Source organism: Lonchura striata, chromosome 2 (genome assembly GCF_046129695.1).
Source record: "Lonchura striata isolate bLonStr1 chromosome 2, bLonStr1.mat, whole genome shotgun sequence".
Classification (NCBI taxonomy): Eukaryota; Metazoa; Chordata; class Aves; order Passeriformes; family Estrildidae; genus Lonchura; species Lonchura striata.
This window is the reverse complement of record NC_134604.1, coordinates 56,900,275-57,044,453: the sequence shown is the minus strand read 5'-3', so window position 1 is coordinate 57,044,453 and position 144,179 is coordinate 56,900,275. Positions and strand designations below refer to the sequence as shown.

The 144,179-nt window shown below is 35.6% G+C and overlaps 1 protein-coding gene across 4 annotated transcripts; it reads left to right on the top strand.

Moving 5' to 3' along the window:
• The first annotated feature begins 42,309 nt into the window (after nt 1-42,309).
• Nucleotides 42,310-132,675, top strand: PCDH17 (protocadherin 17). 4 transcript variants are annotated; one of them, XM_021530799.2, is made up of 6 exons: nt 42,310-42,917; nt 44,192-47,692; nt 71,557-71,615; nt 71,782-71,954; nt 120,101-120,175; nt 128,081-132,675. In XM_021530799.2, exons 2-6 carry the CDS (start codon nt 45,074-45,076, stop codon nt 128,761-128,763), a joined length of 3,609 nt encoding a protein of 1,202 aa, XP_021386474.2. In that variant the 5' UTR covers nt 42,310-42,917; nt 44,192-45,073; the 3' UTR covers nt 128,764-132,675. The 4 variants fall into 4 exon arrangements, with proteins under 4 accessions (XP_021386474.2, XP_021386475.2, XP_077637498.1 ...); XM_021530800.2 differs by having other exon boundaries at nt 44,185-47,692; nt 71,785-71,954; XM_077781372.1 differs by having other exon boundaries at nt 44,185-47,692.
• The last annotated feature ends 11,504 nt before the right edge of the window (nt 132,676-144,179 follow it).

Below are 144,179 nucleotides of genomic sequence, written 5' to 3'. Positions count from 1 at the left end.
ATGATGTTTTTGTTCTTAAGCACAAAATACAAAAGATGTTTAGTGGTAAGGGACCCCCATATTAATCACTTAACTCCTCCTTTTCCAAGAGACAGAATTGGAGGTCCTCTATGCTAACATGGCAGAGAAATTATTTTTTGGAAAAGTGATTTAACAATAGGATACAATGCAGAAGAATTTACATCTGTGTTCTCTGCCGGCCTAAATATTACAAGCAATCTGGTGAATCTCCTTGGCATGTATAGTAGCAGGATATTAAATTGAAAAAAATAACTTCTCTTGAATGGAGAGCTTGTCATCCTGCCATTTTCTTAGACTGAAACCTATCAGTTCTGCCCAGTTTGTTTTCTAGAGTCTTAAATACCTTTAAAGATCTTAATTTCATTTTCTTTATGCCTCAGTTTTCTGTTTTCTATCTTGCAACAATAATTATGTTTCCCTTCAAAAGCAAAGAAATCAATATTTGTAAACTGCTCAGACACTCATGTAGTTCAGACCAAGCAAGAACCTAAATAAAAAGGGTAAAAAACTAAATGACATATATTTCCAACACGCTTCTCCTTCTATTAATGAAAATACAGAGCATAATAAAAACTAGCAGACAGAGCTTTCTAGAAAACCTCTTACTGCCTAAAATAATGAGGAAGTTGTTTGATCATACTACAAATATTACTCAAATGTTTCTGTCAAGGTCAGATTCTGGCAAGTGTCATTTTCTATTTGCTACATGAAGTACTATGTGTTCAAGTTACTGTTCAACTACCCCAGGGCTTGCAGAGTTACTGCATGCAACTCTTCAGAACCATTTTGTCTAACATTTTTATCTACATTTGTTGTTTCTTTTTTCTGGCTCTACCTGTGTTTCTTCTAATTATCCATTTCAATTTATGTTGGGCCACTCTTGTTCTAAGTTCAATGTGCTTAAAGATGCATAAGTTAATACCTGTTTAAAGTACACTGGAGAGACTCGAAGCTACATGATCATTTTGTATATGATACACTGCGCAAATGAAGGCAGGCAGAAGAGTATATAATTTATAAATGAGATTCCAAGGAGTGTGTCTCAAATGGATGCTAAAGAATACAAAGTATGCCCATGAAAACAAACAAGCAAATAAACAAACAAAAAGCCCCAACAAAACTTTTCTTGTTTTAGATCATCTGTATATAGTGACTCACAGTTCTACTCTGGAGTGAAACTTACCTGCATTTCCAAGGTTGAAGGTCACCTTTTATATAATAAATATAAATATAATATAAAGCTTTTATATAATACCATATTTTACTATTATGTTCTAATATGCAAGAAACCCTGTAATGAAAAAGCTACTTTATGTTAACTGGTGGAATCCATTAAAAAAATACAAAGTTATACATCCCTGTCTTTTACTTTTTTCAGTAAAAATACTTTTGTTTCACCAAAGCTTCCAGTTTTCTGTATGTTTCACAAAGTTTTCTGTTACAAGCTATGAGCTAAATTTTTCACTTCTGATGATATTGTTATCAAAAAGCCACTGCCTGATACTAATATATAATAGCTGATGCATTGGCTATATTCTACAATTCAATTGCCATTTATTATATAATTTCAAAGACAATTTTTAAAACACAAGAAATCATTGGCACCCCTACCTAGGGAGAGAACTCTAATCTTAACAAGGCACAATCATTTTACAGCTGTTATTATTTTAATCTTCTGTAAAGAAACACCAGTTAACCTGGCTGCTGCCAGGTTGCCTCTCTTTGACAATGGCTATGGATGACAATTTTCTGAAGAATGCACTGACACTCTGCTGAGGCCTGATGTGCTGCTGAATGTGGGACACTGCAAAGCTAAAGTGGGAGCAAAGGTCATGGATTAGAGTGAATTAAGCAAACGTGGATTAAGAAAGATCAATGAGTAGGGACACAGACTCATCAGGCTCTGTTTAGATAATCTGCTTGCTCTGACTAACATTTTCTTCCAATATTACAGCTGAAGAAAATGTACTTGAAGCTCACTCTTGTCAGCTCCTGAGAAACTATCTGTAAATCAGGCAGACAAGATAGTACCCTGAAATGTAAAAATTCTGCCAAGGACTGATATTGACCCTGATCCCCAGATCCTACAAGTACTGTGACCAAAAAGACAGGTCTGAAATCCCAGATGATGAAACCATCAGGTCAGTTGCTCTGGCTTAGTCAGTGTATTACGAAGGAGGAACAGAGAGAGGCAACAAATGATACTGTACTAAACTGTGGAAAAGGTCATTCTCCAGTGTTATCCTTTATTAGTGATGACAGAAATGTTGGCAGAAGAAACCAGTCATTTCAGAGGAAATAGTTTGTAGAAAAATATAATCCTACAAACTGATCAGAGAAAATTCTCAGGGTCATAAAAGCTCTGGGAAGAAGTTGAAATGAGTGAAGTTTCCATAAGCCACACAGACAGTAAGGACATGAAAAGTGTGAGGATGTGTGCCGAACATGTCTCACCCAGTGTGACCTCATAAGATCTCAGATCCTAACCTCAAACCACTTTCACTTCCCTAAATGGCACCTAGAAAATTATAATTCTGTATAATCTAGAAATAGAAGAAATTTTTATGGTCAAGTTGCTTTTTTTCAGTTGCTTCAGGATTTTTCTTAGTGGTGCATATTAACTGATTTGTCACATTAGATATATCACAAAGCTACTAAGGAATGTTACAGATAAACCAGTAAAATTTCTGCTTAAGTGACAGTTTACAGACTGTCACTTAAGTGTACAAACTACCGATAAAATTAGGAGAAGTCTTGATTTCTCATAAAGTTACTGATGGAAAAATACTTTCCTATCAAGGAAGATCTTAGGAATTTCAAACTGTAAAAAAATATATTTAACTTCCTATCTCTGTTCATGATTCCACAGGACAAGGTCAGCTCCATGCAAAGGACATGTGGGGTATATCAAGAAGATATTAAAATTAGAAAACAATGTCAAAACAATCCTTTGTCCACATAATGAATAAAGCACTGAATTTGTCCCTTATAGACTGCTAGAATAGAAAGTTACTTGCTTATGGCTAGAAACTCATCTTTTCTTAAAAGAATAAGAAACCTCATGACTTCTGTTTGCCTCAAAATCAAGTTGGTTTTGTACTTTTTGAGGGACAGAAAAAAAAGAAAACAAAAACAAAATCAGTATTTTTTTGCTTCTAATTTTCCCTTTTTCTGGCATTCAGTGAAAGACACAGGAAATAATTAATGCAATGCTGGACCTGAATTTAGTCCAGTGTCGCTACCATAAAACAGCAGATCATATCAGGACAAGGATTCACCAGGTCCAGCATCCTTCCTTCAACAGTCATGAGTATGAGGGACTGGCATGCCTAGAGTGTCCTTTCTCCTGGCATGCACTTGCAGTAGTAAGAGCCCGAGGGACTACCTGAGATGAAGGCTGCAGACTTCTGTGTTCAATAGAGAAAATGGGGCTGACCACAGTCCTTTTAGGATTCTAATTACACTGTTGGCTCCTGAAACATCTTGCAGCAATGAGTTCCACAATTTAATTACAGGCATGATATGACAAAGCATTTCCTTTGTTTATTCCAAAACTGCTGTATGAAACTTACATTGAGGGCTCTCTAGATTTTGCATTGTGAGAAATAAAACAGCTGAACAGTTTACCATATGTCTGAGATAAAGACTAAATTGTCATTCTTCAAACAACTTGAGTTGTTTCTCATCAGGATCTCTAAGAACAGAATATTCTCAAAAATGTACATAAACATATGGAAAATGCATTTGTGTGAAAATCACTGTATCTTGAAAGGAGAGAGGGAAAGAAATGATAGCAGCTATTTGTTCTTGGGCTCATGGTTTGGGACTTTTTTTGTTTGTTTGTTTTATATTGACTAAGGAAGCCTTGCTTCTAGCCATTTGCACAGGCAAATTTTAAATTATTTAGTTGTGGGAATATTCTAAGATATGCACATTTTTAAAGAGTATCCTGTTAGTGTAAGAGTAAATAATTCCTGAAAGTACAAAGTTCATAACATATATGATTACAAATTCCTTTTGCAATTTGCATGTCTTATTTATTCCTTGATATTTAAGGGCACTTATGGAGGGAATGTAGGTGTTATTACAGTGAGTGACATCCCATATGGCAAGTAGGATCAGCTCCATCTTTGCACACTGTTGTCATTTTCCCCCTTGTACTACAGTTTTGCATGATGTAATGTTTTTTCTGTGGTTGTTCAACAGTCTACCATTTATGCCTGCCATATTATAAAATGCCATTTAAGGAGCTGCAGCTGAACCTGCTCACCATAACTCTGCATTTATTTCACAGCCAGCTATCACACTGTCATCACACAGGTGTACTCCAACTTTACAGTTTTCATGGGCCTCATCTTGTGATGTAAGAAAAATGTATTATGCAAGATGAAGAAATGGCAGCCAAAAAAGTTAATGCTGCTAAATGTCATTTTACAATACAACTTGGGCATGCAAATGCAATTAACCTTACAGGATGATAATATTTGCACTCTCAGCTAAATATGATGTGCAAATGATAGTGGAAAGGCCAGATCCTGAAAAGTAAAAGTCCTCCTCAGGGTAAGTAAGAAATATAAATGAGGTGTTGGTGGGGGAAAGGCAATGTCTATTGAAATTTGGGGGTTTTCTATGCTTCTTATAAACTGTCATCAATGAAAATTTTGGAAAATAGAATTCATTTGGAGGTTATTTTCTGACTTAAGTGGAATTACAGCTCTTTAAATGTAGTCCTGTTGCTCCATTCTCAGAGTATCAGAAAATAAGCAATGTAGACTGCATAGGCAAAAAAATAAGAAGAAAATTTATTGAGTATTAATTTCAAATTTAAGTATAATTGCACATTTAAGGAAACACTTGAGTATTTCTTTAAAGTTCAAACAACTATGAAGAATAGTCTCTCTTCATTCCACAACATTTCATCTCACCCTTCCTCTTTCCTCCTCAACATGCCATGCTGTTTTTCTATCTGCAAGTCATCAGCAGTGATGTGACCACAATAAGATTCTATTTCAAGGTCATATGCTGCTGTATGTCTACATGAAACACCCCTTTGATTCACTTAGGCTGCTGACATACACAGGTACACTGGGAGGAAGACAATGAAAAATAATAACTAGAAAAATAAAAAGGTTGTTTTTTTTTTTTTTTCAGTGAGATATGACACTGGTCAAAAAAAAATATTTTTCAAATCTCAGTTTGAATTTTAGCTCTCCATTAGAAAATTAGTTTTATTTATGAACTAATCAGGAAAACTGTAAAGGTCAAAACAAATTCTTCCATAACAAAATGTTTAAAAAATTCTTTTCTTAATTAGAACAATAGTATTAATATAAATATTTTCAGTGTGCAATCATATAGAATTATGATCCAGTGTTATTTCTAAGTCAAATACGACTTCTTGGGTTTGACATTTTGAAAATTAAAGACTGGGTAAATGTGAAGATAACAAAAGTTAAACTTGAATCTAAAGGAAAGGATAAAATTAAAATACAAGTATGTTTTAAATTAAATAAGTCACCATCACTTGTTTATAATTTTGTAGTATAAGTTATTATAGTTGAATACATTTAATCCTATATTCTCATTTCATATTACTTTTGGTGCCAGCACTGAGTTACAATAAAACTAATGCCTTGTTTATTCTTAAGCTAATTAAGAGTAGATATGGCCTGATAATTTTGGTAAATTCTTCTTTGAGTAATCATTTTGAAACTATAACAAGAAAACATGGCTTTATAGACAAAATAATAGATAATACTGAAATTGGTTTTCAACTGCAATTGAAGTTACTGCTCCTTATCAAGGCCTTTATTCCTTGCTTTACCTTGCTTTTTTCATCGACTGGAAGACAAAGGAGATTAGTAACAAAAATCTCTGCAACAAGGAAAGTTAAAAATCCTACTCCCTCATTAATGTGTGTATTTCATGTCTTATTTAATATACTTTAAGTACTGATTTACCAGATATTTTCTGACTCTTGGTTAATAACTAGGAAAGACAACCAAAGTATCTAAAATACATATCTTTATTTTTCTATGCAAACATTAAATATCTTTCTTGACAATCCTTGATAATAGTGTGGTTTATTGAATTAATTACTCATAATAAATTTCACTGATGTGAAACAAACACCTAAGGCCTGGAAATCTGAAAATCTCTTAAAGAAAAAGGTTCTTAGAGAAAACAGTGTTCAGATAGAATTATGTTAATTTTGTGCAGTTATGGCCACTTGCTTCTTTTATATGTTTTCATATTAATTTCCTATTGAAGGATTTGCATTTAAATAACAACAGCTGCAAGATTTATGGCTTAAAATACTGACAAAAATATAATAGAAAGGTACTGAAAAGTCTATTGAAATTTTATGATGCTGGCTTAAAACTGTACTTTCCTCTTAAAGATTCTAATTCCAGTGGTGAGTTTACTTTTTATTTACACAGGAAACAAAATCAGTTCCTCTTTACGAGCTTCACTTTCACATTTATAATAACAGCTACAGATACTTTCCAAGCTGAGACAGAAGAGGGTAATTCTTTTTTTGACTCTGATTTTCTGTTTCTGTTAAATTTAGTTACGTCGGCAAATGAGGAAAAAGAGAGATACAAAATAAAAAAAGTAAATGTGATTCTACAGAAAACAGAGATTTAAAAAGAAAGTGATGACAGCAGGTTACTGAAAAAAATACTGTGATATCCCATAAAACTTTCTATTTTTCTTTTTGTTTCAATTCTTTCAAGGCTAGTTTCTTCTTTTTCTAAATGATCATTAATGAACAGGTCTCATAAGGTTACAATTAGTATTGAAAATAAATTGTGTCAATAACATAACTTTTCTGGCAATTTTCTACAGTGAGCAGTTTCTTAAACCTGCACTTGCTTTTCATCCAGATTTTGAGCAATTTACTTTTATATAATGCCCATATTTTCTTAGTAGTCATTGAATTGCTGGAAATCCATGTATGCTCACTTAACAACAATTTTACATGTAAAAGTATACATCTTTATGTATAAGAAAGTTTAACAAGTTTGGATTGAGAACTTTAATGAATATTTTCTTCCAACAGTAATTATGGCAAATACAATAAATAGTAACACTTAAATGAAGAGAAATGCTACTATTACTGAAAATGTAGAATTGTATTTTTTGATGAGCAGTGGAAAGAGTAAAATCAGAAAATAGATCAGTGAATATGAAGAGCTGATACAAAACAGAATGGGAGATTAATAACTTAATTCAAACAATATCATTATGAATGTGGGAAAGACTTCATTGCATAAAAACCACTCCTAGTTATTGATTATACTACCTGGATTAAGTACTTGAACACTCAAAGAGATATATGACAGTCATATGAAATCCTCTATGGAGTCACAGAAAATCATCTGCTCCTATGCAGTGCATTGATGTGCATGGACAAAGAAAAGGAGAAACTTCTGCTCATATTTTTCAGCTACAAACGATCTTCAATAACATTTGGGGCTTGTAAAGAAATAAAAGAATAAAAGGTAAAACAAAAAAAAAGTCAAATATTTATCACTGATGTGACAAAACTTTACAAAGAAGGCATCATATTCCAGACAATTTTTAAAAACTTGTATTAATTTAACATTAGTTAGAATTAAGTGCTGTTATAACTTAAGAATTCTTTATTAAAACCAGAACAAATATTTTTATCGTATAGAATTCTTTCTCATAGCAAGTCTAATAATAAATTGGAAAAACATTTAAGCAGGCTGAAAAATTATTAAATTAATGGTATTTTTTTATATTTTGTATCACAAAAGAAAAGAACTGAAACATTGTTTTTTAAAGTGTACTTTGTGTCATGCATGTAGTTTTTATTTAGTAATATATTTGTCATTGCACAATGTGTAGAACTTCAAATATATTGCATAAATTTTCATGTTCAACTCTCATGATTGAACTTACAACCTCCAGTTGTAGAAATGCCAATAATTTAAACTCAAGTTTTGCTGCTAGTTTGCCTTTGAAAAGAACAAGCTATTAAAATTCTATCTTTCAAAAAAGAACTACTTCTTTGCAGTGAAAAAAAATTAAGAAAACTGTTACTCCATCTGTAACAGTATTTAGATTCTACAGCAATGAAATCTAGCAAATCTGGGCAAACTGCTCAAACAGCTGACAGAGTGAACCATTGAAATAGCTCAGACTCCAGGCTTTGAAATTCTCCTTTGGCTGTACATTGTCTCAACATGTTGTAGAGAAATGCAGAGCTCCTCTCTCTGAGGGCCTGAGTTGGGATAAGGAGTAAATAAATATTCTTTAGAGCACTCTTCACCTCAAAAATTTTGTGTAACTCATAAGCAATTCAAAACAGATGTGTCACAAAAACTGAATATTAGATTAAATATTTTATGACTTCATAAGATAGAAGGGAGAAAAAATAGAATACAATTCTCTAATAGGATTCTTTAATACACTTTCTGAAAAGAAGTATTCTTCATTTTTCCAAATAATGCAGGCTAGAAAGTACTTTGGACCAGAGTATATTTCTGTATCCAAATGTCTAGAATGTTCTGCTGTAGGGTGAGAAGTCCCAGACAATTCCAGACGGTGTCTGCATCTAATATTCAGCACTAATTGTGCACACCAGTATAATGTGTCAATTTATCCAGGATGGTAGTAGGGTATACTGTGTCTTCTTGACTGAGTATCTAAAAGGATTTTCCATAAAAAACTTCTTAATTCTGGGTGCAAAAAACAGTAACAAGGAAGTTCAGCCCTGACCTTAGCATCAGTGTGCTCAATGCTAGACAGCCAGAGTATGCACACCTTCAACTACTCAAAGAACCTGTGAAGCAGATTGACATGAATATAAAGAATTGTGAATATGGACAAAGGCACTTAGTGCTTTGTATCACTGGGTATATTTAAATTCTTTCTCCTTTTTAATATCTAGTTTCTTCTTTCTCCAAGCAGATGCTTCTTTCAGACTGGTAATCTGTGAAAAAAAGATCTGGGCTAGCATTCAATAAGGAAAATTAATAGAAAAATGCAGAGCATAAACAACAGGCCACCAGCTTTAATTAGTTATCTTCTTGTTGTAATGTAGTCTGATGCCCAAAAAGTAACTCTATAAGTATTACTTCTTTATATATCTATATAATAGCATAAAAATTCATTTAAAAATCTATTCGTGACATTGTATTATGTCTTATAATTTAAGTAGTTATTACTCTACAACATAACTACTGTTCTAGAAGACATTAAGCACATATTAACAAAAACAGAGACATTTCATTGGAATGCAACTGCATTATAGGCTGATTTTTTTTTAAATCTGCAGTGAATCTTTTATTCTATAGCAGCAATGACTAAGTTTAGAATTCTTACTGGCCCTGAAAGACGTCACAAGAATTTTCCAATGAAAATCTCTTAACACTTTATTCCCCCACACCTGACCCCAGTAGCCTTGCTCTCAATTTTTGTGACCTACTGCTGCATGAGAAAAACTCCAACAACCTTTAAAAAAAATCTCTTTGCTGACCTTAGCTACAACTTTTCAGTACACCAGTTTCTGCTCATGCATTTCACCTACCACAGGCAACTTTTCTCTGATGGAACTTCTTTCCCAGCATACAGTCTTCTCCAATATACCCTCATGGAAACTTCTCTCTATACTGTAATCTCCATATAGCCAAGAAATACATCAGTGTTGATAAATATTTTGGATGCACTGGCATCGCTGCTGGTATTCCTTATATATTCTTTGTAGTTTAAAAGGTAATGATCATTTTTTTCACTTCCTCTGCCCAAGTTTTCTACCACATGATATTAATAAGTCTCCATTAGTGATGCTGAAGTTACCTGTAGATAAAGTGTGTTTTTTATTTAATAAGTTTCAGTTGCAGCAGGGACCAAAGAATGTGTTCACCCATTGAAATGGATTCATTAGCTTCACAGGATTGTTTAAATGTGCAAATTATATTAACTACCGCATAAAAACTTTTGGTCAGGTTGTACCTAAAAAAAAATCAAGTATAGAAATGTCAGCTGTGATAGTAAAATAATCTATTCAGTCCAAGGGACTGTTTTAGTTCCACATTGCCTTTTTGGCTAACAAATACTGCTGTACTATTCTTAGATGTTTTGCTTACGGAAATATTTCAGAAATGTAGCATTAGCAGCTTCTTTACTTCTCTTGTCTCCCCTGAGAAAAAGTTTGTAGAAAAGAGCATTTGGTAAAGAAGCACTTTCCAATACCTTTCCAGTGTGTTTTACACTAAGAAGAAAAAGGTTGGTGAAACAATAGCTGCTCTTTTGTCACTGAGAGCAAAGGGAAAACATTATTTTTTTCATTCTTTCAATGGCATATAGAAGACCATTGAAATTTGAAGATTGGAGATGCGATTCTCTGCCCTCTATTGTGAAGAAGGCAAGAGAGGTCTGAAACCAGAATGAAATTCCCAAGTGCAGGCACATGAATAATTGAATAACAAGCTGTTTAGAGAATACTGAAGAAGAGACATTCGGGGGGGAAAGTAAAAGGAAAAAAAAAAGAGAAAAAAAGATAATTTAGATTTTATTTTTTTATGAATAAAGAAAAGCTTTCCTAGAATCATAGAAATTAGTACAAATCCCCATTTTTTTTTCAGACAAAAATATTGAATTTTACTGTGGGCTTACCTTGGTTGGCTGCCTGGTGCCCACACAACCCCTTTTGACTTCATCTCCTCAGCAGGACAAGGAAGAAAATAAGATTAAGAGTCCTATAGGTTGAGATGAAGACAAGATCATTCACCAATTACCATCACAGTCAACACAGATTTTACTTGAGGAAGTTTAATTTATTGCCAATTAAAAATAGACTCAGTTACTGAGAAACTGATGCCTCAGGTTTTAGCTTTTATATTTTTCAGATTCTGTTCTGCTTTAGTGTGAAAGTCTAGGCTTCGTATTAGGGGATAATAAGTTCTTTTTACAGAATAGGTAGACAATTCCTCCTCTAGCTGGGGACCCAAGGACAGCTAATCCAGACCTCAGGCCCAAGAGCATAAACAACAGTGAACGGAAGAGAGAAACCAAGAAGGATGGGACTTCATGGTCTGTAATTGGACAATTAACTCCAATATGCTTATGGACCGGAACTTATAAAAGTGTGAGACCCCTGTGACTGGTTGTCCATTATGTGGCCATTTTGGGTTGTGCTGCCCAAGGTGGATCCATTGAGGCCTCTTAACAAATCCTTACTTTATTCTTTAGCTCTGTCTAGTCTCTATTCTAGGTCAGCCTTCACAAGGCATCACCATCATAGCCAACATAGATTTTACTTGCGGAAGTTTAATTTACTGCCAATTAAAAATAGACTCAGTTACTCAGAAACAAAACCAAACCAATCCCCCTCCCTTCCACTCCCCGTTATTTCCAGGTTAAAACTCTCTTCCTCGTTCCTGACTATTGGACCTCCTCCTCATGCTGAGCAGTGTATGAGGTGGTGAATGGAGGGATGGGGTCAGCCCATAGCATCTCCTTTGTGTCACCCCTTTCTCCTCCTGCTTTCTCCTGTTCTAGTGTGGCTCTCCAGCAGTTTAATCTTTCTCCATGACACATCCCCCTGCCCTTGCATGGAGTGCTGTGGATCTTCTCTTCCCTGTGGTACTCCACAGACTGCAGGGGCACAGCTGTCTCACCATGGTCTTCATCAGGGTCTGCAGGGGTGTTAGCTCCAGTACCTGGAGCAGCTCCATCTCCTCCTTCTGTGCTGACCTGGGTGTCTGCAGGGTTGCTCCTCTCACATGTTCTCACTCCTCTCTCACACAGATGCTGTGCAACACTTTTTACCCTTTCTTAAACATGTCTTTCCCAAGGTGCCACAGACCCCGTGGCCGCAGAGACCACCTCTGCTCTGTGCCCTGTGTGGGTGTGTTGGAGCCACCTGGATTCAGCTGTGTGCAGCCTGGGGCAGCCCTGAGCAGTCCTCACAGAGGTCCCTGGAGCTCCCACTGCCTGTGCCTGGACACCAAATACATTGGTTCATATAGAAAGCAATTTTGGTTTAATTTGGTTTTGTCATAAAACAAAGCAAATAAATCTTAATACTTTTTCCTCCTGTATGTTGTGATCACAAAACCTAATCAATTTAATTAAAAGACATTTTCTCAGAAAGTCTATTGATTTGGGTGAACTCCCATTTCGCCATGAAATACTATTTTTATAAAAAGCAGCCAATTATTAGCAATGTATTATGCCAACCTCTGCAGGCTAACTAGGCTTCTTTAATGATAGAAAAGGGTTCTAAAACAATTTACCACAAAAAAAAAAAAAATTTAAATCAATATCAGAATTTTCATGCTAATTTTAATACTTAAATGCTATTAAGAATGACACTATGCTGCTTTTAGCTGGAGTAGTTAGCTTCCTTCACAGTGGCTGATATGGGGTTATGTTTGTATTTGTGCTGAACACAGGATTGATAATACAGAAGTGTTTTTGTTATTGCTGAGCTGGGTTACACAGAGCCAAGGCCTTTCCTGCTGTTTGTATTGCTATGCTGGCAAGGGGCTGGGTGTGTAAGGGATGTTGGGAGGGGGCATAGACCAAGAGGACATTCCAGACCATATCACATCATGCTCAGTATGGTGGCCCGCAGAATATTCAGTGATTACATTCAACCTAATACATGAAATTACTGATGAAAGTAGACAAAAACCTTCTTTCCACAGTTCAGAGAGGCAAGTGTTAAATTGTCCATTTTGATGATATTGCTAGAGGAAGGCAAAAATGAGAAATATCTCGGATATGGGGTTCTGAAAATAATAACTGGGCTTTGGGTACAACAGTACTTCCCACCGTGTCTCCTGTCTCAGTAAATGACTTCCTCATGGACAGCCCTTGAAAAGGCACATAGAGAACTGGGTTGGCTCTCTCTAAGTGCATGCCTTTAAGAAAGAGAGGATAAATGTCTCTTTGACTTTTAAAAAATAAAAATAAAATAAGAATAGTACATATTATAATTAATAATGATCACTTTCAGAATACCTTACAGCTTCAAAGCAAGAAACCATTGAAATAATCAAGTTATTAATGTTTATTTAGTGAAATTAACATAATTCAATATGCAAAGTGCTGAAACAACAGAGGGGTTTTAAAACACACAAGTTAAATACTGAGCCCACCTGAGAATCTGCACAACTTCATACTATCCTTGATGTGCTACACAAACTGACTGTCCAACAGCAGCAGAGTAGACTAGTGGAATAAATAATTTGGAAAAAAATAGAGTCTCAAATGCAATTCAGGCATTTAGATGGTTCTCCAGAGGGTCAAAATCACACAACTTGATGTTCCAGCTACTCATGCTACTACTAATAGATAGGAAAGAATTGACCAAACAGATAGTGAGATTTTTGTATTTTTTTTCCTTGTAAAGCAGCATTTTATTGCTAATTGATTCTTAACATCTTATTCACAGTATGATTCTGCATTTTTATACACTTAGAAGTTCCATTGACTTAAACAAGAGTAGTGAGTGCACAAGGAATGAAGAATAGGGCCTTTGAAGTTCAGTATCATTATTTAGATTTTAGGCATGCCTAGAGACAGCACTCTAGATTAATAAAATGCTTTGCTTCAATTAGATCTGTGTCTCCTGCATCCCTCCCCAATTCCCTCTGCCCTTGTTTAACATACTCCCTTATCCTTTCACATTATCCAGACAGGTGCTCTCTGCTACCAAAGTGTTGCAAGTTTCATGGAAAAGATTCAGCGTGGGGAGGCAGAGTATATATATTGGTTTCTTGGCTGTGATGTATAAAGGGAAAATGTATGACTTTGTATATGAGTCTGATTTGTTCTCCCTGAATATATTGTTTCAGAGATTCTTTAAAAATATCTCTGACAAAAAATAACCCTAAAAGATCTTTTAAACAGACATGCTTACTTCTCTATATTGCAAGCACATTTTCACAGTCTAGCATAGAAAATTTAAATCAAAAGATTACTTCTAGCTGATTAATTCTGGGGGAGAGGGAAGACAATATAAAGAAAAAATGTATATTCTTTAGTATATATTAATTCAGATTTATGCCATGATTTTATCCCATTTTCCACTGTATTAAGTCTCCTCATTTCAGATTTCCTTGAAAGAGACTTAGGAGCATAATGACATGGCCACTGAAATCTGACACATTCTGCAAAGTGGGGCCAGGAAATTATAAGTTTCACATTCAGTTCAATGGTAAAGTCATAAGGCCCTGCTCCTTCTCCCTTAGGGTATTTTCCTGTTTTATTGTCAGCACTATAATGGGCAATCAGTTCCTGAAATGGTGCCCTGCTGTCTAGATGAAGCATTTATAGGGTTTTTAAGCAGTCCATTTGAACACTGCAGAATAAAAAAGTTCGCCCTTGTAAGTTCAGATTTTAAGGCTCTGATCCTGCACCGAACCTTCAGCAAACCTCCTGCCCACTTGGAATTCAGAGCAGGATAACGGTCTTGATTTCCACATTTTCTGCTGCAATTCAGACCTTTATTTATCATAGCAGGAAACAACACTACAAATAAAAAATGGTTCTAAAATCCAAGTGTCTGTCCCTTTTAAAAATAAACTTCCCTAGATTTATGCACATATATTTACATAGGAATCCTCTGAATGGAGAAACAGCTCCTAATGAATTAGGGGATTACTACAAAAATATATAAATCATCACAGAAGTTTTCCATTCAGAAACATTAAAAAAAGAAAAAAGTTCACAACTCAAAGGAAAAAAAGTCTTTTTAAGTGCCTAACATCACAAGCCAGATCTGAAATAACTAGAATTTATGGTCCAGACTCAATATAAGATTTAGGTTCAAAATGAAACTGAGAGAACTTAGGGATCACTTAAGGTTAGTTTAAATTAGGATTTAGAAGTCCAAACTTGACTGCAGCCCAGATCATTATCTAGGTCATCTCTTTTCAGCACTTGTTAATCCTTACTATACCTAAATTTATAAAATGCCTTCCTGTGAGGCTTAAAGTTTACTACTGCTAAAAGTGGCCATACTTGTTCAGCTGTGGCTACTGAATGTATATGCCCATTGCCCAGATAAAGTCTAGGCTTAATCAGGGGATTCTAAATCAGTGAGCTGTCTGCTACTCCAGAAAAGTATGAAAATACTGCTATGTTGGTTTTTTTTTACATCCGCTTAATGCACAGAATTATTCTTCACAGAAGCTGAAGGCCTGCTACCAGCCTTGAGCCACTATTAGCCATAAATTTTACAGTAGCCACAGGAAAGAGGATGTTCCACCTGCCTGCAGATGTAGGACCTCCATGAAGCAAGAGGTAGGGTATTAGAAGATAGAAAGTTTATGGGTAACTCCTTCCTTGTTTTTCACAGGAAAAGTTAAATATGATGCTTTTTCAGGTCTTTATTTCTAGAACTATTGTCCTCACAACCAAATGGCATAGACAATACATTTCTGATATAGAGAAAAAATTTAATTTCTGTCCCATTCAAAGGACAGTTATAGAACACTTTCTATGGTCTTTTCTGCTTACAATGGCTTAATTTAAAGAGCCAATGCAAACATTTTTTGGCAACTGTCCTTACCAAATTGTTGATGGAGTCTCAGGTGGTCGCAAAGCTTAGTGATTTAGGCGACTGTTGTATGGAGGAGGAATCAATTGCTCCAAAATTTAAAAATCTCTTTAGTAGACCAATGGTTTAACTGCCAGCCTACAGTTCAAAAGACTGGAAGTACAATTTATCACTTTTCAAAATAATTCCCTTTGGTGCTTATTCCCCCAAGGTGTGTAGGCTCTCAAAATCAGCATCTCACTCTTTTCATCTGAATTTATTCATGGGAACTAGTTACTTACTCTCAGCTGAATGACATGTATCTGAGTTCACCATACCCTTTTCATTCTGGGCTCAATTAACCTTGTCTCATATAAAATAAAAAAAGAAGGATGACAGCATGAGCAGAACATAAGTTTCTGTGAAGACTGGATTTTCTTTTTTTTTTAAACATACAATGAAAGACTGAGTGCTGTGTCTCCCCCTCGAATCCATGGGGATAAAACCCCTGTGGAGCCTGGCCAGCTGGGCAGTGGGGCGAGTCAGGCAGAGGGAAGGAACTTCTCCTTGGATCCCGGGGGGCTTGGAGAAGCTCCCTCATGAGTCCAAAGACGAGCTGGTCCCACAAGCAAAGGAAAGAGGCGCTCTCCCTCAGGATTAGTTCCAAAGTTTAATGAGGGCCTGGAGAGATCCAAGTCCACATCTGACCTTGAAGGACATCCAGAGCAAGAGAGAGGGTGTCCCTGCCTGGAGCTGCCAGATATAGGGGGGCGGGGAAACCCGAGCAGGCAATGGGGAAGGACATGGGAGCGGCTCTCGGGGGGCAAGGCCTCAGAGTGACCCCTGAGGAGGGGTCGGGGAGGAGTCCCAGCCAGGGTCCAGTTACCTGGTGACCCTGGGGCAAGGATCTGGACAAAGGGGAAGGGTCACCAGGTGATGGACACATCACCTGGGAGGAGACAGGGGGAATGGGTTGGGGTTTGATGGACATACAGGTACTGATGGGAAAGCTGGGATGACCCAAACAGGTACAAAGAGGGGATATGGAGGGACAAACCATCATGAGGGGATATACAGTGAAAACACAACTCTACAACTGAGGACATACCTCCATAGACAGATGTAAAGATGCATCTCAAAAAAAAAAATAAAAATCTCAAATTTTACCTGTCTGGCTGACTCCAGTTCCAAGTCTGGTTGGATTAGTAGTATTGGTAGTATTAACATGGCACCAAGACCAACTTAACCAGGAATCAGGAGACTCCTGAGAAAAAGAGAATGTTGGCAACTTTGCAATTTTGAAGGGCTTAAGACTGTTTCAGACACTCCCTCAGCCTCAATGAATAGTTCTATTCAGTAGCAGGTGATTATCCTTAAGAGCAGGACCTATATACACAGAGAGAGCTAGTAGAGACACCCTACTGTGAGTGTTTTTTTGGCAAGCCTCACCAGAGACTTTGGCAGCCTCTCTTCCTCTAAAGTGCTACTGTGCATTTGCATGGTTGCATTCTTCATGCAAACAAATACGAATGCCAACCCTAAGAACATGAAGAACTCATAATAATTATTGTTTTCACTGCTGGATAGCAGAGAACAACTGCAACATCGAGAAATATCATGCTCTCTGAGCATTTTTTTTTAGAAAATATAGCTATTTCCTTAAGCTTAAGTATTAAAATCCAGTTATCAGACAATATATTTGAATTGTGTTTTCATTATATGCATGTACATTTTGAAATGGATTACCATTTTTAATTATGGCCCCATGCGGTTAGCTGAAAAGAGTAATTAGTAGCTTCCAATAAAAGTTTTATGTTAATGCTTGTGAAATAATGTATTAGACAATTTCAGAACAAAATAAACTAAAATGTGGAAAGTCTTAAATATCACAACATTTGAGTCCAAAAAAAATGAATTTTTTATTCAATATTTTCTACTCCATGCCGTGTTTGACAAAGTATTTCAGTAGATATACATTCATATAATTTCAAATCTGGAAAATATTTACTTGCTTGGGTTGAAAATATTTACAGTATTTCTAGTACTCAGTTAATCCTGACTCCTCTGGACTACTTTGTGAAGTTTTAATTCTGAGAAAAATGAAAAAAAATAAGTATCACAAAATATTGTGATAAAGAAAAGACATTAAAGAGAAAGAAATAAAAACAGAAACAAGAAAGCGCAACAGGTTTTACAAATTAATTAGGGGCAACACACTAGGTTGGATGGGGCTTTGAGCAACTGGTCTAGGGGAAGGTACGCCTGCCCATGGCAGGGGAGTTGGAACCAGATTACCTTTAAGGTCCCTTCTAATACAGATGATATAATTATGATTCTATGATTATCTATTCAGAAGTTAGCAATGAAAACTATTTCTGAGTTTTGTAGCAATGCTTTATTATTTGCATGCAACATAATACGCTGTCTAAAAGAAATCACTTAGCGTAGGTGTCTGCCTGACTTTAACTAGTGTTAACAGTTGTTGGGGTGGGAATAAGCAGCATTTTATTGCTTGTCCACTTGCCTACAGGCTGCAGCTCTTTGAAACATATTCCCTTTCTGAACCTTGTTGTTCCAAATCAGGGAACAATAAGATTTGTTCACAAGAGGAAAAGTCCCCTACCTCTAAAAAAGATAAAATGTTCATGGCAAGGCAACTCCAAAGAATTTCTCTGAGACACTGACAATTTGGGCTGGCCTGAAGGCTTTGCTCTGTTGAACAAACACAATTCATTCTGTCTTGTGAGGGATGCCACAGTGAGTACGCAGGGAACAGTGAAGTTTCTGCTGGGTAAGCCGAGAGATTCTATCTCCTAGAGTTCTGGGCTACGATACAGGAACAGTTAAGGCTGCCAAAAATATGTGTTAATGACTAGTCTTAATTTCAAAATCTCAGCAGCAAATGACTCACCTCATGCATGACAGTAGTTCCTAACCTGATACTGGCTTGATGTTAGACAGACTAGAAACCTATTGGAGAGAAATGTTATTGCAGAGCTCTGAATTATGCATACGCTAGATGCACCAAAGCTGACAAGGCTGTGTAGGTGGAAGATGTCACTCTTACTGGCTGTGTCTTCATTACTGAAATTCAAACATTAGCTCTTTTTGACTCCAAGTATTTTGTTTACAAATGAATAACGAGAGTTCTAATTTGATAATTAATTTGTACTCCACATATTTTTGACTGTGTCTTTTGTTTACTCGTAGTTGGCATACAGAGGTTTTCTGGTCTAAGGGCAAAGGGATAAGGATACACAACCAGTAACAGAAGACCTAACCACTATTAATGTTAATTTTTGGTGGTTTTCTCCTACATGGAATTAGCACATATGTGTTTACTTTTTATTACAATTTTAAATTATTTGGGCCAGCAGATGGAAAGCAAAGGAGGATAGTGATGAGGATAGTGATAATTTCTATCAGTGATTCTTTTCTTATCCTTTTGCCTCCAGCACATGATCTATGGTTTTTATTTGTCTTCAACAATCTACACATCAAATATTTATATTCCTAGTTCTTTTATCCTAATAGAGGAATTCAACTGGTATTTCAACATGGGAAATTCTACTTCTTCAAGAAAAGAGTCATAGTGCAACAATCTGCTTCTCAGAAAAAAGAACCCTGCACAATGTCTTAGAATATAAGAATATTTTCAGCAGTTTGTAGGATTTAAATACAAATTAAAATTTTAAACTTAGGGGTCCTTGTACAAAGACATTACTATCTATCTGTTTCCACTGTTTTTATTGAAGTAATTTTACCTGATACATAGTAGGTTTGTAATTGCTTCATGAGGGAGTGTTGTTACCTGATAGACTATTACAGCTAGTTCTTGCTTCTTTTTTTCTCTTACATCTGATTTAGCTCCCATTTTATTGTCCTCTAATATAATGACACTGCACTTGATACAACTATTTTTTATTCTCCTTCAACATTGTAGTTATCGACAGTATTCTGTTTTGCTCCAATCACAATCTTCCATTGAACTGGTGATCCCTCACAATGCTGTCTATGATATTTATACCAAGTTCCTCAATGGAACACCAATAAATTTTCCATAAATGATGTTCCTGGATCTTAACACTTTTCCTTCTAACATTAAATCTTTTTTCTAAAGCATGAATCTCTTTTGTTTTGATTCACAGAAGGATTTTCAGACAATGATCCAAGTTGCAGAAGAGATTGTCTCGAGGAAAAAAACCTCTCCAGATGTGTAAACAAGTGGCAGCTCTGATACACCACTGCCTGGATGTCACTGAGAGACCCTGTTTATTCAGTTGTACCTAGCACAAATTTAGCAGCTTATGAAAGGAAGAAAATATAACCTTTTCTTTATTACTTATTTTTAAATAAAAGTTACAAGCCCAGTAGCAGTCCATGAACAATATTTGTAAATGTAATGACTTTGCAATTGACTGAAGACAATTGACGGAAGACTTAGTGCTTAGAAGGTATGTCTATGTTAGGAAGCAGTATAGTGCAATAGGGATCAATCTGTGGAGTGAAACCATTAATTCAAGCAATCTGCAGTACAAACATTTCAGATGGGGTACTTCAGAAAAGCTGCAGACTTTTATTACTTGCACCCCCTGAAGTGCAGGGGTGTGCTACTATGGCACAATTCTTCACCTGTCTTCTATGTACCCCATATAAGGGATTAAAATGCATTCTTCATCCATCTCTTTAATAATTACAAAGACTGTCAAAAATGCAGGGTGAAACATCTCCCTAGAGATAAAGGGATGTACTATGTACTGACTTTGATATGTAATGAGAGACACCAGAATAAATCTATGTTTAAGAACTCTTAATTTTTTGCCAAAGATGTACCAGCAACACCCACAATTCTTACATCCTGTAAAAAGAATTGTCTTTGGATTTGTGTTATCTACTTATACAAGTTAGAAGCCCTAAAATCTCTCAGAGTTTTATATAAATTTGAATTTTGAATGTTTTTTATTTGACATCTTTCATATAATTACTAACTTGTTTAAATATCACTGTGCTATTGCCTGAGGTAAATGCAGTAGAAAATCACTATGGTCAATGTTATTGTCTTATAGTTGCATCGCCTCTGTCAAACTGAGAACTTCCATTAATTCTGCAGTGGAATTTTTATTTCATTTTCTTGTTCATTCTAATGTGGATGAAAAAATTGCTGGCTACCTACTTACAGATATAGAATATTTCCTGTGTCAGTTAGCCAAGCTTAAAATGGATCTGTGCACTTTTGTCATTGTCACAGAAAGGATTTTTTCCTACTGCACAATAATGAAATATAGAAAAAAATACACATTAACTTTTTTCCAAAATTTATTTAAATGATTGATAGTCAAATCAACTGCTGTTCATTGTAAGACAGGTTCTCAAACTTAATGCAAACTAACTTTAGGAAAGAACTGAGACATAAATCAGACCTTTTCTTCAGACCTTTTCTTCAGAAGAGCTTGGAGTGAATTCAAAAGATGGGTGCCAAGCAAAAATTCTACACTTACATACAACAGCTGTGGAAGAATATAGCACAGTGCTCAAAGTACTCAGTAGCAGGGGGACCTGGGCATTGACTTTCCTACCCAATTTACATTAAAGTGCCATTAGATTAAAAAAGTTATGGTGACGGCAAGACTATGGACCAGAATGCAAATCTGACTCTACTCTACTCAGTGCAGTGCCTTACAGAATAGGAGAACTAGGTTTTATTGCAATCTCCAGCTGTTGTGGCAATTGCTCTAAACATTGAGCTAGTCATATGAAAGGCAGACTCCTACATGAGGTCCAGCTTCATGCAGGCACCTAAGTGTGTCCCAGAGTTACCTTCTCAGACTGGAAAGGAAAGAGTGTTCAGACATCTATTTTCATAATTTCAAGTTGACTCATCTTGAAATCTCTCTGTTTAATACTTCAGTATCTATATATTCTGTTCTTAGGCGTCTAATTCAGCAAAATTCAGTTCCTAGTATACAGCAAATAACATATACTAGCACACAAGCTTTCCTTTGGAGCACATTCTTAGGCTACAACTACTGCTTTAGGTATCCATGTGGGAAGGTTTTGTACCAGTGACATCTGCAAATCTCTAATATCACTAAGGAGGTGACTAACATTTCCACTGGTAATATCCCCCTTATAACTAAGCTTTTGCCAGAGGCCATGCATATTAACACCAAACTTCTCACAGCATTAAACTGGTATTGCTAATTAGATTAAAATTTCATAAAACACAGACTACTCAGTATGCTTCACAGCAAAGCCTGAAACACATTCCGAGTATTTCAGATATATTGGAATATCTAAAAAAACTTTGGCAGGACCTCAGATCAGCCAAATATTTGAGGAGGACCAGACTAGATCTTTCTCCTAGTGTGACCTCTCTGAAAGAAACTGAAAATACAAGCTTCATCACTTTTCTCAACTAGGATAGCTAAATTTTTGGACAGAAAGACTCAAAATTACTAGGATGATAAAAAAAAAGATCATTAATAATTAACTTATAAATGAAACTATTTTCCCCCACTTTAGTTCCTCTGTGATCTTAAAGGTAGGTCCTTGCTTCTATATTTTATTTAAGTAATTCTGGAAGATTTCCAGCTGGAGCTGTAGTTAGTTAGGGACACTGCTTCTGTCATTCCTGAAGCCTCTAAAAATGCTTTCAGTATTTCTGACCTGCAGGATGCTAATTCATTGTTGTAACTCTTGCTTCCTCCTACTTCTCTCTCACCCTTGGCAAACCCCTGCCTTTCCTATCTCTGTGCTTACTCACAATGCTCTCCAGAAAAAAATCTAAAATCCCCTACAGAAATCCACATGGCCCATTCATTTTGAAGGAACAGAAATACAATTTTGAAAAGTAAATTAATAGAAAATAATGAGAAAAAAAGTAAAAGAAAATTCTCTGAAGAATTTTCAATTGTTAACTTTACAAAAATGATCTAAATAGAAGACAAGTAAATGTCTAGGTCATCCCATTTCTTCATGGCCCTCTTACACACCATCTCCTAGTTCAGTGTGTGGGTAGTTTTGCATCCCAGGCCTATCACTCAGCACATTAGACTGCAGAGCAAGGATAGCAACTAATTCTGCAACACTGCAGCAGAAATCAAGAGCTGCAGTATTAATTTGTAAAACCACTGCTTTCTTAAAAAGGGTGCCCAGAGTCCTAAAGTGGCTAAAGAAAAGCTCAATATTTGAACCTATATCCATTTGATTTTTGTTTCTTTGTTTGCTAGCTTGTTTGTTTTTTTAAGTTTAGTTTTGCCAACAGCAGTTACAGGATTGGTTTCATAAAGGGAGTTTGAAAGCATTGATTTCATATGGGCACTATTTGATCCCATAGGAGCAATGAGGAAAAAGGATTCTATGCAGAAATGTTTATTCACTGGCATTCATCTCTTAAAGCTTCCTGTACTGTGTGATAATATGACCTTTGTATTTTCTATTGATCAGCAGACTTGTATTCAATATAATGCTTTATTTAAATAATAATGTATTAATGCATATAAGAATACCATATGTTAACTTTTGTTTAATTTGTTTCTTAACTTATACTAAAGTGTTTAGATTTGGGTAAAAAAAAAAAAGTGAAATATGTCCTTGAAAACTTGTAACTAGATCTTTATAAATATTACAAAAACAATAATTTTGCATCAGTATGGTGAACAAGTAGCAAAGTGCCTGAAGAATATAAATTGAATGTTCTCTAGAAGAATTGGTAAAGGTTAAAATTCATCATTTTAACTGATAGGCTTTCTTTGGGAAATAACTGATGCAGTGAATACAAAATGCTATGATAATTTTGTGTTTCTCCTCAGTGATTTTTTTTTTCCTTTGAAAAATAATATCTCTTCAATAATAAAGCACACATTTTTTCATTCATTCTATAGCTAAAGTTTCTTCAGTGCTTGTCTTCATACACAACTGATAGTTTTTTTCACTTTAAATGGAATCTTTTTTTCTGAATGGAGTGAACTCTTCTGTCCAGGAAAGGAGAGGTTGCACTCCTATAGGAAATACACAGTGATTCAGACCATTTTAGGAAAAGATTTAACCTAGATGTGGTATGAAGATTGGTTGCTAAATACCACATTTACTATCACAGTTTCCATAGTGATTTTAGGACTGTAGCAGGCTGTAGGCTAAACGAGAAAAATAGGCATAAATACAATTTATAGGAGAAATAACAATGGTATTTAGGGGCATCTGTTTGTCCCAGGCACTGCACCAATGGCAGTAACAGATAACTTTTTTTTTCAGAGTCTTACCATCTACTAAGTGTAGCAAAAAGGTACTGCCATCTTTCTATAGTTAGAAAATTGAGTTACAAAGGCATTGAAAGACATTTCTTTCACAGTCATATAGGAAGACTGCCACAGAAATGAACTCTGATCTGTTGAGTTTCAGACCAGGTTATAAACTAGAATTCATATTTCCATTGAGTAAATTTACCCCATTTAACTATTACTCAAACTGCAGATTAACCTCCTGTGCTGATGGCCAGAAGGGACAGACTTGCATGCAAATCCAGTATCAATTTGTGGAGATTAACTAGTTTGAAGTAATATTATTTCTTTCTATCATACCAATACTTCTGCACACAAAAGAGTCTCAGTGCACAGGGCTTTTTAAATTTGGGGTCTGAAACAGGCTTTTAATTGCTTTGTCGATTTAAACCTTGTGAGTATGATTAGACTGTGGCAAAACAGGGACACACAAATCCAGATTTGTATTTGACATTGCTGGCAATCAGACTATCACTGGTTCAAACATTTCTAAACTTTCTCTGTGAGATATTAATTGCCCACTCTGAGTTTCAGGCAAGCTGTCATATCCAGGAACAAACTCTGTTAGATAGACCCTGTAGCTCAGCACTGAGCACCATTTTGGTATGCTAAGAAAAGAGATACAGATACATGAACTCAAGCCCCATGTTCAGAAACTGCACTGTGCCACTACAGGTTAGACTTTCTTAATTCACCTTCAGACAGACAAATCTCTCTAAAAGTTCACCACAAAAGGCACAGTGACTCTGAGTTTGTGTTTATGTGAAATTCACCCCTAATCTTTACATGAGCTAAGAATTATTCCTACTCCTTTTATAGCTTTCTCTCTTTTTTTCCCCCTTCTCTTTCTGCAGGCTGTTCAGATAAGGATTTTCATTGTCATTGTTCCCACTCTGCTCTGAATAAGTGGTATGTATGAAAAAGCCAAAATCACAAAAGGACTCACAAATACTGATGCCACCATTGGACTTGAATTTAAAGTTATCTCACAAGGACACTGTTAACATTTATCCTCCTCTCTGTAGGCCAACAAATTAAAATATTACTTGAAGTCTCAGATCAGTTTCTGCAAGAACATTTCATTTTGACTGATGTCCTCTATTTGTACCAGTGATGCTAGTTAGCTTTAAGACACCCCAAAGGGTAGTCAGCTAGTTAAAACTCCACATGAACCTCATGCCAGCTGTTTAGCCCCTTGAAAGTTTTGCTAAGCATTGACAGCAGACCTTATCAATCATTACAATTAAGTGCCTACAGACTGTCCCTTCTAAGGGAAGTCAGCTGAAGTACCATCTGCTATTTTGCTTTCAAAACTCATTGGTCTCCTCTAAGCCAGCCGCTTCACTTTTGAAATTACATTTCTTTTTCAGGAGAGTGATGGGCTGATGAAGAAAACTTTTTGTTTTAATAATCAGCAGTTTCTATGATGTGACATAATTTTTGCAGTGCTCAGGGCCTTTTACAAATCAAAAGGAATCCAACTAAAACAGTAATTAATGTCAAATGACTAGTCACATACGGTCGTATTTAATTAAAAAGTTCTAATCTTTGATTAAAACTCCTCACACGTTCTTGTGACTGCAAACTGTTGTCTAAAAAGAGAAAGTAATTTGGTACATAATCTATTGTGTCTTCTAACTGACACCTGCTAAATGTCTCAGCAGTAAATGGCAACGATTTAATTTAGGAAGTGAAAAGGTTTATCTTAAATGTTCAACAATTTTTTCTTCTGTATTATATTACTTTACCACATTAGAAAGATCTCTTCCTGAGTGATCTATATCCCTCTAAGAATTTTCAGCTAACAACATGATTTCCTATGGTAAATTCAAAAGAAAAAGAGATTAATAGCATTTAAACATTATGTCTTTTTTTTTTTTTTTTTCCTTAAGTATTGATTTATCTGAACAGTGAATGCTGCAAACAGGTTTCTATATTCATAGCTTACAGGGAGACAACCAGGAGGAGTAAGCCACAGAAATTATCTCCACAGGAATTCTGGAATTCAGAATTTCAGTAGGTGAAAAGCTGACAGCTATAGCCACATTCAGCACTATAGTGAAGGACCTTGCCCCTTTTCCTCATCTTTTTGGGGTCTTAGCTTCAGTACTAGCAGTACAAAGAAGACTGTTAAGGCAGAAGTGCCTCAGAGGAAAGAATATTCTTTACCAGCTTCTACTCCTCATCTCTGCTCACACTCTTCATCAGTGAAGAGTCTAACTGTGATTTAGCAAAAATTACAGTCACTATTATGTCTGTGTTTACTGCTGAGGTGCTCTTTCTTTCTAGGTTTATGGTTAATCTGCTAGCTATATTTTTTTCTTTCTGTCTTCTATGGAATGATCATTTGTTGTCTACAGTTCTTCTGAACTAGAATTGTGACACTCCAAATATATTGGAGTGAAATTCCCAAGTATTTTGTATGCTTTATGTCTTATTTTGCCAATATATTAAAAAGCCCTTTGGCATTTTGAATGAAGCATTCTCAGGGAAGAATACCATCACTGTCTGTTGACTGCATGTTTCAAAGCCACATGTAATCCACAGAGCCAACTGGTAGGTGAAGTGTGTCTGCAAATATATTTTAGTTCTGATGGCTTCAGACAGCTCCAGTCAAAACGACCTACTTGGCACAGTCATTTTCAACTTTCTTGCAACCCCAAACACATCTGGACCCACCCTAGTATCAGGCACTGGGATGATGCCACTAAAAAATGACCATTGCTACCCAAGTGGTGGTTGTGAAGGTGTCCATGTGAAGTGGTCTGATGCATCTCCTAACTGAGTTGAGTTCTACAGAGAATTCTAAGCCTTTTGAATAGTATCTATCCTTTTTCACCTATAAATGTACAAAGAAAGGAAAGAACTGCTTTCTCTGTTGTACAGAAAGAGAAACTGGAGCACAGCAAACAGAAAACACCTATCCAAAACCACAGGCCTATTCAGTAGTAGGGTCAGCAAAATGAACTTGCATCACCTGATTTCCATATTCCTTCTCTACAGTCAAAATATAAAAAGAGGTGTCTATCAATACCTGTTAATGTATAGAAACAAATAACAAAATAGGTGATCTAGACAGCTTTGCGACTTTTTCTACAGTAAGTTGGCTGCCGCATGTCAATAGGATGGTAAATAAACACAGCAGGAGCTTTGACTGCATTTTTTTTTATATAATCAACTTTCAAATATCTGAATTTGGGCTCCTTGGCCAAATCATCTCTTCTGTCTTATCTACAGTATCTTCAGTATGTTCCTGCCTGCTTCATGCCTTCATTATCTCTCACCTGCTGTGACCTCTTAGCCATTGTAACCTTATTCCCTCTAATCTCCCTCCTCCAGTCCACTCCAAACACTGCAGCCAAGGTTATCTTTCTTGTTCATGGCTTTGATCATGTCAAGTCCTCTTTCAGTCCCTCAGGTGGTTTTCTGTCTCATTACTCTACAAGGTCAAATTTCTCCTCTTCAATTTTGAGGCTTTACAAGAGCCTGCCTTACTCCACAAGCGGACTGAGTCCTTACTCCTTCCTGGCTCTGATACAGTCCTGCTTACTGTGTGTATCCATGTCTCATGCATGACTTCCTTCTTCTATTCCCAAACTGTCTACAGTGCCTAAAATATCCTCTCTGCTCTAACCTGCCAGCCAACTTAACACTCCTCTTTCATGTTTCTTTGCGCATTCTGTGTAAATTTGTTTATGAGTGCTTTGGAGCCAGAGGTTTGTTTTTGAAAATACAAAGTGTTTGTGAAGTTGCAGGTACAACAATGAAGTTGACAAAATAATTATGAAATTTACTTCATCTTGCATCAAACTGTAAATAAATATACAAAGTAGCATTTAAATATATTCATACTAAGTAAACAACAGAAATGTCTCCAGTTCTCTTCTTCTCTAGATTTATAGTGCAGCAAAGGAAAGGAGTAGTGGTTACTATGTGTGAGTCAGATATAATTGACAAATGTGATTCCTTCATCAGATTGCCTTTCTTTTGAAGCTGACCACAACCAGCTGGTATGTATTTAAACCACAGCCTGGACTTTATGATGTAGTAAACTTTTGATTCTTTAATGTGACCCCTGAAAAATTATATGAGCTCTGTGACTTTCTCACAAGAGTCTTGAGCTTGTAATTTTGAAATAAATATGCTACCTTTGAACAAAACAGCTCCTACTGAAAAAAAAAACAAAACAAAACAAAACAGGTACACCACATCTGTAAAGCACAAAAAAAAAAAAAAGTGGATAATGGAAAGAACTCATAGGCGAGGCATATTACAATTAAAAATATTGGGCAAAAGTTTACAGGAGCAGTTTTATTTCTCTCCTCCTTATAAAAATTAAAAAGCACCACAGACACAACAGAACTTTTTATTCCTAGGAATTCCACAGGCAAGGGGCATTTCATCTTGTTTATCATACAGATCTTTCTCATAAATCAGCTATTAAGCAACAAGATTCTATAGTCTATTGTCAGTTAAATTAATATTTGTAAATTTTTACTGATGATGGTATAATACCAAAAGCATCTAAGGGCAAATTCTATCAGTTTTATTGATAGAAGCAGTGGGAAATTGACAGAAAAACTTGCAGCAGCAAATCAGTAACTCTTTCTGAAGCAAATGTAGTGTATGTGATAAATTTATTTTAGTTTAGCTATGAAATGAACTAACAAAAGAAATAACAAAAAAAAAAAAAACCTGGCCACACAAGATTTGCATACTGATATGTAATTAACTTGATTAATTAGAATTATGCTTCTTAAACTGTAATATGTAGACAAATGAGAAAAAAATTTAAAAATTCTCTATCTGTTGCTACCATGTGGGAAAACAATCCCCGTCTCCAATTTATCAAAGTAATTTGAACAGCAAAAGAGATAAAAATGTGTCATTATAAAGTGATATATGAATTAATCTGATTGAGAACTCAACATACAACACTGGTCACTAGCTGCTTAAACTCAGACACACTTTCACATTTGTGACACATACTCCACACATCTGGAGACACATGCCAACTTCATCTATCTGCTGTTGGTAGATTTTTTTATTATTATTCTTTCCAACAATGCTAGAAATATTGACACCTATAATGAAAACATGTTGTTAAATTCAACCACACCTGTTAATGTCAGGTGTAATTGCACTGGTTTTAGTAAAAAATGTACCAGAGACTCTACTCCCACTTTGTGGTGCTAGTGAGTTAGTGTTGATAATGACCAAGTCTAAATATTTTGATTGTAAGTACCATATTTGAAAAAAGAAATTTAAAAATCAAATTTCATTGAAACAAACTATCTATTTTTTTGTTTTAAGGATATCTCTGAACCAGATTGAAGAAAAATTTAAGTTTGGCAGCCAAGTATATTTACATACTTAATTTTAAATAATTTACATTACCTTTTAAGAGGATAATCTTTTACTGTCTGGTATGGTAGAAATCTTACAAATTAGTAATCCCAAACTAAAATCATTGTCATGCTCACCTATATTAAGATTTTAAAAATCACCTCTAGTTTGAGTACCACAGTGTACTTTTGCTGTTTCCATAGTGAATGGCAAAATTCTATAGGAAGGCAGGAAGGCGGGAAGGAAAAGTCTTGTTTAGGATATGAAAATAGTGAAGCACTGTTGTTTAGCCCATGGGTCTCAGTTTCCTTGTTACTGTGGAACACAGCAGCTTTCCATTTAACATTGCAATTTTCTCCCTGTGTGATTTTCAGTGATGTGACATTTAGAATGGATGACAAAATCTCAATACTTGTTTATTCCATAGGTCAATATTCCAAATAGTTGTCTTGATGCATTAGAAATGTGAGATGCATTACTGTTATTATTGACACCTGATATTTACTTCACAGAAGTAAAAAAGGTCATGTTTTTATCATCTCTTTCTTCCTAATTAATTGCATAAATATGTTTAATACTGGAAAAGTCCTGTTAAACCCAATGAGAATTTGTTCTGTTCAGAAGGGTAAGTGCTAGGTCTTGGTTATACTATAGCCAAATATGAAGAGATTTAATAATTTCAAATTCATGCCATTTATGCACAACAGTAAGTTCCTCAACATATTGGTATTTGCCTAACTCTGTGTATTAACCACCTTTGTTCCCTTTATGTGCTAAGGTGTGAACACTAATTATTGTCACTTTTCTTTTTTGGTCCACTGACTGGAAGGACAACATGTATTAGAACCTACTAGAGAGCATCCACAGCTTCAACTCTAAATGAACATATTGAAAAAGAATATTGTTCCCAAACAGAATAAAGAGATTAATATTCAAATTTACTTTAGTTAGTAGAGGCCCTACACTTTGAGTATGTGGGCATTTAGTGATGTTTAGACCTGCCAGGTGTAATTTTGTATTGTATCTTATTTTAATCTCTTTGAGCTAGACAGTATAGACAATAATTTGATCTCTTTGAGGTCTTTCAAAATCTTCCTGTGAATTTTTAACATTTTTCTTTCAGGCATTTACTCTATGATAAGTGGCTTTTCAGAAGTTTGGGTTCAATTCCCATAGGACTGTAGCCAGTTGTTTAAGAAAGTTGCTGTTTACAACAGGACAATAAACAATGACACCTGTTTGTGAATTCTTTCTCATAGTCTGTAAACCAAAGAACTTGCTACATGAAATGTTTTAGAAAAGTCACAAGCAAAACTTTAGAATTCTTCTCACTCATTTGTAAAAAAAAAAACCCAACCAAAACCCCTGAAAGAAGTTGTGATTAAAAGTTCATTAATTAATTTTTTTTCTTTAGAAATTCAATTGCCTGGGGAGTTCTGTGATTTTCACATCATATGAGCCAAATGATATCAGGATGATCACACAGGTGAAGGCTGAGATCTGGTTATGCTTTGATGAATTTTAGTATGAAAATGCAATAAGCAGCATCTTGGTCTGCAAGACCAGGATCAGGACTATAGTCATAATACCATAGACACAATTTATATCTGCTGAAGAAGTGAATGCTATACTAACATGGCTACAGCCTCTAAAAATCAGAGACAATGATCAGGAGCACCACATTAAAGAAAACAGAAAAGCAATTGAAAATGTATTTCTTCAGCAGTTTTCTATATGATTATGTATTGTAATAAGAGTTCAATAATATCTGCAATTATTTTATCTTTCTTGTGGTTGTATGTGATCTTCTCCAATACACAGGCTTTTTGATAGACATTCATCACTGTAGGATGAGAACACCTAATACTAGTGCACCAAGCACTACAAATTAATCTACTTTAATTTTGTTCTGGCACTCTTGCTTAAAAGAGAAGTGTGTGACCTGCTTCATCTTTAGAAACTAAAATTACCTACATACAAATTTTGCATATATTTTCACCAAAGCAAGCTAAAGAGAAAAGCATTGCAAGTGAAGCAGAAACTTGCTGAGGTGTAAAATGGTCATTGTTTCTTGTGGGATTTCACTCCACTGCATCAAGTCTGTCCACCAAAGATGTCAGTCCTTCTCCAGATAAACTGTATTTATGTCAGACTATTCTAATGAGACAAAACCCCAAAACTGTCAAACAATCATCACAAAGAACTCAATCTTTTTGATACCTTGAGTGATTAAGAACCTTCAAATAGGGAAGATGTTGAACTTGGCTGGTGCACTCTTGAGACAGGCTTTGTGCCCTCACAGGGTGTCAGGTGGCAGCAAGCATTATGGAGGGGCTGCACTGCAGCACCCTGGCAGACTGTTTCCCATGTAGTGAGGGTGTGTTTACAGCATTACACAAATAAGGATATAAGTAATCCTGGATCATCATTCACCATAACCAAATGGTGTGTTCTTGTGCCTTAGAGATGCTTACCTGCCCTTTGTTTGTCTTTTCAAATAAGTTTTTAATTAAAAAAAGCAAATTTTACTTCTTCGGTAAAGCTTTAAAGAACAATCCTCCAAAAATCATTTCATTTAGGTTTGATACGAGTTAATGCATGTTAAACAGGAACTAGCTATTGAGAAATACAGAGTAAAACAAGGATAAAAACCTAATTATATAGTCCCTACATCTAAATAAATGTATTTAACATAACTGTGCTATTTTAGTAACATAACTGACTCATTAGGTCTAAATTAAATACCTGTAGTGTAAAACAAATCTTACCTTAAAACATTACCTCTTTCAATATAGTAGATTCTCCTTTATACACCACAGTGGATGCACTTAGTGAAATAGGCAAATGGCAGAAGTTAGCCGTTTAAATATTTAATGCCTCTGCACATTAAATAAAACTGTCTGCAACATATATTGTGTAATGATTTATTTGCAATTTAGATGTTATCTCTAGATGTATGTAGAACCGTTAAGTCTGCTAACAATTTTAGAAATTATAATAAAACAGAGAATTGTAGCAATTCATTTATGTTAATTTACTGACACTAAATTCCTCAGGGCAGCAGCTATGAATACACTTTCTTATATAAAACTAAACCTGTTTTGGTACCTAACACATCAACATTAATGACAGAAGCACTACCCAAGATTTATATTTGCATAGATTTATTTGTTTGTCTTTATTTTTTGTATAGTTTATCCAAAAATATGCATTTCTTTTTTAAAGAGTAAAAAATAGTTTTATGTACTCATCATTAAGATGCCTTAAAGGACCAAATTTCCAGGACAAGGACATTAAACAATTTTTAAAACTCAAGCCTGTTTAATATCTCTTTATTAAAGATAGAAAAAATCACTAAGTGTTTTTAGTGGTCTCAAGGATACAGTATTTCATATTTTAATTTTAGGATCTGTTTTTGTTTTTGCAGCAGGTTTTACGATTTTTTAAATGTTAATTTTGCACCTTGGTTATTACATTCTGTTCTGGCTTTTTTATAGCACTGGCTTCTGACTAATCATTTATGACAAGACTGTAAGACAACAGTTTGCCTGCAGAAAGGGGGATGTATAGTAGAACCATCCCAGGAGCAAACAGAGAAGGGAATTATGACTTTTAGAAACATTATTTCCTCTCTTGCTTACCCCTGGCTCTAAGGGGGGCACAAACCCCTACTGGTCTGTGCTGGCAGCCAACTGCCAGTTCAGCTTATCTCAGATGGCCAATGTGTTGAGGAGATGAAGCCAAAGTCCTGCATGGCCTTGAGCACCAGCTGCCAATTCCCCATCAGGACAAGAACCAGTGGCCCCTCATAGGCTGCTGTCATCACTCTCCAGCTTTTGCTGTGACCTGAAGTCACAATTGCCCATGCCAGGAAGCAAGCCCTCAAGTCTCCCTTATTTTGCTGCACTGTGGGGATGAGTGTGTGACAATCCTATTTGGGGATTATGCCACTGAAACCAGTTTCTCAGTACAGAGACTGGTTTGGTAGTCAAACAAGGCAAAACAATCATTTCCTACCCCATTACCCAGTTGCAGATATACTGGACACATTGGGCAAGAACCTCATTTTGTAGTTCCTGAGAGCAAATTCCTCATAGGTGGGCCCCTCCCTGGATTCTCTCGTCATCAGGAGATGAAAGGGAGCTTCGTACAAAGCACCTACAGACGTGTCAAACTTTGTAAACCTCATGCTCTAGACAGCCTTGCCTTGCTGCTAATTGGTATGTTTTTCTTTAAAAAGTGAAGATTCTAACCTTTTACTTGACAGATATGTGGGCAAAATACCATACAACATTTTGAAAGCTTATCTATAGCCTGCTGTTTACAAGTCTTGTTTATGCTGGAGCTCACATAGGAGTATATACATGAAAAGGGCTAGTAGGAACAAAACTGGATGGCTGGTTTCAATAGATGTGTAAGCTGGCAAGGAAACCTTTCTTTGCCAGCTTATACATCTATTGAAACTAACCACCCAGTTTTGTTCCTATTACAAAAAGTCTAAAGATGTTGCTCCCTTTTAAAAAGCATACAAATGTAACACATGACTCGACAGATTTTTTTTTTTTTTTAATTATCATAATTTATTCCTAGTTGTGTCCCTGAACTTTTGGCATGGGGTGCAAAGATAGTTTCATTATCTGTTTTGGGTTCTTTGTTTTTACTTAAGGTTTTGGGTTTTTCCTTCTAATCTTCTGAAATTGCAGGTAAGAGAGAGTAAATGGGATTCCATCTCTCTGAGAGATTTAGCAACAGAATTGTTTACAGAGTTGCAATCAGTCATGTTTAAAGTAAAGCTACTAACTGCATAACTAAATAAGGGAATACTTTGGAAACAAAAGGCTTGCATAACAGCTAAATTTAGCTTGTAGAATCTTTAGTGTCCAATGTATAAGAAATTTCATACACCCTTAGGAGAGTTTGAAATTTTGTCAGGGGGTGCAAAATGTTAGCTTACAAAAACTAAAATGAAAAAAAAAAATGGAAATAACTAATTACCATAAATCTGGCTTAATTCCTTTGTTGTTGTTGTTGTTACTGGTTTTGCTTCCAGTATGAACTTTATCTCCTGCAAATTAATACACACAGATTACTTGGCACTTACAGTTCAGGCTTACTCTCTTCAGGGAACTTGATTTCCAGCTGCACTTGGAATTCAAAAGTTTTAAAGTTTTACTTCATCCCACCTGGGGAGTATTTGTAAGAATTTTGGCAGAGGTAAATTTCTGTGGATCAGGATTATCTAGTGCTTTACATGTTAATTATTCCGGAATCTTCCTCAATCTTCTGTTTTCTACCAATACTGGAAAGTGGCAGCATCAGCTCTGAAGACACTGGTCTTCCTTCACATGAAAATTGTTGATGCTCACATGTCTGACTGATGTTACAGTTTTCAGTGTATCTCTACAGATTTCAGTGAAATCTCTAAGCAGTGCTTTGTGAGGAGAAGTGATGCACTGAACTTTACCACACTTCCTTGGCTACAGCCAGTAAACATTATCTCCTAAGAAATTGTAATACTGAAATACTAGAAGAGAGAAGAGATTCAGTGACACACTGTACTGAGATTTCAGTGAACTTCAATGTATTAATTACTATTAATAATATAATACAAGGTCTTAGCGGCCTTCCTAGATAAGAAGCATGAGAAGTATCCAGTAGCTTTCTTAGATGCTGTTGGGTCAGTAATTTTGTCTGATATATTGTTCCTGTTAGTGAAGGAAAATATTTGTTCCATACCAAACCTCACTTAAAGTTAGGGTATTTTTCTTAGAGTTCCAGCACATGATTTTGCCCTTAAACAGCTCTCATGAAATATATTTCATGAGAGAAACAATGGTTGTGTTAGGGTCTCTATTTTCTTTGATTTCCCTCATCTTTCATACAATCAGATACGTTTAGAAATGTTACTTGAACTACAAAGGCCTATAGTGATAGAATAAGGGGGAATGGTGTTAAAACAAAAGTGGGTAGGTTCAGATTAGGTATTGGGAAAAAAATCTTTACTGTGAGAGTTATGGGTGTCTTGGTTTGGAAAGATAGCTATTTCTAAGGAAGGCAGGAGCTTCTCCTGAAATGGAAAAATGTAAACTGACTCCCTCCGAATTGTTATAGATTTGAAATTAAGGGGGGCTCTCAGGAAAAAATATGAGGGCAGGAATAACTGTACTTTATCAGGGAAGAAAATAAAAAGACAAAATAAACAATGCAGTAAACCAAAGCAACACTGACAGAGTCAGAATACAACCTGACACCCTGTTTGTCAGGGTGTTGACAGTAGTCCAGTTGGAATTGTGGTTGCATTTCTCCTGGAGTGACAGATGTGGTTCTGTTGGAGCAGTGATCCTGTAGAAGGGTGTAGCCAGTGGAAGAGGCAGCTGTTCCTCTGGGAAATCCAGTGGAGAAGCCATGCTGCGCTCCAGAAACTCAATATTATATCCAGGCAGGAATGCTTGGCTCCTCCCTCTGGGCTGAGCATCTCACAATGGGATGTTATAGTTCTTACCAGTTCCATAGTGACATTCAATAGCCCATTAGCAGCAGATGTCTCCCCTGAGGGAGGATTGGTTGTGGAAGAGATAAGGAAAACTGCCCACTTCACAGAAGAAAACTGCCATACAGATGGCAAACATGGGGCACTGGTACAGGTGGCCCAGACAACATGATCTCAATTCATGGAAGCAGTCAAGGCCTGGCTGAATGGGATTTTGAGCAACCTTACATAGTGAAAGGTGTCTGTGCCCATGGCAGGAGTGTTGGAACTAGATAATTTTAAGGTCCCTTCCAGCCCAAATCATTCTGTGATTCTGTGGTTTTGACTTCTATAACTTTATGCTCTATCAGTACTTCTGTCTGTAAAATATAAATAATTTAGCCAGATCTTTGAGTTTGATCTGCTTCTACCTTTTCCTTAAAGCTAGCACTATCAGCACTCCAAGAAAGTTTTAACTCTCAAAGATAAGATTCTACCCAAAGCAAAGCTTGATAAAACATCCAAAGTTAGACAGAATAGGAAAGGTACAAATGAACATAAATTGCCTCATGCTGATGTAAGATGCCAGGTCTTCTTGTCCATGCATGGTCCCAGTCTGCCAGCTCTTCAGGTTTGCAGATTATGCACACTCTATTCTCCAAGCCTAAGAGAATATTTTCTTTCCTTGCCCTTTGAGACTTATACAGTAGTTCTGTTCCCTGCTTTTCTCAGCATATATTGGAGTTTCTGTTCAGTCTTGATTTTGTTTTCTTTCCCCCTTCCTCCTTCTCCTTTTTTATCCTGCATTACCATACATTTTTTTATTTGACCATTCTCAAGAAGGCACAATATTTCCAGAGTGCAGCCTAAGCCAAAGAGGAACAAGACAACAAAAACTTGTCCTGTCCTGCCACATAATCTTTAAAAGACATAGGAGACATTAACCATTAGCAATAACTGCAATCAAATTAATTCCACCTATTAAACCAAGTATTTAATAAAATTTAATTATGATTATAAATTTATAAAGAAATAATTAAATTATTATATTAATGACAGGTCTGTGTGTTCTAATCTTTAACAAACATGTCACAAAGAATTCATAAAACAGATTTTCATCAGTGAAGTACTTCATTATTCAGTGAGGCAAAGCATATTGTTCATTTCTGTATGGTTTGATGTAATTTACTGTGGAAACAAAAATTGTCAGGTTTGAGAAAAATCCATGTAATATTTGCTTCAGAAAAGTATTAAAATGCTTTGGAGAATATTCTCTATTTGAAAATGCAGATATTTCCTTTTTTTTTTTTTTTTACAAGATCCAGTGTCTATATTTACAGTATATTCCTATCTCACTGGTACTGACAGTGCGTGCATTATGTTAACATGCCAAGTCATATTACTATGCCATATTACTATGCCATATCCTAACTCCAGAACTGGCATCATGTTATAATGGAATGTCTAAAGTGTTTTATTTTAAAATGCTCTTCTTTTTTAAAGGAGGCTATGCAAGTAAAAACACCAGCCCCCTTGACCATTATCTGAGTGTCTCTGTCTCTTTATCATTCTGCCCAGCAACTCTGTGAGCTACTGGACAATTTCAATCAAATTTGCAAATGGTTTAAAGCTGGTTTTATTTTAAATTTCATTTCAGTGAGTGAGTATGTATGCAATATAAATTGATACCTGAGAGAAGTAAAGGTAGCTGTTGTACCTTTCCAGGCTGCTGCTGCCTAGCCTAGCAGCATGTCCCTCTCAGCCAGCCACTCATAGCTGCAGGGCAACCATTAGACACAGGAGGAATCTGGTAGTAGTGGCAGAGAGAAAATTAAAAGACACACCTGTATGAAACCAGTTTTCAGTATTTCAATTGCTCTTAAAGAAATTGTTTTTAAAAAACTCATTAAGAAAACTTCTTAGTCTGTTTGAAACACGCTGGGTTTTATCTCAGTGTGTCCTGTTTTCACTGTAATAAAAAAGCAAAAAATGTTTCTGTATATTGTACTAAATAATCATTAAATAATGCGTCTGAAGAGAGGCATAAGAATACAGATCCTAAGACCTCATGTCTGGCCTAAAATTCACCCTTTCTGTAAGCCCAATGAATGTTTGTGGGTGTATGTTTGTGCTTCCAAAATGACACAGGTACAACTGTAACCATAATACTCCTGGCTACATAGAAGCCATAAGTATCAACTCTTTCAGTGAGAATTTCACACTTAGTTCCTACTCACTAATTCAGTTTGCCTGAAGCCTTTTAAAAAGTCCTGTGCCCTGCTTCAGCAGCCTTTTCCTGCTCTTTCTTCTTGGGTCCTATCCTCCCATTAGCCCACTAACATCATTTGCAGACACTTACCCTCTCTTGCCTTTACCTACTGCCCTGTTATTTTGTATTCCTTTTCTCAGCAATTCTCTCTTCAACATGTCTTGCTGGTGTGACCTCACAATTAAATTGACATAAAACTGCTTACATACAGAGCAACAAAAGGGGTTCCACCTGTTGTTCTGCTACAGCTTTGAAACAATACTAACAAACAGAAAGAATGTCTTTTTAGTCAATGCAAGTTGTACTATTTTGCTACTATGGGATGTATCAAATCAGTGGCTTCTATTGATTTCATTGAGTTTCTGAAGTACTTCTCTTACCTTTCTCTAGGTGCCATATAATTTCTATTTTTAATTGTTATTTTAATCCATTTTATATTACTGCTACAAAAAATAAATCTTGCCACACCACAATTTGTTGATCACCCTTTTAGTTTTTTTTTAAAAGATCAACAGATTTTGTACATTTTAATCCTCAGACATAGTAACTGATCTTAATGACTGCATATTTTTAACAGTTCATTTACCTAATTTTCACATTCTGTAAGAACACTTGACACCACCATTTAGTTAGATGCTTCCTGCTCTTTAAGAATATCACCACTGACACCTTATACACACCCACATCTCATCTTTGTTACAAAAAAAAAAGGTTGACCTGAGGAAATGTCTTCATTTTATATGAGTATTAGAGTACAGAAATATTTCTCTGCAGTACTTTTTGGTTTATAGTTATGACTAAATAATAGGTTGGACAGTTTTGTCATGGCTTCCTCACACAGGTAAAGTACACGTTTGTTTATTAGCAGGTAATTAATTGTCTTATATATGGATTCTTTGTTCCTCAAATTTGCTCTTTGGCCTTTCTAATTTTACTTCTTTCTATTGTTCTCAAGCTGATTGGATTTGGGCTTTCCAAATGACACATTTTAGGCTCAAATAACTTAAATACTGAACCTTGACATTTAACTATATTGATCTTTTCCTTGCCTTCCTATTTTCTTTTAGTTGTTTAGGGATTATTTGTTCTGAGACTTCTGTGCTATGCTTAAACACCCTCCACACCAAGACAATAGATTTTCATTTCAACACTTCTGACTGAGGGTATTTCTTATTTATTTCCTTTTTTATTTTTTGAAAGAAGAATGGTTTACCTGTCATTCTAAAGATAGAATAATAAAGTACTGCATTTTATCATTAACACTTCACAAAAAAAGACTGAATACTGTTGTTATGTTTTCAATAAATTTAAAAAATGTTTGGCGATGTGTTCTGTTACTACTTGTTATTTAGGTTAACATCAAACTATAACTTCCAATAAACAAACAAAATATTGAAAAGTAGCATTCCAAAGCATAATTGAACTCCATACATAGTTGTTAGGGCTGTTACACTGGACTTTGCTCCTCTGTTGAGCTTCTCCTACACAGAGTATTTGATGTGCTTTTACTGATTTGGCAGACAGTACAAGTCCTTTACATGTGTATTTCTATAATTAAGGATTTGTGATTTTTCTATGTATTAGCCTCTCCACAGACCAGCTTTCTGTCCAAGCTGATAATAAGCACTTTTTTATTTTATTTTCTTTTTCATTTGTTTTTTCAGCAACAAATACGAACTATATATTCCACATATATTGACATGGCATAACATATAGGTATTATTTGCATTCACTTGCATTACCATCATACATTTAATTTCCAACTTCTTTGTGAAAAATACAACGACTTCTGATGAATGATAAATATGAAATTATGATGCCAGTATAAGCTATCAAATATGTAATGTGTGCTAAAAATTTGACAAAAAAAGTATTATAGATATACTGTAAAATCATCAAACTAATAAAATATTCATTACTTGCACAGGTGGATTAAAATCAATAAATGCCGATTTGTTGTTACAAACTGTCTGATGTAACAAACATCAGCCTGGCAGAGGCATATATTCATATGCAAGCACTATTTTTTAATGTGTATTTTTCCAGTTAGGCATCTAAGTTTCTATTGGGTTTAAGAGCCACAATTTGTAAAGATGGCATGATGGCATGATTTCCAAGAAATCATTAGAAATAATTAATAATCAGCCATACCTGAGAATGAGTATGCAGCTCTGCTGAACTTAGTACCACAAAAATCAAAGTGACTTGTAGAGCAATTTATCATTATCACCTGGCACTCAGTTGGAAGATCCAGTGCTAGTGTTTCAGATTTTATTTTTCCTCTAAGTATTCCATGCATGTTGTTGGTATCAATGGATTGTTGTAAGCTGCAAGATGTTTGATAAAACAGACAGATTTTACAAGCAAAGACTCCAGTTACTTGTATAAAGGGTTATATATTTTTTTTTCTCTTAATTCTGAGTCCCAAGTACTTGTTTTACAAACTGCAGAGTGCCCTCAATTGTATTGAATTCATTGTGGAGTCAGAGTATTTATTGTGTAATGCTGAGTCATATAAAAAAAAACGTACTCACTAGGCTGGAGAGAAAAAAAAAAAAGTGATGAAGACACTAAACTCGTAAAAAAAAAAAAAAAAACAAAGGAGGAAAATTCATCCTGGGCTTTGAGAGGCTGTTTTTTTAAACTAAACATGAGAAACATTGTCAGAAATATATTACATATTATATGCCACCATAATACAAACCATTTTATGTTTTTTTTACTCCTGCTGGTGTTCTCATGCTCTGAAAGGAAACTAGTGTTACCACACAGGTACACACCTGGGCACAGTGTATGGCCCACAGTATGCATGCGCACAGGTACACACACACACCCCCCCCACAGGACGCACGCACACGGGATATACCCCAAGTGCAGCAGTATCTCTGGCACGCTAGAGGGAGCCCTTACATAATTGCAGTGACCCTTCTGCCTCCCCCCTCCTCAATTAGCAGAACTGGCGTGGAAAAATCACTGGACATCCTGAGACATCCTAAAGGTTTGGCATAAGCTGCAGAATAAGGAAAGGAACGCAGAGAACTCAAGCTGCAGTCAACCGAGGTCTCCTGATAGCTCAGGGGCTTACGCTGATGTTTGTTCCACTTTTAATACTGCGCTGCTTTTATAGGGAACTTCTCCAAATACGTGACTTAGCGAAACACGCCAAATTCCCTCAGCCAATCTGAAGCCCTCATGCAGAAAGCAAAGCCCATTTTGTAAACATATCCTTTATTTCATCTGTCCGTCGCCCTCACACAGAAAGTTGGCTCAGCTGAGAGTAGTGGTTTTCTGTTGCCACTAATGTATGTACAGTTTATTTATACACTGCATTTTAACACGGCATTAGTTCTATAACGGTTACCAGCAGACTCGCTCTGGATGGCAAACTATCTGTTTCACAGCTACAAAGAGGTCCTCAGGACGAGAAGATGGGTCTGGAAAGAACACTCATTTGAATTTATAAATCCGCAAGACTTTTTCCAAGTCATATTATATTTATGGACATAATAACTCAGGGCTGAAGGTTATTCTATTGAGCAAGGCAAACGAGCAGTTGCCTTAACTGTCTCTTTTAAGAGACGCTCCTAAAATAATTCAAGAGCGACTTTTAACTGTTCTAGTGTTTATCTTCTTCATTTTTTTAAAAATATATTTTTCTCTTTTTTTTTCCTTTTTCTTTTCTTTAAATGATTCTTGCTACTTACACGCTCGTCACAAATGGCAGCTTCATTTCCGCACGCACGGGTCGAGACCGGCAATCCGAGCACGCACCTTTCCAGCCCCAGTCCTCCCCCCGCCACCGCCGCCCCGGCCGGAGCCTCCCCTGCGCCGGGGCGGGGGCGGCGCTGCCGCGGCCCCGGGCCCCGCTCCCGGCACGGGGCGCGCTCCCGCCCTCGGCAGCTGCCCCTCGGCGGGCGAGTCGCGCTCGGGCGGCTCCCGGGGCCGGGGCGGCGGGTGCCCCCCACCCACAGCCCCCTTCTCTCGGCCCGGCGGTCGCCGGGGGAGCCTGCGGCGGAGTCAAGTCCTCGCCCTCGCAGTGCTTTGGGAGAGCTCGGGGGCGTCGCGTCCCCACTGCTTCCCCCCACGTCAACGCGGAGGACTTGTTAACACGTCTTACAGATAAATAAATAAGGGGGGCGGGGCGGCCGGGCCGGGGCCGGGTCCGGGTCCGGGGCCGGGTCCGGGGCCGGGGTCGCGGCGCTGCGGCGCGCGAGCGGCCAGACACCGCAACCCGCGCGAGCCGCTCGCGCGCCCCGCGTCCCCCTCGGAGCCGATCTAATCAATGACACCCAGCGCCCGCCGCGGCCCCGCCCCCCGCCTCCTCCCATTGGCCGGGCCGCGCCGGCGCCGCCGCCGCCCATTGGCTGGCGGGGAATCCGTATCAATGTTTAAGCCGCGGCGTGAGGTGAATAGAGGCAGTCGGAGAGCGGCGCTGGGCGAGCGCGGCGCGGCGGCCCCGCGAGTGCTGCAGTGAGGGAGGCGAGGAGGGGGGAGAGAGGGAGAGAGAGAGCGAGCGCGGCTCCAACTGTTGAATTTTCACTGAATTCTCCACTTACCTGCGGGCGGCTGGTGAAATGGATCTGGTTTATCGGGGATCGGCGTTCGCTCCGCGTGCTGCCTGGCTAAGACTGGCGACCGTCTGTTTGCAAGGGGCCACCCATCAATGAGGCAGAGAAGAATAATTGTTTTTTCTTCTTTTGCGTTTGAAAGCCTCCCTGCCACACGTTGCAGAATTAACTGTGTACTTTGGGTCCGGACTCAAATAAAGGAGAAAAAACAGTGCAGAACTGAGACTCGGAACTAGATCTGTGAGCTATGTATTGGAAACCTATGTTTTTATTGCCTTTTTTTTTTTTTTTCTCTTTTAATGTGAAAGATCTCTGATTTATTTCACACATAACACTGAGGAAAGGTGGTTAAAAACACTCAGCAAAGCAGGAGACAGACGCGCCTCTGTGCCAGTGAGTGGATAACAGCCTTGTTTTCCTGATCCTCAGTCTCCCGGAGAAAGAGGTATAGTAAAAGTGTAGCTGGATCTGACACCCCCACCTTCTCCTGTTTTTTTTTTTTTTTTTTCCTTCTTTCTTCCCTCCTTCCTCTCCAAAATATAAATCTGATTAATTTCTTTCCTGTCTATAGAGTGAGTCAGAGAAGCATTAGGAAGAAGCTGTAACTAATGCCTATGAAGGGAGGAACATGAGGAGATAGTGAATGTGATTTGTTCCGCTGGATCTGACTCATCCAAGCAGATTGAAACACCTGCATTTCTGGATTTGCCATTCATTTATTTCAGGTTGTTAAAAGAACCTGAAATAATATTTTGCTACCCTTCCCCAGTATTTACCTATACACCATATCACTAGGAAAGGTGTGTATCAGAGAGGGGGAACGCATCTGGCATTGCTGCCGCTCTTCTCTGTACCAAGATGCTCAGAGAGACTGTTAAAGCTTTGAAAGGACTGTAAAAAATGCATCACTCTTTTCGTGGAACTGCATAGGTTTTAATATAAGCGAATTAATCGATTAAAAGATCTCCTACTTTCTTCATCAGCAGGATTGTTTTTCCTCCTCACTCACCTCTCCTAAATGAAGAGAGCTAGGCGGCAGTGTCATTGGAAGGAGACGCTGAATAGAAAGAAAAGAGAGGCACTTGATAGCGCAGCCCTGTGAATAAAGGGACTGTTTCCCTTTTAGCGAGAGACTAAGAAAGAGAGAGAGTGTGTAGAGAGTGTGTGTGTGTGGTGGCTTTTCTTTCTCCCCCCCCCCCCCACCCCCCCCGCCCTCCCACCCCCTCTCTTGCTTTTTTTTTTTTTTTTTTTTTTAATCTATGCGTCCAGCCATGGGTTGCCTGTTGCTTTCCTCTCGGCTGGAGAGAAAAGCAAACTGGAATTAAACTGCATCGAGAAAAGTGCAGCTCCTCAGACACGCATACGCACACACGCATAGATACACGGAGAGAAAGGATGTGGTGGTGGCGGCGGCTACTGGCCTGTCTTAAAGAAACCGAACTGTGCTGCTGATTGAGCACGGTCTGAGCTTTCTCTCAAAATATATATTTACTGCTAGTGATGAAGGTCTGATGGTGGGTTTCTTAATTTTTTCACCCCAAAAGGACGGGTGGGAGGCTGGTAGTAGAGGGGGAGAAAGGAAGCTATAAATCCGAACACTAGTTTTTGCGGGCGGGGGCGGAGTGGTTTGGGGTTTGGGCTTTTTTTTTAATGTGTTTTGTTTTCCCCTTTTGCCCTGCAATCCTCATTCCCTCTCCCTCTGATTCGGGAAGGAAACAGTGACCCAGGGTGTACGAGACAGAGAGGGGGGAAATACCGACAGCAGCGAGATGCAGCTCTCCGCCGCAAGCAATGCAAGATTAGATCTCTAAATGCAGCAAAACACTCCCTGAAAACCAACAACCCCGCGGTGCAATCAGACATTTCACTGCCGCTCACTGCACACGAAGAGGGCTTCAACAACAAGCTGAGACTTTTTTTTCCCTTCAGTCTCTCTTCTACCCCTCCACTCCATCAATCGTATTACAAGCGATGAGTAGCAAATAAGCTTTTTTACCTCTGCTACAGACCTGTGACCATCCCCTTCTCCTATGTATATATAAATACACATATTTAAGAAATATTTCCGATCGTTTTTAGAACAAGAACCACAGCCGCCGGTTTTTTTATTTTTGTTATTTTTTTTATTATTATTCTTTGTACATCTGCGGGGATTCAAAGATCGGAAACACATCGCCTGCCCGGAGGAGAAGATCTTTTGCAAATTTTCTGATTTTTGAAACCCTTCCACTGCCGAAGTTGGACAGACGAAGTAACTGCGAGGGGACTGCAAGCACGGCAAGCTCTTGCTGAAAGGCTGCCGAAGCTGCTCCCTCCCCTCCCCCCCGACCCCCCCCCCCCCCCCCGATTGCTCCCTCCCTCTGAGCTACATGGTCTATTTGCTGCCTCTCATCCTGTGTCTCTGCAGATGTTTTAGAGCAACAGGTTCAGGAACTTGAAATATAGGGGTGGGGAAAGAGAAGGAAAAAAAAATCAAAAACAAAAAGGAAGGAGAGAAAGAACGGTCGGAGGAGGAAGAGCAACCCCAGAGCAGGAGGCAAAGAAGACGGGGACAACCCTGGTCGTCGCCGCTGCTCCTGCCGCCCCCACGCCTGCTCGGGGATGTACCTTTCCATTTGTTGCTTCTTCTTCTGCTGGGCTCCTGCCCTGTCGCTGAAGAACCTGAATTACTCGGTGCCAGAGGAGCAGGGAGCGGGCACGGTCATCGGGAACATCGGGCGCGATGCGCGGCTGGCAGCGGGAGGCGGGATGCTGCCCGCGGAGCGTGGCGTTCCCGGTGGCGGCCCCGGGGGCGGCCGCGGCCCCAAGTCTACCTTCCGAGTTCTGGAGAATTCAGCCCCGCACCTCCTGGACGTGGACGGGGAGAGCGGGCTGCTCTACACCAAGCAGCGCATTGACCGTGAGGCGCTGTGCCGGCGCAGCACCAAATGCCAGCTGTCCCTCGAGGTGTTCGCCAATGACCAGGAGATCTGCATGATCAAAGTGGAGATTCAGGACCTGAACGACAACGCACCGTCATTCCCTTCTGACCAAGTGGACATGGACATCTCCGAAAATGCTGCACCAGGCACCCGCTTTCCCCTCACCAGCGCCCACGATCCAGATGCTGGGGACAACGGTCTGCGCACCTACCTGCTCACTCGTGATGACTACGGCCTCTTCTCCCTCGATGTGAAGTCCCGTGGTGATGGCACTAAATTTCCAGAGCTGGTAATCCAGAAGCCATTAGACCGTGAGGAGCAGAGTCACCACACCCTGGTGTTGACAGCATTGGACGGTGGTGACCCACCGCGTTCAGGCACGGTGCAGATCAATGTGCGCCTCATTGACTCCAATGACAACAGCCCCATCTTTGAGGCAGCTTCCTATGTGGTAGAGCTGCCAGAGAATGCACCACTAGGCACGGCAGTCATTGACCTCAATGCCACTGATGCTGATGAGGGTACCAATGGAGAGGTGCTCTACTCCTTCAGTGGCTACGCACCGGAGCGTGTCCGTGACCTGTTCAGCATTGACCCACAGAGCGGCCTCATCCGTGTCAAGGGCAACCTGGACTATGAGGAGAGTGGCCTCATTGAGATTGATGTCCAAGCTCGGGACCTGGGGCCAAATCCCATCCCTGCTCACTGCAAGGTCACTGTCCGTCTCATCGACCGCAATGACAATGCTCCCACCATAGGCTTTGTCTCTGTTCGCCAGGGAGCTCTGAGTGAGGCTGCCCCACCAGGCACTGTCATTGCCCTGGTGCGGGTCACCGACCGTGACTCAGGCAAGAACGGGCAGCTCCAGTGTCGGGTGCTGGGCGGTGGCGGTGGGCCTGGTGCCATTCCTTTCACCCTGGAGGAGAACTATGACAACTTCTACACTGTGGTCACTGACCGACCCCTGGACCGTGAGGCACAGGATGAATACAATGTGACCATCGTGGCACGTGATGGGGGCAATCCCCCACTTAACTCCACCAAGTCATTTTCTGTCCGGATCCTTGATGAGAACGACAATCCACCCCACTTCAGCAAGAATCTTTATGTGTTGCAGGTGCCTGAGAACAACATCCCTGGAGAGTACCTGGGCTCAGTCTTGGCCCAGGATCCTGACTTGGGCCAAAATGGGACAGTGTCTTATTCCATTCTGCCTGGGCATGTTGGAGATGTCTCCATCTACACCTATGTCTCTGTCAACCCCACGAATGGTGCTATTTATGCTCTGAGGAGCTTCAATTATGAGCAGACAAAGCACTTTGAGTTCCGTGTGCTGGCCAAAGACTCGGGTTCACCTCACCGTGAAAGCAATGCCACAGTGCGTGTCACTGTGCTCGATGTTAACGATAATGCGCCCCTCATCGTCCTGCCTGCCCTCATCAACGACACTGCTGAGCTGCAGGTGCCACGCAATGCTGGGGTGGGCTACCCTGTGGGCACCGTCCGCGCCCTGGACAGTGACTTTGGGGAGAGTGGGCGCCTCACGTATGAGATTGTGGAAGGCAATGAGGAGCACCTCTTTGAGATGGACCCCACCAGTGGGGAGATACGCACCTTGCACCCCTACTGGGAGGAGCTCAGCCCTGTGGCTGAACTGGTAGTAAAAGTCAGTGACCATGGCAAGCCCAGCCTCTCTGCTGTGGCCAAGCTCATAGTCAGGGCCTTGGCAGGGCCCCTGCCCGAGGCTGGCGAGCCGCAGGTAAATGGCGAGCAGCATCGGCGGCCACACTGGGACTTGTCACTGCCGCTGATTGTGACACTGAGCACTGTCTCCATCATCTTGCTGGCTGCCATGATCACTATTGCTGTGAAGTGCAAGAGAGAGAACAAGGAGATCCGCACCTATAATTGTCGCATTGCCGAGTATAGCCACCCTCAGCTGGGAGGAGGGGGAGGCAATGGCGGGGGAGGAGGAGGCAGTGGCAGTGGAGGGGGCAAGGGCAAGAAGAAGAAGATCAGCAAGAATGACATTATGCTGGTGCCCAGTGAGGGCGAGGACAGCCGGGGTCCCCTCAATGTTATGAACGTGGTGAGCAGCCCATCCCTGGCCACCTCACCCATGTACTTTGACTACCAGACCCGCCTGCCCCTCAGCTCTCCCAGGTCTGAGGTGATGTACCTGAAGCCCGCCTCCAACAACCTGACTGTACCCCAGGGACATGTGGGCTGCCACACCAGCTTCACAGGGCAAGGGACTAACGCCAGCGAGGCTCCCCCGAGCCGGATGTCCATAATTCAGGTAGGAGACTTTTAGAATACCCTGGACCTCACTTTAGACAATGGTTTAACTTTCCCTTTTGTCTGCAGTGCAGTCTGCTGTAAGGCACCACTGTAGGAACCACCACAAGTCACTAAAGAGAGGTGGACTTAATGAAAGTGGAACCAGACCACATCTGGTGGGTCTGCTTCTGCTGTCTCATTCATGTTTCCCGTGTGATTCAAAAGAAAATGCCCACTGAAACACAGACAGAGTTACGGCACTGCCAAAGAGGTGCATGTGAGAGTGTGGGCAGGAGTTTAGCTCATTTGAGGCATGCTGGGGTATTTTCCCAGGAGACTGTCAGACAGAGGTGGGCACTTCCACAGGTTTCACTTCTCTTTGGTTTGGGGTGGAGAAGAGGGAGGGCATTTCTGAAGTGGTCATACCTCCTGCAGTAACTAACAGGACAGGGAAGAAATTGCACACTGAGGACATCTATTGCAACAGTGTATTATAGCCCTCCAATCTTGTATATAAATATGAGCTATTGTTCCAAAATGTATGTTTTAATTTTTTAAAAAATTTTCTTCTCCAGAATATATGTCCATAAATATATTTTTTGACAGTATCATTGGGGCCCCATTGCCTCCTCCTCTCCCCATAAATAACTAATTTTTCAGTGCTGAAAATTCTGCTTAGTCAAATAGAAAGAAAATTTATGTGGTGACTCCCTCCTACCTCCAGATGTTAACAAAATTCACATCCTGTCATAAACCAGCAAACAGATTTCCAGTAGCCTGAGTCAACATTGATGATTGCTTTATAGTGAAAGACTTACATGCTCTGTCTTCTACCAAAGCTCATTTAGAAATTGTAGCTGGCTCCATTCTGCTGCCAATTATATCCACACTGTCCTCTACTGACTTTTGTGAATGTGAGAAATGGCAGAATTTGGACCATTGGATATAAGGTACTAATCAAAGAATGACTTAATTTTTAGCAGGTAGCTTAAAGTCCAAACTCAGAAGATTTATTTCAGAGCAGTGAACTTGCAGAGTGAAGGTGAGGGCAGAAATTGGCTCCAGTTGATTTAATTTAAAGTATTACTTCATGATTAATGCAGCTTAATGTTCAAACACTACAGGTATGTTCCAAAGTGATTTTTAACGTTCGGATTGAAAGCAGGCTCTGGATAATGACTATTAAATATATTTGAAATGTCATATCTATTTTATCCTGTGGTTCTCCTGATATGCTGTTCTGAGTCATAGGGGAATGAGCTGAGTGTATGAGAAGTGACACAGACTCATTTTGTGTATGCAGCTAGTGGGAAAGAAGTCGCACTGTAGTCACTTGATGTACCTAAAGAAGATTCATAATACCTTGGAGTTACCATGCCCTGTGATCTGTGAACACCAAATGTTCTACTTGCCAGCTGTATCTAATATTTTAAACTGAATAGAAATGGCCAGTGGTAATTGACTAAATTAAAAAATTGAATAGATTAAAAAAACAAAATTCAAGTAATCAATGACCTAGAAATGGAACATTTATAACTGAGAAAAAAAAGGAAAAAAACCTGCCTGTACAAGGTCACTGTAAACTAATCCTCAAGCAACTATTGGGTTGTGTTACAGAAACAATTTTATTTTATGCCTATCATGAATTTGTGTTGCTATCAATCAGGTGAGTGGAGCCATACTTAAAATCTGAAATTGATTTTAACAAAAAGTGACACTTTAGGAAAGAGTTCAGGTTAGGGCACAACCAGAGATAATTTGATTTATTATTCATGCTTTAAAAAACAAATAACTTTCCATGACACTTGTTTAAGTAATGTCAACTTTTTTTTACTGTGAAATGGAGTTGTCAGAAAGCTAAAAAAGAAACACTCCACGTTTTTTCTTACTGACAAGTGTAATAGTTACTAAAAGACAGAAAATTATACTTTCCTACAACCATGTAATGTCATATAAAGCAATTAATTAATGTATTGATGCTACTCAATAGTAAAGTTTCACTTGTAGTGTAAAATCCCTATGGAAAATATGATTCCTTCTTTTTTACAGTGTTCACTGTATAAGATCAATCATGATTTTTTTTTTCCTGAAATCTATATAAAGCTAAAAGAGGAATTTACTCCCTTAAAAAGTGTGTTGTGGTTTCTATAAGAGTTTTCATTATGACAACTATGGAAAATGTTAACTGAAACTCCTCATAACATATGCTGGTATATTTAATGCTGGTCTTGTATTCCCTCATTATCTACACAGAATGTTTTGGAAGTTTTCATGGTCCAGTCAGTAGATTAGAAAACATTCAGTTTTACCTAGTGTACAGCCTGTTCAAACATACTTACTGATACTATATTTTGTAGTTGTACTGGCAAAACAGGTAAGAAACAGTGTAGTAGGTTTCTGGTTAGAAAAGGTTTAGATTTAAAGTATCTAGAGGGGAAAATTGATCCTCTTCACTGTACTTTTGCATTACTAAAATACATTTTGTATTCTCCATCTCCACATCCCTGGAGTAAATGTTATATAAAATTTGCATTTAGAATGTAAGCACTACTTTGTCTGGTTCTGTACTTCTGCCTCATGTAAAATTTAAACTGCAGACTTAAGGAGAAATAGTAAAGGATCAGCCCTCTCTCTGGATCTACTATATCTTGAATCACTCCAAGAAACCTGTGTCTGCATATGTAAATTATACAGCTAGGAATCAAAGGTGTCAGCAGTGGGGAAAAAAAAAAAAAGAAAATCCAGCTGTTTTATCATGTCTTTTAATTATTCAATCCAGTTAAACTGTTTTCTTCAGTATCTGAATAAGGGGAAGGTAAAAAATTGTGTAAGGATTCTCTGACAAATGTTCCCATTAGTTTTTACAGATATGTTTTTGAAACAGGATAATCGCATACTATGCAATTCATACAATGTGACTGCATTTCTTCATACTCATTTTCTCAGCAACCGTTTAATGGCACAATTCTTTTTAAAACTATGTATATATTTATGTGTATATATATATGTACATACATACATATGCATACACATGTACACATATCTATGGAGATGTATTTACATGCTAAATATTATATTATTACTTAGTACATCCAATTTATTCTATAAATATTTAATAGCAAAAAACTTTTTTCTCAGTAAGATCCAAATTTTCTCACTCTTATTATGAGTGCATATTTATTTTTCCTTTCATTTACTAGTTAGACATAGTGAAGCCCATGGGCCTTATTGTTCCCTTATTTCGCATGAATAGTATTTTACTATACAGGTAGCCCAATTTATATCAACAAATACCTGTGGAGTAAAGTGTTACTTAGTGACTAAGGATTTCAGACTGACCCAGAAGGACCAGCAGTTGAATGAAATACTTCCTGATATGAGCAAGAGTGGTGTAATCTTGCCTCTCTTTAAGTGACTTCTGTTGCACACTAATCACACAATTTGACAGTTTGTGTGTTTGCTCATTACTTTGTAGCAGCCTACCTATTCACCACAGTTGCCTGTGTTACTTATATATGAACCAATGAACATCTTCAGTACCATAAAAATTAAATAGTTTAAACATACAAACATACATGTATAAAATGTTGGATGGACAAACAAGGATGCTGTATACATTCAGCTTTTATGGGTGCAAGAGACTTGTAAGTTCTTAAGTCCTCTGAAAATTGGCCATTTTTGATTTGATGTGCACCTGAGATTGATGTGTATTAAGAACAGTGTTTAACAAAATACTGGGAAGTGAAACATTTATACTTCACCAACCCATGTTTTATTGTTCTTAACTTCAGCAATCATTCTCTAAAGATAGTTTAGAAACAGTGCTTTCAAGCAAAAGCCTGTTACAAATATTTAAATATGGGAGTGCTGTACAATTCTCATTGCCAGGGTCAAAATTCAATGTGACTTTTGAATCACGTAAGAGCCAAACTATTAATTTTTATTGGGAAGAGGGAAAGCAGGAGCAAATGGAAACTAGACTTGGCTGAAAGAAGATTTCTGTTCACTCTAGTCCTTAAAAACTACTGGAAAAATTTAGTTTATCTCATTCTGGTGACCTACTCACCTGACTAAAAGATAACATACATATAGGTGTATTTCTCCTACCAGAATTCTGAGTTAGTTAGTTTGCATTTCCCTGTGTGAACAAGTCACAACTTCTTCTTGCAGATTTCCAATAGGTAAGGTAGATGGGTAAAGGAAAACTGCTAGTTTCTTTACACAAGTAGGTTCCAGAAATAGGTTCCTCAGAGTGAAATATCAGTAGTGTTGAAAACTATCTGCAATATACAAGAGTAGTGTTGATCATCCTGGAGATTATTTATTGCTATACTTTTGGTGCAAACTTGGGGAGTTTTGTAAATGTATCAGGAGTAAGGTGGGTGTGAATAAAAAAAGAGGTGGTCACAGCTTTTGTTAAACAACAGCTAAAAATGAATGGCTGTGTAGAAAGAAGCTCTCAAACTGGAAATTGCTGTATCTGCTGTACCAGGCACTCCTACATCATTTCAAGTACAGATCATTCTTAATACTTCAGGCATCTGATGTTTATGATGTGTCAATAGATTAATGTCAAGTCCCAGTGCAGCTTCATTGCCAGGTATCTAGTAGTACCTAAGAGTCTTCAAGGGAAATAAAAAGCATGAGCCATATTAGTGCTGCTCTGTCTTTAAATATGCTATTTCATACTTAGAAATTTCTGCTCAGAAATTTCAACACTACAAAAAGAAATATGCAGCTGCTGCATATAAGGAGAAGCAGCTTTCATCATAGAAGTTGCACTCATCCTCAGTGATTTAAATTCCTATCTGAAAATAGAGGTATATATTTTTATATATCTCCTACTTCAACTGAGGAGTATTATTCTCTGTTCTCACTAGAACTAGTGCAAGGTAACCTTTTTCATCAAGAGGATACTAGAGCAGTTCTAAACATTTGCAAGTTTGCAGGTTTATACTCTATATATTCCAGAGATTACCAGCTACCTATTCTAGGGCTGTATCTAAAGACACTAAGTTGTGAGATGCAGCTCTTGAACTACCCATCTATGTATCATTATTGCAGCTTTAACAGTGTTTTACAAGGCTAGATGTTTTGCAAAATAATTCCTCTGAATGCTTGCATTTTGTTAATACAGTCTGCAGTTTTGTGTACAGTCTGGGTTTTTTTTATATAGTTCTTCAGCTTTAGTTTCATTCACTGGATGAAGTCCATCCTAGAGTTGACTAGGGAAGAATTTCAGTATGAAAGCTTTCCTATTAATCCATGAAGTTTTTTGTTTGTTTTGTTTTTTTGTTTGGGGTTTTTTTTTGTTGTTGTTGTTTTTTTGTTGTTTTTCAAGTCAAGATGCACTGCATAGTATAGTGGCACAAAGTACATACATTTTAGGACCAGATCTGGCAACACACCACTTACTGTGGCATCTGCACTGGCTGCTGAAATAGACAGAGGAAGCAGAATTGAACTAATTTTTTGTGTTACATCTATTCTGATCTTGATCTGAGTTCCTTGCTGGTGATATTTATAGCACTATTATTTTAAAACGATAATTCTTGATATACTGGTCTCTTTGAAATCTAAAGAACTTTCCAAGATGAAAAGCTGTAATAAAGAACAATTAAAAATAGAGAAAAAAAAACAATTTAAGAGTCTAAAGTGGAATATACATATTATAAAAAAGAAAACAGTCTTTCCAGAACAGAAATTCATGTTAACAAAAAAATAAGAATAATAATACCTCTGTAGAACTTGCTGTTTTATAAAAGACATGAAACAGTGAAACAGTTATGTAAGATTGAGTGCCACAGCTCTCAACTGCTTTTAAAGTTATCCAGGCTTTCTACATCTTTGTGTTCACTGTCACTACCTAAACTTAGCTGGAAAGATCCCTACAAATTTGTGATTACCAGTGCAATTTCAAAGACTGATCAATCCTTTGAAGAGTTATCTTCAACAACATCTATTCTCAAGTTTCTTTTATCCTTTCCCATGTTGATGAAAAGGCAGTTCTTACTCGTAATTCAGTCAATAGCATAAGTTTGACTTCATAAATTATTTTGGGGTTCAAGAGTGAATCATGACAAAGACCTCTGTGGAATGCAGCTAAAAACAGTATGATTGGGCTCTCAATTTTTGAGGGTTTTGTGATTTTTTTTTTCTTACTGCATCTTTACAAACAATTAAGGAGGCTGGAATTTAAATTATGTGAATTGCAACACAGTTTCATAGAATGGTTTAGGTTGGGCAATACTTTTAGGATTCTAATGGTTAACCCAGAGTAATCATGTGTACAGTGGAAAAGAAATCAAATACTCCATTGAACATATTGCTGAACATGTTACTACATGTTTTCATATATTTCTGAAACTGTGAATACAGCACTATTATTAAAACTCAGTAAATATTTTTACATGGAAAATTGGAAATAAGTATATTTGAAATACTGACAAATATTACTTGGTATTAAGAAAGCATAGATACAGTCTGGTTTCTCTGATAAGATGAAAGTGTCATTAAAAAGTTTCTCCCAAGTCACAACATCTGGATCTGAAGACGCTTTAATTTATTAAAAAAAAATAATTTTTTTGTCTTTTTTCCCCAGCACATTTTTTTCTTTCACTTCACTACCTTCCTCCCTAGAAAGCATTAACATATCAACAAATATTTACATATGTTTCTAAGTATCATGCCTAATTTCTTTTTTCTTTTGTTGTTTCTACAAAAGTTAAAATTTTTAAGTTAAATTAGTTTTAGGTTTTGCCATGCAAGGCACACATACAAAAAGTGGATGTATGTAGGTTGTTTTTTGGATTTGTTTTTGGTCTTTATCTGAAGAAAGCATATATGTTGCATGGCAGAATTCTTCAGATACTTCTTCAAGCCTGAAGAACACCTGCATGTATGAAGAAAAGATATTTTAACACTAGTATTAATGTTTTCCAATAGGTAAAAAAAATCAGTGATGAGAACTTAAACAAGGATTTGTTGACCAGAGCAGAAACACAGCTGTGTTTTCATCTTTAAATTATAGAAGCAATCCTCTGATGCCAAAAGGTCAGTGTAGAGCAGTTGGGACAAATTTTTGCAGCAGACAGCCTGAAAGCTTTATGCTTTCAATTGTATGGCTACTTCAGCTGTAAGAGAAGTGGTAAAATTAATGCTAAAGTGTTCAAAAATACAGGAAACAAGTAAAACTCTCAGGGGACTGCAGGCTCTTGCCTTAATAGAAAAAAGAGGGAAAAAAAAAAAAAAAAGAAGTACTAGGAAGAGAGTGGCAAAATTCCTGGGGAAAAAAATTCCTTGAGTTTAAGTGTTTTCTTTGTTACGTATTTAAGGGGGCATCGAGGATATTAACAAGTCACTGCTTTTGTTGATTAGATGAAACAGAGTAATGTGCAGCTGCCATAAATCTTACCCAGGGTGTATTCTAAGCCCTACTAATCTATTTGTCATAGTGCAACCTTTGTTTTTCAGTCTGCTGTAGACATTTTTTTTTTTTTAAATAAAAGAAGATTCTGGATTAATTACTGTAAATCCTACGAGAAAGAAAAAAACAGAAATTATTAAGCAGTTTTGATAAAATACTCAGTATTAAGTACTACATTCAAGAACAAGCAAATTCTTACGAATGTCCCTGTTAATTAGGATATTAAACAGTGCTTTAAATAACTTTCTTGAGCAGTCATATATTTTCTAGCTAAATCCCAGAGGCCGCTGATACATTTCCTTCTTTATAAGATCACACAAGAACCATCTCTTTCTCCTACTGGTTTTCTTCCACTAGGTAGTTGTGTGTTACCTGCGCAGAAAAGATAGCAGAGCAATTCATCCACTTGCTTGACATGAGGTGTCTTTTTTTTGCCCTGAAAACTGAGCAGTCCCTCTACATATAAAGACAAAACTGCATAGTTTCAGCCAATATTAGTGTTATTTGTACAGAGGAACAGCATAAAGATCAATTTGTATCTCACTCTAGTTCACTGAGGGTGTGTCTCCTTCTCCAATCCTTAAGACAATCAGTCCCATACTGGTCTATTTTCAATAGAATAAGATATAAGCAATTGAGGCATCTTAAGTTCTTCAAATTAAGATATTTGATTTTAACCATGGACCTTTCATGGCTTTGTAGAATGTCTCAGAGTTTCTTACATTCATAAAATACTTTAACCCGTAACAGAAAAGTTCCTAATCTCATCCTGTTTCCTGCTGGGTGGCTTTGTGTTGCAGTCTCTGTGGCCTGCCAAAGGAGAGCTCCAAAAGGGAAAGGAAAACTCTTGTCATGGGATGCAAATGCATCATTTCAGCTGTGTGGTGAGACCTCTGATCGATACATTGTAGGTTCTTGCAGTGATAGTCATGCAGAGCTATTTTCTGAGAGCAGTTCAGACCTGGTCTGCGTACGACGTGTGTGTATCGCCTGTACTAGCTCTAGTGACACTGTGATTGCTCGTATTTCCAGTCCTTTCCCTGGAACATTTCCAGGCACTTTTATTATATTGAAATGGCTCTTACAGTTCATTGAGCATCCAGCATAATACTTTGAATATGACTAGTGCATGTGCATATATTTATTAAAACAAAAAAAAAAATCAGGCAGTTAAACCACATAATTATGGGAAAATGAATCATAACAATAAAAGACCATTTAAGTTAACAAGTTTGTGATCAAAGAATAAATACAGGTTAGATGAATGAGACTCTAGATATAACCAATCTACATAAATAAGCTTTGGTCTGATTAGAGGATAGGAATATATTAAAATAATCTTAAAGTGTTTTAGAAGTATTTTACTTTAATATTTTTATAATTTCTAGTTTAATTTCATCATATTTTTAACATTTCCACTCTATAAAAAGACCTGAGTTAAATGATAAACTACTTATACATGCTTTTATTTTTTGATTAACAATGTTTACAGTGCAAAAAAAAGTCTAAACTAATACAAGTGAACAAAAGTAACATCATAAGTTTTCATTCTGGTTTGACTGTGTTGTGTGTCAAAAACATAAAACATTTTTAATGTCTTAATTTAATTTTTTTTTATGTGGCAATGTTTTTTGATTGATTTTTAATTAAAGAAAAACATTAAAGGGAACATTTAAAGGACAATTTCTTGTTTACTGTCTTTATCAGCAGAGAGCAGCCTTTGTAGTGTTTGAAAGCTGGTGCATTAAAAATCAATTTCAAGTCTTCAAAGCTGTAAACTCTTGGTTGCTTTGTAGATATATACTGTTTTTAAAATCATTGGAAGCACAGTTGACAATTGAATTAAAACAAAAGGTAAATAATGGTTTCATGAACATTTGAGGGATTTTCATGTATTTTTAATAATAGCTACAGGAATTTTTTATAACAAGAGACATGTGAATAACAATTTGTAGCTTTTAAATGCATAATTTGTTCCTAAAGACAGTTTTTTTGTATTCTTTTATTAAGAGAATTTTATTTTAAACTTCTCTTGGTGTTATTCTGTTGTTTTTACTGAATACCATGATTCAAACAGAACATGTCAGTCAGTTTCTTTACTTACTATATTTCTGTCTCGCTCTTTGCTGATTGCTAAGCAACCACTTATGATTGTTTAGCTACAAATCAGTTTAAAAAAAAAAAAAAAAGTAAGCTGAAGTGGGCTAAACAAATGTTCATTAATTCTTAATGAAAATATTTAAATTCTATAAAATTTTAAAAGTAACAAAGAAAAGAACATTGTCTTACTGATGTACTTCAGATTCAGCACTTGAGTGACTGCCAGCAGAGTAAAAAATGCTCTTTTTGTGCAAATTTAGAAAAAATCATGTCCTTAGAGCATGAGTAATTTTGAGGCCAGTGGAAATATACATATATATATATAATTCAATTAATATTATTTATTTCAGGGCAGGATCCTTAAAACACCTAATCAGTAATCATTTAAATTTAGGTCAATAGAACCATAAAATTAAATAGATCATTTGCAGTTGTGGGATTGCTGATGTGCATAAGCATGTGCATTATTCAGCCCAGAATCTGTTAGACTGTGTTACCTGAACTGCTCCCTGTTGCTTCTCTCCTTTGCTTTAAGAACACTGCAAAGCTGCAAAAGCTGTTAGTTTCACTTAGCCTCCAACTACATTTTCTCGTATTCTGTTGAGATAGTCCTGATGTCTTGCTTTCTTGCAGAGACTTGAGTAATTTGTTATGCAGATTTGAAGATCATAAAAACAATCCTGCTTTGATGATCATGAGCCAGATTATCCAGCCACAGCTGTAAAGTAGCAAGTGTGTTCTTTTGTGATCTCTTCATCATTTCAGTGGATCAAATGACAGTAAGAATATAGTGGAATTTAGAGTGCTTAAGAAATAATGAAATTAAAAGCCTTTTTAAAATGACAACCACGAACCCTTAGAAACTATTATATTTCTAGGCTATGGGCCAGATATGTAACTGTGTGTACACATGCATACATGGATATACACAGAAAAGAGAGCAGAATGGAAGCAAAAGAACTGTTGAGATGGATAAAAAAAAACCATTATTAATGAGAAATGTGCATCTAATATATAATTTTTTTAATATTGTATATGATCTGAACAGAGCTGTGTAGAAGTGTTTTGGAAGATGCTGTCAACCTGCGCCTTTTGCTGCAAACTAGAATGCATCAAGTTTAGAGACAAATTATGTTGTCATTTTTCTCCTGAGGCAAGAGTATTGGTAAGGAAGGACCTAATTTTCCACTTTGTGATGGAATCCTGCTATCAAACTTCAGGATTGAGAGTGATGATTAAAAGGAAGTATAATTCATGCAAAATGTGAAAAGAAACAGCACTTAACTGATTCCATAGACTGTGTTAGTTATTAAAAAGCACATGATAATTTGCATCTCATAGCTCCAAGGTGAGAAATATATCAGTCAACTTTGTAGCTGTTGGGTGAAAAGGAGGTGAAAACAATATGTTGTCTGCTACTTCTTTCAATATACAGTTTTTATTTTGTCTAAATCTGTACATGTGTTTTTGTCTATTTAAACCACGTATTCTACTTTTCAGGTGTAACAGACAATAGTATTGCAAGGAGCAGAAGCAATTGTATCAATTTATTTTGTTATGTATTCATTGGCCATCACATACATGATCTTTCCCAAAAGTATACTTCTCATTATTGCAACAATGTGACATAACAAAATAATAATTTCTTCAAGCATGAAGTAAACTAATTTTAAGTATTTTTCTGGGCTCATTTATTTCAAACAGCCTTCTAAAATTTTGACGAGAACTTTAATTTCAGTTCCTTTGATATATGTGTAGACCACAAATAGTCTTTCCTTCATCCCCTGATAGTGGCAAAGGAAACTTAGGAATGTGTATCTGGATTTTTAGATTTTGACCTACTTGTAAAGCAAGAGGAAGCTGTTTCTATTAAACAAAAAAATGTAAGCTTCAAGAATTTTGGTTAGCAATGGCAAGAGTATTTAGATAAATTACGTGCAGTCATACTTGTCTTGCTGATACGTGTGAATGAATAAATAGGCACACATGCTGAATAGCCATGGGAGGAGAACACTTTTTTAAGGGAAAGTTTTTGCTCTGATTTAAGTTTTGGGTTTTCTATAGTGTTTTATAATAAAGACAATTACATAGTAATTTGGGTTAGAATGCATGCCCAGTTCCCCATCTCAAAACCCAATTTGTTACTACCTGTGGCTATTTCTATTAAAAAAGAAACATAATTACTATGAGTCTCAGCAGTCTAAGAGTAAATTTTTGCAATTACAATGCTTCCCTTGGGCAGATATATGAAAATGGCAGATTAATTCCTGCCAGTCTATTCCTTGCACATTCTTAAGGTTACTGGTATGTTGGACTATCATTATATTGATGCTGTTTATTATCCTTTGGCTAAGGTTAAAGAAGGAATGCTACTATAAACCCTTGAAACTAGGATGGTATATCACTGCCTTGCAAAGTCTCTGTGCTGAAGTGTGATCAACACCATCCTTAGAACAAGATACCACTTCTGTTTTTATGGAAAGTGGATGGTTTTGCTGTTGATTTTAACATTGTTTAGAAGGGCATTTCAAATTTTATTGCTTTATGCTTCAACAGATTTAAATAAAAACACCAAAGTCAAGTTTAATCATTCTTAGGAATTTATTAAGACATTAATAAAGCTGCAGCTTTATAGTTTTTGTTTTTGTTTTTTTTTTTTCAAATAGCACAATGCATGAAACACCAGTAAAGTTAGATGGCCCTGAATTATCTAAATGAACACATTCCTATGGAAATAATTCATCTTCCAGTGGGTTTTTCTACCTGTAAACAAGTTTTGAGAGCATATGAGTAAATGAATTACATGCAAAGGCTGTGCTCTGGAGATCACTCTCTGCAGAACCTAACTCCATGTTGAATTCCAATGAAGATGGAAGTTGATGTGGCTTCACATGGGGTCATGATCCACCTGCAGGGAGCAGCATTAGTCTGTGTTACACATGATCTGGTTTGAGTATCCAGGAAAAGCAGTACGAACAATCCCAAGTTTTTTGTGGTTTTTTTTTTTTTTTTTTTCATTTTGCATGAACTTTTGTTTGAAATTTTGTGCACTGTACCTGTAGTGTTTTCTTTTCTTTTCCTGTTTTGAAACAGGTTTCTACATATGCACAATTCTGAATGTCAACTTGGGAACATCTGTGATGTGGGCATTATTTAGAGAAGTTTTCATTAACTATTTTCTTTGAGAGGTCTCAAATAAATTTTTAAAAAGTAAAATATATATTCATCTTTCAGTTGGTGTTCAATACATTCCACTTTGCAAAAAAGTGATCACATACTGGGTGAGCATTCTATCTAATTAGATAGAGAGTCCATAATTAAATCCCTGTGTTCTAACAAACCCCTCAGTCAAATATTAGCATTCATGTTCAGTCACTCTATCCCCGGTGAAACCTGCAGCCCTGTCCTAGATATTGACAAACAAACACTGCTTTGGAACAGAACGATGACTTTATATAATCCTGGAATCTGCAGAGACTGTATCTTATGTGGATCTTCTTAATTTTACAGAAAGATCTGATTTCAGAGTCTTGATATGGCAAGCCATAATGAGAAGGGCAATCCAGAACATTTTATTTCCAGCTCTTTAAGAATTTACAGATCAAAGTCAGTTCTTAAATGCCTATTAAGTTAGAGATTACCTGTGGTTAAGTGGTGGTTGTGTCCTAGATGAGGTGATCCTATAAAGAAAGGCAGCTATTTTTTCTTTTGCTTGTTTTATATCAATTTAATAGAGAGTATTATCAGAAGAACATTGTAGTAGGTTAACATTGAAGTGACAGAGTTGTGGATGCATGCACACAGCCCTGTATCAGAACAGCCTTATTTTTTTCCGTCCAAATCTACTTGACCACTGCTACTATGCTCATGGTATAATGGTGTATTCAATCAAACTTTCCATTTTATGAGGTACCTCATCATAGACACATGACTGTTATGACTTTAAAATACATTTAGGGACAGAACCTCTTGCTAAATTTGTGCAAGTCTAAATTATTTATCTTATGTCACAAATAATAAATCAACTCATCACCATTTTCAGTTGAAAATCTCCTTGCATGGCTGTGTGAGTCTGTAAAACTTGATGATCTACTATTCTGTCATTATTTTGGCAGCATATTTAGTGCTTTCCTAGTGCTTAGAGGAAATAATTATGTGAAGGTGTTTGTGTGAAAGTAGGGCTTTGTGTATTGCCACAAATGTTTAGAGAATACCTTGTTGAGTATTTTCAAGAAAAAAGTTGATATAAAGAGTTGCATGACCTAAATAAGAAATTAGACAAAAACTTATAATGTAAATTTCAGCATCTATGATTTTCTTCTGAATTCCTAGGGAATTTAAGGGAATCATTGCGTTTCTGGTGTGGTATTTTAGGAAGAGAAAGGGGATAAGGTGGCAGCTTTAAAGAAAAGGAGGTGATCTAGATTTACCCCTTTTTTTCTGATCGCCACCTAGGAAGAAAGCTTCAGTGTTCCTCTTTGTGTGTGTTTTCTGTGTAGACAGTGTGGCTTCAGAACCAAATCCTGCTCCATCTTTGTTGCTAATTTCTTTCACTCTGTAGGAAAGAAACACAACTGGAATTTTGTGCTGCATAGAGCATTTGCTGCCTATCTAATCACCTTTCCCCGTCACTGCCATTACAAATCTCTTCAAACACAGCTTTCTTCAGCATATAACATATGTATCTGTGGGAATGTAGCACACCATGTAAAAGCTCGCTTAGCTGGTAATTGAAGTAAGCAGACTGATCCAAGGGCTATTGAAACCAGTTTGAAAACACCCATTGATTTCACTGGACCTCAGGTCATGGCTTGTGGGAGTTTTATTGTTGTCTTTAGTGCGAGTGTGGGTTGGACAGAAAAAGGTAAACATACTGGATAGATGTTAACACAAAGTTAACAGATTTTAAATATCCAGTGTCTCTATTTTCTCCTTACTAAATATGATAAGTACAAAGCAGATTAATAGTGTTTAAAGGCCATAATTTGTTCACCTTCTCCACCATCCAGTACTGTAGTGTTTATAAACTTTTATCTGTTCAGAAAACATTTGGGTTATGTTGCTCTTAGTAACAGGAAATAAGCAGTGGTAAGAATAGGACAAATTTCACTCTACTTATTGGCTTCACTAAGAATTCCTGCTAAGTAAGAACTTTTAGATGTGTCTCAAAATTTAAAAAAAAAAAAATTCCAGGAGAGCAACATTGCACTCCAGAATTTAAAAGAGCGAAAGAGAGAAAGACAGAGAGAGTGAGGGAGGAAAGAAAGAAAGAAAAGAAAGAAAGAAAGAATGAAAGAATGAAAGAAAGAGAAAGAAAAAGAAACAAAGGACACGTTCTCATGCAGAAAAAAAGGTTCTAAACATTCTGAAATTCTAAACAAGTACTTTGATCATATTCTTACATTTCAAGGCACTATTTCAAAAGTTTTCCCTTTAATTTTAAGTTTTCCTCTAAATGTTAGACTTCATATTTAACATGAAAAACCAAAAAAAACCATGACTGACAAATGCTATCAAAAACAGACTCCTATGTGTATTGTTATTTTGAGTTCATAGTATGATACTAGAATAAGCTGGATATTGCAATAAGCACAGATTTCATTCTACTTAGCTAATTGTAATTGAGTCTGTTATGCAGTAAACATAGTAGCTGTTAGGAATACTAAGGTAGTCTGAACATGGTGGGATCCATAGATAAAAGGAGCATTAAAGCGTTTCAAATTCAATCATTAGGTTTCATTGCACCCATCTGCTACCAGAAAATATAATGGGCAGCTTGATTCATTGACCCTTAACTGTCATTTTTGAACCATGTTTTCTTAAATCTATATTTTCAAGTCTGATCCAGAGAGGCAATTTGATAAGAGAATACCCAGTATCTCTTAATGCAATTACTTTTTTTTCTTTTTATTTTTTTTAATATAATCAGGTTTAATGGTCTCTTGTATGTTCTGCTAATCCAGTGAAAGTACTTATTTCATATTGAATGTGGTTAAAAGAAACTAATGTTCAACTTCATTAAGACTTCTATTAAATACAAGGTTTGCTGAATTTCTGCTATTTTTTAATGCATGAACTAATACCTTTTAGTAATTATTTCTGGGGGTTTCTGTTACACTAGAATTATACTTACATTTCATATCCACAAAGACTATGCAGCACAGTACAAGGGCTAAATACAGATTGAAACTGTGGAGTGCTTTGTATTTTGTTTCCAAAATATGATTTATCTTTTTCCTTTTGTGTTCTGAAGCAGATATTATCTTTTGCAGAGGGGTTGGAGAGGGGGTGGGTGAAGTGCCTACTTCTCTTAGCAGTTCTATATGTGTGGCATTCAAGTAGACTGTGTTGTAAAATAGCAGTTTTACTTAGTGAAAGCAGGAAACAATGTGATAAATGAGGATAATTTAATGTTTTCTCAGCAATGGCAAACTATTATACTATTCTGTCATCTGAAGTTTTTGTAATGGAAAAAAGTGGTTACATGTATTTATTTACACAATGGGATAGAATTCCTGAAATATTTATATAATATAGAGACAGATGTATGTAACCTAACCTTATAATCCCATTTCGCAGCTTTCCCAAATACCAGGAAGCTCAATAAATGGGAAGCCGATTATATTGGCACTGTAACTCTATTAATAGGATTCAGATTTGCCTTATTGACAAGCCAGTACTGTTAATATGATCCAGTATATTAAATTGACAGGAAAACTGGAGCGATAGAATGTATCTACATCCTAATTGACAGGGAAGCTCTTTCAAAAGGTTCTTAATGTGGTTTTTATTGACAGAGTAGCTTCGGTAAATACATATCATTGGTGAGCAGTGTAAATATATTGGATGCAACTGTACTAGCAGATTGAGGTGCAGTTATTGTTTTGTCTTCCCATACTTCCATCTTTGCTGTAAGTTGTGTGAAGCTCTCTTGTAAGACCTCTTACAGCACCAGTCTAACTGCAGCGCTCACAGGCATTTGACAAGTTGTGAATTATTTTAAATGTGTTCATCATTTTTAAATGAATAGCGGCAGTGCAGAGCAATGCAATAATGTGTCATGAATTTCATTATGTTTTTTTATTGACGCTGTGATAGCGTTATTGTACTTTCAGCTTGAGCTCTTTATGTGGCGTGATGTTTGGCACTTCTTCCTACATTCTTATCTTGCATCTTCTCCAAAATGTATTTCAACTTCAGAACTCATATTACAATTCCTTTTTCCTAAACACATTTGACAACTTTCCACATTCTCTTCTGAGATCATGCTAATTTCATTAGATTTCATGTTTCTGCAAAACAAAATAAAATAAGGCTCAGAAACCTGAATTCATTGTAAAAAGTCCAGCAATTTGAGTTTGGTCTGGAAAATCTTGATTCCCTTTTCTATAGGAGAAAGTTTTGGGTTCAGCTTCCACAGTTTTTCAGTTTTTCTTTGTCCCATCTTCCTTACTGAGAGAAGTCTGACCTTAAACACACATCCTGCACTGGTAGAGAAGCTGAAGGTTTCTGTTGAGCTGACTTCCCTGCTGACAAAAGGACAAGCTTGTTCCTGAAATACTTAAATGCTTTATTTCATATCAAAAAGTCTGATCTGGGTCTGGTTTCACCTCATCTTTTGAATGCCATTCAGGCCTACTTTTTTTACCAGGATCATTTAAAATTATGTCATTCTGCAGTGACCTTTTTAGCTTCTTCAGTCTTCTGACTTGGTGCAATCACCAGTGAGATGAGAAGAGCCTTGTCTGGGCCTTGTGATTTCTAAACCTTGAGCTGTGTTAAATTCCCACAGTCCAGGCTTCTGCCACCTTTAGTATCTTGTGCATTGCAGAATAAACTCTTATAAAAATTTAATAAATAGTTTGTTTTACTAAACAAATAGTGAAAACAACTGAAATAATCTAAAATGCCTTAGCATGACACCTTAACCAATAAATCAACAATAATTTATTTTGGTAACAAATATGGTACTTGCTAAGAGAAAACAGTGCCTAGATTAGGGAGATATCTACAGGGAGATCTGCATTCCTTTGCTTATGGGAAAGGGTGGTAGTGTCTGTCCTCAGAGCTTCACTTTTCAGAAATCACTGTGCAATTGACTGAAGATCTCAGGACGTTCCTCTCACAGCTTTGTTTTTCTCATTCAAGAGGAAGAGAAAACATGAGACACCAATCAACACTTTAAGAAAGACTACAACAGCCTCGTGAATGATATTGCCTTGTGCATTTGACTGTTTTTACTGCCCTGTGTTTTCAATGTGCTTTTGAAGAATGCTATATATGTCAGAAATTCACAGAAACACACTGTAGGACTTTTAACACCAAAATACACATCTTGCAGCAAGTGTGAAATTTCCCAAATATGTACAAGTCATATAAATTATATATCAAAAGCATTTTCAAAGGAATGAGAGTGGAGAGCACGTAGTAGGATAATATTTTTAAAAATAGCCTATTTAATTTTGTTCTTGAAAATGGTAGAATAACCTATGAGAGGTTTATGGCCAGTTTTTGGTTTTATTCTTTTGTTTTTGCTATTGGGATAGTGAATTTTCTTAATGAAGTAAATCTTGTGGAAGCAAAAACCACTATTTCAGGCTAAGTATACACACTCACTGGCCGTCTTATACTGAGAAGTCTTTGTGAAAAATTGTACTGTGTTGAACCCACACTGTTCCTAACAAAATGAAGACAATTGTCTGCTCTTTCAAAACTCAATTTGGCAGTATTTGGCAGAATACAATTCTTTTGCCTCCAGAAGAGATTGCCATTATATAAATCTTTGTTTCATGGGGGAAGGGTGAATACTTGAATTCAGCTTTTCAAGAAAAGGCACAAAAGATGCTTGAATTAGATATTAAGTGGCAATCTGATAAAGGTGATAGATGTTTCATTTCATTTTTGCATTTAATGTTTAATTAAAAAGAAGTTAGAGTCAGCAAAGACATTTTGCTTTATTATAGTTCCAGGTATGAACACCTACATAAAATGGAGCTGCATTAAATAATTTCAGAAAATATGATACTTCTTCTTGTAATTCTGAGAAAAAATATGAAAATTCTACTCGTCTAATATTCATAAATGTGATTAATGTCTAAGTCTTTTTTTTTTAATATTTTAGAGTACATCTTTCCCTTATATGACAATTATTTCTAGGCGTAATTAGTCAAGAATACTTAAATATTGAATTTCTCTCTCTGTGTCTGTCCTGTCTCTGTCTCTTTCTTTCTCACTTCTTCTTTTTCTTTGTAGGTGTTGATTTTTATTTATTAGAAAAAAGTGTTGATTTGCAAACTCTATTTTTTTAAATTTTCCTCTAATTTTATTCAAACAGTATGGAATACACCAAATATTGCTAGAAATCTTAAAAATTGTAACAGAAAAAAATTTTTTTTTAAAAAGTAAAGAGTAAGAGAAAAATAGTGAGGAACCTCTAATTTTTAAGAAAGTCTGCTTTTTGCAGCAATTCTTGAAAGCAGAAGATTTGTGAAGTTGTCTACTGTTCTCTTACTGAGAAATAGCAGAATTTTTGAAACCTGATTGATTAATACAGTGCTGTAATTCTAATCCTGAATTTAAAAAAATAGTGTGTGCAGAGCCACAGTAGAACTCCTTTGTATCTATAAAAATAGCATAATATTTCAACAGAAGTAAACACATATACCTCGTGAATATGAATTTATGAAAAGATAAAAAAGGAATAAGAGATGAATATAGCCCATTGCTAAAAATATTCTCTATAATTCATTGTGTAATTCTTGGCCCAGGCTGGTTCAAGCTGTTTCCAGTGATGAGGTTTTTACTGCTTTTTTTCTTATGAGTTTATTTAAGGTTAATGGATCCTATGAAGAATTTGTTTCTCATACTCTGTTCTTGGCTATAATTTTTCATTTTCCTTTCTCTAAATTAAACTTTTGGAAACCATAGCAATTCCAGAATTAATTACTAGAAACTTAACAGTTGACTTTCAAACTTTTGAATGGTTTTATTTCTGAGTCTATAAAATTTAGTATTCCAAATACACCATGTGAGACCTATAGTTGGCAACAATTTTAATTTATCTAGGTCCTGGTGTGGTCATAATATACAAGTCCTGACAGGTGCATCAACTGAATATTTTTGTAGACAGTTGATGCGCTTGGAAAGATATTCTATGCGTTGTTCATGGAAACACTGGCCAGTTAATGATTTTCAAAGTCCCATTATTGGACTTTAACAATTATACTGTCGCATTTGAAGTTCCATACCAGTAAATTCAACAGCTCAGACTGCCTATGGAATTTGTGGGTGCCCCATCCCTGGAGGTGTTCAGCACCAAGCTGGATGGGTCTTTGAGCAAGCTGAACTGGTGGAAGGTATCCCTACCCATGATGGGGAAGGAATGTGTAGAACTAGATTAAATTTAAGGTCTCTTCCAATCTAAACTGTTCTTTGCTTCTATGAAAAGTATATTTTGCACAGGTTTAATTTGCCTCTTCTTTTGCCTTCAATTCACTGAAGTAAAAGGTAACAAAATCAAACTGTATGATATTTTCTGAAAGGAAGTAATCCTTTTTATTTTAAATTTTTGCAGCTTTGAAAGGTTCCTATGCATTCTGACCTCTTTTTAAATGGCTTTTTTTAATGAGCTTCAACTTCTGAGAAAGCTGTATCAAATGCTTGAACAGAAATCATCAGACATTTTTCTGCAACATTACACTAATGACAGTGTTCCTAAAATTTCGTATTTGATCCAGAGTCACATATTAGAACAGATAGGTAGACGAAAGTATTTGTAAAGGTTTGTTATAGCAACTGTCAAAAAAGAATATCTGTTGAATGGTTTAACAGCATACTGTCATTGGAAATTAGCTGGTTCCACTAATCTGTGAAAATGAGCCATAAAACCATGGCCACTTCTCTAAGGTGGCTTTGGACAGTTAGGTTGATATCACAGACTTTGGTTTTCTGGTGGCAGTGAACATTCCCACTTTTGTTTTAATTTTAGATAACATTTGTCTTACTGGAGAACTGTGCTGTGGTAGCTGTTGGTGACCTAATTGATACTCCAGCCCTCAATCTTGAATCACAGAGATAAAAAAAAATTCACGTTTCTTTACCATTTGACTCTGGTGACTTTTAGGGACAAATTGATCCTGGAGATTGTTTTGTTTGGAGGATGAAAACAAGGGTGGAGTTTGTTGTATTTTGTTCTTCAGGAGGTTAATGATGCTGGCATTTGAAAAGCTTTTCGTTATTTATCAGGAGAGTGCAGTTCCAGGCAATTCTCTTCTGACCTGATGAATCTTACTTAGCTTTAGCTATTGCACTGGACATCTTGCTGGTTGTCAAGATTCCCGTATATCAGTAATGCTCCCCAGGAGTATTATGTACCTAACACTAGATGACCAAATGGGATATTTTGTATTTCTCAAAGACACATTGAGGGATCTTGGCTGGAGTAGCTAGATTAGCTAGAGTAGCTGACCAGATTTTAGGTGGTTTTCTGTAGGTGAACTGCAACCTACCTTATAACTGGAAGTCCAGAGTTTTGGTGATTTTGTTGTCCTAGAAGGGCTGTATATCCAGAGAAGGATAAGAGGGTTTTTAGATGTTTTTAAGTAGCATTTGTTTCTTTAAGTAACAGCTATGCGGTTTAAAGAAGTATGATTAATGCATGAGATGGAATGTGTAATATCACTTCCATAAATGTTAAAGTGTAAAAATTTTAAGTATATGACCTCGCACTTCAACCAGGATTAAAAAAGAAAAAGATTTTAAGGAAGTTAGACATGTTAGACACTCGTGTCTCTCTCATCCATTGTGAAGCAGATGTTTACATTTCTAAGATTCCTCCAAGCTGCCAAACCTTAAAATTACTTTTTTTGAAATTTATCACAATTTTAATAGATATTTTAATGGATGAAACAGTTCTCCCTTTGCTGCCTGTATCTCAGAGGGCTGTTACAGCTCAACACAAGAATCATACCTTCATAATTCATAGAAGAAGGACTAATGCTTTTAGTGCAGAAAGAACAATATTCAACTCTGAGCTCAGTGTCTGTATATGATCACCAAGTACTTACATTTTTTCTTTTGTAATAATGAACTTGCTGTAACATGACACCCAATTCATTGTATTGAGGCAAAATACAGTATGAAAGTAATTGGTCAAATTATTATCTAGTTAAAGGTCTTTCATGATTACTATAAATGTAGAATTTCTCAGCAGCTAAGATGTAGTCATATCTTCTATTTTTATATCTGTGTATTGGCTCATCCAGGATATGTGAAACGCTTTCTTGCTATGAAAAAGCAGAGACAAAAAGTATGACCAGTTCTTACAGTGGTCCAGTTTACAGTTAAGTTCTTAGAACCATTAAAAAGGAAGAGTTATAATTATTTTTTGGGCAAAAGTCTGACTTTTAATGGCAGAGAATTAATGAAAAAGCAATTTATAGCAGGCATTTTGACTGCCAATATCATGAAAAATGGAAATGTTGGTTCTGGTAGCAGCTGTGTTTAGGAGGAGACAGATGTCTTACATAAGTAAAAGCATAAGGTCAATTTTCCTGGATATCTCTATTTGAGATACTAGACATAGAAAAGAGACATGAGTCCTGCAGTTGTAAAGGTTTATTCAGGTTGATAAATATTGGGTTCTGTAAGTGCCATAATTGTATATTAGTGTATATACATCTCTCTTTTTGCTGCACAAAAGACAGATACTAGCTTAAAACTTGTGAGAAGAAAAGAAACAGCAGAAGTATGGCTCATTCCAAAATATGATGTACTGCATTTGAGAGATGCTGAAATATGCCTCCTTTTTTTTCGTTGTTTCCAATATTTGTTTTTCTAACTTGATACATGCTAAATGTGAAGATGAACTTTTATTCTAATTGTATATACTAAAGCTAGGATGGATGTGAGCATAGCATATATTATAATCTTATTTTTTGAACTAAGGGATTTAGAAACTAGAAGAGAGTGTAGTATACATTGACATACATGCTGAATGGAAGATGGTTCTATATTTTCCATCCTTTCTTTAAAGCACTAAAGACATCCACGGTATACAAGCACATCTATTTCACAAGTCCCTTGGGAGTAACAGGTGTCTGCCCAATTTCTGTTGCAACCAGCAGTGACTTAAATTTTGGATAAAACTTTTTGCCTCTTTTCCAAGCTCAAATACTCCAACCATACAAGAGCTAGCAAATATTTCTAATTACCTCCTACTGATATAACCAAAAGAAAGATTAAAAATGGTGTGGGGAGTGGCAGGGAAATCCAAATATCTAAGATCCCAGTCACTGTGTAAGCACTTGCTGCGTGACATTAAACCTCGGGCCCTCATCTCCATTAATTGAGCACTGCCCGTGTCACAGATACTGATCGGCTGGATGCTGCTGCGACAGCCGGAGCTGCTGCGGAGCAGAGGGGTGTGATGTGAAGTGATGCAGAAAACAGTAGAAGCTCTGTCGCTAGGTCAGCTGCAAGAAGTGACGTGCATGAATGTACAGTATGTAGAGTTTTCTGAATGATGCAGTCTCTCTTTCTCCCAAAGAACTTCAGCTAATGATACAAGGGGAATTCAGTTCCCTTTGGCAGGACTCCATGTTGGTCTGGATCCTTTTAATACTTCTGCTTCTACAGTTACTTGGCTCATGCTGCTAAAAATATACATGACACACTTAATGAAAGTATCTTCTTTTAAAAACTACTTGTCAACAATATTGATCATTCAATATTCTCATTTGCATGTTTGGTTCTCATTATTCTGACATAGATATTAATACTGATGAAAATTAAAGAGAGAAAATCCAAATATTTTCATACTTGCATTTTTCCAGTAGCATCTGAAAAACCCCACAGCTAATCAGCCATAAATTTTCTTGATTTTTTGTTTATTTTTTCAATTCAAGTGTAATATAGCAGCATACAAAAGTATATTACAGCAGTAAGAGCTTCAGAATCCCAGTAGATGATGTAATTATAATTAAAAATTAGTATTATTGAATAATTCACTTTTTTTAATATGCAAGAGTAATTTTTTCTCTCATTTTCAATAACTATCAGTCTTAATATCTATCTAATGAAAAAACATAAACAGTGTCATCTGTCAGGTTACTAACAGAGAATGTCACTTATTGGAGCTTCATTGTTTACTTTAGCAGGTAATTTGTGGACCGGAATCATTTAATTGTTCTGAGCACATAATTACATGCCAGCATTTTCCAATTTAATTAAAATGTACAAATCTGAAGATTAAGGGAATTTTTGAATTATTAATCATTTCTCCTCTAGGAAATCTTGTTGCTCTGCAGGAGATTTGTCCAGTGTACAACTATACGTATTTTTTTCCTTCTCTTTCACAGACAGACAATTTTCCCGCAGAGCCCAATTACATGGGCAGCAGGCAGCAGTTTGTTCAAAGGTAAGGCCTATTAAATAACTTTCTTGGCTTCCCCATTTGCATTCTTGTCAAAATTGCTTTGCCAGAGAGTACAATTCAACTTAGAACAAGTAAATACAACACTCTCTCTCTCTCTCTTTTTTCTTTTTTTTTTTTTTTCTTTTTTTTTTTTCAATATGTATTTCAGTAGCTCCACGTTCAAGGATCCAGAAAGAGCCAGCTTGAGGGACAGCGGGCATGGGGACAGTGATCAGGCTGACAGTGACCAAGACACTAACAAAGGCTCCTGCTGTGACATGTCTGTTAGGGAGGCACTCAAGATGAAAACTACTTCAACTAAAAGCCAGCCACTTGAACAAGGTGAGTGAAGCCTACAATGCCTACAAAAGCATAAACTAAAATGTCATTATCAACCTATTAGTATTGCAGTTGTGGTTTATCATGAAGGAATAGTCCACTGATAATATTATCAGAGAACACAGTAAATCTTGTGACTAGCCCAGAGCAAAGAACACAGTATCTTTCAGAAGGAACATGAAATAAAACCACAAGTGTCCAAAGCAGATTAAAAAAAAAAAAAAAGTTAGTATTTTTGAAAATGATTAGAATATACTCTATCTCCACTGGCATTGCCTGTGATATATAATATACAATCCTTCTGTCAAATCCGAATTTGGAAATTCAAACTAGACATGACTGCAACAGATAAAAGAACAGCAGTCATTTATATTCCTCATATAATTTGGAGAAGAGGAAAAGAAAATGCTTTGCATAAAAGACAAGAGTAAAAATGAATCAGAAGATGTTTTCATTTCACGGATGCATTTTCCTGTTTGTAATGTTGATTTCACAATTAAGAGTACTGTGAGAAGTGTTAAATGCTAATATAATCTTATTTTCAGTGTACTTTCATTCACATCCTGTGAAGGAGAAAATATTAAGACTATCTATGAAACAGCAAAATTACTTAGATCAGGACAATGACAGTGTTCTTTACCAACATTCATTCTGACAAAAAAACATATATTTTTCCTCAAGCTGTGTCCAAATATTTTTTTTTTTCCCAAATGTGTTTTATCTAATTAGGTGGTCTTTTATTTCAAAAGAGACACTTCTTTTTTTTTAGAGAATCAAACAGACAAAGCAGTTCAGCATTCTCTGCCTTTATGTTTTGCTTCTACACTGTAAGCAATAAAGAAGTGCATCACTGAATGATTTTTAAATGCTTTGTATGTTTTCCAGTATTTTACTTTTTTGTGGGGAAGGTGTTTCAGTGTTAAAGATAATTAGGAAATTATTAAATCAGTCAGCCTTAATAAGAAGTTAAATTTCTAATTAAGCAGAAATATATGATAAGCTTTTTATTAATTGTTGATTAATTGGACCTCAGTTTTTCATGTCTTAGCTTAGTCTGATCTGTAGTACAGTTGTCAGGAAATACATGTTCAACTTCATTTTTATGATTATGTTGAGATTGAAGTATAATTTTTGCAGTTCAAAATATTTAGAATGCTGCAGTATAATTTATTCTGTATACATTTGGAGGTTGACCTTATATGTGACCTTATTTTCCAAGTAATAAATGCCGGAAAGATTATTTTTTCCTGACCTTTTGCCACAGCAACTCTCTGCTTATAATTGGACATTGATCTGTATAAAGATGCAGTGCAGGATTTTTTTCAAAGAAGCTATCTGAGTGTGTGTCTTATTCCCTCAGTTTTGTGTGACACAAAGACAAAAATTCTGGATTTCCATCTATCAAGTATAGCCATTAAAAAGCTTTAAAATTTTTAAAGTTTCTCTAGGAAACTATCTAGTACTCAGATTAAAAATGTGTAGTCTTTTGGAAAAGGACTATATGGCCATTGTTTATAATACTGGTGTTTGTCCAGCAGCATCAAACTCAATTCTGGTCAAAATATATGCAATCTAGTAAACCAATTAAGCCAACCCCCATTCCCATTGCTTAATTTCATTATAATGCAAAGAGTTATAGGCAGGTTTACGTTTGTCATTATACCTAGTTGAGCTGCCCTATTCATCAAGAACATTTATTCCAATCACTCAGATGAATTCCTCATGTTCTTATGAAACATATATTGAATTGTGGACATTAAGTATTGTCAGCCACTGATCTACAGCATTGCCTGTTTATGCGAATTTTTTTACTGCAGAAAATAAAATTATGGGAATAGAGAGACACACTATTTTTTCCTTTTTTTTAAAGTTTTTCTTCCCCTCAAATACAATTATAAATAGTAATGATATAAATTTGTTTGCTTGAATGAACTCTTCCATATCTAGTGTGCTATAATAAAATCATTGTTATATTATGAAAACTGAACCAGCACCAAGCACCTTATGGGATTTCAGGTCATTGCAGTAACAAATGTGGTTCTGTGTGGTGTTCCCAATGAAATCAATGACTACTTGTCATTGAGCTTAGTATGATTAGGGTTCTTAGCCCAACGTAATATTTCTCTTTTGAAAGAAGATAAATAAAATTGTTTTCTCTAGTCATAAGCCAGGTTGAAGGAGGGTAAGAAATATGATATATGTGATTAGGATAGAAAAAGAATTGAATTTTTCTTTAGAGAAAAATTGTTTTCTGGGAAAAGGAGATGGAAAGCTTGCTAGAAACAATTTTCTCCAGCAATGCCTGAAGCAATATCAGAAGTTGCAGTTCTGTGATCATTCTGGGTTCTATGTAGGGATGGGAATTCACTGTTTTGTAGCCAGGTTCTAGGATTGATTATTGTCTTTTAATGATATTTAAAATACTTTAGCTTTTGCTATTAGAACAACACTAATAATTAAATTTTATTAAATTATTGAAAAATTATCTGGATTAACTGTGAAGTCAGGATCTTGACATGAGAATCCTAATTTAAAAATGAGTTAAGTTTAAGTTTGACATATTCTTCACGTAATTGTCATGCATCCAGTTCTGCCAATGACAGTAACAAGAGCTCTAGTTGTACCAGTGTTTTGACTACAGTTTTGAGCAACTCTAGTCCAGATGGTTGAAAATTAAAAGGCTATACTGAGACAAAAAAGGGTGTTGGTAGCACTGCAGCAATTGCGCTTCTCTCAGTAACAACAAAGTAGGAAATTTTACAAAAAAATTTTCATATAAAAATCTTGTGACTTCAGCATGAGATGGGAAGCAATCAAGCTTACTTTATGATTTTCATTTAATCAATTTTATTATTTTCATGTAATGATTTTTTGATTTTTATTTATGATTTTCATTTGACTAAAGAAAACAGTGAATGATAGAGCCTGTCAGTTTACTATTGAAATAGTTGATTTCAAGGAAAACATATCCAGATAACAAGTTTTGTCTGGTAGTGATTTTAAACATTTTCACAAATGAGAAAGACAATGCAAATTAGATATAATTAATTTCATAATTAATGAAATGCTTATGGAATGGCATTAATGAAATAAAAGCCGAACCCCTCCCCCCCCCAAACTGTAAAAATTATCATGACAGTAAGTTTTGTGTTACAATATGCACGTCTCACTTTAGTTATCTCAGCCTTACACTCTCTTTTGATATCCCAGCCGCTTTCTGCATAAGAATATCTGTCTGTCTCTCTAGCTTATCTTAATCAGCTGTCTTACTAAACAGCTTGTTCCATATGCCTGCTACTCCTTTAATAGAATGGTTTTGGATAAATTTGTTTTGTTTACCTGTCTTTTTTTTCCACTTCCATTGCTGATACTTTAAACCTTATCACTAGTTTGGACAGTTTGAGATCACTCTACTTAGAAGTCTTACAGGAATTATTAGTTTTGGACACTGCCAATCTGCCAATTTCTGTTTATTTCACTTTAAGTTGTAGCATGTAGTGTTTACTCTTTGCATTTAAATAACAGGTTAATTATTTTGTTTGGTATGGCTTAAGAATAAGAGCAATAATCTATATTTCTTTTAAAAGTATCCAAGGCTGAAAATTGTATTATAACCCATAAAACATAAACAATAATATTGACAAGGGAGCAGTAAAACAGCAAGATATTAATTTTATACTTCTCTTAGTGAGTTTACTTTATAATCAGTAAAAAATACCAAATAACGGACATTTCTGTAGTTACTCATAAATTATTGTCTTTGTTAGATTTTCCCAGGAATTTTTAGTTTCTTTTTATTTTGTTTTCTTTTTTTCTGTCTGTGTTTTCTTTTAATTTATTGTAAATCTATACTTTCATGTCTTTCTTGAAAAAACTCCAAGGGATTAAATATCTGCAAATTCAATAGCTTTGCCAGTTTTTTGCTTAATCACTGTGTGTTACATCTTTCTTTCAACACAGTTTCTTGCCATTCACACCTACATCCCATAGAAAAACCATTTCTGCATATTCGGTTTCCTCATTAACAATACTGTAGATTCTGACAATAAAGAAAAAAGCAGAGGCAACTGCTTGGAGGAAGGGTGAAATGAAGCTCTTCAGCATAGTTGACAGAGTCTCTTCTAGGACCAAGGCTGCCCATCAGGCTTCTCTATAAAACAGCACCATTTTAGTCTAGGGTCTTGTTACTAGTATAAAAGAAATTTAATGTGTCTACATGAAAAAGTGATACTAAGTGTAATTTGAAAGTATAATAGCTCTTTCTTCATAAAAACAAAAATATATTTGCATCACAACTGATGCAGTTCTGCACGTAAGTCTTAGGAATTAAAATTATATCAGTTCTAGAGACTCTCTATGAACACTGTTTATTATCCTTTGTATTTGCCCACTGGACATGCTCACATAACAAGTCTGTAGTAACTTGTTCATTTTTAGTCTCCATTTTTAAACCAAACTGATCCTAGAAATCAAGTATCCTGCATTATCCATCTGCAGCAGAGCAGAAATTACAAAAATTTTTTACCACAATTTTGCTAGACTATCTATTAATTTTCTTGGCATAATCTTGCTAGAGTCTGTTGGATAATTAAAATCCATTCTGTTTAACTGAGTTAGAATCAGTCTAGACTGATAAGTGCAGAAAGTTCATCAAGCACAATTCTGCTGTCTGACATCATCACCAATGCTTTCCATGCCATTGGGGATGATGAGTTCTTTTATGAATACACCAGCTTAATGAGATAATAGGAAAAGAAGATTGTGGAGAAATATTTATTTTCAAAGTTTGCAGAACTGGTGATGGACTTTTCTGAGAAACTGATGGAGGCCAGGATTCTCCAGGAACTGACACAACATGTGAAGTCTTTTGTTCAACAGTGCTTCCTCCCATAATTTTTCTCATCTGGACAGAACATCTATCACATTCTCTCTGTGCTCAGAATAGCTGTCAGACTGCCTCTCTTGCTCTGACAAGTCTTTATGTCCAGCACTATCATCCTTTCTAACTTGCTTACTTCTAACATAGTCAGGTAAGATGCTAACTTGCTGTTTACTCACACACAGTATCCATTTTCCAATTTCATCTGATTAATTGTTTTCCAGGAAAGCTATAAAAGCAACTTAATTGTATTGAGGGTCTTTTTTATTTTCTTGGTATGTCTCAGTAGTAGAATCTGTTTCTACAACTTTAAATTCTGGAAATTTTTAGGTGAAGCCCACACAAAATGAGATATTGGGTCTTTCATTTTCTGCTTCTGTTTATTAGTTTCTATATATTTTTCTCATTTTTTATTTTGGTTCTGTGTTTTATGCAAGCACATGTATGATCCTAGACGAGGACTAGCATAGGTCAAAGAAAACTTATCTACTCTAACTGTTTCTGATTGACCAAATTACTTATCAACAAGCTGGAGATATTTGATTTTGGCCTTATTCTAATAATGAGACTTTAAGATTAAATATGTAGGTAGAAGTGCAGAGGTTTATGAAGAATAATACCATTCTTTGATATCTACTCTGGGGTATATAGCAAGTTCAATATCACATTGGAGACACTGACATTACTTCTATTCATTTTTTCTACTATGAGTACTTGGTTCAGTGAAACAGTACTTCTAAATGTATGAGAAATATTTTTAGAGAATCAGCATTCTCTGCCTTTATGTTTTGCTTCTACAGAAGTTATTTTTTTTATGAGACCAATAATTACCATCATTATTATTGGTCTAATACTACTTATAAATCCTTGTGAATGGTGATATTGAATCTTTGGGATTAAAATTTTAAATTTATATATTTCACTTTTAGTCAGAAGAAACTAATAAAAGTTTCAAATGTTCTGTCTTGATCTCAAGCATTTTAAGATGATCTAGGCAATACTTTTGCAAGATTTTGTTACCTGGGCTGAGCTAGACTGTGCAAATGTTCAATAGTTCCCTTTTTTTGAGAGATCAGAATTATATTCAACCTTCTAACGAAAGTTAATGAAGTACAGAGAAAAATACAGGTCAGTTGCCTTTGCTGAACAGATGATTGTCAGCTTTTCTCATGCTAATACCTAGTAATCTATGACATATCTTTTGCTGTATAATGTCTACAGCAAATTATGTGATGGATTCAGACAAAACAAAGAGAAAACTCATATCTGCCAACTTTTCTTCACTCAGAGTATTATGTTGAATATCTCTCATGGTTTAGGTTCTATTTTTAGACAATCTCTTAGTCTACCTGTCAATTTAAGTTCATCTTTTAGATTTCAGCTATTTTTATACCAAGTTGAGATGTGTGATTGAAGCTGTGTGACTGCTTCAAAGCAGAATCCGGTTTGTTTGGTGCTTCCTCATTACAGGTGGGAGGGCTCCCAGGCACAGCTTCACCATAGTGTGCTCTTCTCAGAGGTACACAAGCAGCTTTGGTTTTCAAGCAGTGCTATCCAGGTAAGGAAGGAGAAGTGTGAGGAAGAAAAGGTTTGTCCTAAAACAACAGCAAAGTCAGAAAAGGAAGTGAAGTGGTATCCTAACAGAGAAGGGATAGATTATCTTAATGTCTCATGACTTCTCTGGTTTTATTTTGTTGATACGAACTAGGAGTGGTGCAAAAGTTCTAGCAGCTGAAGTGACAGTGAATACAGTTTGCATAAGATTGTCTATCTTATTATTGCTGCCTTTAACCACCCTTTATCCTGCATTTCAACTGGTGCTTGTTCTGACAAAGTGACGTTTTAATCAGATGCATGTTTCATCACCTGGCAGATTATTGCCATCATATATCTGGTAGCTGTGAAACTTTGTGAACAGCATATCCCACAATTAATGCATTTAGCCAAAGATTAGGGGGGAAATTTCCATGAATGACTTTCAAAACATACAGAAAGAGCTTTCTCCATCAGTATACACAAACATGTCACTATGACAGAGAGGGATTACAGGCATTCAGCACAACTTCATCTATGCACCATTTGGTGTGTTATGCTACATTTTTAGGTAATTTCATTTCTCCTCCACATTATTTCTACTTATTTTATAATTAAAGAATACTTCAGTGGTTGAAAATTATATGTATTTTTGACCTGTGTTGTTTTCAGTGGACTCTTCACTATTGAATCAATTTAGATATGCCCTTATTAACATCTGAAAAGTTCATGACTGCACCAATAAAAGTATTCATAAATTTCAGAAGAGTTTTCTTTGATGAGCTTATTTGCAAATTAATTCATATCATGCACTTCAAGATCACAAGTCTATTACCATAAGTCTCATATCTGAGATTCTAATATTTGGGTGCTGTAGCTTTGGTGCTTGTCTCTTTCTGTTTTACTTCAGAGGCAACAAAGCAGAATATCCCTCCCCTGTCACTAGTGAAAATCTCATTACATCCTTTCTGTACTTTCTGTTTTGACACTGCCTTTCCTGGGGCTGAGCACAGTTATTGTACTGCAGTTTGTTCTTGAAAGGCTTAGAATCCATAAGTTATCTTTTCACTTTATTCCCACCAGAAGAGCAAGAGAAGGATTTGTAGTTCTCAGTAAGATGAGGTCCTTCTATGTCAAAATCATTATCTTCAGCTAACATTTCTTCTTTTCAGATTCTTTTTATAAATTGAAAGAAAAGTGGGGGCATAGAAAGATCAACAACTTTTGAAACAAGGAAATCAGAAAATAGAGAGTTTTCATAGTATCAGGCTTTATGCATTTCCCTGGGTGATAAATGGATGTTCACTACTTGTGCTTACTTTTGTTAATGAATATTTTAGGGCATATATTCATATATTGGATGAATACTTAATATCAAGGAAACTAATGTAACAGGACTAGAGAATCTATTCCTCTTGCTCTATGTCTGAAAACATCCTTGAACGGTGTACTGACAGGTTTCTGTTAATTACACTTACACAAAATTAGAGTTAAAAAAACCCGGACATATGAAGGTATATGTGTTTATTCAGTTACATAAAGTTAAAATAAATACATCTTCTCTCTTCCTCATTTTAAATAATCATTTTATGATTTATGCATCTCCTCTTATTAAGTCAGTAGAAAATACTGATCTGATAAACAGCAGTAGTGGACAAGATTTAACAAAATCCCATTGCATATTGCAGCCACATTCTTTTCACCAAAAAGAAGCAATGTTCTGCAGATGGAGTTCCCATAAAGATGACACATGTTATTAGATGACACATATTAATTGGAAATCTGAATGATTGTATTTATCAATAGTTCTATGTCCAGCTGGGGAAGACAAAAGAGAAGTGTCTTAAATAAGAGACAAGAATTAATTATTCCATTCATCAATGCTTTAGCTGGAACACTACTAATTCTATTTTGTTCTTCTGAAACAAAAAGTGTCTCCTAATGTCTGTGTACTCTAATAGAGATTGTCCTTTCCATGGCCCTTTTTCTGTTTACATACTACTTTTCCCCTATGCTGTGGTTTACAGAGGGGGAAATGTGGTTTCATTCAATCTTGGCCAGAGTTGCAGCATCTCTAATTAGGGATACAGCTACAGTATGCAGTTTATGGGCATATTTTAGAGATAGATGTGGGAGAATTCAAAATCAAAAAAGAGGTATAATAACAGAAAATAGATGTTTGTGAAGCATCACCTTTAGGAGAAGTTTAAAAGAAGTGTCTAGAATCTCTGTGTGTTTAAATGAACAAGGACTGGAGTGAAGCATAATAAAGATCTTTGCATATATAAAGTTGTTATAAATAGGATAGTGCTGGCTTTTTATTTTCTTTTGTTTAAATTTTCTGGGAGAAGTATTTAAATTATATTTGAGAGACAACTTTACTATAAAGAGGTGTAGGGGCTGAAGCAGGCTACCCCTGTAAGTTAAAGAATACCCTTTCCTGGAGATTTTAAAAACAGGTAAAATACACATTTATCAGTAATAATCTACATTTATTTTAAACTGTCCAGGGCCAGAGGATCCACCCTAGTCCTGCTTTTTATGGTGCCAAAATTAAATATGGGGTTGTGTTACACTATCTAATCTGGAGTAAAACATACTGAAAGAGAATATTTGCTCTGATCCATTCTTCATCCTCCTCTCTGTTAACATCTTCTTCATCTTGAAGAACTCACTGTGTTGGAGAATTTCAGGGAATGTGGATTATGTAGTGCTTCCCAACAATAATATGCAGCATTTAGCATGCTCTTGGCTCAGAGACAGAGCTATGGAATGATCAACTAAGGAAACTTAGTGAATCTGTGTCTCTGTAGACAGTCTCTGCACACATGATACACGGTGCCATGTATCAACCTCTGTGCACCTACTGCCCAGCCAGATCTCCAGAATGGCAGAACAGCTGGTTTTCATTCCCTGCTGCTGCTTTCTCCTATTCCAGCTGATGCACTCAAATAACCTCTCTTCCCCAAGTGGGCTTCATATGGTTTGAAAAGGGACTTAATGTACCTCAGAGCATAGGGAACTTTTGATGCATATTTCATCATGTTTCAGTTCTTTCTACAGGGAACACTGCATGTATAACAGATGTTCCCTGGCTACTACCCTTTCCTGAAGGTGACATCCCGTTTTTTGTGTTTCATCTCTAATGTATATAGAGCTGTTAATGCCTGCATGGTACTAAAAAATAGTGCTCCATGGCTGCCCCTGTGCTGCATGCCAAGCTATATTTAATTCCATCTACTCCCCTCTGCAGTGTGAAATGGAGAAAAGCATATGCCCAGTATAACCCCAAGTCACACTGTGGCACAGATAATACCCCTTTATTTAAGAAAGGTATAGGTATTTTTTAAATTTAGGACCCTATTCTTCCCATTTTTAAGTACATAAATTGTTTCATATAAATTAGTGGGGATGTTCATATACTTACATATCAAAAATTAATAGTCTTCATTATATATTATTATTATTAATGCAGTATTATTAAAATTGTATACATATGTGTAGTGTACATGCCTATATATGTCCACATACATAGTAATAAATACAAAAGACATCATTAACTGATGTCCCTGAAAACTTAATTTTGTAATCTATATAAATCTATATCTTAACATTATAGAAAATTTAATGCTTTACAATATTTTATGCTTGCTTGTTTTAAAACCACAACTATGAGAAAAAATCACAAAACTGTTTACATAAAGCCCTCAATTTTCACCATAAAGGTTGTTTTGGAAATAATAATAATTCTGAGGCAAAAGCTGTCAGAATAAAATAGAGTATATAAATGTAAAGCGGTACTTTACAAATAAAGTTTTGAAATATCTATTTAAAAATGTATAGCACTGTTTGACCCAATTTTTATTTGAACAAATGAATACATTTCTTACATAAAACGTGCAGTTTAGGTTACACATTGACAAGACCTCTAGGCAGCTACAGAGCCCAGACAACTTTTCAAGGTCCAAATCAAACATAAAAAAGTAAACAGAAACAGAACTGTGTCTGTTCTGACCCTGTGGAGAGACTTTTGCAGCACATCTGTAATCTTCATGACCCTGGGAAGTGTATATTGGACCTGTGTGCTGCTGGATATGAATATTGTCATGCTCTGTGGGGTATTCCTGCACTTTATGGAATATTCCTGCATTTCATGTCTCTGATTAGTTTTAACAAGTCATATTTCTTTTCAGCGTTGTTAATTTGACTTGAGGCAAGGATTCTGTCCCTTATTTTCGTGGTATTTTGTTGTCAGAAAGGTTCACATAAATTACTGCTTTTTGAGGAGAAAAAAGAAGTGCACGGAGTTGTCATGGTTTGACGCTGGCACAATGCCAGTGCACCCGTGAAAATATATTTTTCTCATATGAGTGCTGTGAGATGTGACCAGAAACAGAGCAGGGCAGGCTCGGGCTTAGAAAGAAGAGAAGGATGGAGACAAAAAGCTTCACTGAACATGGAAGCTACTGCTGTGAGGAAAGCTTTAAACGCAGCTTTACTTGCCTGTGTTCTGTGGCTGCTTTTTTGCTTCTCAGGATTACCAGAGTACATTAAGAACCAGGACCCATTGCTGAACTGGACCATAAAAATTATTTTTAAAAAGCCAGTCAAAGGAAAAACCAAACAAAACCAAAAACAAATAAACAAACAAACTAAAAAAAAAAACAAAAAAAACCCAAAAACATCCAAAAAAATAAAACAAACCAAAAAAAAAATCCAACAACAAAACACCCAGACAAAACAAAACAAAACAAAATTAAATTCTTTTGGCATTCATGTTTGCAATAAAAAAATATGACAAGTAGTTTGGACTTCCAAATAAAGCTTCTCTCAAAATTTCCTTTATTCATAATATTGATTGTGAAAATAAAATCCCAAAAGGTTTTTAAGCCTATGGCATATAAAACTGAATTTTTCTTATGGATACCTTTTGTTTATACAAAAGTATTGATAATATTTATATTTTTGTTATAATTAGAGTTTGTTTATTCATTCTTTATTATTAATGAGTATTTTCATTCTTTTACATTTATTTTATATGTTTTATAAGCTGTTCACTCACTTTTCTTTCTTATTATATGGAGAATAGCAGAAATATGTTGCTAAAATTTTGGCACAAAAAAGAGCCTCCCAAAGACAGGCTGGACTGATTAGTGTGAACTCACTTTGCTTTTGTTATATAGAAATCTTACCCTAATTACTAATTCACCATTATTTTACAGTGATTTCAGGAGATATACAACCTTCATACGTATGGCAAAATAAGCCAGTATTTAAAGTCTCACAATAAGCCAGTATTTAAAGCCTGAGAACTTCATTGCTGCTTAGAACCTAAAGATTACTTTATATTCTTTAAAGACATAGATTTGGATGTCAGTAGAAGCTCAGATTTATTGTAAACTTATTAAATGTTTTTTTCTGATATGCAGAAGTATGGAAAGACAGAGCGACATTTAGAGGAAGAAAAATAAAAAATATTAACTTAGAAGTTAAGGGTATGGGAACATAACATGTAACACAGAGGAGGAAAGAAAACCAAACCAGTAATCAAAACATATTCAGATTTCATAAAAAGTAATAAACTGTTAGAGGTAGTGTTCTTTTGTTAAGATTTAATTCTCTGAAAAAAGTGACAAAAATTTGTCATTTTCTTAGAGTCAAGCTGCATTTAAATATTTCTAAACTGGAAATATATCAGACAGGTGCTTGTTTTTTTTGCAGAAATTCATCATGGTCAGCAGAACTGTACCACCTTGCCCATATTGAATTAACACAGAATGTTTTTGTTTTTTTTGCTTTGTATAAATCTACAAAATATAACTTTGTATTTTTAATTCAATGTCAGATAATACTTTTTTTTTTTTTTTTTTTTTTTTTGCATAAGCCTTTGTATTAAAAAAAAAAGTTTTCACAAAACTTGGATGATATTCTTCCTATAGATGTGTGAACATAATACCCTGGAAAATAGAAAAAAAATAAGAAAAATGTTTAAGGCAGCTAAAAGTACTCTTCAAAATTTTAATGAAATCCAGTATATTCTAGTTAATGGCAACTTCATTTAGACTAAATTTTACATTTAGTCTAAATGAAGTCACAGATTTTCTTCCAGGTATTTAGTTCTCTATAAATACAAGATGGAATGACCTGAAGGTTTTGTTAGTACAAAGAAAAAAAAAAAAAAGAACACTTCCCAAACTTCTCCATTTTTAACCCTGTTGAAGAAAAGAACAGCCACATGTTCTCAGGAACCTTGTCCCTCTCATTTCACCTGCTATCTTGCCTACATCTGAGCTAGTTGCCCTAATGCTTTATAGTTAATTAGCTGATGAGCTCTAGAATTACTGTGGAGAGTGGGGTACTTCCAGAGTATGATTCTTTTGATCTATTTAAGATGAATCACATCCTCTTTACAGTAAAAGATAGCTAACTGATATAAATAACTGTATGTACCTAAACCTATGAAAGAAGAATTTCTTCTTAGGTTTTGAGGGAACGAGCTTTTTGCAAACTGACTATTGTTTATTACCAGTTTCGGGCTTCCATGTTTCTTATTTGTGTTATAAGTGTTAATTGTTCCAGCCCAAGTCTATTCTGGAGACATCATCACAAATTTATTTAGCAAATCTTTCCCATTTCAGCAGTCATGCTGTAGAGTTGTTGGATTTCTCCTCCATAGCAGAAATATGATTTCTGTTTGCATGCCTATGATTCCCTCTTCCATGTAATTGTAGATGGGAACTGTTTTTTCCCTCACAAAGTCAGGTGACTTTTTAAGGCGCGTTATTTTTTTATGCTTTGCTTAAGTATTTATCCACTTGGCATTTGTTTTGGATTTGTATGGCCAAATTGGTAGTGCCAGAAGCAATGGAGTATAGTGTGCTGGAGGTTTAAAATTAGAATCTGATATCAATGTTCTAAAAAGCCCTATGTGCTGAAATGCCTTACTGAAATGACTCACAAGGAAAGAAAGGCATGGTCTTGGATTATATGGACTTCTTAAAATCAAAATAAATTAACCTATTTATCTGACTGCTGGAACTATTTTAATTTAAGTTAATTAAATATCAAGGGATGAAGAAATATATTAATTTAAGGATTAATCTCTGTGTAACATATCTGTACCTTACATAATGTTAATCTTCAATAAATTTTTATCATTTGGTGAATGGAAGTAATTAATGAACTTGTTAAGCCTAGCTCCTTATAACATCTAAGACAGTACTTATATGTTCATTAAATAGCAATGTATTCTGGAATAGCTGTTAATCCCCAGAAAACACATTTAAGAATCAACTGGCATTTCATAAACATACAGTAGCCATCCTATTAAACCTAAGTAAATATTTGTTTAAGACACTTCAAGTCTATCCCATTTTATCACACCCACTGTAGGGTTTGCCACAATGATGGCAAGGTGAGGTTTCTCTGCATGAGTACACCTGCCACTCTCTTCTCAACTCCACCACCAGAGACAGCTGCTGGAGGTGTTGAACATGCTGGCACAAAGAGGTATGCTTCTAACCTTTCTGCACTGTGGCCCTGAAAGAGATAAAATCAACTAAATATATATTCATAGAACTACAGGAATGTCAGAGTTTTCTGCCAAATAGCTGTGAGAAACGGGGTTGTCATATATTTTTTCACACTTCTAGATGACATATCTTTGCCAGCAATGCTTCACAATATAGACCTGGTCTCACAAGCTGCTATTCAGCATCAGTGTTGTTGATAGAGAATATAGTCTGCTTTCTTGCAAGGCTCACACAGAGAAAGATTGAACTGCATTTTTGGCAAATTGAATACTGTTGTCAGGAATATGTTACACACATTCTCATGTACAGATTAATGCTAATAACAACTATTTAACTCTATAAGTGACTCTCAGAACTATCTCAGAAAGTAAATCCTTTATATTGTACATCATTCAAATACTTAAGACTGTATTCTGCTTTTGTGTTTTCTCTTTCAGCTTTGTTAACATAAAAAGAAGTAGCAGAGTAACAATCACACCTGGTTTATTTTTTCACTCTCTCTCAAGGCAGTACCTTTACCTTGGGAAATTTGAGTACTTTCTTCTGATGGTTCAGTTTATTATTTTTTTACCCACAAAAAAATGTTTGTTTGGTTGATTTCTTCAATATTTAACACTTTTACAAATGATGAGAAAACAGAGAATCAGTTTATAAAATAAACAAACAAATCCCCCCCATTTTAAGATAAAAAATGATTTCTTGTGAAAATATTAAATAGACAGTTTTAAATTACTAGAGATTGCTATTTCAGAATTTATGGGAAATATAATTTAGATTAAGGTCCCATATAATACTTTATGCTTTGCTATTTACAGCCAAATTTGTAGTTTACAAAATATTCTAATTTATCTATTTTGCATAACAGGAATGCCAAAGTGTTTATTACTAAAAATAGTGTACCAATTTCTTCAATTTACATCCTTACACAGCTTTTAATATCTTGATTCCTTGCCTTGTATCAATAAACCCAATACAGGCCAATTTAACTCTCAATATTCTTTCTCATTTGGGCTTTAGATCCCTCAGCTTTTTGAAAGTTAGCTAAGTTTTTTTTACTACCATCAGAAAATTTCACTCTGAAAAAGATAATAATTCAATATAATGATTATTGTATTCCTGGGGAAAAAAAAAACAATTTTCAAAAGGAAGGACTTTAAGCTTAAAGCAGTAACTTAGTGTTAATATTAGACATATAAAAGAATTATTGAAGAGGTAGGTAAATTTTCTATTGGCCATATGAAATTTTAAACTGTATGCTTTCTGTAACTTCTCATAATTTGGGTCTCCACTTTCTTTTTCTATTTCACTATTCTAATGTACATTGTAAAATATAGCTTGTCAGGAGCAGTCATGCTGGTAGCTACATATGCATTTGATTTTATGAAACTAAATTCTTAATAAGAAATTATTTTAATTTTTTTGTACAGATAATTTAATATCTTTTATTAAACTGAACTAAGCTAGTACTTAAAAATAGCTCCCTGACACTCAGAATAATGGATATGAAAGCAGGAGTAATAAAAATTGCTGGGAAGGTGCAGTGCAAGCACTGATTCAGCAACTACCACACTGATTTAAACATTTTTTTTGGTACATAAGATATTAATCTGTAGGGGTTTAAAAGCATATGAAAACTCTGCCTAGAAAGGGTTGAGACGTGGAAGTTACACATGGAGTAACAGACTCCGACTCATTGTGCAGTGTACGGCATCAGTACTATATGTATGCCCTTCACTTACAGCAGCCAAAGGTAATTCAATCATCTACCCACATGCCACATCTGAGTCACCTTGTGGAATTTCTTGTTACTCTAGCATTTGCACAAAGACTTCAGGACAATTACAATTAAGGGTCTAAAGAAAAGAATACACGAAAATAAAAAAAATAAAGGACATTTTTATGTCAAACCTGTGAGGATTTTTGTTCTGTGATTTTGTGTAACGGTGTTATGGACCCTTAGCTTGTCCTGTACAACAATCTCTACAACACTGGTGTGTGTACAAACACACTGCTTTTAATTGAAACCTGCCACCTGATAATTTCACTGGTTCTTGCTAGAGGAGTTCTTGCTAGTTCTTGCTTTAGGAGAGACAGTAAATAATTGTTTTCTATTAGTCTTCTCAGTGACAATCATGATTCAAAAATCTTTTCGTATTTTCCCTTTGTTGTTCCTTCTTCAAGCTGAAAAATCTTAGTCTATTTAATCTCTTCTCTTATGAAAGCCTTTTCATAACTTTGATCATCTTTGCTGCTCTTTTTTGTCTTTGCAGTTCTATTTTATTCTTTTGAACATGGCATGAACAGATCTGAATACAGAAGTCTAGACACAGCAGCTTATGGATTAAAAGAGTGATGTTTTGTGGTTTAATCTTTATTCTTTTCCAAAATACCTTCTTACTTTAACAGCTCTCTTGATGAATTATGAGCTGACATCTTCATTTAACTGTCCAGACTAATACAGAGATTAATTTTAGAGCGCCTTGCTTAGGTATTGAGAGTTGTTACTGTTTTCCATCATGTATATTACCTGCATTTGTTGACGCTGAATCTCATGTGCCATTTTACTGTAGTCATTCAATTGCATGACATCTATCTGCAGCTCTTCACAGTGTCAGATGTTACTACTCACTTTTTTTTATATCAAAGCTAATTTAAGTGATACTGTTACAATGCTAGAATTTCATATTTGGATTCCATATGGTCTTTGATTTGTTAGGAGTCACTTTACCCTATTAATCTTTTCATTCCAGTCACTTTTAATGACTCATATCTATCCCCAAAATATCTGCATTGTAGGAATCACCCTGGATTCTTTTCCAATTTTTTTTTTACTTTTTTAAATTATCTTTTTTAGGAGTGGATATTTATGACCTTATTTTCTTTCAGCACTCTGTATTTGCAGATTGTCTGTTAGCCTCACCAATCCTCTGGCAGACTTTCATTTTTTCTGATTTTTTAGATAAAAATCTTCATTAATTTCTATGTCATGAACAAATAGTCTTCAAAACCTTTTTCATACTTCCCTGCAATATTGTAGCATTTTATGTATTGGACTTAATGCATTTTTCTCATCCTAATTTGCTCACAATTTTGACTTTTTTTCAGAGTATCTTTTTACTCTTAATGGCCTTCTTCAGTCTGCTATTTCACCATGCTGGCTATTTTTTTGTCCTTTAAAAGCATTTTTGATAAGTGGTATACAGTTTCTCTGAATTCCTAATATAGTATCTTTAGGCAGTCTGTCATGCTGTCTGCAAGGATTTAGTCTTTTAGTTGTCCTCTTCAATTTCTTTTCAAAAAGCTTTGTCATGTTCAGTTAATTCCCTTTTTTTTTTTTTTTAGTTAAATGATACTGTAGTTTGTTTTTTTTTTCCTTTCCTTTTCCTCTTTTCTGTAGAAGTTAAATTTGAGAGTTTAGTGGCCAACATTACATTGTAACTTATAGTTACTTTTTTCACCTGGCCTGTTGAATACTAAAAAGTAAATCAAGTATGACTGTTTATCCTCTCCTGAACTCTTTGACTAATTGTTATAAGTGCATTGTACTTCATCACTCCTATGTAATTTGTATCTTGGAATTATAATTATGCTGGATTGCATTGGCTGTTTTCTTTCTATTACCTTTGTGAGGCATCTTTTACATCACATTCCTCTCCTAGAACAAGCTGCTGGAGTTCTTATCCTTTAGACTTAAAAAAAAGAAGAGTAGAATCAAGTAAATACTTGATTTTGTTCTGGCTACCAATTTTTATGTTCTCTGTTCAATTAGGATTTTATTTCCTGAAGGTTTTTTTTGGTATTCCCTCTCTAAATACCATCAACTTGTAATCAATCCTGGTTTTTTTTTCCTTTTTCACTTTACAGTTTGTGACTTCACTCTACTTGATAAGTTATCTGAGATTACAGGCTTTTCAATACCTGTCACTTGCCTTCAATCTAAAAAACATTATCATAGAAAATTCAGATGTCACCAGCCTTTTTCTTCTGCTGGTTTGCATAATGCCTAGTCTTCTTGAATATGTACCATTCATAGCAAACATAGCTTCGGTTGCTATTTAAAATATACCCTCCTCTTACCTATTTTCAACCAAAAAGAGTATATGAGCTTTTGCAACTAAAATTCAGAAAGTAGAAGCAGAATCTCTAGAGAAATGTGGAAGTCCTGCAGAAATGTGATGTCATTTTCAGTTCTTTCTTAGGCTATTACAGTAAGACAGAAAAGAAAAAAAAGAAGACACATTTATTCCAAATCAATTATAGAGAGATCCTTAGCTGTCTCTTTTTCATCTTGAATTTTATCTCTTGCTTGTGATTCAATTGACTCAAGTCTGCCTCTTCATAATGAATTTTTATTAGAGAAAGAGAGAGACTTGATAGTTATACCTGTAACTAATGTTCAAGTAAAATTCAATGTTGCACTTCCTTTTTTCCTGGAAAAACACCCACACCATATATTGGTTGTCTCTGATGACTGCCACCAATTTCCTATTTTCAGCTCCTTCTGGGTTTTATTCTCACTCTTCCTGGGAGTTTTGGCAACTAAGGATAACCTTTTTATGTACATGTACAGACAATGTCCATTTTTGCTTGGTATACTAGTAAGATCACAAATCAAAGGCAACAATGATATTTTTATTGTTCCCTTGTTACACAATTTTCCAAATGCCTATTTTAGACTTGTACCTTACCCTCTTGTAATTTTGGCTTTCCTCACCCTTGGAAAAATACTTTTAGAGATCTTTCATACCCTATTGTTGCATAATTCCACTTAGGAATGCAATCATAATTATTATTACCTTTTTCCCTTCAATCTAGCACAAATATTTTTTTTCTATTTTTCCACAGTGAGGCAGCTGTGAAAACTTGTCCAAATTAACATTGCAAAGCTATTGATTTTTATCTTTATTTAGGCTTAAAGTGCAGTCAGTCACTTTGCCTGAGCTTCAATCCAAAGTGAATCCAAAGTGTCAAAATGAGTAAGAGTAAAGAGAATCAGGACATTTTATATCTGAATAAGAATTAGGAAAAAAAAAAACAATGAAAAGAGTAAGAATATAACAAGAAAAGTGTAAGAAAAGTATAACTTAGTGGTTTGATGCAATTGAACAAATCTTCTTTGTCTCTCTTCTTTAATTTTTCACTGTTTCAGTGTAGCCTCAGACAGAAGTAAGTGTACTTTTACATGCTCTGGTGTTCATTATGGAGATCTTTCATCAAAGTAATTCCTTAAGATGCTTTTCCACCTGATGTCCAAACCTCCTTTATGGACTGCAATGGGATGTTTGGGTTGCCGTAGCTCCTGATTAGGCTGCCATAGCTTTGTGGGGATTGCTGCAGCTTCTTGGTTAAGTCTGGTGAACACAAGGTCATCATTACACATGAAAGAAGCATGTTGGTAATGTATTCTCATTCACCCATTGCTCAGATCCTATCAGTAACACCCTCATACTCTTACTTTGTGCAAATAAACCAAGGCACTCTGATGTCAGGGGTTCTCTGACCCTGAAACTGAGCTCAATAGCCTGGCCACAGGCACAGCTTGTAGTCTCTTTTACCCAGTAGTACAGAAAAGTCACCTCCTTTTGTAACCACCAAAGGTCCATTTCACAGAATTTCTGTAAAGGTTCAAGGTAAAATCCAAAAAGAACATTATGCCAAGAAGAAGGATCACACAGCCATGAATCCTGGCTATGCTGACTTCTGAATCATGTCTGCAGCATGAGAGCTGGATCAGGCCAAAGGTGTGCTCAGCATGACTTCAGCTGTATGGAAATTATAAGTACAGCTTTTACACTAGACAGTTTTCTCCTGTGGCAGTTTTACACTTATTAAGCCAGATTCAGCCAAAGAATCCATAGAAAAGGAATCAATATTTTGAGCTCCACAGAGTGTCACTCATGCTCAGACAAGAATAGGAGTCTTGCAGTTTATCTAAGGGGCTTAACATTTTTTTTCTCAGATTCTCATTCAATTACAATATATATTTATTTAAAATTCCTTCATCTGGAACCTTAGGAAAATATAACTTCTTTCCATTTCAGTTTTACAGAGGTTACAGTAACAGCTGAAAATTGTGGAATATTTGACCCAGACGTGTCCTGTTAATAGCTGGCTTGCTGATTCAAACAAGCGATACCATCAATGCTATATTCAGGATTTCCTTACTGAAAAGAACAAAATAGGTCTGAATGTAAAGTTATGGTACACTGCTCTGTCAGATTGAACAGCTCAAAGGTAGACAAGGATACCTGCAACTCTGTTCAGCTAAGCTTGAATACCACCCTGATGCATGCTGAGAGTTAGCATTATATGCTTTACTCTCAGCGGTGACTGCCAGCCGTGTAACTCTTCAAGCATATCCCGCCATTTGTTGTATCCAGCAGAAATGGGTTTCATTCCAAAGAAGCTCTTCCAAATACTTCAAGGAATAGTATGCAAGCAGGGTGAGTTTGGGAAAAAAAATAAAAATACAGTAGTGTTATATGAAGGGAAACAAAATCCATCCCTTTTCCTTGTGAAAAGCATTAGGATGTAAAAAAAAAAAAAAAAAAAAAAAAAAAAATTCATATTTCTTTTGAAAAGACAAAGAAAGGTATAGGACATTAATATTGTTAAGTTCAGTATGCTGAAGGCCATAGGATTCAGATCTTACCTCATCCTTAATCACAATCCAGGCACTTATTCTTGTAGCCTGTAATAGCCAACTACCTCAGACATTTAGAGATTGATGTGAGACTTGCTTATGCTCAACTGTCTACTGAGACAGTATCCTGGATGGGACCCCACAACCCTGTTGGAACAATTTTTATCTCACTGCACCCTGATTTGTCAGAAGAGTGGGAATTAGGTATGTAAATGGGGAGCAGGAGGCATGGTGTATCCCAGCAGATCCACACCATTCAAGTTTGATGTAGCCATGGAGGTGTTAATGAGAGGCTTGACATTCCAACCTGTAGCTAAAAGGCTGCTTTTAACTTCTGCTTTTAACTGCATTTAAACTTCTGGGTTTGTTTACTTTAGTTATTATTCTTTGATTTCTTCCTCAGTACAGGAGAATCTAACTGGAGCCCCTCTTTATTTCTTGTGATGTGTCTTTTCCATCAAATGACAGACATCAACTGAGAACATTTTATTTCTAGTCTTGAGAGCTTCACACTCATGAAAGTGGCCTAGAGGGACACAGCTGTCTCATTGTGCAGTGAACAGAAAATTATTCTTGGATGCATCCTTCTCAGTAAAGCCATAAATATTATGGCCAGGTTCTTGAATTGGCATTGAAAATAAATGGAGAACCGATGGAAAATATGAGTTCTTGATATGACAGGTTGAATTGGCTTGTCCTGTTAAACAATTAACTTTTTTTTTTCTGTGCTTGTGTCCCTGCCTGTTTTCTGCATAATGCTAAGTACAACAGTACGAGCAAGACAAAATTATCAAATTGATGATTGCTATCCAATCCAACATAAAAAAAAAAAAAAAAAGACAGTGCTTATTGAGGTAAAACCAAAGAATTTCAGTTCCTTTCTCTGATGAGAAGGATGTCTGATGAGATACTGAGACTTTGAACTACTTGAGTAAGCATACAGTGTATAATTTAAGGAAACAGAAAACATTCCTAACATACAGATATTCAGAATGTTCTTTTTTCCTTCAGCATCACATCCTTCTTCATCTGGCTGATGTTGAATCAGCTTTCTTTACTGTTTAGATTTTGTGACAGTTTTATGACAGCCCTACTTCAGAAGATATAAGACTGAGGTCCATGAGTTTGTGTCCCATAGCAGCTCCATTTACACAGTCTTTGTAACGCATGTGGGCACACTTGTAACTTGTGGTCCCAGGAAGGATCGTTGCTAGAAGGGCATTAATGTGTTCAAAAGAAGAAGGAAACTTTTAACATTAAAAGGAGCAATAAAATACAAGTGACTTTCCATAAATATTGGATCCTGATAGCAAGGATGGGATCTCTCATTAGACCCTTCAACATTAGAAACTTATTTTCACAATTTTATCTGGTTTAAATCAGTTAAACCATCTTAGTTCCATACAGTGCATTTTCCATTCTCTAGATGAGAATTTCTAAAGACAGATAACTTATGTTCCTTCAGGAAGTTGGTTTAGGGAGGTAAATTAATTTTTTTTATATGTTCTTTTAGACACTAAAACATACTCAGTGTAAAACTGAAACTAGGTAGAAACAAAGAGCAGATTCCGGGCAGAAATTATCTGACTTAGTTTTACATATTGTAGAACTACAACCTAAAGAAAAGAGAAGCTTGCTTCAGTTGAAAGGTAGGTCTCACTAGAGATGTTTCCTATCCCAAAAAATTGTGAATCCATACTGTAAAACTGCTTAAAGTAAAACAGAGATGTCAAATGGCATGGATTTTTTTCCACATCTGAGTAAAAAATACTGAGCAAATAATAATCAGAACATCTGAGGAAATGAAGAAGTGGGCAATCACTTTAGCCTGTTACAGGTGAAACAGCTTTCTGAAATTAGGCACATCTTGTCACAGAGATTTTTATCTCTTTTTCCACAGGTGCTGCAACAGGAAAAAAAAAGATAAATGTCTCCCTATGTCTTCTAAAATAATCACAGGCTTTGAATAATAATTTGTGCTATACATAGGCAAGATATATGTATCTATATTATTGCAAGATAATCTCCAACTAATTATATTATCTGCATTTTGGGTTTTTTTATCTTTGTCATGTAAGCTACTTGTTTGGCACACAGAATGAATGAATGTTCGTTCATTCTGCATATGCAAAAAGCATAGGCCTTAAAGTCTAAGCACTAGGTTAGATTTTCCACTTACCAAACCAGATATACACAAGATGGAAACTATCATTGTGTAAAGGATAAAACATAAAACTCTTGATATGAATGTGTATGTATTACTTTGCATTTAAAAGTACATATTTTATTTATAAAATGTATTTACAGATAAGATCTTAGAAATTCGACTCTTATTCATTATGTAGTGATTTATGTTTGTTTTACAGACCTAGCCAGATTACAAGTCCCATTTTGCTAGTAAATACCCAAAAATTCATCATTCCAGTCTGAGAAAGTAATGCACAATTTTGTTCAGTTTTTACTTTTTTCAGAGTAATGACTTTCTATTCTACTATTTAAAATTATTAGAGGTATAGCAAACAATAATGCATTTTTCTTGCCAACTGTAAATGGCTACTGTGAAATAATTATTTTCCAGTAGAAAATTCAGACTTGTACTACACACAAACAAATTAAAAGAATTTTAAAGATTCCTAAATCTATAAAAATCATTTTTACAAATTAAATACACATGCCATTGCAATGTGCCTAGTCATAAGTCTTAAAAATCTGAAGTTTATAATAGCAAAAATATTTTTATTTAGTTAGCCTAGCTAAAGTAAGTAGACATTCCTCCTAAGGCATGAAGTTTCTAAACATCTGTGCTATTAGAGGAGATACATTATGAAAGAATTACAAATGCAAATCTGCATTAGGAGGAGTTTCTATTTCCAACAGGGTGGAAGATAGAAATTTTCTCCGTAGTAGAACAAAAAGAAAAAAATCAGGCATGAAGACTGCCAGTACATACATGTGTTTAAATTCTTACCACATCTCCAGTTGATTGACATCTTCAATAAGCTGTTAATGACCCACTCCATTTGCTTTAAATGAGGCTTAGATTTTTATATCTGGTGAGTTTTGTAGAATGTTGAATTAAGTAGATTTAATTGCAATTTTTTCAGGTTTTGTTTTCGTTTTAGTAATTCATCATTCAAAGGAATGGTACGCTTTGCCATCATAATAAAGTTGAGTTCTAGATGCAAAAGTGAGTACTAGCCATAATGAAACAAGATTCTTCCCTGAGCTAGGCTATGTGCATTAGGTAGCAGTTATTCATAAAACAAGAGCTTTTCTCATGCTGGCTTTCAGTGTTTTAAAGTAGTAATTTAGCAGCTGTCTTGGAAAGAGCTGTGAGCATGTTGGAAATCAAAGATTACTCTAGTTTTGTTCATGAGATGGGTTGGTACTGCATTTTTATTAGCATATTTTCTTTCCTTCTACTTTGGTACTTTCAGTCCTTGGGGCACAGAGATGAGAAATATAGATTGTAGCTATCATGCCAGAAAAGGAAAACAACGTAAGTGATGATGCAAAATGTATTTTCTCTGACAGTGAACAAGCAGAGACTGGCTTGTGTAAAACAAATTTTTACCATCTGACTATGATGGGCTATTCTCACCACAGTGATACCTGCTGTGGAGCAGTGTTATATTTAGTTGCATTGTAATAGCATTTCTTTCAACAAGTGAATTGCATATCGTAGAGATGTGGTGGCACAGGAAACCATGGCTATTAGTACACAATCAGCATTTTATATTCAGACATCTGTATTGGTGCCAGACACTATCTAACCTGAGATTGTGACAGTGGAAATTATTGGCGAGAGGGCTGAGAAATGGGAATCTGGATATCAAACTGCCTATGAATGCAAGACTTTGTTGCAGCAAAGCAAATAGAACCCTAATTCTTCTCAGCAGGAATTAATAAATGCTTAGAAGACGTGATAATTAGTGAGCTCTCTTACTTCCATTAGTGTTGGACATTCGTATGGACTTCTCCTCATATGTATATAGTGAAGTTCTCTTCACTATACAAAATCTGACCTCAATCCTGATGCAGACTTGCACACCAGTCAGCTTTCTACAAATGCTTAGCTAGCTCACATCTGCATAAGGTGGAGTGTGTACAACTGCAGTTCTTATATATACATCATGAAGGATGGAAGTCCATGTGAACTTGAGCAGTGGACATTCCCTGTGCCTCTTTGGATAAATTATTCCCTCTGTACTTCCCTTCAGAAGGAGGATAGCCAAGGACTGCACTTATCTGGTAGCCACTGCACTTTGGAAAAAAGGGAGTATGCCATTAGCTGAGTTAAAATGAAATACAATATCCGGGTTAAAGTGTCCCAGGGCTCTCTGTGGCCTCATCCCTGCAAGGCTGCAGCTAATCAGTGTTATCTGGTGGGGTTGTATTATGTCTCCTCTCATACAATTCCTATCTGATCAACAAATGACGTATGATCTTTCATCCATCTTTGTGTCTCCAATAAGGATAAAATCTGTTGGGGGAGTGAGGGATGGGCAGAAGGAGAAGCAGACTAACCTTTGCAGCTCGATTACATAGAGAACAATTTGTTTTTGTAATTAGAGCTCAGCAGTGATCTCTGTTTCACTGATACTCAGCTCGGTGTAAACAGAACTCATTTTTGACAACTGTTTAGCTCACGGCACAGTTTTAAAGTATTAAAGGATAATGGAAGTCTTATTAGATTAGCTTTTGCCATGATCTTTTAGTGTCCCAGATAATTATTGTTTGTGATACAGCTGAATGGTTTAAGCTTGTGTTAGTATTATGCATGTATTTCTGCATAATAATTTATCTTCTATTGATGGGCACTAAAATATGTATTAGGAAAGATACATTTAGTCAGATTGCACAGATACTAGAGGTATTTTGAAGTAGAAGAAATTGTTCTTTTTGTGGTTTTTATGTTGTTTCCATCATAGCAGTTCTTAGTTCCTGACTTTTATTTTTTTAAAAAAATCTGTACAGTTGTCTTCATCATTATTCTTATTCACACTTGTGTGACTTTTACCACAATCCTTTGATCCAATCATGACATTATATTTCTCCCCCAGCATTTTAACATTCCTTTAGTTTTGTGTGTTTTGGAGTTGCTTAACTTTTTCTTACAATATCACCTTTTCTATCTTCCTTATTTAGTATTTTAAATCATTCCTGATAGTCACATACTTGTTTTCACCTTGTTATTTGATTTTTCCTCTAATTACATTTTAATTAGGGTAGGTTGTTTCTACTTCTGATCTTATAATTAGCATTTTTCCTTTTGATCACCTTTTGTCTCATTTTGCTTAAGGTATGTATTTTTAATCTTTTCACCACTTTTCCCTACACAGTTTTGCCTTTCTTATTTTTACTTTCTATGGCTAACCTCATTCCATTAGTTTGACTCCCTAACCTGCTTTTGGCTTGGAAAGAGTTCATTGTCTTTCTAGTAGCTGGTGCAATGTTGTGTTTTTAGTATGAGAATAATGTTGATAACATACTGATGTTTTTCGTTTTTGCTAAGTCATGCTTCCCCAAAATCAAGGACTTTTCATCTTCTCACAATGGAGAAGGCTGGAGGAATACAAGAAGCTGGTCAAGGGCGTAGCCAGGACAGGTGACCCAAATTGGCCATGGGGATATTCCATACTCTATGGCAAAATGCTCAGCATATAGACTGTCGGGAAAGCTGGCCAGGGACCGCTGCTCAGGAACTGGTTGGGTACCAGTCATTGAGTGGTGAGGAGCTGCATTACGTATTCAATTTATTTTCATCTTCTGACCCATTAAACTGCTTTTATCTCAGCCCATATATTTTCTCCCTGGATTTTTTTTTTTTTTTTTTTTTTTTTTCCAATTCTCTCCATCATCCTGATGCAGTGGGGAGTGACTGGGCAAAGTTGAGTGGTGTTTAGTTGCCATGTGGAGTTAAGCCATGACACTCCCCTCTGATCAGAAACATTACTTCTAATATTCTTTTTTTAATTTCCAGTAAGTATTTTGCATATTGTATTGTCTTTGTTTACAACAACGTGCTTTCCTTTTTTAGAAGTCTAAATTTGCAACTTCTTGGCAGTTCTGTATACAATACACTTGAAGGTGATTACAATATACAGTTCTGTATACAATACACTTGAAGGTGGTTACACCCTGGATACAGCCTAAATTGCTGGAATACATCAGTTAAAAAAAATTCTATAGTGTTTTCACATTTGAATAATTGCACTCTGTCTTAGAGGTTCATCAGGAAAGCAAGTCTATGTCAGTGACAAAGTGGATGCATTTAACAAAACATGAGTACTAATCCATGAGTGAAATGTGGTTGTATTTTCATCTCAGTCTCCAAATGAACATTGGTGGCTCATGTTATAAAAGCACAAATACTGCTTAAGGCAAAGACAACTCTGTCAAGGTTAATGGCCCCAAATTCTTTCTGCACTAACCGTCTTTTAATGATTTGGTTTGGTTTGGTTTTATTTTTTTTTCTTCAGATTACTTACATTTACTTTTCAAAACAAGAGTCCAACAAGAAAAAAGTGTAACAGTAACTGCACTCTGATCCACGTCACTCTTTATCTTTTATATAATAATCTTCATGCTGTGTTCATTCCAGTGTGCTGCCATCCAGCAGGATGGTTGGTTGCTAGTTTTGTTCATGTTACTTATTTCATGTTCATGATTTGTATTCTTGTTTGTTCTTGCAACATGTAGTAACTTAAAAGCATGCAGGCCTTTCAGCCATATTTTCAATCTGGAAGTGAGTCATGTATCTATTTCTGAAGAAATCATATCAATATATATATGTGCACGCCTTGCACACATACCACCAAGTTATCATGAAAAGAGCAGATAGTTCTCTGAAAGTTAACCTTTTCCTACACTGCTTTTATTAGGTATTAGGTATTCTTTTCATCCTGTTGATACTCATCACAGCAGTCTCTGAGTACCTCCCAGCAGTGTATTAAGCTCTTGTCTTAAGTTCTCTCATTTTCTCTCCAGAAAGAGGAAACAGCTGAGTTCACCATTAAATTAATGTATTCTTGGTAGTCTATGTCCCAAAGGACTCCCACTCTAGTTAGAATTTGTAGCAGTGGTTGAACTATGGCATGTCATACAGAAAACTGAAGAATGCATCAAGGGCCTACCTCTTTCTCCTTGGCTTAGACAGTTTTGTAGCCAAGGCTGTATAGGCTGTTCTTTGTGACAACTTCATACAAATAAAGAACATAAAAGTTAAGGTACATGACATGTAGTCAGAGAATCATAGAATGGTGTGGGTAGGAAGGGACATTTATAGATCACCTAGTCTAACCTCTCTAACAAAAGCAGGACTCAATACCCTCATTGTGAAAAAATTCTTCCTTGCAGCTAATCTGAACACGTCTTTCAGTTTGAAACCATTGAACTGTGGTTCTGTCACCACAGGCCCTGGTAAAAGTCTTTCTCCATCTCTCATAAACCCCCATATGAATGCCGATGGGTTGCTGTAAGGCGTCACCAGAGCCTTCTGTTCTGCGGGCTGAACAGATCCAGCTCTCTCAGCCTGTCCTCACAGGAGAGGTGCTCTAGCCCTGTGACTTTTTTTTGGGTCATCACTAAACCCTCTCTAACAAGTCCATATCTTTCTTGTGCTGAGGATAAAAGAGCTGGACACAGCATTCCAGGTAGAATCTCATGAGAGTGGAGTAGAGGGACAGAATCCTCTCCGTTGTCCTACTGGCCACAGTCTACCAAGATGCAGCCCAGGATACCATTGCCTTTCTGGGCTGTGAGTGCACATGGCTGGGTCCCATCCACTTTTTCATCCACCTTCTCAGCAGGGCTGCTCTCAACCCATGTATCTCCCAGTATTGATACATTGCATTTTGCTTTTTTGAAGTTCATTAGGTTAAAGATTTTTGTTCCTAAGTTTTGGTATCCAAAGGGAAAAAAAAAAAAAAAAAAAGAGAGATATTACTTAAATAGTGTTTGAATTTCTATATTAAGGATTTAAACTGAAATTCTCTCTGACAGAGCCTCTCTTTTTCCACATACTAGGTAGGGAGCATAAAAACGCCAACTTCTCAATTTACATACCTAAGCAATTTAGCCCTTCCAGAACACAATTTTTTTTTAATTCTTTATTTTGGTAGAATTTCCACACAGGAGACTAGAATATAGTTGTGAGAGTTGCACAATACCTTTGTGAGTCTTTTAGGACCATTTGCTCTGCTGAACTAGTAAATATGCCTTCATAAGCTGATGTTTTCCACGTATATCCCTGGTGAAGGTAGCATCATTTTCCTGAGATAAAGACAGAAAAAGCTGTCATCTAATGCAAGCTGTTCACTTTTCACTCCATATTGTGTGAATTATATCAGATAATATACATGATATATGATCTAATGATGATAGTTAGGTAAGACCTGAAGGTACACTGATAATTATACTCTTCACTACAAGTGTGGGTCTTAGTTAGATATGGTTGCTTAGTTCTGACATAAAGGTATAGCACATTCTCCCTAGATCAGGGAAGCTAGACAGATCTCATTGTTGACAGTATTTAACAACACAGAAGTAGAGAAGTATAAGCAGAATTAATGTCTTATCTTTCTCTTTAGATCAACACCCAGTGTACTGCCAAGTCTAATCCTTGACCCAAGTCCAGGCTGAGTTTCCAAGAATATTAAGTTTGTTTAGTTTTTTTTTTAATTAATTAACATCTTCTTGAGCTTACTCAAGATTTAGATGACTGGATAGAGTTGGTGAATCTCAGCATTTTTTAGAATACTCATTCTGTAAAGAAAAGAAAGATGATTTATTTGAATGTCGGTTCCAGCTAGGATTGGAACCAGCCACCTTCCAGTCAACATTATTTGTCTTCCTGAGCTGCAAAGGGCATAATTCTGATTTTTTTGATTAACATTTATTTAGGCATGATTTTTTTGGGTTTTTTTTTTGGTTTTTTTTGGTTTTTTTTGTTTTTTTTTGTGAATAGCCATGTTGAAGTTTGAGACTTTTGGTAGACACATACCTTGCATCCTTGCATGATTCAATTATAAACAACACATAAATTAAATTATTTTTTCTATTATTTATTAAAAGATTTGTAAATCGGCACTATTATTTTAAAGTACCATACCAGAACAGCTAGTTCTGTATATAAATACATATTTTTTAATATTAATATTGTAAAACAGTGTTGTGCAGAATGTTATATTTACAAGACTAGAGATTCAAGCCACAGATACCAGATAAAATTTTTCCTGGGAACTTTTACAAAAATGTCAGAAAACCCTAAAATGGTGAAATCTGGAGGTAAGGTCTCATGAGGAGGGAGACAATTATCAGAATACATAGAACAGCACAAATATTGAAATTTGAAAATAATTTAAATTAAATATCAGCAAACTTTAACTGAGTCTTGTCAATATTGTAAAAAGCATATTTCAAAGTCAGGAAAATTTCCCTTCGCAAAGACAGGAAGACATTATTCTGAGAACTATCATGTCTTGGTAGAACCTTGCAGTGATCTTGTGTATATGTAGTACTTATATTTTTACGTTGTGCATGAAACATTACTTAGCATCAATTACAAAATCTTTGTTGTTGGTGAATACTAGGAAAAAATCTTGAATTCCATGTATTGAAAGAGAAGGGAAATGAAAGAACAGATAAATAAAACCCGTGTAAAATATATTTTTCACAATACCATAAAATGGTTCAGGATGGTTCTTAAAAATCAGAAAACTTGAAACTCCCCTGCCATGGGCATCTGCCTCTAAACCAGGTTTCTCAGAGCCCCATCCAACCTGTCCTTGAGCACTTCTAAGGTGGGGGCATCCACAGGGTAACCTGTGCTGGTGCCTCACCACCCTCACAGTGAAGACTGTATCTAATCTACAGCTATTCTCTTTCAGTTTGAAGAAATTCCCCTTTGTCCTGTCATTACATGCTTTTGTAAATAGTCTCTCCATCTTTCTTGGAGGTTCCCTTCAGGTATGATGGTGGTGTGCAGGAAAAACTCTACCGTAACCCATAGCACAGTCTTGTCAATCCCATATAAAAGAACTCTGTGTTTGTATTGAAAATGCTGCTACGTGGTTTTTATTTTCTCTTTCTCACTTTTCTTCCCTCCCTAGCCCCCATTTGATCTAATAAACTTCATTAAACTGCAGTCTGCAGGATGGATTAATTCCAAGATTCCAAATTTTCTAGGCATGCAGGAGGGCACTGTAAGTTGTAACACACTCCATGGCAGGTAGTTCTAAGCAGATTTCCAGGGCAATTTTGGGATATGCTGGATGTCTTTCACTTTCTTCCCACACACTTCTGTTTCCAGTCTTCCTCTTCTGCTTTGATTCCTTTGCTGGGGGCAGGTGAGGACAATGTGGAACAAGAGTTTTCTGCAACTTCGATAATTTAAAAGTGCACCTATCAAGATGGGCCTTTCAAGTACACTGAAGTATTCCTTCATGAAAATAATGTTTTTTCACAAAGTAATATTTTGCATTACAAAAGAATTTTTCTGTTTTGTATGCACATATTTATGGCTAACTTGACTGGGCACATTACAAAAGCTATCCATGTAATCTTTCATTATTAAAGCAGCTTCTAGCATTAGATAGCTGTTAAAAATATCAAATGTTTTTTCTTACCTTTTGAAATAGGGACATTTGAAATTGGAGTTTGCTTTTGGTTGAGTATTTTTTTTTGGATTTGGTCTTTTGTTCTTTGGAGTTTCTTCTTAAGTTGAAAATTATTGTTAACTTTATGCCTTGGAGACAAACTAGCCATCTTTCAGAGAAACAAAGGCAATTTAAATAATTTCATAATCTGTAACTTTCCTGAACGTAATTTTGTCCCTCAAAAAGATGCTAATGTTTCAGATTTCTTTAAAACTCATATTTAGTTAAGAACCATCCTTTTATTCATCTTTGTCAAACTTACTTTACTAGGTATGCCATTACTCAATGGCAGATTTTCTCTTTTATTTTAAAACAAGAGTTTGGAAGCTGCAGGTTTGTGACCCTCTTAAAGAATAAATGTTTCATAGATAAACTAGGAACTTACGTGTCTTCTGAGCTAATTTTTAACAATTCATCATGTCTTGTGGGAAAAATGAAAGCAAATAGTATTTTTCCTTCAGCAGCAGCCATCAAATTATGTGGTGTCTCAGTAACAAAGGGTAGTATCTCATCCATATTGTATATAATACATTAAATATGGAGTGCAAATAAATGTAAAAAATTCATGCAGTAGACAGGCTGAAAAATGTTAAAATCAACATTTTTGCACGAGCATCCAGAATATATGGGAAATATTCAATAGTTTTCTGCCATACCAAGAATATAGAACTAAATCAGTGACATTTTGAATAAAACCCACAAGTTGTTCAGTCCTCAGTTTTCAAACAGGGGCAGTTACACATTATTAAACCCATAGGGAAAACTTTTTTCCTTACCAGGCTTGCTAGGATTCATCTCATATAAACTCATTCAACATTGAAGGAATAATTCCAATTATGGTGTTTATGTGAACGTGAATATAGAATCCTCTAATTGAAATAGGTTGTACATTGAATTACATTCAATGTGTTTTGTTTACATGTACCACATAAAATGAAATAAATTCTAATTCTGCATAGTATTGTCTTTTGTAATTTGTGTCTTGGTATTTTTTTTTTGTGTGAAGTGAAGATTTCCTAGAATTTTAGTACTTTTTCCAAAGTTAGCTTCAACAAGTTTAAACACTTTTTTTTTAAATTCCAGGTGAATTAGAATACTTTCTTTATCCTAATAAGAATACCCTTTGGAAATCAAGGGGGAAACAGCATTTGTACCTGTTCCTCTGTATGGAGAAGCCCTTATATTTTAGTGGAAGCTTTCAATATCTGACAGTATAAGATTTTGCTGTCTCTTTTAAGTTAGATGCCAAGTTCTGATTGCTGAAATTAAGTGTTTGCAAAAGTGAGAAATAATTGTCATGGAGCCATGGTTACTTTTGAGATAAGTTTATGTCAAATAAATAACAAAGTAATTTATCTTGGAAAAAGAATACATATACATAGATATGTACTGAACAACTACAAACCTTTTTACAGAATATCTTTAAAAGGTCTGGAAGTCTTTCTTATTGTGGCAGATTACCGATCTCAGTCAAATTCCTTCAAAGTTATCTGGATGAACTCTGCTTTCCTGCTAAGTGTGCTACATATCCAATAAAACCTTATAAACATGTGCATTTTCCAGACTTACTTTCAGGTGCTTCCATATGTTATGAGAGCATATTCAAAATCAGGATAAAAATGTATACAAATTAGATGACAAGCCAAAGGAAAAAAAGAGAAGGAAACATCTGCAGTGCATCAATAGGAAAAAAATGTTTAAGCTGCCTGTTATTAACTGCTCAACCTGTTTTATGCTGGATTTCTGCATAATTGCGTTACAGAGGAGGGGGGAAACAGATGTTGAATAAAGATTGAAAATAAGAAAATGAGACTGTTAGAAAGAAATAGTTGTGGTTGCTCACAGCTAGACATTTTTTGGCAAGACTTTTAGACAGCAATCTATTTCTCAAATTCATTGCCCATTTCTGCAAGATTAATGTAAAACAAAATGTTTCTTTTCAAGTCTGATCAGTTGAACAATTATACAGCTCCAATAATCCCCAAGTCAGTCTTTCAAGAAAGCAGCTGAATGTTTCCTCAAGCAGTTTCATAAATTAGATTAAATGAATATCATATCAGGTCAGAAACCCTATAAGCTCTTTTCATGGGAAGTTGTTGATACCTTATGTAATTAGCTATATTTTTCATCCTTTGCAAGTATCCAAACAATCCATACAAGATTTATTTTTTCACAATCTTTACAGAATAAATGCCATCAAACTATACTTGTGTGTTTTCTATGTTTCTCACACTTAAGTTATGTTTTAAAGCCAATGCAACTATAGTTTTTTAAGAATGTCTCTATTCTTTTTCTTCACTAAGTTGAGTGGAGAATGTATTTTCTGGTACTGGGTCTGATTGCATTAAAAAAATTCTGGATAGTGCTGTCTAAAAATGGAGGCTGAAACTACATGTAGGCACTACACTAAATCATTTGCATCACTGCTACACTGTATGCTCTGTTTTACCCGGATTATTTACCTGAATGAGAGTTTTTCCTGAATACACACTTGCAGTATTGACTGCAAGAATCATGTGCTTTATTGCAACTGCTACGAGACCATTTTGGAAGAGGGATTCAGATGTGAAATGAATCCTTTCTCCAAAGTTTAATTTTCTTCTTGTTAACGAAAAATATTTTATTTTTCAAGCATTCCTGACTTTGCTTTCCTTTGCTATCCTCACCCTACATACCATCACAAGTAGACTTCATTCTGTTGATCTGCTTCTTTCAGGTGAGCAAATACTTCATCTGTTAGCAGTCTTCTCATACGATCCAAAATTTACGTGTGAGATTATAAAGATGTGTAGGGTTTGTTTTTTGAAAAGTTGCAGCTTAAAAAAACCACACATCAGAGCTTGATAGACAGTTATTTCTTGAAGACCTTACAAATAATTTCATGAAGTAATGGCATATTTGTATTAATTTTGCATTTAAGAAATTTGAACATAAAAAACCTGTTCAACAGGACATCTCTGTCTTTGTTTTGGTCCTGATAGAGGTCTAAAAGAAAGCATGCTATTTGAAAGAAGTAAAAATGTGTAAAACAGACCATGCGAACCCATTTACTTTGGGTGCGCTGTGTGCATGCGCTTTCTCTAAATATATTCTTATTACAGCTTGCAAGTGAATAGCAGTAGTTTGATGTTATATTAGGTTTAAAATTCCAGCTATACCATTAATACCAATCTCTGCAGGAATGGATGGTTCACGGGTACTGGTAGCTTGATGGATCTGTCTGTAGAATCAGAACAAATCTTTCTTATGATTCATTTTTTGCCACAGATAAGCCATAAGACAAAGACAGCAGATTGATGGAGGTTTAGTTTTTCTGCTCTTGTTTTAAATAGTAGATGTAGAACAGGTTCTTCTATTTTATAGCCTGAAGCTGAACTGTCAACATAAAAGATGTACGGACTTAATACCTGAGAGCAGGGCAGAAGAATGACTTCCCAGTTTTTTTTAAGAACATATTAAACCCTGAACAATATAGCTCATTACTACCTAGTCTAAATGTAGTGAAAAGGCAGTTTTTGCTAAAGCATGAAATATTTTGTCTTATTATTACCTACTTTACTGAAAGACACAAATTTCAGCTGAGAATGAGAAAGTTTTTCATTTACAACCTGCCTATTCATGCTGAGAGAAATTCTATACCTCACCAAAAACATAAAGCTTGAAAAGAGTATTACTGCTTTTTCCTTATTTGAGTGAATGTGACTGACTCATTTGGTGTCATTTAGCTGCAATATACAATTATGAGTTTATTAAATCTGTACTTCATGAGGGAAACCCCCAGAATTCATTAAAGTAGTCAAAATAAAATAAGTAAAGGTAGTAACCATTCAAGCTTTCGTTCAGATTTGGAGATTAATTCTATGGTTTATTTTAGTTTTGGATATTTTTTTAAATGAAAAAATAAAATTGTGGTGACTTCAGAAAACCATATGCCAGATCTCTAAATAGCATTGATAGAACATTACACATTTTGCAGAAGGAACAGAATAAGAGAAACATGGGCAGAAAAAACATAAGATCGAGATGAGAAACAAAAGACTGAAGAATAAAATATAAGTTAAATGTATTATTAATAACATATTTCTTTTACATATTTGACAATAGATTATATTTCATTAAAGCAAACATTTCAGGAGGTATTTCTCCTGTTCATCACCACAGATATCTAAATTTATTACTAAAAGGAGATCCTCTATATGTGCATAGGATAAAAATTGCTGATGTTTTTATTTCAGCTCACCTCCTTTTGTCTAAAACTCTGGATGTGTGGAACAACTTCAATTAGACCTTAACCAGAGCCCACTTTTAGACATTTTTTTTCCTTTCCACCAAGAATTAATTCCTTACTTGAGATTATGGAAGTGATTACAGACATGTAATTTCACTATATATTTATGACACAACCAATGTTGGTAAAACACTCTTCAAGTTAAAATGTGCTGAAATTCAGTCTTGTATAGAGCTAATTAGACAAATAACATTTTATTCACTAGTTTTATTCAATATCAGTTGGTGAAAAAAATCCCAAATAATCAAGCAAAGCCATACTTAACACAGCTGAACTTAACCAGTACCATTTAGATAAACTAAAAGTTTAGTTTAAAATATTTTATGAAGCAGACTATAAGATTTTTATAATCACAGATTCCTTTTTGATTTTATTTTGGTTTTAATATGATGTTGCCTTTAAACAAAGCAGGTATATACTCCACATTCCGTTTATTGCATGCTTGCCATCACATGTTGTGTACATACTTGTACATTTTTGCTTGTGCTTTGAATTCTTTATATTGACCAAATACAAATTCTCCATTTTAAAAGTCATTTTTTTTTTACTCATGTAGAAAATGGCATGCTTAAGCTTGTTAGATTTAAAAATTGTTGTCCTGAACATTTCTATTAATAAATTTTCCTTCCTTGGTTGAACTGATCTTGGATGGTACTTAATTAAAATTGTATCCAAAAAGTGATATTTATTGTTGGCTGGAGGTCTATAATATAGTTCATGCTGAAGGCTGGAATTGCTCCTTAGCAGAAATATTTCTTCAGGTTTTGGTTTTTTCTTCCCCCTAATATTTATGTTTTGCTCTCATGGAAATATGTTGGTCTCTTGTGGTTTTCCCCTGTTATTTCTTGAAACTTCTTTCTTGTCCTTTGCTCCAAGTGCGACTATAAAAGCTAATGTGCTTTATTTTTAAACTAACACTAGGAGACCTTTTTTCCTTATGAAAGTGAAAAGAATTTTTCAGTGAATTAAATTAGTTCTTTCTTGACTTGTGTAGGATGCTACGGTTTTCATTAATCATGTGTGAGTGTGTTGTTACGTGATGTAAAACAGATGGGCACAACAAGCTGGAGCATGTCTTCTAAGAAATTTCAAGACAGCTTTCTTGAAAACTGCTGTGGAAAAAATAGCACATTTTTGTAGCAAGAGTGATTAATCAAAATAGGACTTTGCCTAACTCAGAAACAAAAAGAAACCAATTGAAAGCCACTTCTGCAGCTCTGTTCATAATCACTGACAAAATATTTGCAAAGTGTCTTATTACAGAAGACTGTATTTAGGGTAGGGAACCAAGTATTTTCAAGTAATTCTGCCAAAAGATAGTAACCTACATCTATATTTAGATATTTGGAGTGCCAATTTGATCCATATTCATACACCTAATTAGGAATTTAGATCAACTGTAAATATCTACATTAGCATGCACAGGATGTTGATTCTCTTGAGTAGAACTCCATATGCTTTCTCACACATGGACACCTTCCTAAGAGGCATGCAAGGATCAGAATCTGGTGCTGTTTCTCTCTGACATTCCTTGTCAAGGTGTAAATGTGTGTACCTCTAAACAACACAAAGTAGTACTGCACATTGAGTGGAAGTGTCTGAGATTGTTCACAGTGTCAGAGTCAACCTGGACATTTTCTTGAATTGTTTCAGGGCAATCTGATAATTAGTGTGTTTCTTCAGGATAATCAGGATAATCTGCTTCTCCATAAATAGTCATTTATACATATTTTACATTGATTTGCTTAGAAAGCCATATTTGAAAAACTTAGCCAATAAGTAGCCTGTGGTACCATTAATGACTTTCTAAGTCTGTTCCAGATATTCAAGGAAAAAAAAATAAATCCTATGTAGGGAAATCAGTCTTTCAACAGCAGTTATGGAAAGAAAACATGATTTTTTAAAGATATATTTTCAGGGGTTTTTAGTAATAAATCCATGAAATTACATTCTGTGTCTGCACATTTCCCTGATTACTCATAACTTCTGAACCAGTATCTATCCAAGGACACAGGACACAAAAGTAAGTTTCCACAAATTTTGTGGATATAGACAGCTGTAATGGACTATATAAGTGTTCAATATCAGTGGAAAACTGATGTCACAGATTATTAGATGCTGAAGCCTCTTGACTGAAGAGAGTCATTAACAAGGCCTCAGTTATTTAGAAAGCTTCAAGCAGACTGTGCCTTCCAAGACATGTTAGTCAATACAAAAATTTTCAGAAGAGAAACTTTAATTAGTTCCGCTGCTCATGGCACTATGTGTTATTGGAACCACATTATCTTTGTAGACAGTGCAACAGAAACCAGTCTAGGGAACAGAACAAAGCACAGGGACACCAACAGTCCCATGGAACAGCACAAGGAGGACAGAACTGTCATGAATAGGTATATTAGTGGGACAAAGATCGTAGAATCAGGGAATCATAGAATACCTTGTGCTGGAAGGGACCTTGAAGATCCATCTACTTTCAACCCCCTGCCATGGACAGATAAACTTTGCACTAGACCAGGTTGCTCAATGCCCCACCCAGCCTTGCAAAAAATGTTCAAAATTTTGAAAAAGTTTAATTTCCCTTTGGTGACAGATGGAAAGTCAAAAGATATGAGACACTAAGATTTGTGAAGTTGGTCAGAACATGGTACTAATAATGCAAAGGTTTTGGGTTCAATCCATGTAAAGGCCATTCACTTAAGAGTTGGACTCAAAGATCCTTGTGGGTCCCTTTCAACTGAGAATATTCTGTGAAATCTGTAATTGTCAGTGAAATGACTCTCCAAAAATCAGGAACAAGTAAACTTACTTCTGAGGCTCTTGGAACTCTGGAAAGACATTTGATTTACATATATTGAAAGAATACACATGAATTGAGTTCAGGGGGCTGTTGCACCTTTCTTTCCCTTCTCATAAAACCAGAATATTTCTATTTATAAGAAAAAAATGGGGATATTAATAGCCCCTCAACTTCTCCTGATATGCTCCCGGGTCCTCTTTACTGAATGATGGATTTTGCACTTCTCTAGGACATTGCCATAAGAGGGTGATAAATAAAAGGGTCTCCATAAAAGGGAGATATAAAAGAAGGGAGATAAATTAGAAATAAATAAAGGTCTCCATAAAAGGGACAATGCAAACAACACAGCATGTGTTGAGACTGCTTTGCTTTGTGCATAAGAGATAAGCTTTTGGTTCTTGGTATAATTAGTAATTACAATTATCACCAATTGTATTCATGGGACAGGATGCACTTTTTTCATTAAATAAGATTACAGTATATGTTCTCTCTGATGCCTTCTAGCATCTTATTAAATTATCTTCTACTTGTGATTCTTTACTTGCTTTTTCTCAAATATCTCTAAAGCTGCTTGGTAAGAGAAAGCATTTTAACAAATATCCTTGAACTCTGAAATGAACTTATTCTGTATCCAGAATTGTATTCACACTTCTTAGAATAATCTCTTTTCACCTCTTCATGCAGAGATTTCCTCCAGTTTGTTGTAACTGCACTTGATTGAAGCATAGGAGGCTAACAGGTGCAAAATTATCTTTTGTTCTGCCATGCAAGGATTGAAAGCTTTACTCATAGTTTCAATTTTAACATTACTTTTTTTCTACTTTTATTGGTATTTTTATAATTGTTAGTAGGATAATTAAGTACTTGTCATACATTTCTTGAGAAACATATGACAAGTTAGGTATTGTACAAAAAGCTTTGACTTGATGATATAAATCCAACAACATGCTTGTGAGCATGCATATGAAAGTGATCTATTTCAAAATGTCAGTGGGATACAATAAGTTGCCCTTGGTCCTTAACTTTTTCAGACTCACACACTCCCAAGCACTAGTCTTTTTTTTGTCAGGATCTGTTCCACAATTCCACACCATTATGTATATGGAAGCGACATAATTAAAAAATAAAAATAAATTTTCAGATAATTATCTTTCAAAATTTTAAAAAATGTTGAATTTTCACAGACAAAATAATTGTCCAGTCTAATAACAGCTTTTCTGTCACTATTATGTGCCCAAGTACATGCAGATGGTGCATTCATGTCTGATTTTAGTCATTTGAGGTCTCACTGAAAAGGAGGGAAGTTGTATATTCTTTCTGAAAGATTTAAAAACAGAAAGATTAAAATTTGTGCCATAAACAGCTGAGCAACAAATTTGACAGACCTTACCTTAGTCACCACTTAGCACACCTGAAGACATTGAAAGGGGACATAGATGTTTTAAAATAATTTTGTCTTTTTTCCTGTTCCAAACACTTGATTTTCCCATAATTTTGGTGGATAGAGAGAGGCTTTAGGCAGGAAAAAGAAATCTAAAATTCAGGTGTGTTTTAGCACCTGGGCTGTTTCTACGTTTTAAGATAATCACATGGCATGAGTTAAGGATTTTATCTATATTACAAATCTGTTCTCAGATGGTTTTACATTCCCCATTGCAGCCTTTGATAATTCAATTAGTCTCTCAAAAAGTTGATAGCAGCTGATATATTCACTTTAATGTTAAATAAAATACCCCAGCAGGTTTCTCTTAATATCCTTGCTTCTCAGGGAGCTTAACTCTAGACCTCCCAAACGCAACTTTCTGCAAGGAATATGAGGGCCTTTAAAGCAGATTTAAATAGTTGTCTCTACCAACATAGCTTCTCACCATTAATAAAGTTGCTTCAGATCATGGCATAAATCTCACTTACTCAAATGGCTGTCCATCTAATTTAATTTATTTTAATTGGCAGCCTTTGGTCACTCCATGGAACAGATTCCTTGGATATGATGAATTATCCCACAAACAGAGAATGGCATTACACAGGCTGAATTTAACCCTTCCCTTTAAACATTGTCTTTTGGGATTCCCAAATCCTACTGGCAGACACTGATTGCTGAATAATAAGTAGGAGGGGATTAGCTAGGTCTGCCTTGACTATGTCTTTGGGGACTTCTGGCAAAAAAGCCAGTTCTGTTTGTCTACTTCTAGTAAATGAATAAAGAACATGTTACATACAAAAGATGAATGACAGGATTTAGTGTGGTAAATAGATACATGTCCCTGCAGAAATCAGATAGCAAAGCAGAGGGAAAAATCTTAACAAAAAATGTTGCTTTATTACTCCCAAACAATTGGCCTTAAAAGGCAGGTTGTCATCGACCTTCTGTACTGGATTACAGTTTTGCTAGAAGGAAGCCTTGAATTTTAGATGTATTCATCCATGTCATCAAAGATGCATGTTGTCATCATAGTTAGAGGAGACTAACTGGGACACTGAAAGCTTATAGAAAATACTGTATTTTCCTCTCCAAAGTCAAAACATAAAAAGTGACTGAAATATACATATCCCTCATTGTGTGAAATTATTTATCCTGTATTTTTGCCCCTCTTTGATTACTTCTTTGAAATCTAATAGGCAATCACATTCCAGAACAACATTTGCTCATGGTTTTATAAAACATTTTCAATGTAAGCAAAATAAATATATTACTTTAGAATGTTTTTTTCAAATAAAGATTTCAAACAAATTAATTTCTAATTAATTAGTCATAGTAAACTTTAGGGACGATGGTTTACATAAACATTTAAATTTATTATTTCTTCTCTTTTCTTCTTGTCTTAAAAATCAGACTTACTAAGACATTCTTTTTATCCATTGTTTAGCCTAACAAAGAATTGCCTTTCTTTTCCCATACTAATTCTACTTTTTAAAAAAATGATTATTTTCTTTTTAATACCCCCTAGCTACCAAAAAAACCATGGTCTAAACCTGAAAATATCTACCCTGGCAGATTGTATCCCAGTATATCTTGTGAATATTAGCCTTATTTCTCTGTCAAGTAAAGGCTCCGAAAAGCCTCTTGAAGTGCAGGTGCAATGAACTGCAAATGAACTCATTGAAGACAGTTTGTAATATCAAGCTGGAATTGAATTTATTTGTATATCAAGAAGACCAATAGGCTGTAGTGCCTAAATCTAGCTGTGGTAACATTTCTCAAGATCATTTGATAATGCAGATATGCTTACAGGATTACCATCGTTGGTTTTCCACTTGATTATGTTTAAAGAAAAATTAACTGCTAAATAAGTGTATTAGTTTTTCAGAGGATTGTGACTGGTATTTTATGAGCAAAGTTGTTGACAGTTGTTTATCATCATAGTCTGACTCTCTGAGAAATACCATCTTAACATTGCTGTGTCAAAATCACATGCCAAATGTTAATTGAGAATTTATCAAAGAAGGAATACTTGGGCTGGTTTTGAAAGCAACAGAATTAATGAATAAAAGAGCTCTGTCCCACTCAGCCTTTAAAATAAAAATTTTGAGATTGGGTTTCTGAGAATGGAATAAGTGACTTATAGGAATTCCAAATATGCTGCTCTATATCAATAGATTTGCAAAATGTCCAATACTCTGCTGTGTTTAGGATTTGGCCAGATTTGTGAGCCAGCACAGCCTGAGCTGCAAAGCAGGTATGGCTGGCTGGAATATTTGGCTCTGCCCCCAGATTCCTTCAGGAGACAGGATGATGTTCTGGTTAAGTTGGCAACGTTACACTGGCTTGCTCTGGAGACAGAATTAATCATCTCATGTGGATTTCTCTCACTAAATTTCTGGAATTAAAATAAAAGGCCACTTCACACCATGTCAAATATCTTTTGTAATTGTGGAAGAATCTATACATCAGCAAAGTCACTCCCTGCTATGTTCTGGTATGAACTTGGAGTTAGGGCTGCAGCTGCAGGAGGGGTCTGGATCAGCTACAATTTTCCTCAATGAAGAACATCAGATCCCAATGTGTTTCTTCAGGCATTCAAAGTGCAGCAATTTGTCACAAGTCTTAATTCTGAAAAACAAAAAAAAAACAACAAAAAAAAAAACCACAAAACAAACAAACAAACAAAACCCCAAAAACCAAACAAACAAAAACAAACAAACAAACAAAAAAAAAGCAGTAGCTTGTTATAAGCATGGTAGCACAGTATAACGGAAGAAGAAAATTTGTTTGCTTTTTCCTGAAAATACCTCAGTGGAAAAATACCATCAAACTTGATCTGACAAATATTCTGTGGGGTTCCCAGGATTTATATGTGCATGGTATCACTTAGCTATTAGTTTGCAAAGGGACTATTTTTTTACCAATGGTAGGACAATGTTCATTAGGAGCACATTGTGGAAAAGGGGACTCATGTTGCTGAGTTACACATATCAATCCCACCTACATTCCTAAAAGAAATATTGGGCTCTTAAACTCAAAGCAGACAATTTTCTGAGTGCTGAAAAGCTTAGCTTATAGGAAAAGTCAGACCAGTTGGTATATATCCCTAACACAAAGACAACTTCAGGACGTCAACTCTATGCATGTGAAGATAGACAGACCTGCCTATGAAGTGTTCTAGGTCTGGAGCCTTTCAGTGGCATTCTAAACGGCTCTCTGAATCCATCCCTCTCCATTGTCTCCAGAGATAATATAAGAATTTTAGACTAATTTTAATTGTCAGAAATTAGATTATGTGGCGCTCTCTGTTTGTTGAATGAAATTATTCTGTTTATAGCTGCTGCTACATCACTGATGAAACGAATATGCAGTGTCTGAATCTATGTCCTGTTGGCTTTTATTCAATCCCTTGACTGACAAGAATGCTGCCTTAAACAGGAGTTTAAATAGAAGCTCTTCTCTAGTTTGCTTTCCTGTTGCATGATAATAAAAGTTAACAGGAGAGGTGAAAAACTTGAGGCCTGTTTTCCTACTCCCTACAGTTTAATGCGCTTGCTAGGAGGAAGTCAGGCTCATCAGAGAATCTCAGTTCTAAGAATAGCCTTACTCTAAGTCCTAAATAGACTTGGGCAGGTACAGTTGATTAGGAACGTCTATGCTTTATAGTCTTGCTCAAAGAAATAAATCTTAGTAGAAGAAGCACCTTGAGGATATTTCATCTTTGCTATCATGACTAATTTCAGATGTCAAACCAGCAACTTTTTTTTGTTTTCTTTCCTCTCTTATTTTACAGGAATAACTCATTTCTATGTGTTTTCTCAATTAGAATATTTTTTTTTTTTTTTTACTTTGCTGGGGGATTTTGTGATGAACATTGGCACAAAGGTTAAAGTAACTTCAAAAGGCCTTCAATTTAGTATTAGTACTATGCATCCACCTCCATCTTTCAGAGTATTACAGTTCTGCATGGTCTGTCTAACCAAATAACAAGATTTTCCATGCTCTTTGATCTTTTAAAAATATCTTGAAATCTGAAATCAAGTGCTTTGCCTGAGTTTTGACTCTGCTGGCAACAGTGACCTGAATAATATAACAGCATGTAGAGTACCCCAATAACACCTAAAAAAAAATGAAATATCTTCAGAATCAGTTCAGCTATGTGTAGCAAATGATTAAAAGCTCTGAAGTCTGATGTGGATAAAAGATGGGTAATAAACAACCAAGAAAGGAAAAAAAATAAAAGAGGAATAAATATATAAAAAGAGTTTCAGTTAAAACAACCCCACTTTATTAAAAGACTATTCAAAGTACAAATGTCATGCTAAGACAAGAACATAATCTCTACCCAAAGTCACTCAGAAGTCACAGCTAAAATATTTTTATTATAGCTGTAGTCCAGAGGTCATTGGAAATCTTGCCAATAATGCAAAAACAATGCCACAAAAAACCAAACCAAACCAAAACAAAACAAAAAAAACCCAAACAATCAAACAAAAAAAACACCCCAAAACATATCAACCCTTTCATTTATTTCTTTCACATTACCCATCTAGGTTAGAGGGTTTCTACATAGCGGTAGTGGGGACAATTAAGTCTGTTTAACACAGAGACAGATGCCAGATGTATGCATGTAACAGTTACAGAGGAAGCATATGCATAGTATCAGCTCTGCAAATAGTCAGGCTCCCTAGGCACTCCACAGTTTTGAAGCTAAGGGAGGGAATGTTTTTATGTTATAACATTTTCCCTTGGTGGTAGCAAATTAGCTGCCTTGTATCCATCTTCAGCTGGAACTGCAGAGTCACTTGAGAGCTTACAAATAAGTTTAGAGCTCTGCTAGACTGTTTCTTATGTACCTGAGAAGTGGCATACATACCGAGCCTTAGCAAAGGCACCTGTGAAACAGGTGGAAACAAAACAACAACAAAAAAGTTTGATTCTTTCTCCCATAAGACAATTTTTTTACTTTAATTCCTTACAGAATTTGTTCAAGGTCAGTCTGAGCCTTACTTTCAGATATGGTGCTTTATTTTGTCTCCTTGGGAATTAAAGAAATTCTTCTTCTTAAGGAAAAACAAAGTAAAGTTACATTTTTATTAGGAAACCCAGAGGCTGTTTTTGAAGAACCACTTGGGCTCATATTTCTCTGCTTTTCATTATCTACAATAATCAGAATTCAAGCTAATAATAACTGCACAGGTCTTTTACTTTTTTTCTCAAAAAAATCCCCAATAAGTCTGGAAGGAGGGGGACCCATTAAAATAATGTTGTAAAGTATACATGAAACCTTAAATGAAGTAAATATTATAGTGATGAATTCCAGTAAATTAAAATATTGCTTTAAAATTAAAATACACTGAGAAAATTGACAATGATCCATACCGAGCATAAGTTTTACTGCATTTTATAGCAAGTTTTCCCCATTCCTAGGATGTAGTATCTTCATCATCTCTACAGAGTAAAGATTTTCTTAAAGAATGTCAATAGCTTGATGTTAACTGCCTTATTCCAAATCCTTCTGTAGCTTTAAACTTAGCAGCTGCATCTTTTGCTTGCTTTACCAGAGCAGTGTTTAACTTATCTAACACCTCACTGCTGATTTCCTTTGTAGGATGTTCAGATAAGTAAGCTGAGGGCACAGCTAACAGAAATTACCCTGACTGCATTTTACTTGGTGGTGATATTTGTAATTAGCTTTTAAGTCTATCTCCAAGACTAGAACACACTTTTTATAACATGGCTCAGATTAGAGGTTGCTAGACACCAGAAAAATAGCTTCCAATAGATACCAGGCTTAAAAAGTCAAGATATTAGTGAAAACAAAAAATACATAATGACAACATCTTTGGAAATAATTCCCCAAATTGACAATTTTTCTTAAAGCTGTCTTTTGTCGTGTCAAAGTAGTCTGACATCAGCACAGAAATTGAAGCTATTACAAATGAAAAGGTGACATGTAAAAAGGTGAGTCTCAGTTGAGCAGCTGAACTGCTGCACATAAAACTAACTAGTAGAGGAGATTCTTCTGTATTAATGGTGTTAATATCTATAATCTCCTCAATCCTTGAAATATAAGAAGGTGATCTGTACCACAGTTCTTGATGAAGGATCTGGGAAAAGGAAGATATGAATATTCTTAAGATATCTTCAGAGTGTCTTTCAGAAATTAATCCACTGTTCATGGAGAATCTGAAAATATGGTACTGAATCTGTTTACATGTATAATTCTTCTTGCCAAACTGGTTATATTTAAAGAGTCAGATTTGAAAAAGACATCCTTAATTATCCTTTCTGATTGATCTAATTGGAGCACTATCCAGGCAGAAAGTTAAGTAGGATAGCATTATGAAACTTAAATTGCTAAGAGAATTTGGGTTCTTCATAGAGTGACACAAGGGTAATCGCATTCTGTAAATCTCTTTGGAAAGAGGTAACAACACAGCAGCAATCTTTTAAATAATAGTCTAGGGGACCTGCTAATCATATGATGATGAATACGTTACTTAGCATGGGTAGGGCTCTACATGAAACTCTTAAAAGTTTATTTCTTTTATAAAGTGTTTCTGCATCTCTATGTCCAAGTGAGAGCTCCTTAAAATGTCTAGACAACCTAAAGTTTTTTCTGAGATCAGCATCATGAAAAGTGTTCTTCCTTTTATTCTGCGTTGTAAACCTTCCATGAAGTCCAAAGTATAAGACTCGCTTACAACATCAACCCTTGAAGCAGAGGATGATACTCAGTAGGTTTTTCCATCTGTCTGTATAAAGCCCACATCGTCTCATTATGGCTGTTAAAAGAGATTTTGAATGTAAATCCAGGCATACTGGCAGGAATGTGGAGGAAAAATACTCCCTTTCACCAAAGTGGCCATTCAGATTCTGAATGGTTCAGCATCCATGCAGCTTTTGTAATTATTTTTATGAGATTTTGTAAAGGAAAACAGGTAGCATTTGAAGAGCGTTACTGAATTAATTTTGTTTTGGGAAAAACCAGGCTTTTACAGAGAGGCTGACAGACTTCCACTCAACAGAGTCTACCTACAGTCAGGATGTAAACAGACCCATCAAAAGAACATAGAGATTCCTTCAGAAACCTGTCATGTCTCTCTCCTCAGTGGCACCCTCCTCAGTCAATATCTGTAAACAAGTTGTCATATCCAAATTTGAGGCAAGTTTACAAAGCAAAAAGCTTAGTACCTTCTAATTAAAGATTTGTATGCTGAGATAATTGGCAACTGGCAAGGAAAGTTCAGTGGTGTAGCATATAGCTCATTGCTGGTGGCTTGATGGTCTGACAGATGGAGATAGCTACTTTAAATTATGGAGCTTTTATATTGGTATTTTTAGGAAATGTCAATAGCATGATTATATTTTCATTAATGTTGTCTTTTCTTCCCATTCATTGCTTTTGTTTGTCATAATCATTGCTACCTTTTGTCTCTAACTATACAATCTGTTAATATTTGTATAGACGGGCTCACAATGGTCCTGGTTAATGACTAGATTATAAGCATTGCCACATTACAATATGAAGCATTTACTAAGTGCTGCAAATTAGATATGGAAATCATTGATACTATAATTAAGACTAGCTCAGAATAAAGTTAGTAAAAAGAATGTGAATATCATGCAAATTGTGCAAATGATTACACAAATTCAGTTAAGTTTCAGATTTAAGAATCATTGCTTTTGTAGATGCTAGTGCTGAAACAATTCCACTGTAATATTTTTTGCACTGCCTTGATCAAGACTGAAAATATGCTATATTAAAAATATGCTTTCTAAAAGATACACAAGGCTGTCCTCTTCTGTTAATTACTGCAGTTTAGTTATTCTTCTTTCTCAGGAAACACCTTGGGTCTCTACAGCAAAGATTTACTCTTTAAAACTATCAATGTGTCATATTGCTAAAGTTTCCCAGTAGCTTCTCAGCTAAGTGCAGGGCTGGCACAACTAGCCTTTGTATATTTTCTACCTGCAGCCCTGGGCTAGGAAGACTTTCTTATGTGGGATGGGGAAGAGATCAAAATGACTGTTTCATGACTGTTGTATGGTCTTTTCACTGCAAATTAGAGTCAGGGCCTGTCAACTTATGGAAAACAGTGGAAATCAAGACTGGGTGTCTATTTTCTTCTTTCTCCTCTATTAGGAAGAAATGAGACATACTTTTTTAGTATGTTTGGTATGTTACTAGTTAGACATTTTCAGTTCATTGCCAACTATAGAATTGTGTGTTTGTACCATTGAGAAAATTCATGAAAATTTTCGAGGGCCATGAGCTGTGTCTGGATCACAGGTAGAAGCTGTTTTTCTGCTGAAGAAGTTTTGACATTGTTGTGAATTTTGGAAGCAGAGCCTATCCCTGTCTGTGACTCACAGGTCTGATTTGCCTCCAGAACAGCAAGGCAGAGGCCAAAGACCCATTGTTGGGATCTGTGGACCAGCCCGCTGTGAGGATGGAAAATTTTCAGGTAACACAAATACTTTCTTTCTCTTCTATTGTTTTTAATATAGATATGTGACTGTCATTAATCATTTCATAAAAGCATACTTCTGTAAGAAATGTTTTAAATTTTCCATATTGCTCCCTGTAATCCTGAAATATTTCTCCAATAGTTATTGCTGGGACAAATGTGAACTAGAATTAAATCCATAGGTCATCATGCTTTTATGGCTTTTGAAGTGTTTTATGTCATAATAATATAAAATATATATTGTCTTTATACTGTGTCTAGAAAACAAGCAAACAAAGCCAACTAAACAAAAACTACACCACCTGTGGTAAACTGTGTGAGGATTATAGACTTCAGAAACTTGTATTTATAATATCAGAAGAAAAACATGAGATCCAAGAGGTTTACAAATGTTGCAGTCCACTCTCATTTTACTGCCAGTTATTTTGCTAATCTGAGCTACATAATTGCTTTGAGTGACTGAAAGGAGCCTTTTAACAGACAAGCCAATATAAATACTCAGATAGGAGACAGCTCTGTTTAATAACAGCAAGAGAAGTATAGAAGTATTTGTTTATCTCTGCTCATTTATGTCAAAATCAATTGTAATTAAACAGAAATCCAGCCACAGAGGTAATGCTTTAGCTGATTGCTCTCAATAGAAATGTCATATAGACCCAGTGTTTAGGACATGCCGAAGCACACATGATTTATCTCCTGTAATAAATATCTACTTATAGCCTTTCCAGCTCTATAGTAAAGGCAATTGCCTGTCTCAAATTTTTTTAAAAATTAAAAACTAAAAATGAATAAAAAATTTCATGCAAGTTCTGTAAGGTTTTCTGGTCATATTTTAGGAATTACTGAAGTTCTGAAAAATGGAGTTAATTACATCCTCTGTTAGATATTATGTGGCATTTATTGTCCATCTGCTTACACATATGTACAGAAAATAGACATCTTTCATATCTATTTAAGGTATTAAAAATATGAAGCATAGCATTATTTTATAAGCCTAAAACCTACTGGTGTTGGAGGAAGCTTTTTAAATAAAATCATAGAATGATTGGAGTTATAAAGGATCTTAAAGGTCATCTAGTTCCAACTGCTTTTTCATGGTCAGGGACACCATCCACTAAACCAGGTTGCTCAAAAACCCCATCCAGCCTGGACACTTCCAGGAATGGGACGACCTGTTCCAATGCCTCACCACCCTCAGAGTAAAGAATACTGTGTTTGTGGTTAGACCAGGGAAATATAAGCTGCAGAGAATTTTGCACTTTTTTTCATAACTGAGTAAATTCTAAATGGAAATACTTTCAATAATGAATAAAAATTCACAACATCAAGGGTGATCTCCTACACAAATCAGTGTGTATGCATTCTCTATGTATTCATTCATAGACAGATCTTTGTCATGTGAAAAAAGGGTCATCAAAGATGTGCTTTACCATTCTCTGCAATGCAATGAAGAATAGAGCATTTAAAGAGCGAAAGTATTGTGAAACTGCATGCTTTCAAAAAGAAGGCAGCATATATTTTGAAATGGGTCCTCTGGTTTATTTTTTATTTGGACTTGTTAATTGATAGTCATTCCACTCAATGGAATTAACCTATGAAGCATCCCTGACAATTAAGAGATTTTTAGATTCCACATTTATAGAAATGAATTTAAAAAATAGTCAGTTAGAAGAAGGTGTTTATGCAATAGCAAAAATTACACATCCCCTGTTGAAAGAGAAAAAAAGGATATCTGAAAGATAGGCTTTCTTAGGACAATTAAAAATAACAAAAATTTTAATATTTAAAAATATTTAGTGTTATTCATGTACTTAGCTGGCCATATTCTTATTTAGTCTTTATCAATGAACAAATGGCAATAAAAAGCTACATTTTTAAATATCTCATAAGAAGTTCTTAGGAAAGAATGTACTTGAATGACAATCAGTTCAAGTCTTATAAATTATAATGATATTAACTGTCTGCCTTGTTTAATTCTGAATAAAATTTGATAAAACAGTTTTCAGGTTTTGTGAGGAATAGGATGGCATAGATCTAGCTGTAGGCCTAAGTCTATGACTATTTCTATATACAGATCTGTTTATAGAGGTAATCAGACTTTAAATATATATAGATTCATTTATTTACATAAATATATATAAAAGCATATATGTATATGTGTATATAAATATATTTATAGTCTGATTTCCCATATATGGGAATCTTGACATTTAGTATCATATTATATGGAGTACTTCAATACATACTATAGTGTTCTTCATCCTAAAAGTATAGTACATTAAATATTTTTTAATTGTTTGCATGCTGTTTACCTTAGATTTGTTTTTTTGCTTTGTATGTGTGTATAATTTAAATAATTAGGGACCAGTTAAATTGCAGTAAACATTGTATTTAATGACTTGATTTTTCCATCGAGTTACTGTTTAAAAAAATAATAATTCTTGAACTTCCTCTTTTTTATCATTATGCAAATTTAGTATAATTAGTGAGTCAAAATAAGATATCTGTTTAGCCATTGAAAGCAGACAGCTATCTAAAGCATTAATTAATTAACTTCATAGTGCAATATATTTAGGTTGAAATCAGTGCCCATAATTAATTTTGTTCAATATTTATAAAGAAAATGTAGGAAATTGTAGATACCACAATAAAATATTATTTTTCTTAAACTTGCTAGAGAAGGCAGATATTAATTATAACTCATCTGGTAATAGAATGAACTATGTAAGATCTGTCTTCTGCTGTGCCAAAATACATACCTTGCATTACATTTTATATGTTGCCAATATAACTTTCATCCTACAATTTCCATCCAGAATACGCTTCCTATCTAGGCGACTGTTGTTTACAGATATCTTGTTCCCTTTTCTTTCTACTGCTGATAATTTAGCAGTTCTATTTTAGTGTATGTTCTCCCCTAAGTGCACAAAGCACTTCTGACTGTTTACCCTTAATGCTCCAGAGAGTTAGGAAAACCTCTAGACTGTTTCTGTTTATTGTACACACATGCACTGTTAAGGGTTTATTTTCAACAGGCAGGAAACAAGCACAGAGATAAAGACTGATGGTGCATATCACTCTACCAGCACATCTTGCTGTACAGCACAGAATATAGCATATTTTACATATATATATCTATATATTTACCTTTAAATTGATTCTATTTTCTCATATATACTAATTTGGCCCTTGGTGGTGATAGTTCACTTTGTGTTTGCAGTTTCTGCTACTAGTACAAAAATCCCTGTTTGATTTTCTTCACTGTGTGGTAGATGTAGCAGTCAAAATTACAGGCTAATGGTGAGACAAGCAGCTTATAATGTATGATAATCAGTACTCAAAATCCATTCCCCATGATGTGACATAAAATAATGAAATGCAAAGGCAGAGATTTTCAGGGCTAGAGAACCAAAGCTCATGCAATGTTGGTGGGTTTCAAATCAAGGTCACTTTGTGTATTTTTGTTTGTTTTTTGCTTCATATTTAATTCAATCACTGCTACAATGTCCAGGGACCAGAAATAGAAAGTTAGTCAATACAGTGAGTAAAATGCAAGTATAATAATTGCTTTTAAAAAGACAGGAAATGAGAAGAGGAAAGAATATAGAGCATGCAATATATATATATATATATATATATAACATATATATGCTATATGACATATATCTCTTTTACTTAGAGATTGCTAGCAAATTTTGTATTTTTGTTGGCAGTAACGAATAATCTAAACAATGTGGAAGGCCCCTCCTCATAGCAGTATACGTGTATGCACATGTGTGAGAGCTAAAAATATAGATCTTCAAACATAACTTGGTTGCAATAAATTAACCTAATGAGTGTTGAAAATCTCAAAACATAGTTTTTGGCACAGAACAGAATACCTACTGAATAAATTTGCAGTACTTATTTCCAGTGAGTAAGAACTTCTCTGAACTTTACCTTTCATCTGAGCTTGTTTGTTTCAATCTTAGTTCAGGGAATACTTATTTTTTAAAAAATACACTTCAGTCAAGTTTTAGAAAAAGAGTCAGTGTCAAAATAGAATTCCTAGTTCTATATTTAATATAAATATATATATATGCATATATACATATGTGTGTTGTTAATGTACAAAGTAGAGATTTTTTAATGTGTGTATATATATATATATATATATATATATATATATATATATATATGAATATTTATTTAATTTATTTTAAGATAATATGACATAGAACTACTACCAGAGAGACAGAAAGAATTTTTCTGCTATAGATGGCTTTTTTGTGGTATAATGAAATAGACTGTAATGTTTGGGTTATTTTTTTGTGAGAAAGAAAGGAGCAAAGAGGGATCTTGCTTTGACAGAGACGGGAGCAGATACTGGTCCATTGATTGTGCAATTCTGAGCATTTTATGGTAGATAACATGCAGCAGGGTTTTATTTTTGTCTTTTCTTATAAAGCAACAAAATAGTTTACAAATATCCATACAAAGGATAGTTAAGCTTAAGCTTACATAACTATCATAAAAGTTAGTTGGAAAGCTGATTAGTTGTTTAGGTAAACTTTTAAAAGTGCCAGAAAGCTTTTACTCATAATTGTCATGAATTCCATATGAGAGAAAAAATAGCTTTACATATTGTTAAGGAAAATCTGGAAGAAAACACCTGTTTCTCCTATTTCTGTAAGTCCACTTTTAAAGTTGGAGGCTGAGCTTGCCACAAGTCTACTCTGAAGGAAGATGAAGGTGTTTTTAAAAATATATTGATTTGGGTTGTTTTTGTTTCTGAGTGGGTTTTTTTTGGAGCAGAAGGAGGTAGTTTGGTGGTTTGGGGATTTTTTTTTTTTTTTTTTTTTTTTTTTTTTTTTTTTTTTTAGAGAGAATGAGAGTAGCAGTTTCCCTTGGCTGTTTTAAAGCAGCATCTGTTTGATGTTGTAGAAACTCCAGAAAACTAGATACAGAGAATTTTAGTGGAGGTGCACTAATGGGTGGAATGAGGTGTATAGCTATGTCCTTCATTTGTATGGCTCCCATTTCAGTAAGCAATTGCCACACATATGTTGTCTCTGCGGTTTTGCATACCAATGCCATCTCATTCAAGTGAAATAAAATCAATTACAACAAACTTAAATTTCTTCCTCAAAATATTTTCAGTTCTGCCACTTTATTACAGTCCTAGAGTTTGGGTTATTTTACTCCTGCTTTTCATCATGATAATTTTAGTTTTTTAGGATACTAAAAGCAGCATGTGGATTAACTTTCCTTGGAGACTATAGAATCATTGAAGGGTTTGGGTGAGAAAGGACCTTGAAATATCTACCATGGGCAGGAATGTCCCTCACTAGATCACATTGCTCAAGGTCCTGTGCAAACTGACTTTGAAATCTCACAGTGATGAGACATCCACAATTTCTCTGGGGAATCTATTCCAGTGTCTCCCTGTTATATAAAAAAGCTTCTATGTCATGTACGGTCTACATCTGCTTTCTTTCAGTTTATGCAGCCCAGGACACATTTTGCTGGCTTATGTCCAACTTTTCATCCACCAGTAGCCCCAATCCTTCTCAACAGGTCTGCTCTCAATCTGTCCATTCCCCATTCTGTATTGATACTGACTTCTCCAACTCAAGACCTTGCACTTGGACTTGTTGAACTTCATAATGGCCCCCACTTCTCAAGATTGTCAGTCCCTCTAGATGGCATCCCTCCCCTCCAGCGAACCAGATGCATCCCTCATCTTGTTGTGATTCTAGGGTGCACTCAGTTCCACTGGCTATCTCATTAATGCAGATAATAAATAATGTTGGCCCCAATGTGGACCCTGGAAGGGACACCTCTCATTGTGGTTTCCACTTGGTCACTGAGCCATTGACTACAGCTGCTTTTATGTGACCATCCAGCTACTACCTTATTGATCTGACAATCCATCCTCAAATCCATCAATCTCCAATTTAGCACCAAGAATATTTTGGCCATATCAATATTTGACCATATCAAAGGCCTTACAAAAGACTTTACCTTGACCACTGATGCATTCACTCTGTTGTAGAAAGCCACCAGATTAGTCAGACACAGTCTGTCCGCAATGAAACCTTGCTTTCTGTGTCTAATCACCTCCCCATCTTCCATATGTTTTGATACATCTTCCAGGAGGTTCTGTTCCATTATTTTACCAGGTACACATCTGAGGCTGACTCACCTCTATGAATTTTATATTTAAGGCCTCTGTGTTACATCCTTTTCCTGAACACTTTTCTCTGCTGTCCTTGTACCTAATTCTTTCTTGCTTTTGGTACTTTTTCAGGGTTTACACCAGATTTAGATTTTAAAGTCTTCAAGGAAGGTAGCAAATATACAGAATGACACTTTTCCACACCACAGGATCATTAACAAGTATCAGTTCTGAACAAATAATCCTAATTTAACAGCACTTTGACATAATAGAATTTTAGCATAATTTAAGTCCTATTTATTAATATCTTTTTAGAAATGTTAAAAAACAGTTTATACTCTTGGATTCCCATAGATCACCTTTGATGTTTCTTTTGTCATGTTTCTGCAGTGCAATCATCCATTAATCAGGTGGTGCTACAAGATTACTAGGAATGTATTTTCTAATTTAGAAAGATGATGATTGCTTAAATTCTCCCCCTCTTTGGGTTAAAATGTTTGTTCTGCTTTTCTGAAGACTTGTTCTGCTTGTCTGTATGTGTGTTTCATCCTTATATTTAAAGGTATGCTAACAGTTTTTGGTCTAACTGGAATACAAAGCATTTTTTTAAATACTAAATTCCTCAAAAGAATAAGTATTGAACCCATATTTCCATTTTGTGAAAGAAAATATATATTAAGATAAATCTATAGTTAACTAAACCCTAAAGATGATAAAACTATTTATTCTATTATTTCTTTTTTATTCCTGATAGTTGGTTAGAGTTGTGAGTACAATTGTAAGACAGTAAATACTGGCCCAAATGTAACCTATTTAATGCAAATGACACAAAAGCCAAGCTTTTTAAAACAGAAAGTTGTCTTTGAATTGTAGAACAGGAAGTACCAAAACTTATGTTTTAAAAGTGTAGCAAAGGAATCTCATTTAACTATATTATTTGAAAGAAACAAGGATATAGAAATCCTATTTGAAAACATCATCAGTTCAAATAGTGTGTCACCATTTGTCATTCTTCCAAATTGTATGTATTGCACAAATCCATTTTCACTTAGTTGCACCAAAACAAAAAGGGGGAAAACTGATTACATGATCCATACTCATGTCTAATAAAATTGCAATATGTGCTTTTGACAAGCTTATATTTAATGCATACTGATGGAAGATCTAGTTCTCTGTTCTCAGCAGGAAAAGTAGGCTTTTCAAGAAAACCTTTTTATTTTGTGACTGTCACACAACATAACAATTACAAATGGAATGGAGGTGACAAAAAAAGAAAAAACAGCTTGCTGATTTTTATGAAGTGTTTTATTTCCAGAAAGGCAGTCACTGCTCAGTTATTTGATTTGAAAAATTAATCCTTATAATTCCTTTTGAGTTCCCTAAGTACTGTTCACTCTTTTCTAGTATGAGTTTTACAGAATAAAGCCTAAAAGATTTCTACAGCAGATTAGTTTACAGATGAAGCTCAATTCCACTGAGAATGAGTATTTAATGACCCCTTTTTACTTCCACTGGGCTGTGTGAATGCTTTAATATGTGGAGAACAGAGTTAAATAAATCTATTGTCTCAACTAACAGGTTTATGCAAACCTTCTGAAATATTTTAATTACAGCTTCTTCTTTTTCTCCATAATTAAGAAACCAGATGTCAAGTAAGCCCATCATATGATGATCATAGACTATCCATTAGCCTAAATAAATCCACCTCTAATTAGAATTTTTTCTCTTTCTCCTTTGTTTTGCAGAACAAGAAGAATGTGTTAACTGCACAGATGAATGCAGAGTGCTTGGTCATTCTGACAGGTGTTGGATGCCACAGTTCCCTGCAGCCAGTCAGGCTGAGAATGCAGATTATCGCACAAATCTCTTTGTACCCACAGTTGAAGCTAACGTTGAGACTGAGACATATGAAACTGTGAATCCCACTGGGAAAAAGACTTTTTGTACATTTGGGAAAGACAAGAGAGAGCACACTATTCTCATTGCCAATGTTAAACCTTACTTAAAAGCCAAACGTGCCCTGAGTCCTCTGCTTCAGGAGGTTCCCTCAGCATCGAGCAGCCCAACCAAGACATGCATTGAGCCTTGCACCTCAACAAAAGGACCACTGGATGGTTGTGAAGTGAAATCAGGAGCCTTGGCTGAACCAAGCAGCCAGTACTTGTCAACTGACAGTCAGTATCTATCGCCCAGTAAACAGTCAAAGGACGCTTCCTTCATTGCATCAGATCAGATGGCTAGGGCCTTTGGAGACGTGCACTCCCGAGTGAGCCGAGACTCGAGTGAGATGGACTCTGTGCTGGAGCAGTTAGACCGTTCAGCCCGGGATCTAGGCAGGGAGTCGGTGGATGCCGAGGAGGTTGTGAGAGAAATAGACAAGCTCTTGCAGGACTGTCGGGGAAGCGACCCTGTGGCCATCAGAAAGTGAGGGGGAAAATAAGGACAGGCTGGCAGTTGCATTCCTCTTCTGCTGATTGAAAGTAATTAAATAAATAAATTCCCTGGTTGTAACAGAATTACAGGAATGAAGGAAGACCAATGCTGCTTTAAGGCTTTTAGTGAACATCTGAAGTGCCCACAAGTATGTTCTTTTCACTGCTCTTTCTTTTCGACAGATAACACTGGTTTCATTTTGACCAAACTTTCATTAGGACAGAGTCAAGTACACCAAGAACAAAAATGAAAGAAGGAAAGACAGTGCCATTTTGACAATCTGATAGGAAGGTGTGAGAAAGATGGAATGGAAATACATCTGATACTTTAAGACTGTCCTCAATAGCTGATGCTGACTTTACTGTTTACGTATAAACCCCAAGAAAAACAGGGTTGAATAATGTTGATCTGTGGTGAATTTCCAGCAGCCACCACAGGCTTCTACTGAAAGTCCTATAAAGAGTCCTTGTAGTAGTCCAAGTGACACCAAACATTAACATTCATTTGTGGTAAACATTTATGTACAAAGTTATCTGCCACAAATATGAAATATGAAAAAAAGAAAAAATAACAATAAAACAAAAAGAACCATTCCAGATCATTATTCAAAAAAACATATCCTCATCATTAATGAAACACTACATATCATATTAAGGTTAAATGTAAAATTATATAGTCCATCTTGTCCTGCACACACATAAGCTAATTCACTTGATAAAATGAAAAAAAAAAAAAAAGATTTTAATATCTATTTAGCATTTTAGTGTCCAACAAAGCTATAAATAGTTAGTGATAAGTTAAAAAAAAAAAAGAAAAGTAAGTGAAATAATGTTTGGGAAAAAAAGTGTTACCTTAATGGTAATACAAAAAAGAAATTAACATTATTAACACTTTTTTATTCATTTGTGGACACTAAAATAGCTCAGGAAAGTGAAAATGTCAGACATCCACAAAAAATCACATGGTCATTTAAATGTGCAAATGTAAGAAGATTCAGTGTGTTTACATCAAATGACATATTTTTATTGATTTATTGCAGATTCAGTGCATATGAGCCAAATTGTTGAGTGTATAAGAGCTATATTGTGTATTTTATTAAATTAATATATAGTTGTGTTGCAAAAATATTTGGGCTTATATTGTAAATGGCAAGTGTTGCCTCAGTAGCTGTCGAACTCTATGAGTTTTGTTTTTTCCTGCTTCCTTTTCCCTATGGAATATGGGAAGCAGTGCCTCAGAGCAAAGTCTCTTGTTTAATGTATGGTCTACGAAGTACTCCAGTACATAATCTGTTCAAAATATGTTTGAGTGAGCTGATGGAGCTAACTGAACAGCCTACAAATACATCCATCAGTCATGGTTATGTGCAAGTCCTTGTAGAAGCTTCTATTGCAAACCCGTGTTTAATAACAAAAATTACACTCAAACCAACATCTGGAACCTCCTTGGGATTTTTTTCCCCCCAACGCATGCAGCCAGCCTGTTCAATGTAGGATATTTGATTGAATTCTTCAGAGATGCCACGATTTTAAAAGTTTTGGTATTAAGTTTATAGAGCTGAAAAATATATCAGTGTCAATGTGGCATGAGCAGTATTTTATCTGATTCTTTAGAGTGTGCAATAGCTTACTGCAGTTCTAGATAAATACTGCTTATTCTGAGGGGTTTTTTTTAGTCAGGTTTTCACTTGATCTGAATAATATTTGCAGAATAACTTAGAACTTACAACTTGGGATATCGTTTCTACTTTTTATTATTGTTTCCTAAGAAAGTTTTTATTGCATTTTAAAATTTCAAAATTACTTTCAGATGAAACTCGGAAAATAACAAATGAACTTCCACAACACAATAAGGAGCAGAAGAATAAAATGTTTAGCTCAGGATTTGTCCCTTATATACTTTAGATACTCTGCTGGAAATACCACTATGGCACATTGTTTAAAAACTATGAATTTGGTTTCTTAAATTTAATCTTTACTATAAAAAACATTTATAAAAGGGGTTGGCAATCTGAAATACCACAAGCCATAGTTTTTTTTCAGTTCAAGAACAAAAGTTGACCCAACAGCCTATTTTGCTTTTGGGATTGCATTTAGATGGTGATTTTAGCTAGTCAGTCCTACAATGAATTGTCTTTGGGAGATACCAATTCTGACAGTTTGCTTTTACCTCCTATTAAAAAATGTCTACAATTACATGCAAAATGAAGGATCTTGTACATGTCTTATCAAGCTACTCTCCATGTTTTGGACAATTTATGTATCTAAAACGTGGTGTTGTCTGTGTTATATAATTTTGTTTTGTTTATTTTTTTTTGGCCAGGAGACCTGAGATTGGTTTTGCTTGATAGCTTGATAGCTTGAAATTCCGTAGTAGAGAGGATTCTTATTGTTTGATCAGTCTTTTCTGAGTATTTCTGTGGTGCCCATCACTTCAGTGTCCGTGCACCAAGTCTTTAGCTCTGCCAGTGAGATCCATTATTCAGCAAAATCTACGCCAGTATGTAAATGCAGTCAAGTGATGGAGATTTGTGTATTTTATAAATGATTTTAACACTGAGTAACCAATTGTACAATTCATTGTATGTTTCTGAAGACATAAAACCACAACATTCTGAGAAAGGGCTGTGCCAATGTAAGAGGAATTTACCTTAAGGCTCTCTGTCACTAGTGATTTACTAGCTTTAGCTGTTTAACACATTATCTGTATTTAGTAGTGATTATTTATTTACCACTGAGGTAATTCAGAATTCATGACTCACAGCTTTATAGAGGAGTTTAGGAAATCTTGCTTTTATTTAATTTCTTTTTCAACTGCCTTTTTTTGTAGAACTCTGGCATACTGCTTCCCAGTATAAGATTATCCCAGGTTAAAAAATTTATTTCACCATTTTGAATGGATACATAATGAACCAGCAAACCAGAAGAGCTTGTACAATGTGAGTTTTGCTGGTTCAGTCAAAATTAACATGATTGTGTGTGAAGGACGTACTGCACACAGAAGAATTTTAAGTGTATTTTTTTCTCTGTGGTATCTCTACTATCACCAGTGGAGAAAGAGGCAGCAATGAAAGATAAAGTTTATGAGTTATTTCTCTCATTTTTTACACATATGCTTTATAAGACTAAAAGGAAATATCTGTCACAAAATTATAAAAGGAAAGTTGGAGTTAAGGGAATCAAGTAAAGCAACTAATAAATTTTACTGTACACTGTGAATAACAAGGCATTCTGTATCTTTTTTTTTAATTAAAAAAAGGCAGCAATTGGGAGTTCCTTATACAATTGGCCAATCAAATCAGAACTCAAAATCAGACCTTTCTGCTTTCCCTTTTTTAAAAAATTGGTGTATTTATCAGGAAACAAAAATCTCCCGAACTGTGATTTGCCACTTAAGAATAGAGGTTTCCAAATCCAAGTTACCCCTAGAAGTCAAACTTTGTTCATTGTGGAGCAAGATACACCATTCAAACAAGCTTTCATGTTGCTTGCTGTCAAATGGAAGGGAAATTGCTGAGGTCAAGGGGCAGTCTGAAGCCTAGCATAACATACACCCACTCATTATTGTTTAATTACTTTCTTTTGACATCAGGCAGCAGTTATTATTGCATTAATTTAAATGGGAGTTTTGGCTATCAAGATTTGTTGACTTGAAGTGTAATTGAATGAAATCTGATTAAGGTTTTGACTTCTCTGGCCCAATTGTGATACAGGTTGGCATTCTCATTTATCAGCCCCTGTCTCCCCATATGGCTCAAAGTTGCACCAATGACTGGTGAATGACACAAAAAAACCAAACAAAAGCAGCATACATTGTATGGATTTTCTCAACCGCTATTGTTTAATGGCTGTGTTTAATGTGACCTATCTGGAAAATGAGGACTACGAATAAAAAGCGATTACTAATAGTGGTGTTGCCTGCTTTTGCATTCATTAACACAGAAGAAATGTGTTAAACACTGCATACCACAGGGAGTCTGATGGTAATTACTTTGGAAAAGCAACTTGTGGCAATGCGGCTGTTACAGCTAGTTATCAGTTTGCCAAAAAAATGACAGTTCCTGCTTCATTTATTGGAAATGTGTAACTGTTTTCTCTCAACAGGAAAGTGAAGAAGAGTTTTCATCAAGCTGGGTAGGTTTATCTTTTAAGCAGTTGATGCACTGAATCCCTACAGGCTGTTATTTGCTCATAGAAACATAGAGCTGAAAAAGGATATTTTGCTTTAGTACACTGGTGAGTTCACCAGAAACATTATAAATGGGGTAGGGCTGTAAGTTCTTACAGACTGTCAGCCTAGGAAGAGAGATCAAAACACTGCTTGAGTATACAAGTGGAGGACAACCTGAAGAATGCAAGGAATTGGTTTTTGCTTTTTAACTTTTTTAATTGTGTCTTTCTTAAGAGTGTGAGTAATTTTATTCATGTTGCTGTAAACAATGTGACAAACTGATGGGAAAAATATTTCTAAGTCCTATGTCTGTTTTTTGAGTTTGTTGTAATAATTTAACACTTTCATTAACCTCTTTTGTTTGGTTGGGATTTTATGTATTTGAGCATTATGATCAATACCTCAGAATATCTGGCCCTCTCTGTCTGCTCCTGTGTGACTGTAACAATGACATACCTAATAGTGTAAAGGCTGTAAACCAGAATTTTTAGGTTTTTAGGGGTTTGTATTTTTTTTCTTTTTCCCCAGTGGAGAGTTTTTTGACTTTTGTTTGATTTTTTGGGTGTTTCTTTTTTAAAGTAATTAAAAAAATAGTATACAGGCATTGCTTTGGACACCTAAATAGAATTTCAGTTTTTTCAGAATAATACAGGAATTATAAAGGTGCGTGCTATTCCTGTAGACAGAATTACCTTTTATCCATTTCATTTTTTTTGCAAATCTCCTCGCCAGAAACAAAACCAGCCTGCATCTAGTTAGCTGCCCATCTTAGGCACTGAAACCCAACAATGTTATCTCCCCTTTTCCAACTACATATATCTGTCTTCCTATAGGCTAATTTCTAAAATCTAGCAAGTCACTGTCTGTGCAGAGTCCTGACAGAATGTACCTTATGCTGCTAATGACCTCACTGGACATGAGATGTTACTTTTACTGTCTTCAACTGTGTGTGATTCAGAGCTTGGCTGGATCCACAGTATATGTAAAGCAAGTCATAAACCATCCTGGCTTCTTTACCCAGAATACAGAGTCATTGATTTCTCATTTGGAAAGTGTCCAGTCCGTCAAACAGAGATTCTTAGATCGCCTTTAAGCCAACCACGTATTACTGCTTCAGGGTGTTCACTCATGGGATAAATACCCTATCCTTATCCTTTATTGAGTCTAACACATGAAGGCAGCTGAAAGCTGATTTCTTCAGTTAGTAATGTTTCCCTAAAAATGAAATTTCTCCAGTAGAAAGGACGACTGTCTGCTATGCACATAGTTTGATTTGTGAAAGGTCACCTTAGTTTCAGTAATGCATGAAGAAATGGATCAGGGAATTAATGAGCCATCTAAGAATTTTCTGAGATGTATACTCCATAATGCATATGTTATGATTCAGGGAAAAGAGCACAGCATCATGGTTTATTTATTGTTGATGGTTCCTGATAATGACTGGCTTACAAAAATACTTAGTTCAAATTTTGGGAAACATTTTTCTGTGTCTGGGACACAAATTATTTTTAATGTTTTTAAGATTTATTTTTTCCTAAATACAGACTAGTAAAATGTTGGGGCATTTGTTATTTTGTGAAAATGGTGTTATGACATGGTTTCCCCCTTTAGATTCTTTACATTAGAGATAATACCTTTGATTTGGGCAAGACTACAGAATTTCTGTAAACATTCTGAAACTTATTTTGGTAAGAGTTAATAGTATAGGACTAGCTTGAAACATAGATGATTGGACAGCAGATTCAGATGTTGACCTACTGAGGAAAGAAATAGTAAAAATTCAATTTCTGGAAACATATTTAATACTTTGAACACTAACATTATGGAAATTTTATTACAGTGCACCTATGGAACTGCTACCAGAGAACTAGGGGAACAGTTGGCCAGTAATCCTCAATGTTTTCAAAATTAAAAGAAATACTCAAGTTGTATCTGGAAATCAATTGATTGCTGTAGCAATATATAAATGTCTGCAACAAGAAATGCTCCTTAAAAAATTTGCAATTAGATTTTGTAATACCTATACATTTTTCATCTTTTTGAGGACAGTCATACACAGAAGACTTTTTGGGTTGATTTGAGAGCAATAAAAATGGATCACTAGGCTGGCATCAGCATTGAAATAAAAACACCATAGCTGTCTGACCATCAGGAAATGACATTTATTTCTGTTATTACTGTCTATAGGAAAATGTTCCATGCATATATTTTTTAAGCCTTTTACAACAGACATCAATTATGGTGCTGCATGCTGTAATGATTTCTACAAGTGACCCTATTAGTCACCACTGCTTTCTTTTTATATGTCAATTTAAAATTCTTTACACTGAAAATTTATCTAATGTAGAGAATTTAAAGTAGATTTCTTATTTGTTTTCAAACTTCTTACCATATAATAAAAAATATTCATCATAATATTTGTAGATAAGACCTCTGTTTATTTCTTCAAATTCTTTGATTTAAAATTTGATTAAAGCCGCTGAACTATATTGAAACTATATTTTTATTTTCTGATTAAAATACTTATATTTTTACGAACAAATTCTTCATTCACTATTGTGAGTTCCATAGGGAATCTCATTAGGAGTATTGCAATAAACTATTCAGCTCTAAATAAGAATCTTTTCTTGATAACTAAACATATAGCCTTTTCATTTTCAGTGAAAAATAATTTATTTTGGGATTTTTTGTACTGAAATTATGAAAAAAAAAAATCTGATATGTGTATTCTGGATAACTAATACATTTAACATCCTCTAATTATAATGCAGTTCAAAGTAGTGGTATTTCATTATGAGCATATGTTAGAGACTTATCTTAGACCGGATGAGAAATTATATTTACTCTGAATGCCCTTTGAGTGTCTGTGCTTGAAGACACATTGGCTATATGAATGATTCTGTATTCTCCTGTGCCTCATTTTAAATTGAGAACAGTTATATAAGCATTCCTATATCATTTAATAAGGATTTGTAGAATACCATGTGAATATAGTAAATACAGCAGAGAAGACTACATGTGAAACTATTTTAACACCATTTTAGTACCGTTGTATTATAAGAGATTTAGAACAGAGATTAGCAGCTGTTAATAAGCCTTTATCTTTGACCACAAGATAAGCTTCTTAAAAGCATTGTGGCTTTGCCTCATTTTAAGGGTTGTAGTACTAGTGGAGAGTACCACAATAAGGGTTCTGCTCAGACTCTAGATTACTTTTGTGCTGTCTTCTTCTGGAAGAGACTCGAGGCTGGTAATTATGCTTCCATAATAATTTTTTGCACCTCCATCAGCCAGAGTAAGTGAAGCAAGTTCCCTGGTGTATACCAGCTTACTGCCACACTGCCACTCAGTACTCTGACATTACCTTAGCAGAGTCTGTTTAGGTGAAACGTTTAGGGATACAATATGGACAGAAGGTCAATTTTGTTAGTCTATCTTTTTGGATATGTCAAAGTAAGACACATCAATCCTTCTAAAGGAAAAGAACACCCACATTTTTAAAAGAAAAAAAAAAAACTCTATAACAATAGCAAGCACAGTCAGCCCTTTAATTCCAAATGAATCATCTCTTTTAAACGATTCCTACTTCTGCACTTATTAATAACCTTCTGTGCACTCCTAAATTGTAAAACTATTGCAGCTGCATTATTAGTGTGGCTGGCAGTACAAATCAAGATAGAGAAGGAAAATGAATACTATGCTTTAGGCAGACTTCCAGTTCCTATTACATCTTATCCCTTTATCAGAGGTGAAATGTCAGGGGCCCATCATATTATGGCAGCAGGAGGAGAAGTACAAACAATTGGAGGACGTCTGATTCAAGCACTTCTTGTTCAAAAGCTTTCATGGAGATTTGCCAAGCTTACTGTGGGATCAAGAATGTAAACCTGAGACAGCTCCGCTGATAACCAGTAATTCCTGTAGTCTAAGGTGATGTTCACATCACCTCCTGCCTGGAAAAATTTCAAGCTTCCATGGGCAGTGACAACACACAACTGCAAGGAGCCACCAGGTGCAGCTGCCAAATCTTGAATCCCATAGCTTCTTGTAAGTGCGTGCCAGCTCCCCTCATTCACTTTATTTCCTTCATCCTGAGTGTTTATAAGGCATACTAGCAAATGCTAGTTGACACTTCCAAGCCTTGAAGGGTGGTCTGGAGAAAGACCAATCCTGGTTCAATGCCTGTGTTTGTTAGCAGAGAATGCTTTCTTGCAGACAGATAAAAAATCAGACCTCTATTTGAAGAACCACCTGTTTCCTAAGTTTGGGAATTTCTTTAGTTTTTTTTTTTTTTTTTTGCATTTTATAAATAATCCAGAAAATCTTCAGCATCAGTGAAGCTAAAAGCATGTTCATTTTTAACAGCAGCATAAATATTAATCACAGTCACCAGTCAAGACTGAGGATTTTATTTGGTACAATGTGTACAACCATGCAACAATTATGTAAAAATGGAAGTTATTATGATCTGTAATTAATATACTGTGTTACCAGCTGACTCAAAGCACTTTGCTCAGCATCCTTGGTTTTAAAGACTGCATCTGAGTAGTGGTAAAATGTATACTAAATTCAGTAAAGCACATCAACAGCCCTAGGCTTTCTCCTCTGGTTGTGACTACCACTGAATTTTATTTCTGCTGAAATCTTTCTATGAAAAATAAAAGCAGTATAATTGCTGATTTACCACCACTGCTTAATCTAATTCAGTACTTAGTGGTCCATTAGCATAACAGAATTTGCATTTTATTTCACAGAAAATGTTATGACTCCACCTGCCTTAGTTCAGAAAACGTATCAGAAACAGGAAAAATGGTATAAGCAGAGGATGACAACCACTTACATTTACTAAAACAACTTAAATATAAAAGGGGAAGGTGTAGCGGTATGTGTAGAGTATATAATCTTTGCAAGTGAACTAAAAGGGTTCCAATCCCCTCACAACCTTCGGTTCCATCACTCAGTTACCATTTTATTGGGTTTCCAAAACTCAGAAATAATTTTCAAATGTGCTGCTATCACATGCCATTATCCTTGTAAAATTTTATTCATTGTGAAGACTGTGACAGAAAATGTGCAAAGACATATGCAGGGATATAGTGCTTTATCAAACTATGACATTGCTAAACATAACTGCTTTCCTATTGACTGGGACCTAATCCAGACACTAGAGATCATAGAAAAATTACAAGTTATCACACCTTGTCCAGAGTGAGGTGATCAAAATAATAACAAATTAAGGATATTTTGATTGACAGTTTATATGTATTTATATTTTTTGCACTTCCTTTGAGGCTCAAATCTTAAGGGCGACAGCTGTCATTTTAAAGGTGACTCATTACATTCCTTTACAGAGTCCCCTAACACATGGAAAGGTCTTTGTTTCCCAGGGAACACTGACAGGTTATGATTTCCAGAGCTTTTAATCATTTTAGCAACACTTGCACACATCTGTCAATTACTCTATTCAGTGATGTTAATAATACAGCAATCTGAGAATGGCAAAGAACACTCTTACTTTTCTTAAAAACACAACTTTTCAATCAAGATTGGAAACAGAATAAAAACACTTTTGAAGAGCTGTTTTCTCCCAGACAAATCGGTGTAAGTGCCAGGGTATTTGGTCTGGCTAAGATGGAGTTCATTTTCCCCACAGCAGCCTCACGGCACTGTGCTCTGCACTGGTAGCTGGAAAGGTGCTGATAACACACCCCTGTTCTGGCTCCTGCTGAGCAGGGCTGGCACAGCATCAGCGCTGCCTCCCCAATATTCCATGCACACTCCCACTCCCAACAGTACTCTGGGGATGGGAAAGACCTTGGCACAGGATATAGCCAGGACAGATGACCAAAGGGGTAGTCTATATGATATCTTCTCAGACATGAAAGATAAGAGAAAGGAGGAGGTGGGAGGGATTAATTATTGATGACATTTGTGTTCTGGAGCAAATGCTGCATGTACTGAAGTCCTACTTCCCAGAAAAGGACTGGACATCACCTGCTGATGGGAAGTAAAAAATAAATACGGTCTTGCTTTTGCTATTTTAAACTGCCCTTATCTTTTCCCATTAGGGTTTTTTGCATCTTATTTTCTCCTCTTGTCCTCATGGAGAGGGGACTGCTAGGGCAGTTTGGTGGGCACCTGGACTGCAGCCAAGGTCAACCCACTATAGCTAGTATTTATTATAACAGGAAGATTTTATTTTCATAATACATGTCTACAGAGCTTTTCTTCTCCTCTCCTGAGCTACAGGGAAGTTATAAATCATTAAAACATACAACCGATAAAACATGACGAGCTGGCATCACACAAATAATTAAAATCAAAGTCACTGTGCAGAAGTGATAATTTTGGTCAGGTACAGAGTAATGGCCCTCACTGTGGTGCTTTTTCTGGTTGTGATACCGAGCACTTGAAGCTCCCAAGACTTCAGAATAGAGGCAGCAGATGTGTGTCTAGCAGTAGATGTGGTAGCTCTACCTCATGACTAATATGCATCTCATTCATTCATTATAGAACTGAGGCTGCAGTCCCCTTATGTAAGCCAGGTATGTTTTTGCAGTGATGTTACAAAATATCCACAAAGAAGCTGCAAAGCTTTTACAGAGCAATGACACTGGGATATTTTGGAGGGGGGTTTTTTGACATCTATATTACATTCATTATGAACAGGAACCTGAGCATCTAAACATAAACATTTTATAAAAATATAGAAAATATTTTCAGAAAAAATATTTTTACTGCATCCTATAGATTTTTTTTTTAATTAGAGGAATTTTTATTCTGATACCTACTATGAAAAATAAGTAAAGCCCTAATGTTCTGCAGTGTAAGAACGGTACCTTAGTAACAGAACCCTTTCAGCTTTCAAACTATATTTTAAAGAAGTCTCAATTGAAGTTTTTTTGCCATCAGGCAGTACTTTGTACTATTTAATATCATCACAATAGCATTTGAAGAACCTATCAAAGGAGTTACAGCTTCTTTTTAAGCACTACTGATAAGCAGTGAAATGTTTCATATTGAAAAAGTATTACAGAAATGAAGCAAAGAAAAACAAAACAATATTTCAGACAGTGAAAATCTTATTATCTCCAGACCCATCACAACTGGAGTAATGTGACAGAATTTATAGGTTATGGTCTGCACAGGCAATGTGTACTGGAGCCAGGAATTTGACTTGCATTTCCCTATTATTCTAATCCAGACCTTGAACTATTGCAATCACCTTTTCATCTTCTTCAGGAAGATCAGATAGCTTATGGATCAGAAAAGCAGTTCCTAGAATTTAAACCTGTCCCACAACAGTTTAACCCCAGCCTTCAACCTCTTCTCTGTACATACTGTATAAGCACTGCTATTCTTCCAGCAACAAAGTTGTCAGGAAGAGTGTTTCCCATTGTTTTCTCAGGGGCCTTAGACCCCTAGGGTCCTTGACATCTCTCTATATATTCTCTTGAAAAAGATATGGACTATTCAAATGCTCTTCTGTAAAGTAAAATAAGTGGCAGCTGGCACCATACAGTTCTGTTATAATGAAAACATGAGGTGGTTGCCATTACACAGTCCTGCACTAATGAGAACAGTAGGAGTCTAGCATTACAATGGTCTAATGAAAACAGGAAATGGCTGGCATTAGATTGGTATAATGAAAACAGGAGGTGGCTGGCATTATGCTTATACAATAAATAAATTAAGATTTCTGGCCCTACCAATCTCATCTAGATTATATATGATTCCAGTATGCAAGAGAGAAACTTCTGTAAAATCGGGGACAGGGACATTAAAGATCATTCTTTGTTACATCACCTCAGAAGCAGAGTTGTGTCTTTTTCCTTTCAACTGTTTATTTCTTTTTTGGTGGTTATACATGAGCAAAACAGGCACATGGTTTTAAAAACTGACATGTAACCTATACAAGCTCTTTTATTTCAAAGTAGCCAAAAGTAGCTTGTTTTCTGGTGGCTGTCATGCTTTATTGTGAAAGGTTAAAAATAGCTTATCAAAAAGTGAAAACTGGTATGACTGGACTTTTTAAAATGAGTCTCACACTTAGTTCTCCCAAACTGGGCTAAGTGTGCAATTGATAATACTTTGGGGTGCTTAATGCAATACAGAGAAATAGATCAATACTTGCTGAGAATTAGGGAGAAAAAAAAAAAAAGAAAAAAATTAAGCACAAAATCAATCATTTAGCTAATGTGCTTTCTTCTAAGAACAGAAGGGTCAGGTGGTTTTCTTACTTGTTTTTCAAAATAATCCTTCTAGTTGAGTCTTTTTAATTATTACACAAGAAGGTCTTCCCTGTAGGTCTTATACAATGAATGGACCACCATCTTCCCTTTTTTTGCAACTTTTAGAGCTATCTGAAATTGATTGATTCTCACTTTCCTTAATCTGGCTGAATTCACCATGAAGTTTGTACAGTTCAAGGCCAGTACATTAAGGCACTGCATCAATCCACTCATATGGTACTTTTCAGCCACTCAGTCTCCATTTCTCATCTTCAAGCTCAACTGCATTGTTTCTGGACATTTTACACTGAAACCAAGAGATTAAATGAAGCAAGAAAATGTTTGGAGTATGATTTTCAAAGCAGCAATTAGTGTGCTGGAATGTTCCAGCAAAAAATACTGTGCTTCCTGCAGCCTGTTATTCTGCTGATAGCTTTGGTTTCCACACTCAGATTGCAGTGAAAATATTCCAGTCAGGTAGCTTGGAGTGAAACAGCAGTGTGATGCAAATAAGGAACAGATAATCAAATCAAACTTTCTAATCGAGTTTTGCTGTGCTGACTCTCTTATTTCTCTCTAGCCTGCAGTTTGCATGTTTTACAACACTGCAGAATTAGCTTAAAGAGTAAATACTTGTGAGTTTGTTGAATCCTGTCATGTCTCACATAGACCAAAGAACAAATGAAGGAAAATAATCTTCCTGTGCTGCTTCTATTATTACTTTAATTTCTTTGCATCTTTGGTGTGGTTCTGATTGAATCCTTTTGAAGAAGGGGAATAGAAGATAACAAAATAAGAGGGGTAAATCAGGGTGAGTGTTGTTAATAAATTTTTGCTTTCTTTTTCATTTTTATTTCTTCATCAAACAACTGAAGGAAATGAAAACCAACAAAATACTCATACCTTATGGACCAGATTTTAAACTAAAATGTATGGCACTGGAAGCAGCATATGCCTTGGAAAATCTGCTGTTATACACTGTGTGTGCAAGCCACAGACGTGGCTTAATCGAGATAGGAGGCGACACGTGCCGTGCATCTGAGATTAGTGTCTGGACCTCAGCCATTAATGCTGGCATCCCAGGAACTGACTCATTCCTCTGCCAAACTTCTGCTGGGATTTGGGTTCATGGAATCCGACTCACAGTCTTTAATCCCCCCAAGCAGTATCTCTTTGAATTGTGGAGCTGGCAAAACATCCAGGTGGTGGTCCAGTCACAACAGTGTCTGCATAAGCTCAAAAAACAACCTGTTGTCTTTAAGAGTTCTACTACTCAGAAAGTTTCTAGCCCTCTATCATACAAGTCTGAATGTCAGAGCTCCATTTTCTTTGGTTCATGACACTGCATAGACAATAGTTATATTGCCCTTCCAATCTCTTAGAAATATTTGAGATCTTACAAACGTCGTATGTTATAAATCTACTTGATGGGTCTCATCATTCTGTAAGCAATATTTTTCATTAACTTTGCAATAAAATGGCATTTTGCCCTATTTTCAAGCTAACAAATTTTGTCAGGGTTGGCATCTCTATTACATTACCAAATATATCAGTCAATACCACCTGGTGTAATTGAGTCTTGTTATATGATTTGGATAGTTGCTTAAACTATGGATTTTCCAAAGTCAAATTTTCTGGCAGGAAGAATATTGTTTTAATAAAATTTTAGATAAATAGGTAGTATATCACTGTAACTATTTGTTTCAATTTAAGACAATTAATTGACCCCAATGTACAATATTCAAGATCATTTATAATTTTCTTGCACACAAAAATCTGTATAAAACCATTTGATTATGCTTGATTTCTAGCTCAAGATATATATCAAAACTAGCATCTGACACTACAGTAGACCATGAATGATTGTGACAGTAAAATCCCTCTATGAACCATGGTTTTTGTTTTAAAGAATATTAGGAAATATATTCTCTTCCAGACTTCTAAATAATAGGGAAACTGGCATAATGAAAAAGGTGCCTGTCTTTTAATGGAATATGAAAATTACACACACTCAAGGAGAAGAACCACATGAAGGTAAATGATTTAAAAGAGTTGCACAGATCCAGCGAAAACACATTCTGAGTCAAACCTTTTTCAAAGATGTATTCACGTATAACAAAGGACAAATGTTATACTACTATATGGTTAGCTTATCAAAAATTTGTCATTTTCATCTGGGCATCTTTAATCATATTTTGGAGCATCCATTAGATGTGGTGGTGGCTTTCTGGTCACAGAGAGAAGAAAATAGTTTCCCAGGCATCGTTCTGGGAAAAGCTGTGAGAAGCTCAGAGAGAAGAATTATAAACAATCCTCAGTCTCTGCAGTTGTTATGTTAACGTGTGTTATGTGATATTTATAGTAAGGTTGTTTACCAAATGGGTGTCTTGTTAATTAGCCAATCATGTGAAATGTATTAATTACATGACCAATCAGGTCCACCTGTAGAGAACTAACATCTAAAAGAAGACTTCTGAATAAAGAAGAGACTTTGCCTTTTATGCCTTCTGAATGTTGGAGTCCATATGTCACCTTCTTTACTGTCCCCTTTATCCTTGGTGACAAATTACAAAAATTGAAATGGCACTTAGACATTATTTATTTCCCTGTGAAGGTTTTTTGCTTGCATTTTCATACTGAAGAAATATTTTTGAAATCAAGATAAATATTTAAAATGCCCTTATCATACCACAATAAAAAATCTGTATTATAATAAGCATTTCAGCATAACAGAGCTATTTGTTTCTGTCCACATTACTAATCCAAATTATTTTGTAAATTTTTTGCACACATTATATTTTTATTGCTTCTTTAAGGCACTATAATTTCTCTGATGACAGACACTGAGCTTTTTTGGAGTATATATGATCATGAGAGATTTACATTTTAGCTACAGTCTGAATCTTCAGTGTATATAAAAAATATTTTACTACATTATGTAGTTGTGCCAGATCCAGTCAACTAAGTGGAGCTCACCCTAACAGAGTTTAGAGTGGAACCCCTCATTCTC

Coding starts and splice junctions, on each gene's coding strand:
- PCDH17 (XM_021530799.2), top strand. CDS start 45,074: ATGTACCTTTCCATTTGTTGCTTCTTCTTCTGCTGGGCTCCTGCCCTG. Junction 71,955..120,100: donor AAGCCAGCCACTTGAACAAG/GTGAGTGAAGCC, acceptor ATTTGCCTCCAG/AACAGCAAGGCAGAGGCCAA. Junction 120,176..128,080: donor TGAGGATGGAAAATTTTCAG/GTAACACAAATA, acceptor TTTGTTTTGCAG/AACAAGAAGAATGTGTTAAC.